The sequence below is a fragment of the Rhipicephalus sanguineus genome, chromosome 6 (genome assembly GCF_013339695.2).
Source record: "Rhipicephalus sanguineus isolate Rsan-2018 chromosome 6, BIME_Rsan_1.4, whole genome shotgun sequence".
Lineage (NCBI taxonomy): Eukaryota > Metazoa > Arthropoda > Arachnida > Ixodida > Ixodidae > Rhipicephalus > Rhipicephalus sanguineus.
Window position 1 is genome coordinate 25,185,955 of NC_051181.1, and position 144,179 is coordinate 25,330,133.

A 144,179-nucleotide genomic window follows, 5' to 3' on the forward strand; every position below is an offset into this window, starting at 1 on the left:
TCGCTGTAATGTACAGTGTTCATATTTTCTGCTAGCCATGGCACATTTAAGCTTAACTGCGTGCTCTCTAGGGATGTCAAACCATAATTTCTATGATAAGTTTTGTACGCTGCATTTCGAAGCCTGAAACCGTTACTTCTTTAGTGGGCGCCGTTTGAAACACGGATGCTGCATCCACAAAGATTTTTAGCTAACGTCTAAAATGGCGCCTTTTGTTCCCAACGTCTAGTCTTCTGTAATGATGCCAGAGTTTTTTGCCAGCATTTTTTCAGTGAGAAATGTTCCAACAGAGGCATGTTGTAAGAACGTTCCTAAAAGTTTCATTTTGTGAGCAATACACTTCAGCAACAGTGATTTTGCAAGCAATTTACGTTCTTTTTTCTTTACGCATTCTTAGCTGGGTGGGCCAAATATTATTTCGCAGTTTTGTTTTGTTATTAGTGATTTCAACACATTGGAGTAGATTTCCACTAACGGTGGTTTTAAGTAGCGCTACTGAACGATTGTTTTGAAACGAAGGGAGTCACACACCAGGTGCTTGATGCATGCCTCCTTCCCTGCTTAGAATGCTGTGTTGGAGCAAGATGGCGAGTTGGGCCTGTTGGTTTACGTTCATGTTTGGAAAATTAGGTTGAAGCACACTGAAAAAAAAAAAAACGTGGACAGTAGAAGTGGACAGGAGTAAGCGCTGTCCTGTCCACTTCTACTGTCCACGTCTTTTTGTTGTGTTGCTGTGGCTCGGTGTAGGGTCTTCTAACTCATTCACCTATCGCATTGGTAGGGCAGATTCATCAATGTGCGATAACTGCAACTGTTTACAGACTATCGATCATCATTTGTGCCGCTGTATGCTATTTCAAACACATCGCCGGACTCTCCAGTGTGCCTTCAGGAGACTTGACGGTCGGCCTTTTCCCGAAGGAAAGATCTTGGGAGTCTGTCTTCATAGCACATCAGCCCAGAAAGCCACACGAGCCCTGCTGCAGTACTTCAAGGTAACAACATTGAGTGACCACCTGTGATACACTCCTCTGAGTGTGTGTGTTGTGAAATGTGCCTCTTTCTCTCTATTTTTAGTCCCTCATTCTCCTCCCATGAGTAGTGTAGCAAGCTGGACGCTACAATTTTGCTCGCGTTTATTACAGGCACACATACAAACGCACGCACGAACACACAAAGTATGATTGAACCCCCCCCCCCAAAAAAAAAAAACAAACAAAATTCTGGCTACGCCCCTGCCTGACGAAAACTAGTCCCCTTGTCGAGTCGTTGGCTTCAGCGACATTCCCTTTTCAACACTTTCTCTTCACTTCATCCTTGCGTTTGATTAAGTAAAGCTAATGCGACGACGCTTACACATTGCAGAATGGCTGTGCCAGATCCTAAAGTTTGTGAAATTGCACTGTTAGTAGTTTGACCACAATTTCGCGAATGATGAATCGTGCAACAAAAAGTGTTCTTGAAGGTTGGATACAATATAGCTACATTTTAATTACCGCAATATTTTGTGATCTTTTGCCGCTTCTGAATAATGTTATATAGTCGCATGCTATATCTCATTTCGTGGTTTTTACGTTTCTATGCTGTACAGGAGTCATTGCTGTTTTACATAATAAATTATGACATGACCACTTTTGTCTGTGAATCTACTGAGCTCTCACTCTGTTATAGTAATTAAAGAATAAAGTAACTGTAAATACTATAATAGAGAGGGCTTCCTAAAAACGTGCACTATTATAATTGTATGCACAAAAACAAAACTAAAAGAAAAGAGATCCTGCATGACGTCTTAAAAACGTTTAGAAAACGTCTTTTCAAAGATGATGCAATGGGATATTTTTATTTTAGAAATGGGATTTTTTGCGACGTTTTTAAAACGTTTTCTAGATCGTCTTAAAAACGTTTAGAAAATTTCTTTTCAAAGACGATGCAATGGGATATTTTTATCTGTTTTAAAAATGGGATTTTTTGCGTTTTTAGCGCAAACGTTTGAAAAACGTTTTTAAAACGTTTTCTAGAACGTCTTAAAAACGCTTTTAGATCGTCTTAAAAACGTTTTCTAGATGGTCTTAAAAACGGATTGTAGCCGGACAATAGACGAGATATAGAACGTTTTCTAGAGGTTTAGCTTCTATTCCGTGACGTTTTCTAAACGTTTTTATCGTCTCGGATAAACGTTTATAAAACGTCAATTATCTGTTTTGTGCTACCTGGGTAGGCCTTGTAACGATGGTATGGATTTATTTACAGGGTGAGACTAGTGAGCGATGCTTAGTGCAGCGCAAGAGGCAGGACGGTCAGCCCCACAACTGATCGCTGCTCGTGCGCCCTTCTACCTCTTCTTCTTGGCTCCAGCGAATTCATCCAGTGTGACAATATTTTGAAACGGCCAATGTTATGCGAACAGTCGTTCGTTTCCTTACGGCACGGTTGAGGCATGCATCGAGAACCGAAGCCAGGCTAGCACTTGAAAAGGCCATGCGCGTGGGGCCCGATTAAGTCATCGCGTTCTACTCTTGAAGGCGAAGCTCAAGCATCCTCCAAGTTTTCACTTGCACTTTTCTCAATTTTTCGGTAACGGACAAGATGATGGTTTTGCGCTCACGACCAACGACGCCGTCCCCGACACTGACGCGGACACCGGAATTTTTGCGAAACGAGCTCTTAACGCTACTATCGTTTTAAAAAAAAAGACGTAGGCCGAAAGAAGATCTCATGACATGCGCTGACACTCAACTGACGCGTGAACAGAAATGATCATCATCATGAACCGGCACGCGCTCTTTTCTTCCTCTTCTTCAACTCCTGCTTCGCTCCCAGAGCACGTGCGCCGATTTGACCAACGTGCGATGCAATAACTCTGATCGGCGAGAGAGCGAGGACAGAGAGTGAGAGAGAAAGGGATAGAAATAAACAAAAACAAAGAAATCCTTGGCGAAAAGACTTCTTGGCAAGGCGGGATTCGAATACTCTTATCTACGATCAGAAGGCGAGCGTCGGAACCACTCGGCTGTCCAGGCACGGTAGCAGATCATAGCATAGCCTTGCATATAGTATAGCAACGGGGTGGGAAAGAGAAGGGAGAAAGAGGAGGAGGGAAAGGGGGAGGGTAAAACACAGCATAGAAAGAATGAGATGGGAAGAAATAGCAAGAAAGTGAAAGCAAGCGAGATATACAGAGAGAGAGAGAGCGAGACAGCACGAAAGAAAGGGAAGAAATAGAAGGATAGGAAGAAAGCTGCCTTAAATTTTAAATCGGAATACATAAAAAAATAAAACTAGGAAAGCTATCGAACCATGTGACAGGTTCTCGAAACGAAAATACCTGTTCTGGCTGTTGCCCCTTGGCTAAACATGCGAACAACGATTTTTACGTCAAATTACCAAGCGTGCTGATTAAGTACTCGTACTCCTTATCCCAAAGTTTTATCGATGGCTGGCTGACGCATATTTCATTTCCTCTTCTAATGTGGAAGGCCTCGGTAATTTCTCGGGCGAGCTGCTTTTTATGCCTGGAAAGCACCATCGTGTCCGTAATCTGTGTTTTCTTAATAAAAGTCAGTTTCGCCGCAAGGGCGAAGCAATGAATGCTAAGCAAGAAACTAATGCTATACGAAGTGAGGCTCGCCAATGGATACTCTCAGTTCGAACAGCGCTCCTGTCGCAAAGGCGGCCGAAGCAGCGAAGGAAATTAGCGTGCTTCAAGTGTCGAGCTGTGACACTTGATAGTTCGCGCTCATCTTCTGTTTGTTCGTTTAGCGGCGTCCCGTGAGTTCGAGTGACTTTCGTACGCTCCGTAACGTGAGCGCGGACATCACGGTGAAAGCTCGAAACATCCCTCTTCCCCTCGCCACAAGAAAACCGAGCGAGCAGACAGCGGAAGGGCAAGGTTCTCCCTGCGCAAATATAAGAAGAAGCGAGCGAGCTCGCCGACGACTTTTAAATGCGCCCGTCGCGCTCCTCGCGCCATCCCGCTGGTAATGAAGAAACGATTATAAGCGCCTGCCGTCCCAGAGTCCTACCAGTGGTAAAGGGTGTGTATATAACGCTCGCCGTTAGCTACCTGAAGGATCTGCGCTTTCTGGCGTAGTGGTTAGCGCCACGCGCTGCGGAACGGCAGGTCGCTGGTTCGATTCCGCGCTTCGGAAGCATTTTTATGAATTATATATATTGTGGGCACTAGTTATGTGCCTCTTCCTCATCTGTGCACTATCATAATCATCATCATCCGTTTGTCTCTCTGTCCTCGTCGTCACCGGGTGTCATTGTCATCATCATCGGGTGTGTGCGTGCTCGGCCCATTCTCTTCCGAGGCCTTCAGTCGAATAAACGTCGCGTCAACCAAGACGTCATACGTGGTTGAGGTGGATTTTCGATCCTCGGTCCTCTCCCAGCGCGCTCTACCTCCTGGAGCTTCGTTCAGGCCGCCGCTTGCCCCCACTGTCCGGCAGCATGTCGCAGAACGAGCCTGCCGGCGTTGATGCCGTCTCTACCGCTCCGCCGCAAGCCTTGCCTCCTGTTATTATACAAGGCCAGCACCGTGACCCCCCACTCTTGGTGGAGAAGATGTCGAAGACTGGCTCGATGAGTACGACCGCGTGAGTGCCGCTAATCGGTGGGACGAGGCCGCCAAACTGTGTTCGTCCCTTTCTAACCGGCGTCGCGAAGACGTGGTACTTCAACCACGTCGTTGACTTACCCGACTGGGCGACCTTCCAGCGGCAGCTCCGCCATGTTTTTGGCACACCGGCCGTTCGGTCCGCCGTCGCGAAGAGGACCATCGATACTCGCCAACAACATCCCGGCGAGTCATACACGTCGTACACCGAGGATGTTCTTGCGCTATGCCGGCGTGTCAATTCGTCCATGCCCGAATCGGACAAAGTACGCCACATTTTGAAGGGCATGAGGGCTGTTGCCTTTCACGCCCTCGCTGCACAGAACCCAACTGCCGTCGCTGACGTCGTCATGACTTGTCAGCGCCTCAATGCCCTGGACTCGGTTCGACTGCAACCAGACATTGGTGAACACCACTATACGTCTCATAAACATCTCCGTGACCTCATAAGGGACATAATACGGGAAGAACTACAGTCGATGGGCTTCTCGCCTCCGTCGCCGTGTTCTACACAGTCTTCCGGACCGGCCTTGCGCGACATCATCCGGGAGGAACTCACATCCATGACCTCCCCTGCGCATGTACAGCCACCTGCTCCTCGGCCCATACCAACCTACGCCCAAGTTTCCGCCGCGCCTCCCGGCGACGTAAACACGACTTTGCCGCTACCACCATACGCCTCGATTGCTGCCGTGCCCCCGGTCCACTTCCGTTCGGCGCTGCCTGACCCTTCACCTGGCCACGTGACCGCAATATCTCCAAGTACTCCGAACTCCTTCTACTCACCGCCGTGGTGCACGTCCCGCCCAGTATGCTACTACTGCGGGTATCGCGGCCACATCTCTCGTTTCTGCCGAAAGCGCCAGCAGGACGAGCGTCGAGGTTACGACATGCGTGAACGGGATTTTTCCACTGGGGCCTCTTATAATGGTCAGCGTTACTCGTCGCCCCCGCACCGGTCTCCATCTCCGCCCGCGTCGAATCCACCACGGAACAGCTGATCCGCACGACGCCGTTCACCCTCGCCCTTTCGCCGCTCCTCTTCTCCACTTCGGCCTGCCTCATTTGCCACCGATAATCAGTAGGAAAAGTAGGTGATGCAGTTTTTGGGCTAAAAACCGCATTCCAAATCAGGACTGATATTCCTCCATCAGGCGCGTGCAACATGGTCTTTGTCGTAGAGGAAGGAGTGCCTGTCGATGCTTTGGTGGACACGGGTGCTACATTTTCTGTTATGCGTGCTGATTTGTGTCAACGCTTGAACAAGGTCATGACGCCTTACAATGGACCCGTGTTAGTCGCTGCCCAGGGGAACACCATTCGCCCTTCCGCTTTTTGTACTGCTCGTGTTTTTATCGACGGTATCCGTCATCACATCCAGTTTGCTGTCCTGTCCTGTTGCTCTCACAAACTCATCTTAGGGTGGGATTTTCTCTCATCGGCTTCCGCGGCTATTTTTTGTGGCCAACGCGTCGTCCACCTCACTTACCAAAAGGACATGCTTCTGGGCTAGTTGGTGCGTATATTGCTTAGGTACAGACGACACCCAGAAGCCACTTCGTCTGATCGCTGCGGAAGGCAGCGAACTGCCGCCACTCCACGAACAACTTGTCACCATTACGTCCAACGACATTGACCACGGCGATGTGTTGGTCTCCCCTTCATCACTTTGCACTCGTCAAGGCATACTTCTTCCGTCCAATGTCGTTCGTTTTCGCAATGAATCTGCTCTCATCACCGCTGTAAATTCAACATCGGAGAAGATTCTGTTGGCAGAGAACACTACGGTGGCCCGTGTTGCCGACCACGAGCCTGTATTCGTCATGCCCCTGCAAGCCGTCTCATCCAAAGACCTTTCCATCGGGGAGCGTGCTTCTTCCTCCGCCTTTACCGCCGCCATCAGCAACGACTTGACAGCTTCACAGACGCAGCAGCTGCTCGCATTGTTACAGATACACGCAAATTCTTTCGATGTTTACTCGTCTACGTTGGGCCGCACTACCACTACAGCGCATCGAATTCAGACGGAACATCTATTGTATACGCCGGCCCTACCGCGTGTCTCTTGCTGAGAGAAAAATTATAGAAGAAAACGTTGCCGACATGCTCAAACGTGAGGTAATCGCCCCTCATCGAGCCCTTCGTCCTCTCCTGTCGTTTTGGTTCGTAAAAAAAAATCACAGCATATCCACGGAGTGAATGATGATGAGTGGGCGAAGCTGCGGAGGTTCATCGGTAAACCGTGAATCTTCCGTGAATTCTGCCCAGTACATCATCACCGACGTGAGATCGGGCGCGTTTATACTAAAGGTTCGATGAGTTCTGACGACTTGCAGCTCACTTTAATTTTACATGTACGCTGTGAATTTTCATTGTTTAGAAAACCATTGCTTTAGAAAACACCTTGCGTCTTTCGTTAAGCAGCTGGCGTCTTTTTCGTTTTGCTTTAGAAACATCTGGCGTTCTTTCGTTTTGTTTTTACAAAACATCTGGCGTCTTCGTTGGTTTATTTCATCAATCAACGGCGTTTTGAACAAAATTTTTATTGTTTAATCACGCACAGGAGAAATCTCACCAGGCACTACCTTGGAGGTAAACAATGGCTGCTAATGGGAATGAGAGACAGAAGAAGTCGGCTTTTAGCTAACACTTACACTTCTACAGAGACAGAAGAATTCGGCTTTTAGTTAACGCGCACGCTGCGAATTTTTTATTGTTCAACAACGCACAGGAGAAATCTCCCACCGGCACCACCTTGGAGGTCAAAGGGTAAGACTTGTTACTCACTACTACGAGCACGACGAGGGACGAACGGGTGCCGCCTTAAGGAGCTTCGCCCCTAAAAGGATGGCTCTGTGCGCTTTTGCGTGGATTACCGGGCGCTCAATAAGATCACCCGCAAGGACGTGTACCCCATGCCATGCATTGACGATGCCCTCGATTCCCTACAAGGCGCGGAATACTTTTCAGGTCTGGACTTGCGTTCAGGATACTGGCAAATTCCCATGCATGAAGGCGATAAAGAGAAAACGGCGTTTGCAACCCCCGACGGGCTATACGAATTCAACGTGATGCCTTTCGGGCTGTGCAACGTGCCCGCAACTTTTGAGCGCATGATTGACACCGTGTTGCGCGGCCTCAAATGGAAAACTTGCCTTTGCTACCTGGACGACATTGTTATCTTTTCGTCAACGTTTCCTCAGCACCTGCAACGCTTAGATGAAGTTTTGACGTGTCTTGCCGGCGCTGGTCTCCAACTCAACACTAAGAAATGCTGTTTCGCCAGCAAATCTATCAAGGTCTTGGGACCCGTCGTTAGCAAAGATGGAATTTGGCCAGACCCGGAGAAGATTGCGGCGGTTCTTCGCTTTCCGCGCCCGGAAAGACCGAAGGAGTTGCGGAGTTTCCTTGGCCTCGCCTCCTATTTTCGTCGGTTTATCCGGAACTTCGCCTCAATAGCTGCTCCACTACACCAGCTACTTACTTCCGACGTCCCCTTTCGGTGGTCTGAAGAATGCCAAACAGCTTTCGACCTGATAAAGGACGCCCGCACGTCCGAACCAGTTCTCTGCCATTTTGACGAAGCCGCACCGACTATCCTTCATACAGACGCTAGCGGCCGCGGTATAGGCGCCGTTCTTCTGCAACGCGACACCTCTTCACAAGAGAGAGTGGTTGCATATGCCAGTCGCGTACTCACCGCTGCCGAAAAGAACTACACGGTAACTGAGCAGGAGTGCTTGGCTGTGGTTTGGTCGGTGCAGAAGTTCCGTCCCTATCTCCACGGCCGTCACATCACAATTGTTACGGACCACCACGCCTTATGCTGGCTTTTCACTCTGAAGAACTTGTCCGGACGCTTGGGTCGGTGGATTCTACGCCTGCAGGAGTATGACTTTGCCATAATTTACAAGTCTGGTAGAAAACATCAATACGCCGACGCTCTTTCTCGATGCCCGCTTCCTACTACCCAGATCAGCGTTGGCGAGACCTCGGCCGTCACTCCTACCGCAGTAGGCCATCTCTTCTCGGACGACGAGCCAACATTTCGCTCCCGCCAGCTGTCCGACCCATACTGCAGGCGTATTATGGACCACCTTTCGGGAGCCTCCCATCCACCTAACGCGCGACTTCGTCGTCAACTCGTGCAATTTAAGCTGGAAAATGGCGTTCTTTACCGCCACATTTACCATCCTGACGGTCAACGCTGGGTTCCTGTGCTACCACGCGCTCTTCGACTTCATGTGCTTCAAGCCTTCCACGATGATTTGACTGCTGGTCATCTTGGTTTAAAAAAAAAAAAAAACTCTTGACCGCATTCGATGTCGTTTCTACTGGCCCGGCCTTTATACTAGCGTAGCGCGGTACGTCGGTTCCTGCTTCCCATGCCAGTGCCGTAAACGCCCGACATCTGCACCTGCTGGACCTCTACAGCCAATTCCGTGCCCCGCAATGCCATTCGAGGTTGTAGGTGTTGACCTTTACGGGCCTCTTCCCGTCACGTCTACTGGCAAACGATGGATAGTGACCGCCGTAGACCACTTCACGCGCTACGCCGAGACAACCTCTGTGATGCGGAGGTTGCAGCGGCTCAGCTGCGGAGGTTGCTGTCTTCGTTCTTCACGGCATAATATTCCGTCATGGGGCTCCTCGTATACTGCTTAGCGACCGTGGAAGGGTGCTCCTGTCACAAATGTTAAATGAAGTACTGCGCGCTTTCGGAACTACTCACAAGACAGCTTCAAGCTACCATCCTCAGAAGAATGGTCTCACCGAGAGGTTTCATCGTACTCTTGCTTACATGATAGCCATCTACATCCAACCAGACCACAAAAACTGGGATACCCTGCTACCATTCCTCACCTTCGCCTACAACACGGCCGTTCAGCGCACAACTGGCTACTCGCCGTTCTACCTCGTTTACGGACGTCCCCCTGCTACCTTTCTCGACGTTTCCCTCTTCAAGAGCCATGTTACTTCACCTCAGTCTCCCAGCGAAGACTATATTTCCCGACTGGCCCAGTCCCGCCATCATGCTCGCATCAACACCGAAGTGAGACAACAAGAGCGGAAGGTCGTTTACGACGCATCCCATCGCGTTGTATCTTTTCGACCTGGTGACGAGGTACTGCTTTTGACATCTATTCGCACACCTGGTCTCTGTGACAAGTTTCAACCACGCTTCATCGGGCCGTACATAGTTCTGGAACAGACTTCTGTTAATTATCGTGTGACACCACTTGTAGTCCCAACAGACCGCCGTTATCGAAGCACCGAGGTTGTGCATGTTTCTTGCATGAAACCCTTCACGCGACGTTCCTCGTCACCTTGACTTGCAGCGGCCAGGATGTCCGCTTACACGTGGGGGAAATTAGTGTGGGCACTAGTTATGTGCTTCTTCCTCATTTGTGCATTATCATAATCATCATCCTCCGTTTGTCTCTCTGTCCTCATCATCACCGGGTGTCATTGTCATCATCATCGGGTGTGTGCGCGCTCGGCCCATTCTCTTCCGAGGCCTTCAGTCGAATAAACGTACGCGTCAACCAAGACGTCATAATATATATATATATATATATATATATATATATATATATATATATATATATATATATATATATATATATACAATATTAATGAGCACTAACAGACAATAATGCCAAGGAAAGCATAGGGGATGTTTTTACTAGTAAATGTAAGCTAAATGTGAACAAAGAAAAGTGGACGAAAAGATAGCTTGCCGCGGGCAGGGACCGAACCTGCGACCTTCGAATAACGCGTCCGATGCTCTACCAACTGAGCTACCGCGGCGGCCATCCCCCCGTCCACTTCATAGGGTATATATGTACATTTAAACGTGGGAGCGTCAGTCAGCGCCGCCAGTGGCCATGACGGCGAGTGTGGAACACCCTTTTTTGCCTGTTGGCGTCACGTAGCACGTGAACTTATTACGAGCTGGCAGCTGACGAGTGCACACATCGACACATCGGCTTCTGTTTTCTTAAATGTTTTCGGCCCGCAAGTCACCTTTAATCCCTGACAGAACTGGTCCATTCGACGCCTAACATCAAGCGAAATCCATCGACGCCTGATTTTTATGGTGGGTGGCTTTTTCCAGAATTTGAGAGGTCTGACTGCACCGCCGCGCTGCTAGGCCTAACGCTACACCGGCCTAGCCTCTCGACGGAGGTTTGGCGGTGGTGCCTTCGCGGCATTTCTCAGCTATTAGAAGATGGCTACGGCTATGCAAGTCACTGTTGAAGGGGAGGATATCGGGCCCGCGGAGATCAGCGAAAGTGCGGGATGGATTACAGCATTTTCAAGGAGAAAATCGACATCGTCACGCCAGACATTACAGCCCTGCAATGTTCCACGGGGCGCAAACAAGGGAGCGGCTCCGGCCAGTGTCAGGAAACGACTCACCGCGGCCTCTAGGCTCCCTAGACTACCAACGGAGTACTTTAGGGTCATCGTTCGTCCACGGGGTGGCCTGGATATCAAGGAGACTGGCCATTTTAAGATCGCACAGGCCCTCATTGCGGCGGCAGGACTAACATCCGGAGAGGTGGAGGAGGATGTCATCTGCCCGAATATGATTCAGAACATCATGGAGGCTAGTACACCTTCTGAGAGGAATGCTAAGGCCTACAACACAGTGGCTTCTATGATCATTGACTATGTGACTTATGAGGTTAATGCCTACATGGCAGCTCCAAACAACACGAGCAAGGGAGTGATTCGAGATATCGATCCTACCCTCGACCAAGATGTACTCACGAGACTCATCGTCCAACCCCGGAACCCTACTGTCATAGGAGTTAGAAGAATAAAGAGTACAAGCTCTGTGATAGTGCTTTTTGACGGACTTAAGGTGCCGGAATATGTAAAGTGTGGGCCTAGCCTAGTGAAGTGCTCGCTATACCGGAGGCAGACTGACATTTGCTATGCATGCGGCAGATTGGGCCACCGAGCCGATGTTTGCCCATCTCCGGAGGACGGGATATGCCGAGGTTGTGGCACCAGCAACCCGGACGATCAGCACAACTGCTCCCCGAAATGTGCGCTTTGCGGGGGTAATCACCTCACTGCGGGCAAGGATTGCAAGCGAAGATTTCAAGTTCCATACGTCGTACGGCAAAGAAGAAGAGCTCGGCGCTACCAGAAGTCCCAAGAAGCCCACGACTCCACTGGAGCAGAACCTCTCCCACCCAAGTCGGCCACCAGCAGGAGGTCCCGAAGTTCGGAGACCAGAGGCAACCGCTACCGGGTGCTGGCGGAAGATAACAGCCCGAGCCCGGACAGGGCTTTCTCTAAGGACAAGGGGCGATCGGTCTCCCGGGGCCGGAAGGGCTACAAACCAGACTCTCGTTCGAATGGACGATCGCCATCCAGGAGCAGATCCAGGTCCATCGGCCGTTCCAGTTCTCGGTCCCGCAAGCTCAGCGTCAGCATCCAGGAACCGGCAGAGCAAGGCACTGGTCTCACTTGGGCCGATCGAGTCAAGGGACAAACCAAAAAGGCAACGGGAGGCACACCGCCAGAGCATAGCAATGCTAGAGTAGCGCAGCTCCAGAAAGAAAATGCACTGCTGAAAAGAGAGATGCAGCAACTCAGAGCCGAGATCGCTGAACTTAGGAACGCGACAAAACATAATCCGGTACAACCTCCCGCGCCCCTTCAGTACGTAGAGGATGAGGCTCCCATGGAAGTCCCAGTTGAAGAAGCATCTAGCGAACGCCCCGCTAAAATGCGAGCCATTGTAGATTCAGCGTGTAGCAGCTCAGCTATGAAGGCCAAATCGGAATTCAAAGACGCCATTGAGTCACTCAGCATCACGATTGGAGCAATCAAGGCTACGCTTGATGGCCTCGTGGAAGGTTTCAGTTCACTGAGTCTCCGACATGACGAGCTTGAGAAGCATGTATTCTCTATGAGTCAAACCTCAGATCCTACTAAAGGAAACAAGACTGGTTCCGCCTCGGCCGAACAGACAGCGGCTGCATCTCGCGGCATCTTCTACGACCAGCTAGCCTTCAACCATAATCATGGCAGCAAACCACAAGCCGATTAGAATTTTGCAGTGGAACTGTAGGTGATTCCGGCGCAAGAGGAATGTCCTTCAGCAGTTCATCCGCTCGCATCAGGAAAAACCGCATGTCATTCTTCTACAAGAAACGCTCACAGACTCGGTCTCACTACCGGGCTACAAGGCGTACACGATTCACGATAAAGAGAAAAGGGGCATCAGCACCCTTGTAACCAATAGAAGCACTTTTATCTCTCACAACATTAACGATCCCGTAAGGAAAGTAGAGTACTCCCTAATAGAAATTATACCTGGTAATCTAAACAAAGACAGCATTTTCGTACTAAATATATACAGTACGCCTTCGGATCTCAGGCAGAGATTCGCAGCGATCATTGCCAGAGCGGCTAGTAAAGCAAGGAATTCCCCTCTAATCATAGCTGGGGACTTCAATGCGCCGCATCGGGCGTGGGGATATCCTCAGAATACCCACAAAGGCATCGACCTATGGCAAAGTGCAGCCAATCATAACCCCACTTTAATCACTGATCCGGCTTTCCCAACTAGAATTGGCAAGTCGTGCTCTGGAGACTCTGTGCCGGATCTTACATTTGTCAAAAATGTCGATTCGATGACCTGGTCAAACTTATTGACAGATCTTGAAAGGGATCACCATATCTTAGCCACTAGTATGTTTGTGGAGACGAAAATACTAAGAAGCTTTACCGTCACAGACTGGGACCTGTTTCGAACACTCCGAGAAAAGCGTGGGCAGTCCCAACACTCACCTCCTGATTTGGACCGATGGTCTGAACAATTAAAAGAGGACGTCAAGGCAGCCACGAAGTCAATCCAGACCCACCTCGAAGTCGACAGGATGGACAGCCGGTTGGCGCATCTTCTGGAGGCTAAAAAGTCACTCCTCGACCGATGGAAAGGGCAGAGGCTCAATCGGAAGGTTCGAAAAAAGATTGCAGAACTGAACGGGACTATTGAAGAGCATTGTCAGGTACTAGCTAAGCAGCAATGGGACGAACTCTGTAACTCTGTGGATGGTCAGATGAGAGTCGGAGGAAAATGGAACTTGCTCAAACACCTCCTAGATGACACGAATTCTAAGTCTAATCAGAGGCACGCGATAGAAAAGGTCCTTCATGAAGCGAAGCGGTCGGAACCCATGGGCGTCATTGCGGATAAGTTGGCAAACAGATATCTTCCGGTTGGTAGCGTGCGTCCGACGGACTATCCTACGTACAAGGGCGAGCCGAATCCAACACTTGACGAACCATTCAGCACCAGCGAAGTCAGGGCAGTATTACATAGCCTAAATGGTAGGTCTGCCTCTGGTCCGGACGGAATTTCCAACAGGGCTCTCAGGAACCTGGATGACGACTCCATCGAGTATCTCACTGAAGAGATAAATCGGGTCTGGAAGCAGGGCTTGGTTCCAGAGACCTGGAAGTCCGCATCGGTGATACTCATTCCGAAGCCGGGAAAATCCCCAGGCCTCGCAAACCTTCGACCTATCTCCCTCACGTCATGCGTGGGGAAGGTTGCAGAGCACGTCATTCACAAGCGCATTTCGGACCATGTAGAGAAGAGCAATTTATTTCCATACAACATGGTTGGCTTCCGTCCGGCTTTGTCGACGCAGGATGCGATGAAGCTCATCAAGTGTCAAATAATCGACAACCCAACCAGAGACGTCCGGGCTATTCTGGGTTTAGATTTGGAAAAATCTTTTGACAACGTGTCTCACGCATACATTCTGAATGCAATATCGGACCTCAATTTGGGCGCATCCTTTCACGGTTATATCAGCTCCTTTCTCAAGGGGCGGAAAGCGACACTTAAAATCGGAGACCTAACAACAGAGGCTTTCGAGCTTGGCCCTAGATGAACACCGCAGGGAGCGGTCGTTTCACCGCTATTGTTTAACATAGCAATGAGAGGTCTCTCGGAAAAGCTCTCTGCTATAGACGGTGTTAGTCATACAATCTATGCAGATGACATAACTATATGGTGCACCAAGGGATGTGAAGGAGATGTTGAGGCGAGTCTCATATCGGCAGTCAATGAGGTTGAATCATACCTAGAAAAAACGGGACTAAAATGTTCCCCCAGTAAGTCCGAGTTACTCCTTTATAGACCAATCAGACGAGGTCCCAAGCCCAGGGGACGGAAGCCACTCGCAGATGTCGATATCAGGCTAACCACACGTGATGGAAACCTCATTCCTAGAGTCGAGTCCATACGCATGTTGGGCATGGTTATCGAATCGAATGGATCCAATAGGCTTACGTTAGATAGGATTACAAAGAAAACGGAAATGGTCATCAGACTCATTACTAGGGTGTCTAATAGAAGAGGAGGCCTGAAAGAAGACAATTTACTCCGGATTTTCCATGCCTTCCTCATGAGCCACATCATCTACGTAGCGGCCATGCACACCTGGCACAACTTGGAGAAAAAGAAACTTAACACCCTCATTCGGAAAAGCATCAAAAGGGTGCTAGGCATTCCTATGACGGCTAGCACAGAACGCCTTTCTCAGTTAGGCGTGCACAATACGCTGGATGAAATCATCGAAACACAAGAATCGGCCCAGCTTGCTCGACTATCCTGCTCTTTGGCAGAGAGAAGAATCTTAGCCATTCTGGGCCTCAATCCAGTGCTGGCAGAGGAGAGAAGCTATCCAATCATCGAGGAGCAAAGAGCAAATATTCTTGTCGCACCGATCCCTCGCAATATGCATCCGCAGCACAATGAGGGAAGGCGTAGAGCAAGAGCGATTGCGATCCTGAAGAAGATCAAGGATGATCCTCAATCGGTCTGCTTCGTAGATGCGGCACAATATGGTCGCTCATCTCACTATGCCGTGGTCGCAATAGATAACAGAGGTGAAATAATCTCGTCGGCCTCCCTGACTGGGACAACTTCTTCTAAAGCGGAGCAGGTTGCTATTGCTTTGGCACTCTTGGATGATAAGAGGACGGAAATCTACTCGGATTCTAGATCGGCAGTCAGGGCGTTTGCCTCGGGCTCCACAGCGAAAGAGGCACATGACGTTCTTAAGAACCGGACCATAACTATGCACACAATCATTTGGCTCCCGGCACACCAAGGTCAAACTTTGGACTCGCTCACCAACCTCAACGATATCGCCCACTCCCAAGCGCGCGTACTAACTCTCCGCGCCGGAGGAGAAGCCTTGTCACAGAGCAGGGTTAAAGAGTTCCGAGACACTTTATTCACATTTAATGAATTCACGAAGCATTTTTATCTGGAAAGAAGAGTATTTCCTCCACCACACAAAAAGCTCACGAGACCATAGGCGATGACCCTTAGGATGCTACAAACTAATTCTTATCCGAATCTTGCTTTCATGCACTGTCTATTCCCAAGTGACTTCAGCTCGCAATGCCCTGGCTGCGGGGGAACGTGCGATTTAGAGCACATGCTTTGGCGGTGCCCCTCGTTACGTGGGGATAAGGACCTCACAGAGCATAAATGGAGCTCGGCCCTCAAGAGCTCGGAATATCAGCATCAACTTTGGGCTGTCCAGAGAGCGTGCGATGCGGCGGTTAGGCTAGGTCTAACTGTCCCCACGTGGGAGCTGCCCGCTGTGTCACCTTAAGGGGTGGCACTTCTCCGGATCTTTTAATAAAGTTCTTCGTACCGTACTACCTGAAAGCATCAAGTCTGCCAGAACGAGACCCTCGCTATGAATGAAGGAAAGAAGATTTAATTTCAAGGGCTCGTTTTCTTTGTTATACACAATATTAATGAGTACTAACAGACAATAATGCCAAAAAAAGTATAGAGGATGTACTAGTAAAAACATCCCCTATACTTTCCTTGGCATTATTGCCTGTTAGTGCTCATTATTACTGTGTATAACAAAGAAAACGAGCCCTTGAAATTAACACTTCTTTCCTTCATTCATAGCGAGGGTCTTGTTCTGGCAGACTTGATGCTTTCAGGTAGTATGCGAGGGATTATTGGTCAGCTGCCAGCTCGTAATAAGTTCACGCGCTACGTGACGCCAACAGGCAAAAAAAGGGTGTTCCACACTCGCCGCCATGGCTGCGACTGGCGCTGACTAACACTCCCAGGTTTAAATGCACATATATACCCCATAAAGTGGACGGGGGGATGGCCGCCGCGGTAGCTCAGTTGGTAGAGCATCGGACGCGTTATGCGAAGGTCGCAGGTTCGGTCCCTGCCCGCGGCAAGCTATCTTTTCGTCCACTTTTCTTTCTTCACATTTACCTTACATTTACTAGTAAAAACATCCCCTATACTTTCCTTGGCATTATTGTCTGTTAGTGCTCATTAATATTGTGTATAACAAAGAAAACGAGCCCTTGAAATTAACACTTCTTTCCTTCACATATATATATATATATATATAATTATACATATACGGTGCATAATGGCGGCGACGGCAACGGCAAAATCCAGCCGAGACTGTCCATATAATTGCTATCGCAATAAAAATTCAGTTGACAGTCAGCGCATGTGGTGCGCATTTCTTTCGTCCTTCGTCTTATTTGTGAGAGCAGCACAGTCTTAAGTATGAAGTAATCATCAGCCTCTTGTCCGATATTTCGTTAAAATCACGCGGTAGGTTATTGTGCCCCTCTTCTCACTTAAATTTGCTGCAGCCACTGCACTAAAGATACATATGAGGCTCTGATGCCGGACGGAAGACCACTTCCTCCATACTTCGACGCGTTCTTTGAATTTCAATAAAGTAGATCTGCTTTCGAATTTAGCCACACATGAATAAATAGCGAGTGTTGAGTATTCATCGGGAGCCCCCCAGTAGTGCAGCTTGTGCATGGTATACTTCGAGGATAAGGAAAAATAAGCAAATTATTTGAAACATCTATCAAATAATGGATAAGTAGAGTGGAATGTCGATGAGGCTTCGAACCACTGAAACAGTAAGGCAGGGCGCGCAAACACGTGCACAAAAGAAAAGAATGAGACAGCATAAACGATGACTATCAATTGAAAGCGCACGGCGGCGGAAAAGAAAGTCGACACAAAGATCATCTACGCATGCGCAGGTATGGTATCACCACATATCAATCCGGCACACGCGAAGTTCTACGCGAGAAACAAGTGTTTACGCATAATCGAAGAGTGGTTCACGAATGCGCTCCCACTACTACTATACGCCTGCCCTCAACCATTAGATGCAAGAAACGTAGGGTGTTAAGGCGAGCTTGTTGGTACGGATGCATTAACATACATACCGCTTAATGAACACGCACACATTGGGCGAGAACGAGGACGGGCGCTGATTAGACGCGTTCATTCATTCTTTTGCCTGCATAACTCTGCGCATTGATCAAATGTTTGCGTTCATGTACACCTTAGACAACGTAAAGAAAGGGGAGGTCGTTAATAATAATTTTTGGCGTTTACGTACCAAAACAACGGTATAAATATGAGGTATGCCGCTGTGGAGGGCTCCGGAAATTTTGACCATCTGGCGTTACTTACGTGCACTGACATCGCGCAGTAAACGGGCCTCTAGTATTTCGCCTCCCTCGAAATGTGACCGCCGCGACCGGGATCGAACCCGCGATTTTCGGGCCTCCGATGATCCAATAGTCGCTGATTAACACAGCGGCCCGCCTTCCCTAAGTCTGCCTTAGTTGGCATCTATGTTGCCTCGTTCGCTTCTCTGGTGTCCGTGTTTGCACGACTGACCTTTATTTTATGATGACCAACCAGCTCAACTTTCGTTTTAAGCTCCACCTTTGGGTATCTGCAGACACATAGGCTGCGTACAATAGAAAGCGATCGCGGATTGCGCACCAGGCGCAGGATCCACGATTGCGCGAAGGAAGGATATTTATGCCCGCCACCAAAACAAATCCTTTCCCTCGGCTTTCCGAACCTGCTCGTAAAGCTGCCCATACCGCTGACACGACCGGCGTTGCCAGCGGCGACCATACGATAAGGCCTGCGATAAGGTTCGCTGGGTGTGCCCGGCTTCACTTGCTCGCATGCTCGTCGCCGTTAGGCAATCATGCGCTGTGGAGTGGCGATGGGATCGCACAGAATTCTTGGATAGCGGACCGTTCCGCGTACTTGCGACGCATTGCACGTGTAGTTATCCAACGTCTGAATGATACGTAAGTACGCTAACAGTACGTTTTTGCTGAATTCTGCGTGATATTGACTAAACATGTTTGGGGAGAGGACGGTGTGGGCAAGACGTTTTGAACGTGTCTCAGTTATATGGTCTGTATTGCAGGGTTGTAGTTGATGCCTACATTAAGAAGCATAACGGGCACAATGAACTCGGTAATGTCTAGCACTTAAGATAAGACGCAGTGTTAGACTGACGTTTCCTTTATTCTCTGTTCGCCGAAGTTTGGCTATCGAGCTTTTTTGTTGATTAATTCTTATCAGAATATCGGTGCCATCAGGTGCATTTCAGTACCCCATGGACGCACTCTTCAGTTCTTGAAGTGATTGCGTACATGAAATCACGATATAATTTTCTTGTACAGGTGAATTGACGTACTCTTACACAGGGTAGAATGAAATGTCTTTACCCTTCGCGGTAATTCTTAGGGCTGCATTCACCGCTTTACGCAAGCGTTTGGTCTTCTCGCAACCAAGCCAATGACAATTCTAAAAAAAAAAGGCGGGATCGACTGTGGTTTTTTCAACAAAACGAAATAAATAACAATGCAGTAATCGATAAAATTTCTCTATAAGTGTCCGAACCTAAACCGTTATTTTTAATAGGCACATACTTGAGGCTTAGCGTCTCGAAATATTTTTATCTGATCCTTTTGCTTTCCGATTATGTAGCATCCTGCATTTTTTTATTTTTCGCGGTGTATGTAAGTAAAAATGCCAATTGCTTTTCCTGCAATATATTTGGAATTCAGCTTACTTTTGGTTTGTTTCTTAGAGCACTGGATTCTTTAAATGCATAGACACTTTTAATTTTGATGTATACTGTGACAGCGAACAATCGATCTCGGACACAAAGTAACAAAACTTGCGAGGTGCAATGGCACAACGGATGCTATGTAAACACGGACGCGCTTGGTTCTGGGCATAACCAAGTGGGTGCAGTACCATCACCGATTTTTCACAGGTCATCCAATGCAGTGGCCCCCGCATGAACGTTGGCGTCTCCACTATAGAACTATTTCGATTTGATGTCTGGGTTTGGCAAATGAAAAGAAAAAAAAAGAAATTAAAGACTGCTAGGTATTGTTCCTTTAGGCTGCGTAAATAAGTGGCATGGAAATCATGCATTATTCTTGCAAAAACACTTTGAGCTTCCTACAGGCTTTAATGGTTCAGTTAAAACTTGAGAAAGCTCAACCCCAAATACGTATCCTCTAGTTCAGTCTTACGAGGTAAGATAGACAGATGATAACGTGAGAACCCTCCCTTGCTTAGTATAGCGTCTTTTAACCACATAAATTGAACTGTTCTTTATTATCGGAATAAGAACACTTCCAAGTTCTTTGTTCTCTCTCTTTCGCTGGAGGAAAACACATTGAAAATAAAGGAAAATAATCAGCAGGAGATGTGAGTGAAATGCATCTGCCACCTCCTTCTTTTTTGTTCTTGTTGTGATGAACTAGAGCCAAGAATTATCATAAGCCATTCAAGTTTTCGCGAAATTGTTAACAGCTGCGACGTTTTTAGGGGTGTGCATACTAAGGAATTTTTGAGTTTTACAAAGAAGCATTCTAATACTGGTCGGAAAATGGGTGCTAGAACATGCACTGAGCATAACATAGGATATGTCCTTTCAAAAGATTTTCAGTCGTTACATGTGCGGCTAACCTTCAAGTAATGTAAAACGCGAATGACGTTTAGCTAATGAAAAAAAAAGGAATTTCAGATTCCACGACGCTGAGTACGATAGAAACAAGCGTAGCCACGTGCCACCAATTACCGACTATCAACGTAATAGCACGACATGTGCAAGTATCTTTCGCGAACTATCGAACTCGGCAAGCACCACAACGACAATACGTTTTTCTCGTGCCAGATTTAATGCTTAAGCCCTTGGAAAGAAATAATATATTGCAATATCTTGCAAAAGTACATGCTTTTGCAATATTATATTTCTACGACGAATGCGGTTTAAAAAGCACTGTCAAAGATATTTACTCCGCCACATATCTTTGCAACGGACAATATAGAAGCTCAGGCGAAGATGGAAGCCTGAAGAGGTGAGAAATGGTCGAGCAGGCATTGCAGATGGAGCCATCCTTTCGGGAAGTGCATTCGTCTTCGTCAGGTTAACAGCATTGCTGCCCTGACAGAGCGAAGTCAACTTTTCGCAATATTGACTCCGCAACATTCAAGGTTCAATAGTTTTTCATCGGTTTGCAAGCGACAAGAATCCACTGTAATAGTAATGATAGTATCATTAGCTCATCGTCAACTTCACGTGCTTTGGAACAGCACAGCATTGTGTGGTAAAAATTCTGCACTAAATCTTCTTCAGGAGCGTTCAATGCCGTCTTACTTTCCTTACTTGTGAACTGTGTAAACAACGACTGTACTGCTATATCTATTTTTTTTATATTTCACTTTTATATATTGTTACAATTGTCGAACCGTTTATACTGATAAGGTCATGGTAGGTTGCACGCTTTCTATATATTTATTGTAACAACCGACTAGGTAACGCTATTTCCTTGCCATTTTTTGTATTCACATTCATTCAATTTCTAACAGAATGCCTGTTTTCAGCGATGTGCAACGGGTCCTATTCGAGCATTAGTATTCCATGTGTCCAGATATTTTATGAGGGAATAAACATTGATTTAATAGAAAATAAAGGCGAATTACAACGATGACTAATGATCCCCGTTTTCTGCGAGTTGTCTCCAATTAATGCAGTCAGACTGTTTCATTTGACCTCATTTAGTGCCACGTCAACTACCCTCCCATTTTGTTCACGGCACCAATCTGTTACTCACATTGACGACTGGTTGACACCTACATGTTGCCTCCGTAGCTTACATCAGAGCTGCTTATACTGCTGCGTCTCAAATCAGTCAAGTTATGGTCTCCTCATTGATTATACTCTTATTTAGGCGTCATCCTGTTGATGAAATGCTCCGCATTTCGTCGAGAGAGCCAACCCAAATTCACATGGTTTACCCTTAATAGTTATTAGATTAACTGGTTCTTTTAGTATAATTTTGCTGCTTTTCGCTTTGATTTGAGGGCGATTCTAAAGACGGCACTATCCTATGATGCTTGCTCGCATTCCTACAGGGTGCCTCTGCATTCGGCGTTTGTAAAAAGTATGAAACCGATTTCATTTTTTTGTTTCCTCCTGAGGGTTTTATCAGGTCCGCTCCCTATGATTTCGCTTCCGGGAGAAGATATTCATTGTTCGGAGTGCCCTTCAGAAAATTTTACGTGCCGCTATCTCTCATCTACTGTTTCTATATATTCGGTGCAGTAGTTGCTAATTGCCGGTTTCCCAGTCTGTTTTCGCCACCGCTTGCACGTCCAAGTCAACCCCAGGCACCGCCACTATGTGCTGCGTTTACACCGGTCGCTTTGCCTTTTCAATCTGTTTACAGAACTCTTATGTTGCATCATCACCATGACTGGGCATAGGAGCGTAGGGCTGTACTTCTCTTACTCTTTATATTTACCTTTATTATAAAGGTAAATAAAGGAAATGTTTACCTTTATTCATGCATAAGGGTTCTGCGCGATTTCATTATTAATAATATCTCGTATTTTCACTTACATGAAAGACGTCTGTAGGGGAGGACGTGGCTGTGATTCAGCACAAAATAATCCGCACCATTGAAACCGTGACTAATTTCATTCAGAGTTATCTATTTGTTTAGTTAGTACGAAAAAAGGGCCACGGGAGATTTAGGTGGAAGTGCAAATGAAAGAAATAATTGTGCAGGATAATTGTGAAATCAAGAGTTTGACGAAAACTCGCTCGTGGTCAGAGGCAAAAGGAAGACGCCGACCAAAGTTCTTCTTGGTCGGCGTCTTCCTGTTAGCTTTGACCGCAACATTACTGTATTGATCGTCAAGAACGTATTACGTACAATAATCAGTAATTGCATCATTCAGAATAATAGGAACATGTAAGATGGAGCTGTTTATTTAAAATACGGAAATATTATTCATGAAGAACAGTGCAAGAAGTGAATAAATTCGAACGTGCAACAACAACATTTTAAAGTTATTGAAATAGGAGTTATGCAATGTACATTTAAAACAAATATACTGAAAAATAACAGCAATAAAAATGGGAAGGCGATTGCAGCCTTCAGATAGCGGAGTGAAATAACGTGGAAAATTGCCGGTTACGCGAGACGAAATACTGATTTTCTCATGGTTGTCACCCCATGGTGACACAAGCAACGGGCTGCCAATACTCAGAATCATCGGCGGCGGCGAGCCGGTGTTTCCACCTCCGACAGCGGCGCGTGAACGGCGCGGGGTTCATCGGAACAGCGGCGGCGCGGCGCGAGGGGGGGGGGGGGAAAGGGGGGGGGCGGAGCAGTGAATGCGATAAGTACACACCGTAATGTTACATGAACGAGGGCTAGCAGCTAACTCTTTCTCACTTCACTCTACAAAACGCTGGTGTATTTGGCCGCGAGATCGACCTATAGGTGGCAGCACCGTCTCCGCGTTAGTGTGGAGAGGCGGTTGGCGGCGCGTATACAAATGCACACAGCGGCGCTTCGTTGTGAGCCGCTTGAGCCTATTGTCGGCGAATAAAATGCGTTGATTGCAGCTGACTGGTAATATATACGCTCTTCATTATTGAATCCATGCACAAAGATCATCCAATGTTACTATTAGTAGTGAGAGAAGCGCCATCTGCCGATGAAAAGGATGTCGCCCTGGTTGACAGTCTGCTAAAACTGCGCTAAAAACACAAAGACAAAGACGAGGAAAACAGGACTCGCGCAGACTCACAACTCAACGTTTAATGTTTGAGAACCAACTAGCCCGACTTGGTGCTCTACTGACAGTCTGCGCTTACGCACTATATGACGTTTTCTGTTGCTTTCTCTGTACGTGTTTAGCTCCTGTTCTGTGTACTACGCACTGCTGTAGCACGACTGAAATAAAGTATTTACTTCTTGTTCATTTGTATACCAGCCCATATTTCTGTGCAATGAGTTCAATAGCACTGTTCACGCGAATACGCATACGCAGGTAAGAGTTTAGCACAGATCTTTCATCGATTGATTACGTGCACGACAGTTATGCAACAAAGGTCTTGTTATTTTATGGAATAAGTGTCTTTTTTTTTTTCAAAGTAATAATGTCCGCCGCCTTCCATCATTCTATAACAACTCCACACAAACGCTCAAGATAATGTAAAAAAAAGGATGAGGTTTTGCGTGACATTATACGTCATAAATGTAAGGCACGTCGGGATTAATTTTAGCATCTGGGTTCTTCAGAGCGTACCTAAATCTAAGCACACGGGTGGTTCTACATAAATTTCGCTGAAGTTAAAATTGCGCGCGGCAACTCCGTTTTATCACTGCCGTGTCATTCCACTGTATGTTTTTTTTTTAGGGGACAGTTTGAGTACCGAAGTGTCAGACTTCACTTAATAGAAATATTTCGCTGTAGCGGGACCACGACTGTAGAATAAAAGGACATCTTAAGCACAACTACAGCTCATCATGAACTACAGTGCCGCAGTTATGCACCTAACAACAACGCGAAAGTGCATGAGCTTCGTTTTTGTTTACCACCGAGTCGCTAAAACGCTGCATTCACACACTATTTAATGCTCCTCATGTTTGGGACTATGCCAAGCGCACTTTAGGATGTGCTTGAACCAGAAAGCGGCACCAACACTGAAATGATTCTGGCGAACGAAGGGTACGAAACCAATACACAGCCCTCTCGAGGGTCGCACTCACTGATCTTATTACAATGCGCATGCAGCCGAGCAAGCCCATTTGCTTCGGTACACCATGTTAGGCATACGTACGACATAGCAGAACACACCACGCTAACATAACAGAACAAACCACCCTTTTAGAACGTGCATGACGTACGCGCACATACAAACACGACGTGACTAGCAGACGACGCAGGGAGCAATCCACACTAGGCGCGCTTCAGCCAGTAGCCGCCAGGCGGCGACTCCACTCGATCTCGCGGCCAATACGGCCACTCCCGGGAGAGAAGCGGTTTTCGGTCAGTTTGTTGTATCAGTGGTCCGAGCGCGAAGCTGTGAGATCACAGTGCTCACAGTGCGTAGAAGGTATATACGAGCCGTTCGCTGGAGGATGTCTGCCGAAATAGCGCCCGTGCCAGCGCTCTCGACCGCGCCCTTATAGTCAAAGTTCACACTTGCTGCTCGAGTTACGCAGTCCCTCTCCCCAGACATCCCTTCCTGCTCCTTCGCCCAGCAAATGACGGGAGGGGCGTTTCCTTCTGCTTGAGCAGCAATGGACGGCAAGCTTCGCACGCGGGTTGATGGTATTCCGTGTGACGGAGATGGCCAGCTTGTTTCATCTCTGCTTTAGCCCAGTTCCTTGCCAACGCTCGCGAGCTTTTACTCGCGGGCAGATCATACAATGCGCGGAGCGATGTTATCAATTTAGAGTTTATACGGAACGTGACGGACACGGTGAAATCATGTCCCGAGCGTCCATGCAACTGCTAACGCTATAAAAAATATTTAAAAAAACCGTAGAAGCGGGCTCGCCTTTTTCCTGGAAAGCTGCATCGTCTCCGCTGTGGAGAGTGCGTCCGTTGGAAGAATCATATAATCCGGCGCCTTTTTAATTGGTTTCGTCCTCTCCTTCAATACCCTTCTTACAGAGCACTTCTCCTCGCCACTTATTTCTTCATAAAGCACGCGTACAATGTCAGCACTAAGCGTTGAACCTATTATGATTTCGCACTTGTCGGCTGCAGTCTGTTATTTATGCATGGGCGGTCGCAAACGCACAAAATGGAGCGAAATCATTTAATCGCGCACGATAGTCGTGCGAGAGAAGCAAGATATGGTGGGCGGCTACATAGCAAAGCAGTATGGGAGACAATTCACACCTGTTATTTCTCGTCAATGGACCAGCCGAGGGTATGTACCCTGATGATGTCAGTGTTCTGGAACTTCTGGCATCACGAAGTGCACCGAAAAGACAAGAAACGCCAAGAGAGAATAACGCGCTCGGTGTTTTTGATTTTTTTGTTGTATTTTGAGAGGCTGTTAGGGGCCCTTTGTAAAAACAGGGCGTGCAAACATGGACACAGGAGAGTAGTCAAGAAGCCAGAAACGCCGCCAACAACTGAAAAATCACACTGCGGCGGAACCGAAGGTAGACACAAATATTTATATGCGCATTCCCACGTAAGAGGCCATACCTATCAATCAAGTGCGAGCAGTGGTCTACGTGAGAGATAGCTGTTTACTCTCTCGACTTTTCTCTTATGTCCGTGTTTCCACGTCATGTCTTCTTAACACAAATACCTACCAACTAGCTCAGCTATATTGTAACTTTGTAATTCTCTTTACTTCTGTTTTTATTTATCGATTTACTCGAGTAAGAATAAAAGGAGAAAGTGTACTAACGCACCGAGTACTATGTACTAACGCAAAGTGCTGGACATAGCACACTGTACTAACGCACAGTGTACTATGTCCAAGACTCGAAGAATATGCTATCCAGCGAGTTGGGTCGTCGCCCTTTAAGGCTGGAGGACGCGGCAGCGTTAAGGTCAGGCAATACTCGTGATATTTCTGGAGAAGAAAAAGATACTACAACTTCTGGGGAGCTATTCTCGATGCGTTCATCCAAAGGAGATGCCCACAGTCCAGCAGAGCGCATTCTGTGGGGCTTTTCGATTTTCCACTTCTGGCTACCCGCGGGCTGCCAGAGCCAGCCAGAGCGCGCTCGTTTTTCTCGGGTTGCTCCGACTCCCCCCGCGGCGCACTTCCGGTTGGCGTTCGTTTTTCTCGGGTTGGACGGTTCTGGCGACCCGCGGGGAGCCCGAGGGTCGCCAGAAGCTTCCAGGACAATTAGTCGTGGAAGCTCTCTGGAAGGTTTCGGGCTAGCAGACGCCGAAAAGAGACGATACGCGCTCGCCGCCATCTTTGTGAGGACTCGACCGATTGCAATACGGGCGCTTGGGGACTACACACCTTCGCTTGTGCTTACGCTCGACGCCGTTCCGCCGTGCGAGATGGCGCGATTACGAGTGGCGGCGAGCATTTGGAGCTAATGTTTATTGCTTTTCTTATGTGCCCCGTGAAGTTTCCTTCCGTGAACAACGCGGCGAACTGTCGCGTTCTAACTGCATTGTGCACATGTCCCAAAAAGTTATGTACACGTTCGTACGCACGCATGCGGCATGGAGACCCCTTTCGAGTTTATTTTTTCGTAGTAGTATTCGATTGTGGTGTCGTGCATGCTTTCTGTGCACTTAGCGAAGTCGATTGTGGTCGAACTAACTATTTCGCGCCGTCGTATGTTTGCGTGCGTGAACTCCGTCAGAACTTAACTATTTCAACTAGGTCTTCGATGTTGATAAAATGCACTGATTGGCTAAAAGCGATCGCGACATTGTTTTTTGTGTGATGCTCGTTGATCGCGAACGGCGTGCGAGCGTGTTTCGATCTACGGGCCAGTATATGAGGTATGGTATTATGTTATGCGACGACGCGTCGATGTGAAAAAACGGAGATAAATTCAGAAATGTATACTACATCCTTTTGTTGCTTATTTCAAAGTCCGCTTTGTCTTGTCTTTTTCCATCTCTTAGTAATAATGCCATGCAGTATGTACGCGTTTATCACCTAGTAGCTCAAATAAAAGTTGAGCTACATGAGATTTTTGGAGTGCCACTTCTTACTCCGAAAGGCTCAGGCAACATCTGCCAAAACGAGTCGAAGACGCGCCACACAGAAGTTTATTTCAGATATAACGCGCCCTCGTGGTACCGATACCGCCGCATCTCAAGTTATGACAAAACGCAAGCTGGTCAACGCGTGTGTGGGACGTAGTACGCGATAGATCCTCGAGCTCTTTTGGGGACACGATCACTTTCGCGAGATTTCGCGTCATGTTGTGCAGCGACTGTTACATGTATAAGCAGACGCGAGCTTAAGCGTTAGCGGCGCGGCAGCTCACCTTGCATCGTTTTCGAGGCGCCGTGCGCCAGCTGGCTGTTTTGTTCGCGGACGGGGCGAGTTGCGCGTGATCTTGCGAACGTACGTGATCGTATCCCAAATGCGTATGCTCGAGAATATCACATCAGCTCTTCAGCAAACCTAGCCACATATTTCCAAGCGGGCAATGCAGAAAAAACCAAGGCGCACGCGGCGCGAAGTTTCGTTTGCTGCCACAGCGGTAGCGTTTGTTTACGTTTACGCTGGCTGTCCCAGCGTTCGATTTTGCAATCTTCGGGCAGCTTCGGGTTGTCTCGGGCTTCCCACGCACGTGATCAAGACGCTGTTTCCTGTTCCGACCGGAACTAGCTAGCTGACCCTCTGGCTAGCTCTGGCAGCCAGCGAACTGCCAGAAGTCCGAAAATCAAAGATCCCCAGTGATTCGAAAAAGCGGTGAGCCGTGATATGACCTCACTCTTGACCACGTCGCCGCACCGAACAAGCCGGTACATTCCTAGCGTAAGAAGAGAGTGGACGAAATGCACAGAAACAGGAAGTTTTCAAGTCTCAATTTGCAGATGAATGTGTCCCGGATGTTTGAGAACGCTGCAGGGAATGCGTACCGACCTTACAGCTGCGTTAGACAAGCGGCCGCATTAAACCTAAATCGATGGCTATCACGATCAAAGGACATGTGCACCGAAAATCGAATCTCTGAGGGCTGCGTTCGTTGCATTGAAGCGCATTCCGTCCCTATCATTTGTGTCGACAGTGTTTGAAAGCTTCGTGGTGTCATGATGGCGCTGCAGAACAAGAACCGGAAACAGGACGCGCGCTTCTCGCCGAGCTCCCGCTATTCAGCGGCCGCTGAAATCATGGGCGTAGCCAGAAATTTTTTTCGGGGGGGGGGGGGGGGGGGGTTCAACCATACTTTATGTATGTTCGTGCGTGCGTTTCTATGTGTGCGTGTATATATACGCAAGCAAAAGTGAAAACTTTCGGGGGGGGGGGGTTTGAACCCCCCCAACCCCCCCCCCCCCCCCTTGGCTACGCCCCTGGCTGAAATGGACAGTTCATTACATGGACACATCGAGAAGAGCTCCTCCGGCGAAGTGCTGTGTTATATTTCCGGATTCCCCATTCGAATTGAAAGAAAAGATTAACGGCGGCGCGCCGCAATTAGTCCGCGGCGGCGGCGGCGGCGGCGCGGCGCGGCGGTGCACACCTCATGTTGGCATACGGCTGGCAGTGTAAGCGATATGACAACAAAGAGCGTTAAGCGAAAAGTCAGTGAAGCGGAGAGGATTTATTGCACAGCAGCAATGAAAAAAAAACACATCTCTGAGTCACCTAACATCAGGGTGTCGGAACGAAATGTTTTTCGTTTCGGTTTTAGTTTCGTTCCACCACAAAAAGTTCCGTTTCGTTTCTGTTCCGGAACGAAAAAAAAATGTTCCATAACGGTTCGTAACGGTTTTTTTATGGAAAAATTTGAGGTTAAGGTAATCGTAACGAACATTGGATTTGTGATGTAGTTACTTGCCCTACTCTTAGGAAAGTGTGACAAGGGTAAAATACGTTCTTCAGAGGAGCGGAAGTAACTGTACCACGAATTTCTACCAAATAGCACAAACCAGTATTAATTTCAATGTCATAGTATTTATTTTCTCAAAAGACAAATACGAATTTCTTAGTGGGCTCAATGCTTTGTGTCAAGGGAGTGAGCACGATCTCAGAAGCAGCACGTCATTGAGTGTACTCTCTGATGTGCGAGACCGCTGTTCTGATAAAGAGATCGCCAGGCCTGCGCGACACACGCAGCACAGTCACAACGAAAGCTGGAAGAGCGGACTTTGTAGAGCCCGTTGGAGAGTCTCTTGGGGCAATAATACAAGTACACATGCAAGGCACCCACTACGCCATAAATCATCCCAATTCTTCTGAAGTAGAGAAGTTCCCACTATGCCATTTTTCGTCATTCTTCAAGAGTCTCGTGGTACACGCTACACATCTGTAAGGCATTATGTGCACTTTGCGCTGTGACTGATGATGATAAAGAATTATGGCTGAGCACTTCGCAGTGGGTGAGAAGCAGTGTGGCGGAATGGGCGCCTCCATTCCATTTCAATTCCACTGCGGCGAATTAGAACTTGCCGCAATTCCATTCCTTTCAATTCCTCGGGATGAAAAAACAGCCCATTCGCACTCCGGGAATGGCCGGGCAGTTCAATTCCATCAATGTAATTCCTCCACGTAATAAAGGCATCTTGATAGTTTTATTGAGTTAAGAATGAACGCCCTCCTATAAAGCTGGTGTCATCAGATGCATTAAGAACTGCAACAGTACGCAAAACAGGTTACCAAGGTCGAGGGATAGTAGCTTGGTTACATATCTCGTGCAGTACAACCACCCTACTAATTCCCATAGGGGTAGTTCTCCCGCTACCTATAGTATTTGCATGGTCAGCATGTTTGAACGAATGGTGGTGTTTTAATATTGTTTATGCTTAAATGTGTTAATGCTAAAATGACGACGTAGCGTACTTTTATGCTGACAAAAGTAGTATTCAAGAAGAATAAGCAGTTTTGCCACGCGTCTGGAGCAGTTGTGAATATGGAGAAAATAACATTTGGTTAATAAGGAATAAGACCCTCTAGATCTGCTGGTATTAGTTGGAACAGTGCACCGCTCGGGCACCTTGTGCCTTTGTATCGAATACGGAACACTGGGCCGCACTGCTCGTCAGCACTCACGCTTGTCAAGCGCTCCTCGCAAGCATAGAAGCACTAGCGTGGCACTGTGGTGGGACCCGACTGCCACGCCGAGGGCGCGGGATGAAATGCCATCCAATCCTAGAAATTTGTTTCTCGTTAATTTTTTTTTTATCACGCGATAGCGATCACGGACACCGGCGGCGGTGGACAACTGTGGCGCCAAAATAAGCTGTTGTGATCTCATAACAGCTTTCGCTGTAACAAACTTCAGCGCCGACAATGCCCTCTGTGCGCTGGCCTGCGTGACAGGCGCGCAAAAATCCACTTGCGTTAATATAAATATCTCTGGTTGCCACTGTTTTCGTTTTTCGCACAATTTCAACATATCTTTGCTTTGGAATTCCTGCCTGAGGTACGCTCTAATACCATACCCTGAGATATGCTCACATTGCACGAGCTCAGTTGCTCCGGATTGCGAAGTTTTCTCGTGAACCAAAAAACGATTGAAAAAATTTCGTTTTCACTCCGGAACGAAATAATAGATAAAGTTTCGGTTACGTTTTCGTTCCGGTCCAAAATATCGTTTTTTTCGTTTTTCGTTTTCGGTTTTCGTTCCGTTCCGACACCCTGCCTAACATACTGTTCTTCTTCCTGGGGAAACACCTATAGGAAACATCTGTCCAAGATTGCTCATTTACAGAATAAAGCTATAAGGATTATAACCTTTAATCACCGGAAAGACTCCGCTACGCCTTTCTCGGCATTCCCCCCTTCCATCATTCCATATCTCTGAAACTAGGTATGCTCATATTTCGCGCGCGGCAGCATGATATCGAATTAAACAGTATTCCATCCCGTTATCTAATAAATGCAAATTTGACCAGATTCTCCTTATAACATACCTTACTGCTGCCGGTGGTTCACTCAAACTATGGTAAACAGACAGCGTTGTTTTCTGGTATTTACCTTTGAAACTTACTACCTACGTTCATTAAAAGTTGCCCCAATATAACATCATTTAAAGCACAATTAAAGAAACGTTTATTTCAACATCTTTTCTAACATTTTATGGTACCACCTTTCTCGTTTCCTTAATTCAGATTTGTTTTTCTTTCTTTCATTTTCATTTCGCTTTGTGATTTTTTATACGAATTGCGTTTTTGCTTTCTTTTGAGTTGTGCGGATTGTTTTACACCTTGTTAACTTAGAATTCGCGTCGATTTGTCTTAATGTGTACTACTCTATTGTTTTCTGTACTTTTGTTGGCTTTCATGCTTTTGAATTATCTTTCCTGTTTTTTTATCTTGTTTTCTTTTTTTCTGTTTTTTGTTTTCTTGTTTTTTCCGATTTTGTGTTTCCAATATGCTTTTCTTTTGCTCGCCACTTGCCTGCCCTGTATTCAATCGATACAATATAGCTAGGAGTTCCCCCTGACAGTGTTAACTTCGGGACATCCTTCTGTAATACTTATGAACCATGTCACTTGTATTTTCATGATGTTTTAATAAACTTCAAACTTCAAAACTTCAAACTAACTTACCGAAAGGGCTAAAACGAAATAAGGTGGCAGGCATTTTATCATAATTCAAGGGGAAGCGCTTCACTGTTTGAAGCGAGATCGGGTTGCCTTAGAACGCGTAGTTATAAAGCGAGATTCAGTAAAGAAGAAGAACAATGCACGTGCTGCGGGGAAGCTCGGTGTGGCTCTCTCGAGGGTCCAGCTTCGATGCTAATAGGGCTGCAACGGTTTTTGCTGTTGTACATTGTCGACCGAATATTTGAAAGTCGCATTCTAGCTTCAGTATTTCGGGCGAAGGTCTAAATATTGGATGTCCTAACACAGGCGTACACGGTTTGTTCTTGCATTCGTTGAGCTTTACCCACTGCAGTGTAGCTTGTCAGTATAGTTAAGGCGGAAAGTTGGGCTAGTTGGTATCGAGAATAATAGGTCATGGTACCAGCGAAATAGGAGACGGGGAGGTGAAGAAGAAACACGGGACCACGGTAGACTTCCCCAACTAAACTTTATTACAAACAACATTCAAGTATATGTAGACACAAATTGGTGAGCGCATGCGCACAAGAGTCCCGTTAAAGTGAAAAATAGATTAAAAAGCCCGCGGTATCCATTTCTTCTCAGATAATCAAGCTCCTTGTCAGAGAGAGCCAACGAGGGACGGATAACACACGCGTCAGCTCCTTTTAATGGTGAGGCCTTCATAAATTTCCCTCTTCCACTGCGTAGCGAAGCTGCGCAGCACTGTGGTTTTTTCGTAGAACGGGCGACATGAGCATCTCCTGCAATGGTCCACAAGGTGGCCACCCCCTGCCAGCGCCTGCACTGCCGCTCGGTGCTCCCGCAACCTTACGTTTACACACCGGCCAGTTTGGCCGACGTAACAACGACCAGAGGACAGCGGAATCCTGTATGCGACTGCGGTTTTGCACTGAACAATACGAGTGGCATGGCTCACTTTACATGCCTTGTCTCGGCTTTGCCCGTTCACCGCGGCACACATGCGTGCGAGCTTATTCGGCGCCGTAAAAACGACGGGCATGCTGCACTTTTCGGCAACCTTCTCCAGGTGGTGAGAGAGCTGGTGCACTTAAGGGATAGACACCGGACGTACCTGTGGCTCACCGTCGTCTCGTCTAGGAACGGCTACAGCGCGCGATCTGGCCTCCTTCCTGCTCTACAGATTCATGCTGCGTCACGGTCCACCCCAGGAGCTGCTCAGTGATCGAGGCCGTGTCTTCTTGTCGGAAGTCGTCGAAGCCATTCTCAAAGAGTGCAACGTTGTTCACCGCAAAACTACTGCTTAGCACCCGTAGACGAATGGCCTCACTGAACGCTTCAATCGTACGCTTGGCGACATGCTCTCTATGTACGTCGCCGCCGATCACAGCAATTGGGATGATATTCTGCCCTTCGTCCCCTACGCGTACAATACCGCCCCTCAGAGCACTACTGGTTTTTCCCTCTTTTTCTTACTGTATGGCTGACACCCGTTGCACACAATTGACACAATCCTTCCATACAAACGGGATCGATCTGAGTGTGCGCCTATTTCTGCCTCAGCCAGACTTGCTGAACAGTGTCGCGAACTTGCCAAGACCTTTACTATACATGACCAAGAGCGGCAGACACAACCACTTCTGAGCCCACGGTCCTCCCTGGAGCGCTCGTATGGCTCTCGATCCCTACCGCTGCATCCGGCCTCTCTTCAAAACTACTGCCCAAATACGAAGGTCCCTACCGTGTCGTAGAAGGCACGTCCCCTGTAAACTACCTGATCGAACCCATTGACCCATCTTCGGACATGCGCCGTCGAGGCCGCGACATTGCAACCTGGAGCGCCTCAAGGCCTATCATGAGCCGCTCATAGTGACAAGCTGTTAGGTCGCCAGGCTCCCTTTTCGTACCCGGGGTAATTGTAGCGAAGCCTTGGAACTGTGCAGTGGGTCGTCCTCTCCAGCCCCTTCTAGTGGTTTGCCCTTTCCGGCTCCTTTCGGACAGAACGCAGCTCGTGCTGAGAGTCGGCGCCGTCTTGATTGTCGCTGGCGTATATCGTCGCCGAGTGCCCGCTAATAAACGTCTTTACACTACAAAGAAACAAGAGCTCGATCGTGACGTGAAGCACGACGACGTATTTGTGGATTGTGCGCGGGGCGTCGTGTATATAATCCCTTTGAACGTGGCGGTTGCGACGTCTGTCAAACCGGCAGATGTCACGCGCAAAATCATGCCAAGTGTTATTAACGAAAGGGATGGTCCATGCATTGTAGCGAATGTGGGTGCGCGTCCGTGTTCCACCAATCTAAGGTGATTTTCTCGCACACGGACAACGCTCGCGGGTACACTCATTATTGTGGAAGCTGCTTTCATGGCACGCGAAGAATGCCCATGCATAAGTAAGACAGCTGGCATTACTGCAAGACGCCGGCGCCAACGGTGGGGGTCTTTTTGTATTTAGCGTTTAGCAATACTTGTTCGGTTCTTTTTCTTTTTAACACGAAAGTGTTTTATGCCGGGATCTAACAAGACTACTTTGACGTATTTCCATCACGGAAATGACGTCGAAAAAAATTACACGATCAGATGGAAAAGAAAAAAATCACAGCATATCCACGGAGTGAATGATGATGAGTGGGCGAAGCTGCGGTGGTTGATCGGTAAACCGTGAATCTTCCGTGAATTCTGCCCAGTACATCATCACCGACGTGAGATCGGGCGCGTTTATACTAAAGGTTCGATCAGAGTTATGACGACTTGCAGCTCACTTTAATTTTACATGTACGCTGTGAATTTTCATTGTTTAATCACGCACAGGAGAAATCGCACACACGCACTACCTTGGAGGTCAAAATTCAGTGCCTATATATACGGGGTGGTCAGTGAACGGTTGTGCAGCGCGAGCGGTCGGTTTTTTCAATCAAGACGCTGCCGCGACGCTGCCTCGCGACGCTGCCTGCGTCGGCGCCGCTGCGCCGCGAGGCAAGAGGGGGGGGGGCGTAAGAGAGGAGAAAGGAGAGAGGAGAAAGAGGGGGGAGCGTAGGAGAGGAGAGGGCGATACATATCACGTACTGTCGCAGCGCATTGTCTTTAGGGAGCCTTCATGTGTGCACGCCCCCTCCGTTTTTAAGACTGGTTATGGGAGAGGGGAAGGGGGAGGGCAGAGGGGAAGTGGAGAGGGGAAGGGGAGAGAGTGAGTGGAGAGGGAGAGGGGTAGGGGACATGGGGAATGGTGAGGGGGAGTGGAGAGGAGGTGTGTGGAAAGGGTATGCGCATGCGCAGTAAGGGTGGTCACGCCGCACACCACCACCACCGGACAGATACTGCCGTTTACTGCCGGCTGCCGGGAGATACGCCGGACAACGGAGACGTGACAAGGTTAGACTAAGAGGAGCTACGCCCCTAAAACCGAAGAAAAAGAGTTACCTCAAGGGGAGTCGAAGCCATGACCTCGCGGTCCGCGACAACAGATGCCGGGCACACTATCCACTGCGCCACCGTCACAATAGTGGATACTTTACAAATGTGCCTTTTATATCTCACACTTTCATCTCGCAGTGCCTTGGTCGGCAAATGGTGTTGCCGTGTGGGAGCGGTAAAGTGGAGTAGTGCATCAGGATCGTGGCCTCCGCGATTAGCTCCTGCAACGCGTCGTCGCTACGCATCCCTCCCATTCGTCGCGTTTCCAATAGGAGAAGTGGTACTTTGTCAACGCCTTAACACACCGCGAGATGGCGACCTTAGCACAAGCCTCGGTTTTGCTCATAACATCCATCCATATTAAAAATAGCTCTGTGACGCGCACCTGCCACGCCTGGCCGTAACACCGCGTTCCCCGCTTACGCTCGCCCCAAGATAAATCTTGGCCGTGTAGAGAGGAGGAACGACGCGCGTTGCGTTTCCCTCTAGTCCAGCCGCGGCGTTCTGTTTACTCTTTAACATGCTGTGGGATGGCGACCTTAGCCCAAGTTCTGCGTCCAATCAGCGGCGCTCTTCTCACTGTCACACCGCTTTCTCTGATTACGCCCTCACCGTCAACTATGACAGCTACCACAAAAGTTTGTTTAATCATTGATCATGGCCGTTAGTCCTCGGGATGGAGATGTGCCACCAATTGTCAACGTGGTTGCATACACGGTAAACACCAATATACATTGTGCAAGCTCTCTTATATCATTGTACAGTAAAATCAACTACTTCAGTAAGGACACGTTTTACTTTCGTGTTATGCCGATTCCTATGACGGAGAGATCAACCATGTTTTTTTCTCTTCTACTTACGAGATGTCTGTAGGAAACAATAAACTAAGTTGGCAGTAAGAGCTCGTCTTCGCCGTTTCTGTGTCCCTCGTGCTGCTCCGGTCGGCACCGCCTGAACTAAAATCGAAGTTCAACTAGCCAAAACTCCCAAAACCGCTACTCGTCGTCGGAAAAGCTCGGCTTGTCTACCAACACTGAAAGGTAGGGTAGGTGCTTCGATGCCAGCGGCTCCACTTCCAGAGTGGAGACACCTTTTGACTCCCTCCGTGCCGCAGTTTCTTCGCGGGGAGCCAAATTGGTTCTAAAGTGTCAGACGGAGTGCAGTGGCTAGCGCGTTGATGGTGCTGCAAATACACTGGTGTTTAAGTTATTAGATCAGATCTTTCACCGATATGACACGCTGTTGTGTGCAACTGTGTACTGTTTCACATAAGAAAGGCCAACGGATGTTTCGCTTCCCTCGTAACAGCGAAGGAAGAAAAAAAAAATGAGAGGCGCAAGTGAAACGCGACCGCTGGCATCCGACATACAGTACCTAGGTTAGTTGCTGACTTGTCGTGGCGTATGACCGTGCATTTTGATCGCTGGCGGTGAGCATGGTTGAACAAATTCATGCACGAATTAAATACTTGTCTCGCTATAGCTGCACTGCATGATCATTGTGTGAAGCTGCGGTTATGGAGAAGCTGTTGCGGTTTTTGTTAGGTCCTGCGGAGTCAACAGAAATTCGGCCTATATTGCCTATGCCTGCTTAAGCCAATTTAAGCTTAGATAAGCCTAGTTAAGTCAAGTTAATCATAGCTCAGGCTAATTAAGCTTAATCAAGCCAATCCATACTAATCCATAGTAATCAACACTGATCAATGCTGATCGATACGAATAAAACTGCTGGATTAAGCCAAGTTAAGCTTAAAAAAGCCTAGTTAAGCCAGTATATTTCAGCCCAATTAAGCTTTGAAAAGCCACTCAACACCAGTCGATGCCAATCAATATTGACCGATACCGATTAAGCCAGGATAATAGGTCGGCAAGAAATGTGGAGCTCACTCAGATTCACTCATGAAATATATCTTGCCCTTAGAGCTCACTCGGACTGACTCACCAAAATTTTCCTCAAGCGGACTCACTCGGACTCAGACTCACTGAACTTTTTCTCAGCCGGACTCACTCGGACTCAAGCTCACCAAAATATTATTCACTCGGACGCACTCATACTCAGACTCACGGCTCTAACTGAGTATGAGTGAGTCTGAGTAGTCGACTCACGAGTCCGTTAGCGTGTAATTGGCTCTTTCGACCATGATGTCAATGCTCTTTAACACCAATATCTCGAATAATCGGGGCTCTACTTAGCGCCTTTTGATCTCGTACCTTCAGATATGAGTTATCAGTGGTTGCAATCCACTAAGGATATGTTTATTGAAAGAGATGCATCATACGAGATATTTTTACCAAGAACTTCCCATGAAAGAGCTTGCGGGGGGGGGGGGGGGGGAGGGGTCACGGCACCTGACCTCTCCCCCCCTCCTTCAATCACGCCTCTGATCAATAAATATTGAACTGGCTTATGAATGCTAGTGCTTTGAAAAGTACGTGCGATTAGACGGGAGTATAAACGTGAGCCGACACGAGGCTGATTGTAACGCTGAGGTTGAAGATATAGCACCATAGGTCGGCAAAAAAGTGTGAAACTCACTGAGGCTCACTCAAGAAATATATTTTGCGCTTAGGGCTCACTCGGACTCAGGCTTACCAAAAATGTTCTTCGACCAGACTCACTCCGACTCAGACTCACTAAAATTTTTCTCAACCGCACTCACTCGGACTCAAACTCACCAATATAATACACAGCCGTATTCACTCAGGCTCGGACTCACGGCTCGATCTGACTCTGAGTCAGTGTGAGTGAGTCGACTCATGAGTGAGTTTGCCGACATATGGCCAGGATATGCCAGATTCGTGTGGACTATTTCGGATCACGCTAATCGCAGGACGGCATGCGCAGGACCGAATAAAGTTGTGTTCAATTCAATTCAATTGTCCTAATCCAGACCAAGATGAAATGGCCTAGACATGAGGTAGATCACACCCGACAGGATTCACTTAATCCGGATTAAGTCGGATTAACCTAATACGGCGTGAGGTAATCCTGCGCAAGTCAGTTTTGAGTAAGTTGAGAATCCCTATACAGTTGGATGACTCGATATGGCCACATTAGGTGAATCCGGATCGGCCCGGATTAAGCGAAGAGTGAACACGGAGAGATAGTGAGGGAAATATATGGAAATATATGGAGACAGTGAGCAAAAAAATACCTTGCTTCAGTGTTGCGACTGAAAGAGACGTATTAGCAATTGACAGCTGCAGAACTTCATTATATTCCCGGAAGACGCGATCAATCCTTTTCCCCTGATCTACTGCTCAGATGCGTACTGCGGCTGAAACTGCTATTGCTTACTGTGAGCAAGGTGCGTTCACAGATGACATGACCAAATTTTGAACTTCAGACTGTTTGGAGGACGATTATTGCAAAACATTATACGATATGTTGTGACGGGGGCTTATGACACAACTTATTGCGCTTACTTACGAGTTTCTCTACCTGGCCCCCAAAGGGAGCTAGCTCGCTCGGGGAGCCACATAGGGAAATTCTACGTTTAGTCGTCGCTAGGCGCCATCTCGTAGACGTGCGCGCCGACTCTGACAAAGAGAGTTCCGCAGCTGGCAAGAGAAAGCGTCGTCGGAACCGCAACTCACGTATACACGACAGCGCGCATGCAGCCACAAAAAGGGCAAAACCCTCGCCTGGAATCGGGGCCGCGCATCTGTCCGGGAGGCGGCCACAAATGCGACGCAGCAGAAAAGAAGGGCGGCGCGCTGTTCCGGCCGCGTTCACCGCGCTGCTCCGGCGGCGTCGGCGACGCGCCTATGCAAGCGCCGCGGCGTACGCTACCTGTGGTCGGCATGCCGCCGACTACGACACACTCGCGCATTCGTTCCTGCTGGGCGCCTGCCGTCTTCGCTTTAAACACGATGGAGACGGCTCTTCCGTCGAGTGAGCCGCGGTTCTGCTGGCTGGTGTGACAGGTGTCGAAGCAGCGGAACGCCGTTCTTGACCTCCGTGACTGATCGCCTTTCCGTGTGAGTGTTCCATTCTCCTGACTTCCGTACGGTGGTTACTGGAAGTCACTCCGCCTTCGACGCCGTGTATGGGCGTGGTTAATGATCTGACCTTCGTTAACCAGACATTAAAGGGCGTTGCGCCTGCAATATTTGAGCGAAGCTGTTTCGTAAGTCATCGTGCATAAATATTGGAATCTGAGAACATAAATCGCAGGAGGTATGCGCGATACGTAATATTACCGCCAGCTTCGGGTTTTTAGCTGTATACGAATACTAATAATAGACAAAGCAATTGAATGGTATATGTCGGTAAGTGTCAGAACATTTTGTTTTTTGGAAACTTATGCGAAGGCGTCGAAGAAAAAGCTTCCATGAAACAACAATATGAAACCAGAGAGCAGGGCACTTGCAGGACAATTGCAGGAAACTGTGCAGTGTACAGTAGTTGTTCAATGTAGGCGTGGTAGCTGTAACAATAGAATTTGGTTAAAGTATTTACATGTGTACACAAAGCTAAAAAATCTCTTAGAAATGGGCAAAATATGGGCGAAGTAAACTGCCGTTTAACATTTGCTCACACTTAACTTTGTTGTTCGTAGTACTTGTAGCGGCCGAATCTTGCATACGACATTGAGCGTGCGTTCAATCCAATCTCAGCATAAGCTGCACCGTGCTCATCGAGATTAATCTTCAATTTTTCGGTCATAAAAGAGTGGAGAAAAAGGCCTTGTTGAGAAAATACTGATATAAGTGTTCATAGTGGAAAACATTCTGGCCACCTTACAAATGTTGACTTTATTTTTCCGAGTTGATACACTGCGTTGGGCCAATTACGGCTTTCTGTTCCGGCTGTCCTGCGAGTCTGTCCGAAAATTGCTTAATGAAATTAGACTTATGGATCAGTATGTTAGTCCTCGCGTTGCTTGCCCGACCATGGCCTCCGAGATTAGCCGGCGGCGCGCCGCCGGCTAATCTCGGAGGCCATGGCCCGACAGAAGAATTGCTTCAGACAAGGCGGAACGTTTCGGAGATTTCATATAAAAGCAACTTTGCCTCTCAGCGCCTTGTCCAACGGCGATTATGAAGAGCTGCTCGCAGTAAAAAGCCAAGAGCCCAAGTAAGCGTAACTTTGTGTTCTTATTCGCCTGCTTTGACTTTCCTTTTATAATTCTTGCGGTCTACCTGATGACGTTACTAAGATGTCCCCGAGAGACGCACAATAAATCAGAAGTATCCATTCCCTCGATATAATCACCTACCGTTAATTCTAGGTTTGCAAGCCTGTCTCTTTCTTCTTTTTGCTCCGCGAGCTTGGCGCGTTAATCTGCACCAGATCGCATGGATGAAGTGTGGGAATCATAACCCCTGCTACGGCGATTGGTTTCGCAAATCATTTTTTTGTTTTCTATTAGCGGTCACTTCGACGGGGGCTTAATCGCTCAAACGTAGGAGCGCGACATTCAAGATTGCTAATGCTCGAGCTCGGACACTTTGAACCGTCGAGGCTGTCGGAAGTTACATGCCTTAAACGCCACTGAGGTCTGGTCATCCAGCCAACTCTGCCATTTTTTGATAAGTGCAGAAAGTTGAGGGTTTAGATTCCCGAATGCATTTTTTGCCGCACGCACATATCGTGCTCTTAGTACTTGTCCTTAGTGGCTTGATTTATGTCAAGCGACGCACCTTAAGGGTTACTCTTTTTCTGTCTCCTCTCCGGCTCACCGCCGTGCTTTAACTGAAATTGACATTCTTGGTGTTGTACCACACGATGCTAATTAAACCTTGGGCCTGAGTTACCAGCGGCTGCGGATCATCTGACAATGGCGGCGGTCAGAATTACAACGCAGCAGGTGGTGATAAGAGCCACTGGACCCGGACGAGCCACCACAGGGACCTGGAAGAGTATAATGCACAAACCTGGAAGCTGGAAGGGACCTGGAAGAGTATAATGCATGCTAGACTAGCTGAGCCACTTGAAGAATTAGCTGGCGTTATACGTGAGATATCAGTGGCCTCAGCGAGGTTAGAGATGGGGAAGCGTATACAATGCTGAGTAATGAACACGTCTTTCGTTTCTGAGGGCTGCATCAGGAACGAGAGCATGGTGTGGTGTTTTAAGTCCAGAGCCATTGCAAACAGTAATGATGAATTGTGTAACACCAATGAAAAAATAGCATGCGTCGTGTTAAAACGAAATAGCTCATGTAAACTGGAAGTGGTATGGCCATATCTTCCAACATCTAGCCATGATAGCAAGTAAGACAGTTCTGTAAGGATGTTCGAGTAACAATGTAATCTAAATCTAAACTCAGCACACTATAGGCATGGGGACTTCAATGCGAGAGTAGGTAAAAGCAGAAAGAGAACAAGCGAGCAACAGTTATGGTATCACTCGAGGCATAGCAGACGAGCAATATTGATAGACTTGGCAGAAAATAAAACCGACACCTTGTGAAGAATTTTGTCTTCCTAAAGCATATAAGTAAAAGGTGAATATGGAAGACCTTGAACGGAGAAACAAAAATTACCCACAAAATATTTTCTGGAAGTTCTCTGAGTGATGAGTAAGCGTTTGCTACTAAGAGCTTGACGTTACGCCATCGCATGCCGTTGGGGCCAGTGGCGCGCTAATTGCTCCCGAAGACGTGTGGTATCCCTCTACTGTATTTCTCGCGCATGTTCTGTGTTACGGTCTTCCCCGGGATGTAATTATTGGGGTCGGTCATTGTCTCCTTGCTAGCGTCGCTCATTGTCTTCCTGTGTTTCCGCCGGTACAACACACTCATGTGCTTAAGATAGATTTGCTTTCACCCGGCGTGGCAGTTTAGCCGATTAGGTGTAGCTCTGCGATGCTAGAGGACGCATGTTTGATTCCCAAACACGGCGGCCGAATTTTGGTGGAGGCGAATTGCGTGTTAAATTTAATTGCGTGTTAAATAACCCCAGTTGGTAAAAATTAATTCGGAGTGCCTCATTACGGTATGCGTCATAATTATGTAACGATTCTGGTTGGTACAACTCCAGTAATGTTTATTATACATTCAAGTTCTGCAAGTGCAGGTGCTTAACTTATAAAAGGCCATATTGGTGGGAAAAACATGTGGTTTTTGAGCGTAGGGTCGTAGGTAGGATATCCACCACCACCAACGCTTTTCTTTTTAAATTATTTCGTTTGTTCATTTAGACCTCTTCATCTTACGTGACGGACGGACAGAAAATAATTGTTACTATATTCTCTCGGTAAAGTTTTGCAATAAAAACAAAGAAATATATTTCACACTTTCCTGGAACCGAGGCATAGTGCAGGGTAGAGAGACCCAAGGTAAGCTAAGATGTAGCGTTCAATTATTGAGCTTGAGGATCGGGTTCAAGCTGATTGGAACAACAACAAAATTAATCAATAAAGAGAGGTCAACCTAAGCGCAGTCGATGTAAAAACAGGAATTTAGGACAGCCCCTATAAAAGCTATCTCAAGAGATCAAATACAAGTTCATGAACTGTCCACGCTGGTCGACAAGAGGAAACTTAGGGACGGAACCAAGTGCGTCATTAAAGAGATACACGTAGCAGTAAAAAAGAGGCGGCAGCATCAAGACGACTAAATGGCTCTTATTAAAGGTCAAATCCAATCAGTTGACACAAGCAGGTTGAATGCTAATAGCAATTCCAATGACGTAGTCAAGTGGCACACTGTACAATGCGCAATGCCACCCAAACACGAGGGGAACCAAAGGTCGAACCGGACAGTAAAGTTCGATGTCTGACTATCCATGGGCTTAGACGTGCTCCACACAGCATGTTCCCGGGTAAAAAAGGCTACAGAGGGCCGCCTAATTGCCGGCTATATCAAATAGAGAGGGGATTTTGTATTAAATAACCTTTCGACTCTATATGTAATGTCTGAAGAGATGAAGTGTAGTAACGGGCTGGAACATCGTCGACATTCTATCAATATGCTACAAGACAGACGTAAAAAACTCGAAGAGTTAGATACCCATCAGGTTAGTTACATTAATAAACACAGTATGTACAAAGGCGATTTCGAATACGGCTAGTTAAAAATTTTACTATAACCCAGAGAGCAAGCTGGCTTCTGGAAAGAATGCTCTCCGATGAATTACAACTATGTAGTCAATCTGCTATTGAGAAGTCTACTAAATACAAGAAACCTCTTTCTGTGGCTTTGATATGTTAAGCACTTCTAAATGATATATTGAGTACAGATACCAGCATATTTGCAAGCTATGCGTCGCAAAGCACTACTTGAGTAATATCTGAATACCTTAGCCAAGTTCTAAAATAACGCGACAGCTGCCGTGCTTGCGATCCTTGCCTGACCCCTTTACAATGTTGCTATCTGCATGCTTAGTAGTATTGAAATGAATCGATAAAGAAGATATGGAAATGAAAATCAGCGGATAATATTGCAGCAACGTACTTTTCGCAGATGACATTGCGCTCTTCATATATAATGACGTCGACGTTGGGTTGCAAGGAGATGACTGAATGCCTAACCTGGAAAGTATTCAAGAAGGAAAACAAAAAAAGGCAACAGACAAGTATAATGTTTAGCGGCCTGACGAAAGACCGGGAGTTCACATTCAGCAACCGTACCCTGGAATCTATAGAAGACTATGTATATCTGGGCCAATCGTAACGTAGGAGCTTACTCATGTAGAGGAAATTCATTGACTAAAAAGGATGGACTGAAGCACACGGGGCAGCCATTCCGATACCATGACCGGTAACATACCGCTATTTTTAAAGCGGAAGGGGTACAATATTTGCAGTTTACCAGTGTTGACATATGAGGCAACAGATATTATAGCAAGAACACGCAAAATCAACGATCACGAAGGGTGCGATGCAACGGATAAGGGTGGGTGCAATATTAAAATATATCCGAGTGAATCAGAGAACAATCCAGTTTAACCGACATCCCAGTTGACATATGCGTGTGAGGGATGCTGTTTCAGAACGCGCTTCAATGAAAATTATGCGCCCAGAAATATAAATTTTTTATTTCAAAATAACTGTAGGATACATAAGGCCGATCCATTTGAATTTAGCTTTCGTAGCTGGAAATAATTGGAAATATTGTCCATAATAGATAAAAACACACGCGTTGATCTTTCTACTCTACTGCTTTTTACTCGTAACACTGGGAACTCGCAAAGGTTGCTCTCGATCGCCCTATCTGTTTTAAATGCCGCCGTGTTAGCCCTCTTGCTCCGTATTGTGGGAAGCGCCGGTGATTACCACTACGGGTCTAGCATTTGCTCATCTTTGCCGCTTTGATCGCACCGTTTTATGCCACACATCCTGCAACTGGCACGACATGGTCCATCCCGTCGCCCTCCCCGCGAGATCGCCAGTCACATTGGCCTCACTTCCGCTGGCCGTATTCGCGCTTCCTGCTGTCTCGCCACGCTCCGTCACCGATGAACCATGGCGCCGTGCCTTCGAAAAAGTAGACGATGCAGCCGCACCCGGAGATTTCTCAAGGCCCTCTATTCACTTTGCCGACCAGACGGCGCACGCGGCACGTTCAAGTTCACGGCTTGCCCACCTGTGAATTCGCGAACACTGCCATTCAAACTTCTGCAATGAGCTCTGGCCTTCGACGCCGCTTGTGAAAGGTGGTCACACCTGCGCTATCGCGTATTCTGAGTGACAGACAGAGGCGCCCATGCCGTCCTCCGGGTGTTCTCTGCTCGTGACACGATCGCAAGGTACACATCCGCATTACTTGCCGTTCTTGAGCGACTGCCTTATGACGTCACTCTTGGCCGAGACATTTTAACAAATTATTCTTCCTCTGTGCACTCCACGCTCTCTTCTTAGTCTGTTAGAAAAGCTTTTGTGGAATTACACAGGGCGTTCCGGAAAGGTCTTATGTCTAGGAGTGTGTGAATATCAAATTGTCAACTTCGAAGCGAATTCGAATAATGAAACCACGTGCGCATAGAATGGAATGTTCTTCAAGTATTTTCGAAATACCAATAGTACAACTACTCACTCTTGCAAAAAAAAAAGAAAGATTTTGTTCACCTGCCAGACATGGAAAAGTAAGTTGGTTGTACAGCAAATAATATACAAGAAATTTATGCTTTGTAACACACTAATATTTCTCGGGATTACCACATATGCACTTATTTGATGTTGCCATTAAAAATTAGTATGTTCGGCTTAGCATGTTCGCAAAGCAGCGACACTTTTGTGCATCTTACGACTCCTCCTGACATCGAAAACAGCCGATCACTAGACACACTAGTGCGGATGTGCTGGTCTTACGTGAGAAGCAAAACCTTTTTCAGTACTCAGAAAGCTTGAAGGAAAGAGAGGACAAGATCGGACAGAGCACTATATGTATCTTAGCCTTACATTGGTTCAAGGATTCTGCGCAATGAAAAAACATTTTCCTTGTTGATTATGTTGTACCAGTCAGACAAAGGAGCCACCTTGTTGTGTTAATCTTTTCTTCATAGCTTAATCCTCTAAGCATGCTTACTCAACACGGTGAAGCAATGGCAACAGATTGGCGGATACTTCATCTTAGGATAGCCCAGAAGAATTCCGCGTTTGCTTATTTGAGTCATTGCTTGTAAATTCTGCAATAGCTCCCCATATTTTTTGGTGGTTTCTTTCGGTATAATATCGGCACTCCATTGTAATAATAATATCTGGGGTTTGACGTCCCAATACCACGATATGATTATGAGAGACGCCGTAGTGGAGGGCGCGGGAAATTTCGACCACCTGGGGTTCTTTAACGCGCACCTCAAACATTTTCGCCTCCATCGAAAATGCAGCCGCCGCGGCCGGGATTCGATCCCGCGGCCTTCGGGTCAGCAGTCGAGCGCCATAACCACTAGACCACCGTGGCGGTGCTCGGCACTCTATTGTAACAACATGCTCGGCCTCATATACTACAGGGTGTTTGAGCTAAAAAGCACCAAGTATTAAAAAATTAGACATTGGTGATACGCGTCTCCAATTAGCGCAGCATTGTTCTGAGCCATGTAGAGCGCGTCAGAATATTTTTCCAATCCGACAAGATCGGCTATTAACAAAGGTTGTTTAATGAACTTTTTAAAAAGTAACTCTAGAGCAAAGTCTTCAATACAAAAGTTGCAGCGCTTGTTCAGAAACATCGAATTTTTCAATCTGTGGTAAGATAAGTCCCCTGCTTAATTTTCTTACGGCCTTTCATTAAAGTGCGCGAATTTAAAAAAAAAATACCACGTGGCTGCCACCTAACGCGGGGCGCTTTTAGTGCCCCCAAACATAAGTTGAACGAGTTATCAAAGGCTGCTTCGCGCACGGAGGTCCTTCTACGTAGTTTTCTTCTACGTAGCTCCTTCTACGATGTTCCTTCTACGTAGCTTTCGTCTATTGTCAGCGCGATGAAGTGTTCACTGCGCACTCTGTCGCCGGGTCTCCTGGGAGGTCGCTAATGTCAAAGTGGTAGCAGAGATTAGCGGGTCAAGGGCGAAATCCACGCGAGTATCCAGGATTGTATGCCGGTACCTCTGGATGTAGCCAAGCACCACGCTAGCGTTCTTTTCCCTGTCTTCAGGCTTGAGCACGAGCTTCCGCGCACCCAGCAGTGGGAGAAGGAGGTCATGTGACTTTTTCAATGTTTGCAAATGCACCATTCCAAACCTGCCAAGGTCACTTGAGGTCCAGCGCACACATAGGTGCTTATGGGCAGCGCCATAATATGTGTTTTGCGATATACATTGAAACATCCCTCAAGAAGCAAGAAATGCAACGACGTAGTAAGGAAATTCACCTCCGTAGTAGAAAAGGGACTGCACCCTTTAGGATGCTATGGGACTGCACGGGCTTCCACAGAAGCGACTGCGCCTTCCAATCAGATGCTGGTAACGGTTTCTATGCTTTTCGATGTATTCATAAATTTCAGTGAATATTCACAGCGCACATGTAACGATCGATGAAGCAGGCGGCCAGCATTAAGATTTCAAGTCACGAAACAAACTAAATTCGGGATTGGGTATCCACGCCTGGCGCACGCACGCACGCACGCACGCACGCACGCACGCACGCACGCACACACGCGCACACACACACACACACACACACACACACACACACACACACACACACACACACACACACACACACACATACACACACACACACGCACACACACATACACACACACGCACACACGCACACACACACATACACACACACACACACACACACACGCCCTCAGGCACTCGCGCGCGCACTCGCACATAAAACACACGAACATACGCGCACGAACACCCACACACGTAATTGGCGGCTTCGATGGAGCAGACAAATACAAAAATATGGATTTCAGTAGCAAGCCAGAGAGTTCATTCAGGACGTTGCTTTCATTGAGATCGCATTACTATAGTAATGCGATCTCAATGATAAGAATAGCCTTTGCTTTTGCTAAATATGCTTTAATAATTTACTTGAACATTTCCTGCAAAGTTCATTGTCTGTGTTACTGTACGCTTTAATCGTGTCGCCTTATGGCATGATGAGTGAGAACTACTCGTAGCACGAAAGTTTGTGCCCACACTGTTTAGTTTTGAGCAGCTGAACTCACGCTTGCTGGTAATTTACGTCAATCTCGGCCTGTTTTAGTCCGCTGCAGGACGAAGGCCTCCCCCAATTATCTCCAGTTTAACCTGTCCTGTGAAATATTATGAATCCGTTCCGTTATCTCTCTGCAGTCACCCAACAGTTAAGTACGTAACAAGTAGCTGACTCAATGAATACATAAATTACACCGGTGCTCTCTCGGAGGTAGCCACTCCAATTGATTTTTCTGTTATTGCTCCCGAAGTGTTGCTTTGTTTCTTGATAAATAAAACGACGTTTTCGATCAATTCAGCGTTCTCAACCTGTCGAGCAAATGTTTACTGCAGCAATATCGCGCACCTAAGGCGGCTTTCGAGTACGTGATGTTTAATAAGCCACCGCGATGTTAAAGTATAGTTACTGTGCTCGGCTGTTGACCAGAAGGTCGCGGGTTCGTTGCCGGCCACTGCGGTCGCATTTCGATGGAGCCGGAATGCTGGAGGCCCATGTACTTATGTTTAGGTGCATGGTAAGGAATCCGATACATTATTATTATTATTATTATTATTATTATTATTATTATTATTATTATTATTATTATTATTATTATTATTATTATTATTTGGACGTTGAACGAAGATTCCAGCGCACGCATTGGCAGTGAGACATGAGGCCGGATCTGTGGGTTGCATGGTTCGTGCCGAAAATCCTTTAATATTTTTGCGCGATAGATGACATGCAAGTGAGAGCATGTTAACAATTGGCCAAAGAGCGCTGCTTCCGTTTTGGATTGAGGAATTGCGGCGGAATAAATCGCAGCTGCGGGAATGCAGGTGCCGGGAGGCGGCGTACGCGGAACGACGATGGAGTCGTGATTGAAGGAGCCAGTGACACCTTTGTAGCCAACAGCAGGTGCTGCCGGTTGCGGGAATCAACGACCCAGCGCTACTCGCAGCTGCGTTTCTCGTTCGCTACCGCCAGCCCACGCTACACGGCAGGTAATGACAACGAGACGCACGCGCTTTTCCGAAGATCTATCCACACTGTAGCTCGTAAAACCATGCAGAAAGTTTGAGAATAGGCTTGGGGGGAGTTCCTCGAGTGAGGGTGCTGAAAAGTTTAAAGCTGAAGCAGCATAAGCGACTACTACGGAGCCGGGGCCCGAGCTCCCTTACACTTCTCCCGGCGGTGACGAAGAAGATCTTACATTATCTACAATATGTCAGTATTCACTACAGAGTAAACCATTTTACACCCTTAAGGGGGTTTTACCGTGCCTGTAACTAACACCGTCGGAAAAATTGCATTTTCACAAATCAAGCATGGGGCGGCGGGCTGGGTTGACGGTTACCAGTCTAAACACCTAAAAACGAAAAAAAAGATAGTCTACCTCTTAGGGAAAATTTAATTGCATGATTATCGAAGGATAGAATGCCACCTACACACCCAACCGAACACTCAAACATAGGTTAGTAAAACACCAGGTGGACAGAGCGCTTGCTTTACGCAATCTATGTCGACTATCTGCTATATAGCCATAGTATCTTCAGCCGCCGTTCAGTGCCGGTAGGGATATTTCTGTTCTGCATAATTAATCAGTCACATAATACGAGTGAACTTATGGCGGGCTTGAAGATAGTGCTTAAAAACATAAATCTCTTAGTCGAAAGCCGCCTTATATTCAACACTTCTTTAATTATTGAGTTCCAGTTATCAGCTGGAACTCCTGGCGTAGGGGCCACAGGTGTTTTGATAAACCATAACACCCTTAGCTCCTAAAGGGCATTATAGGTAAAATACTCCCCATGCAAACGAAATGGTTGTTTATGGAGATAAAAGAACCTTACACCCTAATTTTTCCTAATTATTTTAAGTGAAAGGCTGTTTTGGTTGCTTGAAATCGCTTTAAGGGTGCAAAGTGGTTTACAGTGTAAGATCCGCGGACCTAAGAAAATCGGCAAAGTATACCTTTATTGCTGCGTTTCACCTGGTTGCGCAACTAGGAGCGCTCAAATATTCGGTAAAACTGATAAAACAAGGGATTGCAAGTGAAAAGTAATGCTAACCGTTCGCAACCTTGGACGCATTTTTAGATGTGGCCATTGCGATACCTAGAACACTGATAGCTAGCAACGCTGCAGCGACACGAAAAAAAAAAAAAAATGCGCGGCAACTCGCAGATTGTCCGGGCGTGCCTCCTCTTCCTCCGTGGGCACCTGACGCCGAGTGCAGAGTACACGGTGCGTTCTGGCTCGTTTTCACGCGTACGCCTCCTCGAGGCTTTAGTCTTCGCGGCAACGAAGCTGACTTTATGAAAACGATTAAGCTGAGCACAGCCGGCTCTCTCGCAACTCGCTAAAAGGGAATGAAGGGAACAAAATATTACATTGTCTGTAGACCGAGGCCAAAGGGAAAATATATTTACGGCTTCAGCTTTTGCGTAAAATTATAGGCCAGTGTAACGCCTGAGTTACTCAGTCTTGTCATCGATGAGAATGCGAGAGGAATGTCGTTCTGACCATTGGCGTAAAGCGAAAAGAAGTGACATCGACATACTACAATCGTCGTTACATTATACGTAAAAACCACCCTTGTTTTTATTGGCTTTTACAGGCAGTCCTTGTAGCTAAACCGCATTGATGTATAAGCAGGAACGTTTTCATTTTCTTTTTATCTAAGAGCCGCATGCAAACTGCAGCTGTTTGACAATTGAGCGACAGCAGACAAAGGATAGGAGGGATTGTTTCGGCAGCTACGTCAAGCTGAAGCGCATTTTAGCCATATTTTGTTCTCGACAAGGAACTGGTTCGCTGTGGCTTTTTTGCTCTTTGTCAGTGGCTTAGCGTTGTTAAGCAGCGACAAGGGTAGGTGTGAAGGGCGTTAGCTTTTCCCAAGGCGGGGGACCTCCTATTGGCTTGGGCAAGAGGCGTCACAGTTACGTCAAGCTGACAATCAACGCCAGTGCCTTCCTTGATTGTGTACGGTTTAGGGGCGAATATTCCACGCAGTACAAAAGCAGCAGTGACGTCACGCTAAACCTTCAACTCTCCCTCTTCATTTGCGCATGACGGCTCACTGCACCCATGCTTGCGGGGACGTCGGAATTGTCAGCTCATTGCAAAACAGGCAGTGCAAGTCGAGGTTACGATAGCGAGAAGTTTGAAGTACCTGTCACCGTGTGTGTGGAGTACGGTTTACCGAAGAAGTATACATGAGCAAAAGTGCTAGTGCCGACATCCGATTATGCAGAGCCTAACCAAACGCACATGTAGCTAATACTGTACTGACTTACAGGTTCTGATGAACTGCTGGTGTAAAGCACTGAAAGAGACATAGTCGGTAACGCGCCACACTTTCATTATTTTTCCTTCAGCGAGAACGTTGACGAGACTGAAAAAATTTACAAATGCGTTGCAGTTGGACAAAACGCCAAAAGACGTCATTACTAGCGGTGCTGTTCTTCAACCAATGGCTTTGTTCACCCTGCACCTGTAAACGACGTAAGCATGGACAACAAATTACAACTGTCCGATGCTAATATACAGAATGCCGTGTTTGCTATCAAACTGATTAAGTAGCGCGAAACTCCACCCACCACGGTGTCAGAGCTTTCCCCTCGCAGAGTTTGATGACTTTCGGTCTTGAACAGAAGTGTTACGATCATGCATCCTTGCGGTGTATCATATGTGAGTCTAAAAAATAATGAATAGCGAAAAGGAGTGACAAGGAATAAGGGGAGAAATAGCGCGAATTTCCAACTTGTTTTTTTTTTAGAAAACAACGGCCCATACTCTGTTAGGAAACGTTGCGTGACGGCAAAAAGAACCATTTTAGCCCGTCAATCTTGTTAATTTAGGAAGTAAGCCTCTGGTATATTAGCCGTTCTTTTCTCGAAAAAAGGTTTATGGAAGTCTTTCCCGTCCTTGTTCCTTGTCGCACGAATGCGCGGTCCATCACTATGATGAACCAACACGATTAATTCGCTGCTGTGGTGTGTGAGCGGCTGCTTTGCATGGCTGACGTTTCAGCCAGTTGCCATATCGTTTTTTTGGTGAAATTTCGCATGGCCAGCACAGGCGGAAGCTAGAAGTCAGAACCGAATCATCCCCAGGATTTCGGATGGATGGATGGATGCTATGAGCGTCCCCTTTATAACGGGGCGGTAACATGTCTGCCACCAGGCTCGAAGAAAAAAAAAATTCATTGTTTCATGTTGGCCTAATACCTTATCTACATTGATTAAATCGATGTTATTACACAAAAAAAGATATAAATTCACGCTCCATCTCTCTGCCTCTTAAGGCAGAATGACCTTATTTTCCCCCATTATTTATTTTTGTACTTTATCTCTACTTTTCTGCCACCAATACTCTAACCGTCTCTTACTTATTTCTATCGCGGACGTGTTCAGCTTTCCATTGTTGTCCCTAAAATCCAAGGCTTTATGTAGACTCGTGCCCACACGTATACCTGGGTGAATATCGCCACATTCAATCAGTACATGTTCCATCGTTTCCTTAGTTCCCCCGCAGCATGTACATTGTTCTTCTTCGTTACTGAATCTCGCTTTATAACTACGCGTTCTAAGGCAGCCCGACCTTGCCTCAAACAGTAAAGCGCTTCCCCTTGAATTATCATAAAACCTTTCCCTCCTTATTTCGTTTTTTCCCTTTCGGTAGTTACTCAGATCCGGCTTCTTTTCCATCGCTGTCATCCAATAAGTCCTCTCCGCCTCTCTGACCTTCCGCTGAATGCTCCTTGTTGCCATATCGCCCGCACTGCTAGCCGTATATTTACTGGTGAGCCTCCTCGTTCTCTTTCTCCACTGCGTGTCAACGCTTTTTCTATACAAATACCTCAAAACCTTCTCTGCCCATCTACTCTTCTTCATTTTCCTCAGCCTCTCTTCGAATCTCATTTTGCTCTGAGCTTCCCTCACTTCAAAGCCTGTCCATCACATATCACCTTTACAGCCTCAATTGTCGTCTTCCCGTGAGCGCCCAACGCGAGGCGGCCCACCGTCCTTTGATTTACATCCATTCCTGATTGTACCTCTGACTTCATGCACACCACTGAGTTCCCAAATGTAAGCCCCGGGACCATCACACCCTTCCACAGCCCTCGAAGCACCTCGTACCTATTGTACCCCCATAAAGCTCTGTGCTTCATAATTGCAGCATTCCTATTTCCCTTTGCTACCGATGCTTTCTCTTGTACCTCATATATCTGTCCCCCTCATTTACTCATACTCCGAGGTACTTGTACTCGCTTACCCTCGGTATTTTGTGGTTCTGTATTAAGACCGCATGGTCTTCGTGATCATTGAATACCATCAATCCACATTTTGTTGCACTAAATCCTAGTCCTAGAGCCTCACATTCCCTTCCGCATCTATCTGCCAGTCGCTGTATATCATCTTGACTGTCCGCAAATAAGACAATATCATCAGCATAAAATAGACCTGAAAGCTTCTGCTCAACTATCGTGCCGACCTGTTTGTGTGACAAATTAAATCCAATGTTGCTACTTTCTAGCGCTTTTTCCATCCTCACAATGTACAGCATGAATAACGGCAGGGACAAAGGACATCCCTGTCTCAGCCCCTTGCTAATTTCAACGCTGTCCTTGCTACTTATTCCTTCCCATTCTATACAAACTGTATTTTCTCGGTATACAGTAAAACCTCGGTGATACGATTACGGCTCGTACGAATTTCGGGGTGATACGAATTTTTCTGTGGTCCCGGCTAAGGCCCATTAGCCTGCAATGTACTGGAGCACTGTTGTTGCGAACCGATTTGCACCCGCGACGTTTGATACGAACATACGCTAGCGCACAGGTACGAACAGGTGCTGCCCGCGCTGTCGCGGAAGACGCGGCAGTCACGCGCGGGCGCGGGCATGCGCGCTGCGCGACCATCAACGGTGCGTCGTTGCCTCCGAGATAGTGCGCGCGAATCTTGGAGGCCTTTAGGCGCCTTCGCGTTTAGATTACAGATGACGTTGACGCCGCGTTTTTTTTTTACCCGACGGGTTGACGCGTGCTCCTGTGCTCGAGGCAGCAGCGTCATTGTACTGTGTTAACACGTGCCTGCCACGTCGATGCAAGCCATGTCCCCGCAATCAGACGTTCTATGAAACAAAACTGAAACTTGGGCTGCGGGTCCGTCATGAAGTCCCATTAAAGGTGGACGAATACCCCAAGAGACGAAGCGGGCGGCCTTGGCGTAGGAGCTTGGCCTCTATCTATCGAGTGCAAAGCGCTTCTTAAGTCACATTCGCCGTAGTACTTTAGTGTCATGCAGAAAAACGTAGTAAGATTAGAAAGGGGCAGCTGGCGGTCACGGGGCAGAACACATGTGGTTCGTTAATTACACAGACGCGCATGCGCCGTATATTTACGAGAACAAGTGCGTTCGTTGACGTCTAAAAACTTTACTGGCAATCATTCAGAGCTGTTAATGACTTCGCTGCGGCCCTGAGAAACACTAAATGAAAACGTATGCCAACTTTCTTTTGTCGCATACTAATTTTCCATGTTTTCTGGTAATACGAATTTCGGATGATACGAATATTTTTGGTAACCCCGTGAGATTCGTATCACCGAGGTTTTACTGTATTTCCCTCAAAAGCTGTATACAGTCGTCCCCTATGCCCACTTCTTTCAATATATCCCACAAAATTTTCTGATTAACGTTGTCATACGCCCCGGTGATATCCAGATAAGCTACGTATAAGGGCCTGTTTTCTATTTTCGATATTTCTATACACTGGGTAAGAAAAAGATTATCGTCTAACCGCCTGTCGATTCGAAATCCATTCTGAAGTTCTACCAAAATATCATTTTGTTCTACCCACGCTTCTATTTTTAATTTTACTGCCTGCAACGCCAACCTGTATAGCACCGATGTAATGGTTAGCGGTCTATACGAGCGAATGTTATCCTTTTCTCCCCTTCCTTTATAGATAAAGTTCATTTTACTTTTTCGCCAACTGTCTGGTATTTCCCTCTCCTGTAAGCACTTTTCTACGGCTTTGAGCAGTGCTTCTTTAGTGTTATGTCCGAGTTCGTTAATGAGGCTGACGGGAACCCGATCTAAGGCCGGAGTAGTGCGCTTAGGAATTTTTCCTTTGGCCTTCTTCCAATTGAAATTCTCTAGCACTACATATTCGTCGGTTGCACTCCTTTGCGTACTTTTACTCACCGGGGGAATCCCCGGGGCGACCTTTTTAAACGAATCGGCTGTTATCTTTCGGATGTAACCTAGCGTTTCATACCCTTCCAATTGATTTCCTCCTTCATCTAACAAAAGTTGTTGCATTGTGACACACTTTCTACCCAGCGCTTTTAGGTGGCTCCAAAATATCCTAGGCGCGGCCTTCTTCTTTTCGCGAATCTCTGTCATCCAGCGTTGACTTTCACCTTTAATTTTTGCCTCGACTAATTTCTGCACCATAGATTTTTGCTCTAAATATATTTCCCATATTTGGTTGATTTCGTCCTGTGGCCGCTGCTCCTTTTTTGCCTGTCTGTGCTGATGCCTCACGTCGCTTCTCGATTGTCTCCCGGATTTCCTTGTTCCACTAACTTTTTGGCTTTCTCTTTCCTTTACAACAAATAGTTTTCTTCTCGTTTTCCATTTCTTTCGTGATTACATGTAGCAGCTCACTATACTTCCAGTGTTTGCCTGGTAGTTCGTCTACTTTTTCATCGACTCTTGCGGCTATATTTGTTATTTGTTTGTCATTTAGATACAAGCTGCCAAACGTTGATTCTATGCTCTTATTTTCAGTTTTATATCCCATTTGTAATATTATGCGTTTATGATCACTACCCAAGCTGTTAATGCCTTCCTCGTCTATTCTCATCTCTCTATGTTTGTCATATATTCCTTCTGTCATGAGACAATAATCAATGCTCGATTGCCTGTTTCCGACTTCCCACGTGATCTGCCCCTCACACTTAGGCCCCACGCTAACTATCTCAAAACTATGTTGCTCGCAGATATCTAGCAATAACTTGCCATTGGTGTCTGAATATCCGCCAAGGTCTTGAATGTGAGCGTTCATGTCCCCTAGAAGGATTATTTCGGCATCATGACCAAATTCTTTAATATCGGTGCTTATGCATTTCACTATCTCCAGATTCTTTTCTCTGCAGTTATTGCCCGTCCACAAGTAAGCTACACCTAGTCACGTTTACTTTCCACCTAATGTGCCCGAAACCCATATGTGCTCTGAACACGTTTGTTTCACTCTATCCCATTTTGTACTGCTGTGAAGTAGCATTTCAACACCCCCACCTCTCCTTTCTGATGTGACCCTGTTACATCCTTCCCAAATATAATTGTCAATATGTGGTGGCTCTTCCAAGTCTCTAAGGTGTGTTTCTGTAACCGCATAAACACCTATCTGTTCATAGTTTAACTGTCCCTCAATCTCTAACCATTTTGTCTTTTTTCTGCCACCCTGCATGTTAATGTAACTAATTGCAACACGCGCCTTCTCCTTTATTTTACCTTTTCTCTGGTTTTTCGCTATACTGCCTGTCAAAGAGTCCCCCTGGTTGTTTTCCTCATTACAAGCTACCCTGGGCACCGAAGGGCCCGCGTGCCCCCCAGAAAAGCTACTGCGCGTCCTGCAAGTCGCCAACCCACCTCATGAACAAGCCTCCTATAGAAGTGTATTCCGTTTCTTCGAAAACCACCACACCTGTGCACCTCTCTGTTTATTTCCACTACCTCGATGCCTTTCTCTCTACCCATCTGCCATATCTCTTTGTTTGCGCCGACAACCGCTCTTTGCAGGTTGCCGTCACGCACCGGCACATCCGGTATTGTGCATACCACTATCTGCACCTGAGGGGAAATGGCGCGCATGTCATCGACCCCTTTCGCCAATGTGGTCGCTAGTTCGGCTGATTCTTCATTCAAGACGTCGTTTAGACCTCCCGCGATTATCACGAGGTTACGCCCATTAGCCTTAGTTGCGAGTTTTGTGCTGGCTTGACTCCTCACTGATCCCAGCCTATGTCCCGGCAACTTCCCTATTAAAACTCGTTTGTCGCCTCTCACCCTTTCCTTGACTGCTTCTGCGCATCTAACTAAATTCGAGTCCCCGGCGATTATCACGTGCTCCGACTTTTCTGCTGGACTGTCGCGCACCTGGCCACTGCCTCGGTTTCTAGCGCGTGCCACTGCTGCTGTTTTGTCCCCTCCCCTTCCCAAAACTACTTCGTGGAAGCTGGGTCCTGTGACCCTTGCACCTGTCTTTTCCAAACTTGTTTCCCCCTTCGCATCTACCACTGTGGGGGCCGATGCCCCGTTTATTTTTATTTTTCGCAAAAAATATGTTTTCTTGTATGATCCTAGCACACCAACATGAAGCACAAGTTACGTATTTTTGTATATTATACTCAGTTATATTTAACCCATATCGCCCTCTGCGGCCGTGGGTGCGCTGCGAGTTTCGAAAGCGAAGCAAGCAGTTACTCTTCGTGAGCTGCTCATGGGGAGTGTCCGTACAGTCTGTTACAGCTCTACAGGGCATTGCCTATTGGATTCCTGCGGTACAGTGTACCTGCAATGTCCAATACTTGCAAAAGTAACCTGCGTGCGCTCCAAAGCATTCAAGCCCAGGCTGTCAGGATATGCCTTGGTTTACCACGCAGCGCGCCCATGGCTGATGCCATTGCCATTGCTCAGGACTACTCGATCACGAGGCACATCACCATTGAAACGATTCGTAGTTACCTCAGGCAATATGCCAGTGACGCTTCCTGCCAGCTGGCGAACCTCGCTGCTGAAAGGCCCCGTACGACATCTAGCGCGATTTTCTCTGCGCATCGTGTATCATTTACGGCAGGGCATACGCCTGCAGAGAAGCCGGTGTGTCCTCCGTGGTGCCTGACCCTTCCGCAAGTACGTCTTACAATCTTGGACAACAGAAGAAATCAGATTTGTCTGCTTCGGCACTAAAACAATTGAGCCTACTTTTCTCGCAAGAAATCAACAGTAACCACGTGCACATCTACACAGATGGCTCGACTACAGTGTCCAGTTCTAGAGGTGCGGTTGTGATACCAGCTCGAGGAATAACCCTGCGAATGAAGGGCTATCGCTTGTCACTACATCTACGGCGGCAGAAGGTACGGCTCTCCTAGGTGCCCTAGAGTATATCGCTTCTAAGAGACCGAGCAAATAGGCTGTTTACCGACTCTAAACCTGAGGTATTGCCTGAGGTATTGCCTTACAGTGAATGCGGTCATTTTTCCGACGCGGATGCCACGAACAGCTCGCGTACGAAATTGTCAAGCTTCATCACCACGTCAAAGAGACAGGCCACGAGGTTAATTTTCAGGCTACCTGGTCATTGTGGGATCAGTGGAAATGAATCCGCAGGCAACGCGGTTCGCGCATCCCGTCAAGAAGAACACAACGTTCTCACTCCTCTCTCAAGTACAGACGCTGCAAGGCAGCTTTGTCACCTGGAACGTAGTCTCTGTCTGGTGGAGTGGAACACGCCAAGCATAAGACATACGCGACTCCACCAAATAAACCCTTCACTGGAACTCGGACCTTCGTCCGGACTTCGTAGACGTGAAGCTTCGTTTCTTGGTCGGCTTTGGTTGGTGGTTTCCTTCACGAAGGTGTACACGATGCTAATTGGAGTGACCGACAGTGCAGCATGCGAGGTCTGCGGTACCGAAGAAGACGTCGATCATTTGCTATGCTGCTGCCCTCGATTTGCCTCTGAGAGACGAGCACTTTCTGACGCGTTGCGACGATTGGACGATCGGCTGCTCTCCGTGCAGATGATGCTGGAGCATCGTCCCGATCGCTCGTCGGCTTACAAGGCAGTTAAAGCACTTTTTGTCTTTTGAGGACTACCGGCCTATGTGAACGCCTCTGACTTTTGTAGAGTGTCACCGCTACATACGCGTAAATGCATTTACGGATCGTTTCCATCTTTCCTTGATCTCTCTCTCTCTCATCTTAATACTCCCCTTTCCCACTCCACCAGCGTAGGGTAGTCAACCGGGCATGTGCCTGGATAACCTCCTTGCCTTTTCTTTTGTTTTCTTCCTTCCTTCCTACAATACTAGTCATTACAGCCTAGACTGCTGCAATACCTCAAACACAGCTTTTGTATGAAAAATAGCGGATAATAAAGCGCTAAACAGCTACGAACAACATTTTTCGGAAATGAAAACTGACGACAATGAAACTGAGTAAAGCCCAACAACACCTTGACAAAACCTCGTGCGCAAAAGAAAAAAAAAGAACAAAAAAAGAAAGCAGCAGTGTCAAGCCGTGCGTGAACGAGGGGATGCTTTGCTACAACTTTATCATTCGTGCGCCAACTTTCGGATACTTGAAGCAAAGTATCTAGTAGTACAGAACTTTTATTATAGTGATTAATGTTGGGTGTGCGTTATTTTGTAGCTACTCAAATTTCTTACGCTCACCTGTGGTTGCCCGAGAGCCGTTAAGGAAGCGCGTTTCACATGAAAAAAGCAGGAATGCAGTCGATGGCCCAGCGCTGGGCATGCGTTTTTTCTTTTCGGTCGAATAGATGAACGCTGGGGGCCGCGGTGTATAGCTTCTATGTGCGGTTTGACGAAAGTGCGGTTTATACTATTTCAGGGAGGGAAACACCATCACTTGCCAAGCATCTTCGGAAGCTTCAACGGTAAATTCTGTCAGCTGCAACGACAAAACGGTAATCGGAATTCTCGCATATAGCAAACCCAGCCCATTAAAGCTGTTGAGGTAGGCGCAGATGTGTTAAGCGCAATCCCAAGGCCCCTCAGTTCTGAATAGTAAACAAAACTAGGGCAAAAGGTGACGAGATTGAGCAATGCCTCATGACGATATGCAATGAAAGAAACAAACGAGAGCTGCAGTTTTACTTTGGATAACTGCAGATTTATAATATCGAAACAATCAAAACATGTCGTGGTCGACGCCCATGTGAGGAGAACAGAGCGGGATTGGAACCTTCATACTTATTACATCGCAGCAGTCATATCTCTCGAAGAACAATATTGCAGTACTCTAAAGTTAAGGCCTACCGCAATAGCTTAGCACCTGTATATAAGCACCTCATGACTGGGCGATGTTATCCATATAGGCAGAGGTAGGGCAGGGTGGTGCCCACCCCGCCTCCTAACGTGTGCAAGTTAGGCGGGGGGGGGGGGGGGGGGGCAAGCTTCCTATAATAGCGGCTGCATTTTGTTCTGGGCATGCAGTACTCTGCTGGAACGTTCCTTATGTACACGAACTTTCAAATTTCGATCACAACAATGCCATAGTTGTTCCTTGTGCTTCATTCAAGGCACAGTTAATCTGGTTCGGTGGCGAATGAGAAGCCTGCGGCTCTTCTTTTAGCAAATGCAGTATATAGGTCCATCAGTACTCTATTTGCCATAATCAACTCACGTATTACAACATTAGGTGATTTGGTGGTTTGGAATTTGAACGGAGAAGAATCCACCTGGGTAGATGGCGCTCTACATTCTTTACAAGCCAGTTTCCTGTGGCTTGCTGCCCGTTTCTTCGCGTATCGCCTTCTCGGTGATCATTACGCGAAGAAACGTTGGCTTGACCTGTTTTCAAAATAGTAAAAGCCCAGCCTCGAAAAGCTTCGTTAGTGTCTCTGCAAATATACCAGAAGTGTATATAAAGTTTCTTAAAAAGCTTTCCTCGCATAATCTTGGGACTGCCCCAACCATCGCCTAAATACGCGATGGAAATTGTCGTACGTTTTGTAGTTTCTTATTACGGGTGGCTGTAAAGGATTGTGCACTACGTCTCGCATGGTGATGCTTGTGCCATCAAAGCTTGCAGGCTTTATCCGGCCAACACGGAAGTTGTGTGATCTTTTAGGCTAACTACACACTTGCATTACTTATTGGCGACGACCAGCTGGCTGAAAAACTTATTGTTCCTTGGCTTTGGCTGTTGCTTCCCCCCTTCAACGTCAGTGTAGCCGGAGCACCCGACTGTGAAGGCAGGTAACTATTCATTCGGCAATCCTGTGCAGCGTCGACTTAGACAGTTATGATACCGTAGAAGTACTGAAAGTAGGGCGAGTTCGCTATGATAGTATGAACACGCAGAAAATTGGGACAGAAAATGAAGAATACAGACAGGCGCTTTGTGTTTTCTTTACCTCCCGTCTTCGTTTGCGTGCACACAGCGATAACACACTCATTACACCTTCAACAGCAGTTAGCCACTTAGTAAATGTTGTTGTTAGGGTATTTGACGCGTAACCATTACGGAAGGACTTAAGACAGAACAGGAAAGGGCAAACATTTCAGTAAGCAGTTATCCAGCAGTCTTTGGTTCAAACCGCGATTAAACGTTGACATCGGCGCGAGCTCCTGTAGTACTTAACATTATACAGCTACTGCGGCTTACTCAAGGAAACTCGAGCAATCAGTGGATTGGCGAGTATCTTTTACAGCCCGGCGGCTTCGCTTCGCAAAGCAGCCCCTGCGGACCCCCGGCGTGACGCTGCATGAATGACCCGTCAGAAAATCATCCGTGGATGATTCTCATGCGCTTAAATCATTTGGCCATCAAAACTGGGTGACGTTGCCGGCATGGCCGTAATAGAGACGGGTGCGCAGATTTCAGTCATGAGTGCTGTTCTCGCTACGTAAATCAGCGGAGTTCTTACGCAGCTTTTCAGCGCAAAGTACGGGTCGCCGATGGGATCACGTCTGCCGTTTTTGGTATGTGCAACTCTCCTGTCTGTGTTGCCAACCATCAGACAACAGTTTTGTACGCCGTGTTCGGGCAGCGCCCACACGACGCGGTCCTCCTCCTCGAATTTTGTTGCGGCACTCCGGAATTATCGACTGTTCGACAGGCCTTCTTCATCTGGTACACCCTTTTGCACCGACGTCACGTCCGACATTTCGAGTCAGTCTTGATCCGCTGAGTTCTCCCACAGTCTCCCTCAGGCTGCGATATACGGGCAGTGAACTTCCGATACTCCTGTACACGATGGTGAGTTGGTTGTTTCACCGATTCTTCACGTCTTTATGGCTCAATCTGCCGTCCTCCCGCTTAACTTGGTCACCGTATGCCGAAAGCAGACTTTTTCATCTTTCTTGAAATTTCGCTTATCCAGTTATATGCTGCTTGCAGGTATTACGCTGGACAAATGGTACTGTCCTTGCGGATATGCAGGATCGCTTATTCGACAGTTGATTGCCCCAGTCACCGTTCAGTCTCGCTCACAGAGACTGCACCATTGTGCGCCCATATTGCAAAAATAACAGCTGCATACCCACCACTCACCTAAGCACAACGTCGTTGTGTCTTTTTATCCGATGAATATTTTCTATTTTGACAACCACACGTTAAACCAGACATCCAATGTAATGAATAAGATTAACACCGGTGATGACAACCACGTTCATTGGCGCCCTTACCATGTAAATATTTGTAGCCATACGCCACATCCGTAACACTATTTTTGAGCTGCGTAGCAGGAAAATTCAAGATGACCTTTGCAGTTTTTCAAGGATATCTTCCGATATGTTGATTACTACCTAGTGGCGAAAAATGCGAATTCGACTATGCGACCATAAAAATTGTAGTCCTGAAGGTTTTTGTGAAAATGGCGTGTGGCTTAATTTCACCGTCGAATTTTTAAAAAGGCGACGAGCTTCAACATTTGCACTTGAATCGATGCTTTTCTGTGGATCCTGCGTAAAGTGCAGCGCGCGCGGGAGCGATGGACGAAAGGGAAGAAGCGAACGGAACTAGCGCTCACACTCAACTTAAAGTTTTATCTGACAGGAAACATTAAATATCTAGATTATGACAAACCATGACGGCAAAAAAGACACCAAACGAAAATAAAAATAAAAATGCAGAAATGAGCTGGACAACTTGCGTTCCGATAATATCATCTCTTACACGTGTTAGTCAGATAATGAAATTCAGTGTCACTCCAGGCAATGTAGGTTTGTTGGAACAGATTTCATTTTACTGCATTATTTCATCAAGCGGCCATTTGTCTTGCCTTGCCTCAGACAGCGCCTGCTCTACGTAGAATCGGACGCATCTGGCTGGCATTGAAGAGGGCTTTTTCGTGCATAGCGTCGCATTTTCAGCGCAGCCAAAGAAACACTAGGGTCTTTAGAATTACGTATCTACGTATTTTCTATTAAAGGAACACACCACCTAATACTTACGTATTCATGTTGCGTCTCAGATATGCGTAATGTTTGCTTTTTGATCGACAGTGTTCACGAGTATGAACGCAGATACCAGTTCAAGATGGCCGAGGTGTTCAGCAAGTGCTTAAACCTGAATCGGGTGACAGACAGGCAGACCAAAATTTCTGCGTTCAAGTATCCCAAGAAAGACTATCGCCTTTAAAAACACTCAAGTATGTCTCATTTAACAACGCATTGCTCCGCGTGTCGATGAATGCCGGCCCTTGATTCCACATGATGTCTTTGGAGGAACAAAGGTGACAAAACTCGTCTTATACAAGAGGCTTACCACATCATCAAGTGCGTAAGTGAAGGCACTACTTCATTTTATAGCGAAGAAATAATTTTTCGAGCATGTGGTTTGCTTGATCTGCATTTTCCGTATTTGCTAGGTTCTATTTTGGCTCACGCAGTGGAGCATGAAGGGGGGCTTTGTTTCATGGAACGGCGCATGCTCGTTGTTTCTTTTCTAGTATCGAAATATCGTGACAACTGCCTTCGCGTTGTTTGTGCACGACTGGACCTTGCGCTATTAAACATACATCATTATCGCTTCTTTCATTTCTATATGTGAATTATACAATAAAGCTCCTCTCAACAGTCAGCGCTTGCGCTAGCTGTGTCCTTGCTTTCTTAGTATTGCGTTCCTGTTGTGCTGTTACGATTTTTACGTGTGTACCGTCTCATCCAATTAGGTACGGCTCTTCGATAACGACATCAATGAAGCTCGATCCTTCTGACATCTACGATGTGGACACTCTGGTGTAACGCCATACAAACCAGAGACATTGTGCAGTGTTTATTAACTTGTTTATTATTAATTTATTCAATTATATGTTTATTTGTTTTGTTAAAGATTGCTTTCAGAGGCCAAGTCGAGCACAGAGTAAGGATGTGCAATATCTGAAAAATAAATGTGGTATGCACAAGCCAAAACAGCAAATCTACCGTAAACAACCCATCCTGTAAGCACGAACCAAGGAAAATTGTTCGAGAGACTCGTTTCTTTGTAAGACGCAACCGATGAAACCAACGGACAATTAAGATAAGGAAAGTATAGGAGATGTTATTTGTTGTTTTTATCTGTAAAGCGATGATTATAACCTATAATGAAAAGGAATTAAAGTGGACGAAAAAGCATCCTTTTCGTTGGTGGGATCCAAACCCACAACCTTGGGATTACGCTTCCGACGCTCCACCAATTGAGGTACGACGAAAGGCGCTCCCTAGTTCACATTGTTGAGTATTTATTTGGGTTTAATCCATGGAAGTGTTAAACAGCGCCACTGGTAGCCAATGCCGCGAGTGTGTGGAACACTTTTTCCCAGGGGGAGTCACGCGGCATGTGACCTTTGCACGAGGCGGCAGCTGAACAGTAAAGCCTCACGTGCTACCTAAGGCATGAAGTCTGCCGGCACGAAGTCCTGGTTATGAAAGCACGAAAGAAGGGTAATTTTCGTCCACTTTAATTGTTTTTAACTATAGGTTATGGTACACTACAGTTAAAAAACAACAAATAATATCCCCTGTTATTCTTTGCTTATTTATCTGCGGGTTTCTTTGGGTACATACTGTAAGGAGTGTGACAGTCAGTTTCACTGCAAGGGCCTGTGCAGTACGTGCGCGGTACCAGGGTCCTTCAATGCTTACTGTGGGACCGCAGCAGTACTGAAACTCACTTAGGACGCTTCCCGTCCTGTGAAACTGATGTGCTTCCTGTCTTCCGGAATTCTATAGAGCGCAATGGAGCAAAGCCGCTGGTTTTGGCAGCGAAGCCCGCCTCCTACAGGCATGGCAAAACGACAGGTGTGTTTCTTGCAAATCACTCAACAATGAAGCAATTTCAGGGATGTCCTTCGTTAAAACGCTCCTCACACGGCACCTTAGAGAGATTAGTCGAATTTCGCAATGCGGCCTCTCACGAGCCGCTTAAAGGGACACTAAAGAGAAACAATGAATTGGTTTGGATTAATAAAGTGTGCTCGGAGAACTGTTGTGTAGTTTATTTCACCACCATAGGTTTATTATTAGAGGAGGAAACCAAGTTCAAAGTTGCATTTTTAAATTTCGCGCCGAACTTTGCAATTCGTGACGTAAAAGGTTTCAAAGAGCATTTAACGTATTCTGGTGCCACTGGCTCGACGAAATTTCCACAAACTCGTTATGTCAAGTCTCTGGCCCGTCAGAGGACAATGTACTTGGATTTAACCGATTAGGAAGTGCGTAGGCCCAAGCAGGCGCCGTCAAAAATATGTGACGTCACGGCAAATGGTGCGGGAATTCCAAGGTGGCGTCGCCACCTGTATTTTCTTTTTGTGCGTTTTCTCGCTTATTAAGCGTCTTCGCGCAGCAAGCGTGGTGTTTTTGTTATCGTGGAAGACTACTTTACTAATGCGAGAAAAATCGTTTTGCTCTTTAGTGTCCCTCTAAGCAAACTGAAGTTTTATATAAAGTTTTTACACTTGTGGATTCAATAAATCCATAACAGCCCTGTGATCGAGAATTTTGAGCTGTCCTTACTGTGCTATCTGTACAAGCACTTTTGAGTGGTATCAGTCATAATGAGTAAAGAATTGCTATGGCAAAGTGGAAGTTATACATGTAGTAGTGTGCCCGCTGTGCACTACAACCTCGGATCACTAATGTGCACGCAGGCCGAGAAGAATGCCCTGCGGTTTGGCAGCAGTGTTAGTGGTGCTCTGGATGGCCACACGGTCACGCGGATCAGACCTAGTCTATCTCTACCCAACGTGAGTTTGCCTTAATGATATCAATGTCTTTCATTCAAGCGTGTAACGGCATGTGGAAACTTTAGAGTTGGCGCCATTTTTTTTCTCACAACTTCATCATGCCAAGCTTAGCCACCATGGCACGTGGAGTTCGTCAGTTGTAAAGACTCGAGCCTTTTGTGGCAATTATATTTTAAGTGGCCGATGAAATAGTCTAGTTCGTATCTTTTCATTGTTCTTACGCTATGCAGTTCTTATACTAATGAGAGAAAGACAGGCATTGGTGATTAACGAAAGCGCTAGTTGTTCTGATGAAGCCGGTTTATTGTCAGATAAACGCACACCGCTATTTTAGTAAAGGGGCATTTTCTGAATGTCGACTGGTATGATAAACGAAAAGTGAAAACAAAAATTTGTAACCCCGGGATTTGATATTCAAGCACCTGTGTATTATGAGGCGCGCCGAACTGGGGGCTCCGGATTGACTTTGATTTTAGGTTCCTTTAAGACGCTCATGAAATATAAGTACACGGCCGTTTCACGCAATTCACCCACCTTCTCCGCCCCCTATTGAAATGCTACCGCTATGGCTGGCAACAAAACTCGCGCCCTCGATCTTAGCAACGCAAAGTAATAGACCTCATGGTTGGTGAAACATAAAATCTAGAGAGCCTCTCAGAACACGTCCTTTTTCTGTCTCACGAATTGTTAAAAAAGTTTGCACGTGAGAATGAGAGGCTGAGAGAAAGTGGTCATAGGCTGCCTCAGACGCGTAATGATGCGCAGCGCTCTGGTTTTGAAGGAAGTGTAGTTTTGTAATCTTGAATTAGCGCGATTTTGAGGTGTATTACTTCAGGAGGATATCCTATAACAAAATATGAGCGCGAATAAATGTAGAGCAGGCAGATGGAGGAGGGATTGTTGATTGGCCCTCTGCTGGCAATACGCTGCAAGCGTAGTTATTTGTGGCAGCTTTGTTTTGAATGCGGTTAAATGAGTGTGTTAGGAGCTCGGTTTAACAGAGGCGAGAAATACGCTTGTTGAAAGCTTCAGGGCCGAGAGAAGGATGTCGTAAAAAGAGGTTCGCCGGGTGGCTGTCGAGGCATCTCAGTCACGGGGTCGTTGCCTCGCTACAAAGGGAGAGTGATGAAGCTGAGCTAAAACGACACGAGAACCGGGTTCACGGAAAAGCGAAGGATGTTTTCCACTTAAACTATTGAAATGACGAGAGTCTGCCAACGCGATGGCGACGGGCACTTGACTCTTAGTGGAGAGAGAGAACGTAGCGACAGACGATAGCGACAAGTGTGAGGCATAAGTATCATTCAAGAAGCAAATCCTGGCCAAGTCTGACTGAGAGTAAAGGCAAATAGGCTGAATAGAGGGCTTGAATGAAAAAAATTCATTTATTATTCTCAGCATAGGCTGAGCAACATACGTATAAGCGTATTTCTTGCTTTGAATAAGGGTGAATGAGTTTCTGAGGCGTAACTATTATTTCAGAAGAATTAGGTATAATGATTATGAATGTGAATAACGGAAGAGGACAGAGGATTGTAGACCGATGAACAAGTTCCATTAAGTACGTAGAAATGTATTAAATGCGAAGCATTTCTTAGCGAACCTTTCGCACTTTGAGCGTTTCTATCTATCTATCTATCTATCTATATCTATCTATCTATCTATCTATCTATCTATCTATCTATCTATCTATCTATCTATCTATCTATCTATCTATCTATCTATCTATCTATCTATCTATCTATCTATCTATCTATCTATCTATCTATCTATCTATCTATCTATCTATCTATCTATCTATCTATCTATCTATCTATCTATCTATCTATCTATCTATCTATCTATCTATCTATCTATCTATCTAGCTAGCTAGCTAGCTAGCTAGCTAGCTAGCTAGCTAGCTAGCTAGCTAGCTAGCCGCCTACGTCTGTGTGCTGTGATGATCACCTCCTTAACTTGGTGTAGACCAAAGTTGGCATGGGAGGGTAAGAGGATTTGACAAATATGACTGTTGGGTCATGACATGAAAATTGGCCGCGTATCTGCGTGCTTCGCTGCAAATGTCGTGTAAAGACGATAGAAGAGGCGCTGTGTGAGATATGGACGCCATCTGGCAATACGTCGGGAAACATGAGTGCTGTGTTGCGTGCTGGTAGTCCCGGCGCAGCAGCAGGCGAAGACCGGCGGTGACCAACGCGACCGGCGGGGACGCCAGCCAGCCCGAAAACGCGGTTTGGCTCGAAGCGCTGAAGCAGAGAAACGTCCGCACTCAACGAGTACTCTCCACACACACTTTTATTTACACGTCGCCTGGGTAAAACAGGAACGCCAGAGCGGCGCCCACAACCGGCAGCCTGAAGAAGGCCGCCCACAACGCTGCTTTTTCATTTTTTAAATATTCTTTTTTACCTTCTTGGCCTTCTCAAAACTAAAGTTTTTCTACACCAACCCATGACATTCGTACAGTGCAACAGAACCGAAACCGAAGCACAACAATGAGCTCGTGCGAAGGGCACGGAGGAAGGCAAATTTCAGCGCAGTCGCATTTTCAGCTTTGTTGAAACAGCGCTCACTAGACGACGACGAAGTAAAAGAAGGCACAGGACAGGCAGCGCCTGTCCTGTGCCTTCTTTTACTTCGTCGTCGTCTAGTGAGCGCTGTTTCAACAAAGATGAACGCATCATAGGTGGGCAAAAAATGTGGAACTCACTCAGACTCACTCACGAAACATATCTTACCCTTAGAGCTCACTCGGACTCAGACTCACCAAACTTTTCCTCATCCGGACTCACTCGGACTCAGACTCACTATAATGTTTCTCAACCGGACTCACTCGGACTCAGACTCACCAAAATATAATTCATTCGAACTCACTCAGACTCAGACTTACGGCTCGATCTGAGTCTGAGTGAGTCTGAGTGAGTCGACTCATGAGTCCGCTAGCCTTTTTCTACCATAATGTCAATGCTCTTTAACGCCAATATCTCGCATAATCGGTGCGCTACTTAGCACCTTTTGATCTCGTACCTTCAAATACGAGTTATCTGACTTTGTAGTTCAATAAGGACCGTTTTATTGAAAGAGATGACTCACACGAGATATTTTTATCAGAAATTTCCCATGAAGAAGTTTGCGGGGGGAGGTCAAGGCACCTCCTCCCCCTCTCCCTCCTGATCTCACGCCTCTGATCAATAAATATTGAGCTGACGTATGAACGGTAGCGCGTTGACGTATGCGGGACTACACGTGAGTATAAATGTGAGCCGCATAAGGTTGATAGTAATGCTCAATTTGAGTAGAGAGGACCATAGGTCGGCAAAAAATGTGGAGCTCACTCAGGCTCACTCATGCAATATATTTTGCCCTTAAGGCTCACTCGGACTCAGACTCACCAAAATTTTCCTCAACCGAACTCACTCGGACTCAGACTCACAAAAACATTACTCACCCGGACTCACTCAGACTCAGACTCACGTCTCGATATGAGTCTGAGTGAGTCTGAGTGAGTCGACTCATGAGTGAGTTTGCCGACCTATGGAACGCATACCAACTCGCTCAAGCTTCCATTCTTATGCATTTTCAGCGCAGCTTAAGAAACTGGGGTCCTTAAAATTACGTATGTATGCATTTTCTATTAAAGGAACACGCCACCTAATACTTACCTAGTGATGTTGCACCTCAGATATGCATGATATTGCTGCGGACAGCCATCAAAAGACGATTAGGCTGAAGACGACGACGACGATTTGGAGACTGGTGTGTGCAGCTGCCTTGCCCGAGCACTCTCCTGTAAATACACTTGTTTACAGCCTCTAGTCTTCACGTAACATTTTGGTGGACGTGCTGGGTACCTCCCTTCGTCACGAAGCTTCGCAGTGGACGCCACCTTGAGCCTTCGAACATGGCTCTGGAAAATGCGCCGACCACTCCGGCTCCAACACCTGCCACCAACGCGACGTACATCAACGTCACCGCTCCTCGTGACCCTGGTGTTTTCTCTGGCCCCAACGGGCAAGACGTCGACAAGTGGCTCAGCCTTTACGAACGCGTCAGCACAGGCAACCGGTGGGACCCTACTCTCATGCTTGCCAATGTACTATTCTACCTCGACGGCACCCCGCGAGTGTGGTATGAGACGCATGATACTGAGCTGACAAGTTGGGATCTCTTCAAAGAGAAGATACGAGAGTTGTTCGGCAACCCTGACGGTCACCAGCTCGCTGCGAAGAAGGCGTTGTCGACCCGCGCGCAGACGTCAACAGAGCCGTACGTCATGTACATACAAGACGTCTTGGCTCTCTGCCGTGCAGTTGACTCGCACATGACGGAACAGGACAAGGTTGCTCACATTCTCAAGGGTATCGCTGATGATGCGTTCAACCTGCTCGTCTTCAATAACGTGTGCACTGTTGATGCGGTCATCAAAGAATGGAACTCGCTAAAAGCAAGCGCATTCTTCCGCAGTTTGCTCGCTTGCCTAACACCGCGCCGACGTCGTCCTGTGCCGATGTTCCCCGTTCAACAAGCAACGATGCCAACGTTACCAGAATTGTGCGACGAGAAATTGAAGCTGCTTATCCAGCTACCTGCGAGCCCAGCACCTGCTCGCCCCCTGCAGTTCCGGTTTCGATGATTCAGGCAGTTGTCCGTCAGGAGATTGCAAGCATGGGACTCCACTCTGTCTGCTCGGTAAATCACGTGGACTCTCGGCCGCATCCTCCGACTGCACCCCCTTCACCGACCAGTTCCAACCACGTTTCCGCAACGCTGAATGGCGCACTGCTGACGACAGGCCCATCTGTTTCATCTGCCACCGGATTGGACACATCTCTCGGCATTGTCGCAATCGCTGGAACTCTCCTGCACAGCACACGTACACTGGCTACAACCGCGCCTATGGCTCTTACCGTCCCTCTACAGCACGTGCCGATCACGCTGCCACTGAATCTGTTGCTCCTAGCCGCCCGTACTCACGCTCACCTTCGCCCCTACGCCGGCAGTCCCGCTCACCCCAGCCCCGTCGCTCCAATTCGCCAAGCTTCAACGCACGCTCCCACCCGGAAAACTAGATGATGCAGCGCCCGGAGGTGCCGCTGCATTGCTCCCTACGCTGCCAAATCCTCTACTGACCCTTTCGACCAATATGAACCTCATTGAAGTCCACATCGACGGTGTTCCTGTTCGTGCTCTAATCGACACGGGAGCCCATTTATCTGTGATGAGTGCTAGTCTTCGGACTCGCCTGAAGAAAGTTCTCACACCAGCCGCGAAGCCAGTTGTCCGTGTCGCCGACGGCGGAACAGCTTGTGCACTTGGCATGTGTACAGCTCGAGTCGACATCGCCGATCGCTATACCATCGTTGTTTTCACCGTACTAGCCCACTGCCCCCACGACGTCATTCTAGGCTTGGACTTCTTTTCTGCTCATTCGGCGCTCATAGACTGCTCTACCGGTACTCTCCGCCTTGACCTTCCTCTTCCAGATCAACCTGCGCCGCCTCCCATTCGCCTAACCGCCGCAGACTTCGTTCGCTTACCACCCACAGCTCTGACCTACGTTGACTTGGTACCATCCTCACCCGTGCCCGACGGGGAGTACGTTGCGACTCCTGTCAAGGATGTTCTTCTCTACCAGGGTATTACAGTGCCTCGTTCTGTATTATGTATTACATCCAATCGCACATGTCTGCCAGCGGTCAACTTTGGCTTGACAATGCAAGTGCTGCCACGAGGGATATCCTTGGCACATATCAGCGCCTTCGACGATCCCTCGATTGCATCAGTTACGTTGGAGGATGGTACTACCGAGCACACCGACCACTCGCAGTCCGCCGCATCTGTTCTCGACGACCTGAAGAGAATGATTGCGCCAGATCTACCCCCAAAGAATGCTGACGACCTCTACCGGGTTCTCTTTTCGTACCGCGATATTTTTTATCTTCATGACCGTCCTTTGGCACAAACTACGACCGTGAAACATCGCATAAATACTGGCGATGCCGCTCCTGTTCATAGGCGTCCGTATCGAGTGTCACACGCAGTGCGTCAAGTGATTCAGGCAGAAGTCAAGAAGATGCTCACCAAGAACATCATCGAGCCATCATGCAGCCCATGGGCATCACCCGTTGTCTTAGTGAAAAAGAAAGACGGCTCGTGGCGATTCTGCGTGGACTACCGGCATCTCAACAAAGTAACAAAAAAGGACGTTTACCCCTTACCTCGTATTGACGACGCCCTTGACTGCCTACATGGTGCTCGCTACTTTTCGTCTATTGACCTACGCTCTGGCTATTGGCAGATCGCTGTGGATGATATGGACCGCGAGAAAACCGCTTTTATCACACCTGATGGTCTTTATCAATTCAAGGTGATGCCATTCGGACTATGTAACGCACCGGCCACATTTGAACGCATGATGGACTCCCTCCTTCAAGGATTCAAGTGGGCCACATGTCTGTGCTACTTGGACGACGTTATAGTGTTCTCCCCCACTTTCGAGAGTCATCTAGAGCGCCTATCTGCAATCCTGCAAGTTTTTCGCCGAGCCGGTTTGCAACTTAACGCATCGAAGTGCCACTTTGGTCGTCGCCGGATTACCGTACTTGGCCACCTCGTTGATGCCAATGGAGTACAGCCGGACCCAGACAAAATTCGCGCTGTTACGAATTTCCCGATTCCTAAGTGTGTGAAAGATGTACGCAGCTTCATTGGTTTATGCTCGTACTTCCGCCGCTTTGTGAAAAATTTCGCGGTCATAGCACGACCACTTACTGACCTTTTGAAAAAAGAGGTGCCATTTATATGGGGCGACGCCGAAGCTTCCGCGTTCGCTCATTTGATCCGGCTGCTTACAACGCCGCCCGTTCTGGCCCACTTTGACCCTTCTGCGCCGACTGAAGTTCGTACCGACGCCAGTGGGCACGGCATAGGCGCAGTACTAGCCCAACGACAGCACAGTACTGATCGCGTCATCGTCTACGCCAGCAGGCTCCTCACAACTTCGGAGCGCAACTACTCTATCACGGAACGTGAGTGTCTGGCCCTAGTTTGGGCGGTTGCGAAATTCCGCCCATACTTATACGGCCGACCCTTTTCAGTCGTAACGGACCAGCACGCGCTCTGCTGGTTGTCCTCACTGAAGGACCCTACCGGACGACTTGGTCGCTGGGCGTTACGCCTTCAAGAATATTCTTATACTGTCATATACAAGTCTGGTCGCCTGCACATGGACGCCGATTGCTTGTCCCGTTATCCGGTAGACGAGGCCGAAGACACCGACCACGACGCATCCAATGGCATCTTTTCTCTGTCTCCTTTCGAGAACATCGCAGACGAGCAGCAACGCGACCTTTCGCTGCGAGAACTCATCCACCGTCTGCAGACATCGCCCAATGACACTTCAGTGCGCCACTTCGTTCTCCAGGATGGTGTCCTATACCGTCGTAACTTCCATCCAGACGGGCCGGAACTCCTTCTAGTCATACCGAGACAATTACGCCGAACTGTTCTTTTTGAACTTCATGACGCTCCAACTGCAGGACACCTAGGTGTATCGCGCACGTACGACCGCATCCGCCGTCGCTTCTATTGGCCCGGTCTCCTCCGTTCTGTTCGACGCTACGTTTCTGCCTGTGATTCCTGTCAACGTCGCAAAACGCCCCAGATATTGCCTGCTGGTCATCTCCAACCAATCGACGTTCCCGTAGAGCCGTTCTTCCGTGTTGGACTTGATCTTCTCGGCCCCTTTCCTACGTCATCCACCGGGAACAAATGGGTAGCCGTGGCGACTGATTACGCTACCCGATATGCCATAACACGGGCTCTCCCCACCAGCTGCGCCACCGACGTCGCGGACTTTCTCTTACATGACATCATCTTGCTCCATGGTGCTCCACGACAGTTACTCACTGACCGTGGCCGTAACTTTCTCTCTAAAGTTATCGCCGACATTCTGCGTTCCTCCGCCACTCAGCACAAACTGACCACCTCGTACCATCCACAAACGAACGGTCTCACGGAGCGGTTCAACAGAACCCTCACGGATATGCTGTCGATGTACGTGTCGAATGACCACCATGACTGGGACTTTGCTCTCCCTTACGTCACGTTCGCATACAATTCTTCTCGACACGCCACTGCCGGATTTTCGCCGTTTTATCTACTGTACGGTCGTGAACCCACTCTGCCACTTGATACTGTTCTTCCTTCGGCTGCCACCCCAACTACCGAGTACGCACGTGATGCCATAGCACTTGCCGATCATGCGCGCCAACTTGCCCGTACTCGGCTGACTGCCTCGCAAGACACACAGCGACATTACTACGGTGCCCGCCACCGCGACGCACAGTTCGCGCCTGGCGCGCTCGTGCTGCTCTGGTCGCCTTCCCGTCATGTGGGACTTTCGGAAAAGCTCCTGTCTAGATACACAGGACCCTACCGCGTCATCCGCCAAGTAACGCCCGTGACCTACGAGATTACTCTGGTCAGTCCTCCTTCACCCTCTGCCGCGGTGTCAAGTGACATCGTGCACGTCAGTCGACTCAAGGCCTACTCCAGTGTATCTGACCCATAACTTTAAAAGCTCCGGGACGGCGCTTTTACCGCCGGGGGTCATGCTGCGGACAGCCATCAAAAGACGATTAGGCTGAAGACGACGACGACGATTTGGAGACTGGTGTGTGCCGCTGCCTTGCCCGAGCACTCTCCTGTAAATACACTTGTTTACAGCCTCTAGTCTTCACGTAACAATATTTACTTTTTGATCGACAACGTTCACAAGTATGAACAGCCGTACCAGTTCAAGACGGCTGGCCCTTGGGCAAGTGGTTCAACTTTGGCCGAGTGGCTGAATCGAGGGACGTGCCGACAAACAGAAAGACAGACAGACCAAAATTTCTGCGTTTAAGTTCCCCAAGAAAGACTATCGTCTTTAATAACATGAAAATCCTGTCGTGTACGTCGTCAAACCCTTTCCTCTAGACGCGTGTGGCACATACCCGTTTACCGCGGGCCGCGGTGTACGGGTATGCGCCACGGGTTATTGACAGTTTACATCTACCCAGGAACGGCGAGAACAGACATTGGTAATTTAGGTGCGAGAGCGTTAAGAAATACCAACATCGGCAGCGTTGGCCCGATAAATGGAAAGAATAGAAATTAGGGTCCCAGCAGGAATCGAACCCAGGCGTTTTGCGCGGCAATCAGGTATTCTACCACAGAGCCACGCCAGGGCTATAAACTGGTTTGGACAAGCAGCCTATGCAGCCGTAATGTTGGTGCAACGTCAGTTGCGGTTTTGGTGCTGGCTATCTCATTTTACAAGAAAGAAATAAACACTACATATGTACTTCTACAATACAGGCGTCAAGTCAGATTAACGTGTCTGTTGCGGAACGTCGGCCTTCTATTCGTAGCGCCACGAGAAAGACGGATCCATGAGACTGCAACGAAATGCCTTTAATGGCGACAATCGAACACAAAAAAGTACATGATGATAGTGGTGCACGGACTTCTTGGCGCTAGCTGCGGAGACAGCATCCCACTATCACTTCCTCTTCTTTGTCGTCTGCTGATCTCCGACAGTGTCTTGTTCCAGTGTTGGCTCCGCTTTTATAGCAGCCTAATAAACACTACATTTTTACTCCTATGGAACAGACATTGGTAGCAAGCACTACATTTTTACTCCTATGGAACAGACATTCAGCAAGCTATATTGAAGCATTGCTCGACGCTGGAGGAATACACTATTGAAGGCTGCGTATGATATTCACATGATTGCACCATAAAATGCGCTTAGTTACGATAATACTGACACATGTACTCTAACGTGAGGGCTGAGGTTATGTGGCACCATAAGTTAGCCTTTAGGCGCCAGTGTTATGGACGTGCCTGGTAAGCGCGCAATGTTCACACAGCTACTACACTTACAAAAACACGTCAATCCACCTCGTAACGCTTGGCTAAAAGCCATAAGATACAGCATAACAGTACTCGCTGACAGCTTCGCATGAAACCGGTTCCCACAACGCGTGGTATCTGCCGATTTTTTTAATATGTAGTCATTTCTTCACAAATATGGCAAAATGTGTGTGTGAGGTGTGGCTGTTATTCAAAAGAAATTTTGTATAATAACTATTACCGTGAAGTTGGCAGAGCTTGGAAAATGAGGACTGGAGAACAAACTGCATTTGGTACTGTACTGGCCATCGGCAAGCAAATATTTTAGCTTGGTTTTGAATAAAGCGATGAGGTGAAGTATTACCCGAGACCTGTATTCTATAATAAATTTAACTGTGAACGAAGACAGAGCCGCCAGAAAAGAGGACAGATGAGAAGTTGTAAATACAGAAATGGCAGAAATGGGTACAGATAAAAATGTCATTTAGTGCTGCGCTGGCCATCGGCTGAGAAGCGCTGTGGAAAGCAGCGTTTGATATTTAATATGGTTGACTAACCTTAAGTGTAAGGCATAAGTATTATCTCAGAAAGAAGCGCTAAAATTGATGCGGCTGTGAATAAAGACGCAGAATATAGAAAATAGTACTGTATCAATGAATTATATTGAGTACGTTCCCGGATGCCGATTGCATTCTTGATGTTGCGGAATTACACGAAATGATTGTTTCCGTATTTCTGAAATTTAGAATGTAAAACACTGGCGTTGGGTTGACACAAGAATCTTGGTAACAGTAAGTTTTGAGGGACATCTTGAAATTTTCCTTTGAGCAGACACGAATATATGAAGCAGAATTATTCTACATTTGCTTTGACTCCATTCTTCCAGAATCAGTTAGACTTGTTATCTGCATCGTTCACCAATGTAGCACAGGATAGGTACCTTTCCAGAATAACGAAAAGCAGAGCCGTCGGCATAAAGTAATAATTAGAACTGATAAACGCAAGCATGTGTCGGTAATATGAGTTCACATTAAAAGTTGTGCCTTTTTCGAAACTTGCTGAACACAGCCTTCTTTTTATTCGTTTCTCAGACGGTGCCTAAGAGGAGGCTAAAGGGGCATACAACCTCGCCCTCCTCCTGTACAAAAATTATTACGAGATGTCCTAACTTGCAGTCTTTGCTGTGACAGCGAACTGCAACTGATTAAAACCAAGACCTACAATATGAAAGAAAGACATTACTTGCATAATGTAGCAACTTTGTATACAAAACAAACGCTAATCGATAACTGTTAGCGTCCTTAGTAAGAAAACATTTTAAAAACAAAATGCGAGCTGCAGCACTGAAACGCACCATACATTGGCGGGGTCATGCGCTGGAATTGAATTTACGTTCTAAATAAAGGACATGTACATGAACGTGCGCCTTTTACGACAAGGCTATTTAAATAGATATTTTTAAAATGAAGAAATGGCTTTGAGAAGCCATCATCGAATTCATGCTTTATTATATACTTGCTTTTTGTTCGTTCAAGAGGTAAATTCCGCTTCAGATAAGAGAATCTCTAAGGCACTGCTCATGAGAGGGATGTGGAGCTTTCTGTTATAAAAACAAATCGAGAGTTTGAAGTAACACAGCAAAATCTCGTTCATACATTCCTGAAGTAAAAAAAAAAGACCATGTGGCAAAGCGGATCAGGGAAGACATGCGGTCCATATTCAATTATTCATCGTGCAGTTTGGCTTGCTAACTATCGCGAACATTGACACCGGGCAATCGCACGAAAAGGGAACGTATCAATGAGCTTCAACAGTAGTCTTGGTATATCTTTTGCGCCTTGTGTTTTGTAAGTACGGTTGAGTGCATAACTGTAATGTGTCTCCTTTGTAATTTTCATAGATTCCGTGATTCGTCCAGCCGAACTCTGAAGTGTTGCTTTACTTCCTAAAGTGATCTCCCACACAACTGTTGTTGGCAAAATATGCGAAACTGCGGAAAAGAAGCTCTGGTTCTTGCGAACGAAACTGTGTTTAGCTTCACAGTCAGTAAAACTAACAGCTTATCTGACCTACGTTCGGCCCACGCTAGAGTATGCCAGTATAATCTGGGACCCTCATCAGTCAGGGTTAATTCAGAGACTGGAAAGAGTTCAACGTCGAGCAGCAAGGTTTATTCTAGCGCGATACTCTCGTAAAGATTCCGTCACCGAAATGTTCAGTTTGCTAAACTTGCCCACGTTTGCTGAACGCAGGCGCATAGCAAGATTAAAGTTTTTTTTACCTTCTCACTAAAAACAAATTTAACATCAATAGCAGTCAGTACTTGATAGCACGACAAGGTAGAGCATTACGAAAAAGCAAAGATGGTACTTTCGAAATACCTCAGATGCATATTAACAGTTACGCGTTTTCCTTCTTCCCAAGAACCATTAAAGAATGGAATCAGTTGCCACTAATAACGCGAGAAAGTATCAGTGCAGATCATTTTGAAAATAACCTAGCAGGCCAATAAAGACGCACGCATTTACGCATGATTTTTATTTTGTGTTTGTGTGAGTTCATTTGTTAGTATTGTGCTGTTAGCTTTATATTGTTTGATCGGTGTATGTGCAGATTATTTCGCTTATGAACGGCTGTGTGTTTTTGTACGGCAATGGTCGGTTATATTTTCTTACATCGCTCGTTAACTGTGTATTTATGTTGTTGTATAATTGTGTTTATGGTGTTGTATAATTGTATAATTGGTGTTGTTTGATCGTATATACGAACTATTTGGCTTATGTACGCATATGGTCTCTTCTGTAGTATTTTATGCACGGTTTCTTATGTAGTATGGTTTCTTACATGTACGCTTGTGTTTTTTTTCTTATGTAGTGTGGTTTCTTATGTATTTTTTCTCTTCTCAAGTGTTTTTTTAGTTCTATTTTTTATGTACAACATGCAATAGTGCTGCTATTCACCCACCCTGTAACGGCCGACAGGCCAACAGTATGAGTAAATAAAATAAAAAAAAAAGAAACTGAATATGGAGCCGCGAATAAATCATAGAAACTTCTTTAATTCAGCGGACAGAAAGCGTGCACTTTATAGGTTTCTTGTGACCAGTTACTTGGGAAATTCCTGGCATTAGTCTTTTGAATAGGTAACGGTAAATTGACTTTATTTGACTTTTAAATTAACTTTATTTGCAGCAATATAAATACTGTTGCGGGAGCCCCGAAAAGACTTGGAGGACGCTAGAGCTTCGTCTTCAAAATTCGGTCGGCGTAAGCGATACAGCGAATGAGTACGAAAGAGAGCGAACGCGGAGTCTACCGATATCACGAGCCACTGCTCTCGCTTTCTTCCTCCGTCAGGCGTGCTGGCCCCTCGGTCGGAGCTCGTGCGTATACAGGGCTGGCATGTGTACTGCGGCTGGCCTCGCTTGTAACAGGGCTGTCGGCTTTTAGCTTGATTCGTGACGCCTGCAGTGCACCGAGTATATATGGACAGTGTATATACAACTGATGCTCATGTACATTATGATTTGTAGAGTGTAGAACATCTAAACACTACTTAAGATTAATAGACTTACCATTTTATCTTTCCATGTATGAAAGAGGCTCGAGTTTTCGTCCAGTGACAAACGTTGCTTTTCTTTTATGCTTACCGTTATTATTGGGAAGAAATAAACTGAACTGAATTGAATTGACTAAAACGTCCGTGGTTTCATTCTCAAGAGAAGGTTGTTATGACTTACAGATTTCGGTGGCGGTGTTGTCTCACACGAGAAATCCCGCGCCGGAGCGGGAATGAGTCGATAAATGCGGCCTTCGAAGGTGCGCCGTCACGTTCGTGCTCGCATGCGCCAGTGACTGATCCTCTCGATCGTGGGCTTGTCGACGATCTATCGTTTCTGATAAGGCGACCTTGTATGTTACCGAGGTCACTTATCATTTCACATTTGACTGTTGCGTGGATATGACCGCATGACGTCACGTGAGTCATTTGGCACGATGACAGCTGCGTAGGCGCGCCCTCACGCGACGCCCGCAACCAATCAGAGGTGTTCTGCTTCCACGGGGGAGGACAGGGCTCATAAAAGAAAAGAAAGAAAGAAAGAAAGAAAGAAAGAAAGAAAGAAAGAAAGAAAGAAAGAAAGAAAGAAAGAAAGAAAATTACACCATCTCCCGCTAAAGGGGACCATGAGGCGATGCGAAGCCGGAGCACTTGCGCGATCGCGTTCCGTTGGCGTTCGTTAGGCATGCTACCGACCTCGCGTCGTGGAACGCGAAGAGGGACGCTACGCGCGTCGTATCTTCCATCTAACCTGGCCGTTAATTCTCACAGGGCGAGCGGGGAACGCGGGAGAGAGGCGGGCGAGAGGGGGGCATCGTAGGAGAGGAGAGAGAAGGGGAGGGGACGCGCATGCGCTCGAGCTCATCGCGGCGTTGCGCAGGAGAGAATTTCGGCATGTCTAGCCCGCGTTTCAGAGGAAGAGTGGAAAGGGGGAGGGGAGAGGGGTTTGGGAGAGGGGGAGGGGAGAGGGAAAGTGGAAAGGGAAGGTGGAGAGGGAAAGTGGAGAGGGTGGGGGAGAGGGTGAGTGTGGAGAGGGTATGCGCATGCGCAGTAAGGGTGGTCACGCCGCACACCACCACCACCACCACCACCGGATTGAGCTCCGCCTTAAGATACTTCGCATCTAAAAAGAAAGAAAAGTAGTAGGTCAGGCACGCACACACCAACCTTTGCTTGCCCCCATTTTCTAGATCGGCGAAATACTTCTCAATTTTTTCTTTCTATACCGCACTGTAGTTTGCCTTGCTAGAAAGGCTGCATATTAACGTACAACTGTGTCGGCGTCTGTGGGAACAATATGTGGAGTGCGTAGGAGTAGTCAGTGTACATGCGTCGGTGCTCTTAAAGGGACCGACAACCAACTTTTGTGGTACCCGTTTTCTTGAGTGCAATGGGAAGCTTACCGGTCAGAGCTTCTAATCACGGAGTGGTAACGCGGAGAACGCCGTAAAACATTTGTAATCAGAGTTTTTCGATCTGCAGCGATTATGCAGTCTTAATATCACATGCTGCAAACAGTGAGAGGTGAGCGCGATAGCGATTATACGCCAGCAGTGGTGACAAGTTATGCCCTAAGTATGAAAAGGCAATGTTACGTTTGCAAAGCCTGCGGTGCCGCGACTACTGCTTTCTAGCCTATTAAATTATTTTACAATAGTTATAGCGTTTTTCTGGGGCTTCTTATAGAAGTACTATGGCCGTACACAGGTCGCTTTATCACATTTTAGTCAAGCCAAGCCAAGCTAAGCCTTCGAAAACGAAACAAGTGGTAGGATACACCAACATTGCTGTTCATGAAGTCGTAGCAATCCTCCACAGAACAGTAAGTCGATGGCATTTTGCGAGCAGCAGCGCAAACTCGCGTGCTACTCTTCAAAAGTCCGATACGACGAGAGCAGACGAGAGTCGAGCTGCGCGGGAAACGCCGCCGGACGCCGCGCGCATGCGCCGCAGCCTCCGTGTCGCTGGAAGCCACGAAAGCAGCGCCGCATCTCATGCTTTACTTCTTTTACCTTAGAAACAAGCGGGAATTGACAATAACATACATATTCAAATTTTCAGCCCTCGTTCTGGTGCGTGTAAAAGCATTAGACTACGTACAACAAAGTGCTTAAGACTGCATACGTCTGGTTCATGGCGCTCGCGCTAGGCTGCGCGACATACCGGTTTTCGTTACTTTTAAACGCGATTTAAAAATATAAATCCTACTCAGATCGCGAAAAGTATTCTGGAATCTGTCACTATAATTCACGGCCTTTTCATTTCCACCAGGATCTAATCACCCGTTCTGGCCAGTTGTCGGTCCCTTTAAAAAATGCCTAATTCCATAGTGCACTCTTGGGTCACTTCCGCCGAATGGAATGCCTCCTTTGTTGCCTAACGCAGGATAACGTTCCCAAGGAACATCACGATGGGCCTCGGCACTTTTGTCAACTTCCGCTGTGAGTTGAACGTAAGTGGCGGCTCGGCCAATGAAATGTTTTGGCTCCATGACGGAACGCGCATCCCAGACGATGGCCGGCGCCACTCAAGGCTCGAGGTGCCTTCCGAAGGGCGCTACATAAGCTATCTGGAGGTGCGAGAACTTGGGGACATCGACGTTGGCCGCTACACGTGCGATGCGACAGCCAGGCTCAACAACCTCAACCTGGTGCAAGTGATCCCGGACAGCGTATACCTCAGCGTGGCTGGTATGTAGCTCGCAGCATTAATGTATAAATGTTGAACGCCGAATGACAAGCATTAGAGGTCACGAAATATTTAAGCAAAGCAGTGGACGAAGTACTCATTCATATAACATTCAAACTCCCAACCGAAACCGAGCATTGCAGTTGCGGTGTAGCACTGGTAGGCGGCCGTTTGAGGGCATGACAAACATAGATGGCTGACTGACAATCGAGCACGTTTCCTAAGTGTCCTTGTCCGATATTTTTCTATGTAGCCATCTTTAAAAAATGTAATAGAAGTTAGTAACTGCAGCACATACTACTCATCAAACCCTTACAAGTGTCGGTAACGTTTTACCGGCATAGAAGTATGCGACAGGAAGTAAACGAGGTCATTACTACTCATCGTATTAGGGTTAGTAAAGATTACTACTTGTGTACATGACAGAATGGTAAACGTTACTAGCTGTACGGGCCGCAGCATGTTACACTGCAATTGGGATCGTTCATTCTAAAAGACAGGGTGTGCAAACGCAGACACAATAAATAAGTCAAAACACCACAAACACCCACTAAAAACTGCAAATCCGCACAACGGCGGAAAAGAAAGAAGGCACGAAAACTTATCTGCGCATGCCGAGGCAATGGGCGAACCTATCAATCCGGCACGCGTGGGGGTCTACGTGATAGATAACTGTTAAGGCATTTGACGTTCTTTATGCAAGTTAGTCCACGGTTGACTCACGCATGCGCTAGCACTATTATCGATATGTCTTGCCTCAATCATTAAACACGCTTCTTCATTCCTGTGCCGGTACAAAACTGCGCATTCATCGAATTTTGGTGTGCACTTACCCTCTCGACAATCTAAAGATAGATTAAAATGTGAGCCTCCGGTTAGCGATCTCTTATGTTCCAGTAGTCTTTGGTTAACACAGTGACCTGTCTGTCTTACGTAGAAGCGGCCGCAGCTAAAGGGAACCTTATAAGCCAAATCTGTACGGCAATCAGTAAACTTGTTTGTGTGTTTTACGAAACAAATGTCAGTCCGCTTCTTATCTATTACTCGCTCATTCTTTCTCTGCACAGCGGTACAAATCTTACCTAGCTTATTGGCAGCCGTGAAAACAACATCAACGCCCTATCTTCTTCCCACTTTATTGAGCCTGTGAGATACGCAATGAATGTAAGGAATGCCTACGACACGTATCTTCCTATTGCTTTCTGCAACAATGTTTGGACTTAAGAAAACAGTCTTCTTCAAACGTTCGGCGACAGTGGCCCCTGCAACGCGAGGATAAGCCACTTATAAAAGACACGTAACATGTGCGTTAAAGCTTGCGCAGTTATTGTGCTCACACGACTTAGTGAGGGAAGGCTTAAGGCATTACATCGCTATATCATTTTTTACAACCTTAAAATGCTTCGACAAGAAGTTTAACAGTGGTTTTGATGATCCTGGAGAATACTGCTAGTATACGTGATTGTTCTGAAACATTTCCTTAACTCTTATGTGAAGGCGATGTTGAGGACAAACGTATAATGATCTGGATATGCCTGAAGTATACAGTGACCAAAACTTTGCCTGTTACTTATAAAATAGCGAAATTGGTTTGCAGTACAATAATGGAAATCAGTCGGCATCACCTTAAAGATGTTGGGCAGGGGATTCGAGGAGCATGTTTTACGAAATGCGCCGTTTTATGATATTTCTATTGCCTTCTATCGTAGCTTCGATCTTGGCAAGCTGCCGCGCTTGGTAGGCTTCTGTATAACGCGCTAATCTAACCTCCATTTGCTCCGGTGTTTGAGAAGGCAACATTGCCTTTGCTTGAGATTTCGTAGCTACCGTAGAGCTATATCTACGGGATGATCAGGCTCAGCTTGTCACTTGCGCCGAAGCGCACGCAAAGACGGCCCAGCTGACGCCCCATCCTTGGCCAAACTAAGCCACCAAGCAGCGGCTAAGCAGCCGTTAAACTTTCGCATAGTGACATGGTACCACAGTGGCGAGGCGCCGAACGAGCGCTGCTGAGTGGCGCGAATTGGAGCAAGAGCGACACAGGGACGAAAGAGCCGCAGCTGTTGCTGTAGCACGCGAGCTGTGCGAAAGCCTAGCGCGGTGGTTCGTCTTCGGTCAAGGGCGGCCGGACGCGCCTTGCGTTGCTCTTGCGCTGCGGCGACTCAAGGTCATTACGACGCGATGAACGACCTTGCGAGGCATGGATCAGTAGAGCTTTCGCTCTTCAAACCGCTGACAGCACAGTGTATAAAAAGCTGTCATGTTAAGTAGCTAACTCAAACCCGATAAGTTGTTCCGGAATGAAACTGATATGCTTCGAGCAAGAAATGCAAGAGTTTTGAGATACTATCAAACATTTCATTCAAATGAAGCAAGGTTGGTCGCAGTTAAGAAATTACCCAGCAAATATGTTTGTGCATCGGCGTTCGTTACTAGACTATTCAGCCCTTGAATAACGAATTTGCGAATTATCAAAGTATCACAAGAGACAAGTGGATCCCGGCCACTGCGGCCGCATTTTCGATGGAGACGAAAATGCTTGAGGCCCGTGTGCTTAGATTTAGGTGCACGTTAATGAACATCAGGTGGTCGAAGTTTCCGAAGCTCTCCACTACGGCGTCCTTCGTAATCATATGGTGGTTTGGAGACGTTAGACCCCAACCATTATTATTATCATTCTCCATACTTTCCTTGCGCAGATACGTAGTTCATGTGGGCGATAAAGCAGACAGAGATGGTAACTTTGCGCAGGTGATTGCTTATTTCTAGACCGTGTTGTTCTTGCAGAAAGTCTGTTTCCGGTGCCGACATCGTTGGTGTTTCCTTGGGATACGAAGCAAAGAGTGCGTTGCAGGTGCCAAATAATTATTCAGCATAACATTACATACAAATCCTTGCTTGTACTTTATTTAATTCAGGTGAGGACGAGTGAGATTGGCAAGGAGACAGCAGAGAAACGACGTTGACCGTGCACTGGGTCACTGCTTCTCACTTTTTGTGCTTCCATAGCATGAAAGGAAGAATTATTCATTAAAAACCGATGCACTCAAAGCTGAACTATAAAAATAGTTTTGTTCCAGTCAGGTTCGCTGGTAGGAGATGCATTAAATTTGGTGGCTTCATTACACATGACGCTATTGACCTCGCCAGTGTGCAGTTGACGACGGTACAGGCACATGCAACCAACAACTCAACATCACTTGCCCTCACCCATCCATTCACCGACCACACGGAACGTAAAACACCTGCCACAGCAAAGTTTATTGCCAAACTCTCTACCTTACGAGTGGCGGGTTCCGCGATGCCGCGCACCCTCTCGAAACGCAGCAGTCCTGGACGCCGCCGAGTCCCATAGTGGTCGTGTGCTATTCGTGTCCTCATGTTTTATGCACTTACCTTATAGACTTGTACATAATGTGGCAAATAATTGTAGAAAGTCAAGCGGGTGGCTACAGGCAATCAATGAAGTTCAATAAGGTTGAGAACTGGGCTAGTTGGTGACTGATCATTATACCTATATGGTTAGGTAGCGCACTTTGGACGGGGACAAAAGAAACAGGAAGGACACGACACTCGCTACACTCGCAACTGAATTTATTTCAGTTGAAGTGTTTGAAGTATTTTTCCTGAAATAAATTCAGTTGCGAGTGTAGCGAGTGTCGTGTCCTTCCTGTTTCTTTTGTCCCCGTCCAAAGTGCGCTACCTAACCATATAGGTATGATGAGCAATCAATGAATTTCACTTGTAAAAAATATTCTGTGCTTCTCTCGGGCCTCTTGTTTTGCATAAGTAACACAGCATGAAGACAGTGTAGTGAAAGTGCCCAACCAACTTGATTGAGATCCATTGGCCTCGAAAAATCGTCGGAGATGAGCCTTAACGAGCTTTCCCTCCTTCCAAATATTCCTTGCGTCGGCAGTTCGAACTTTACCGCTAAATCGAAACCCAGACTGCGAAAATGAGGAAGAGTAATGCAGTTTAAGTACTCAATTCTTGAATTTTAAAACACATTTGGGTAAGACAATCCACAATCTTTTTCAATATACAGTTTCTCTGCCATGTTCACGCAACAAGATATTTCGCAGACCTCGCAGCTTTTGCCTGGTCGCACTCAAAATTTCACAATAAACGGCGTAGAATCATCCACGCAGTACGATTCGCTGATGGCATTGCCTTTGCTGAGTAATTGAGGGGACAATTCGAATTGCAAAGCATGATTACTGAGTTGGACAGGAGAATCAGGACGGTAGGTCTGAAAATTAATATACAGAAAACTAAAGTAATGTTCACTACTCTCTGAAAAGAGCAGCGCTTTGCGATACGTAGCGAGGCACTGGAAGTTGTAAACGAATACGTCTACTCAGGGCAGGAAGTCACCGCAGATCCGAACCAAGAGGCTGAAGTAACGAGATGAATTAGTATGGGGTGCAGCGCATCTGGCAGGCGTTCTCAAACGATGAATGGTATTTTAGCGCTGCCCTCAAGAAAAACGTATATAACAGCTGCATCTTGCCGGTACTTGCCTGCGGGGCAGACGCCTAGAGGCTTATGAAAAGGGTTAAGGCCGAACCATATAGAGCGTTTTTGCTGGCGTTTTCCTGGCGTTTCGTACGCCGGCGTCTCTCGACGTCGACGCTACCGGTGACGGTGGCCGAAACGTCCACCTCTGGACGGTCCAGACATCACGGGCGGCAGCGTCGACGCCGGAAGCAGTTCGATGGACGCAGAACCAATCAGCGTGCGGCTGGCAGCGACTTCCGCTACGTAACGGCGTCGTCGCTGCTGCCAAAATAGCTGCCGCCCGCCTCGCATCTAAGAAGTCGTCGCCGTGCACTGTGTGGCCCTTAAGTTCTCAACTGATGCTTGTATTTGACTTAGCTTGTTCCCTAGAAGCTTCGACAGCAAAGCGATCGTGATATCTTTGAAGTCTTTCCGAGTGCCGTACTCAAGTTCATCGGTAGGCTTAGCAGGAATGAGTGTATTGGCCGAATACGTGGCCTCAAAGATGTACGGCAGCTTCAAGCTCAGAGGCCATATATTGCAAGTTTGTGCTTCTTCTTAATGCCAATAGCTGGCGCTACAAGTCAAATAAAAAAAATAGACTTTTCGGTGGCGTTGTGTCACTGTGACTCGTTTTCTGCACCACAGAACTGCTAATGAGACATAAAAGCTATAATCAGGAATATATCTTGTTGGTCCATTGACGGAAACTGTACACTGCTTTACGAGGTGTCAGGTTCATTCCCTCTGGTCACACTGTGTGATGCTGAGCTAACGCTCTTCATATGGTCTACCGCCCTCTCTGACGGCGTTGATGCGACGACGCCGAGGGACGCAACGCCAGGAAACGCCGGCAAAACGCTCTATATGGTTCGGGCTTTAAACTTAAATTCAGGAAGACGCAGCGAGCCATGCAAAGAAAATTGATAGGTGTAACCTTAAGCATATAGTTTCCTAAAATAACTAGAGGGGACTCTGGCGCTGCGATCGTTCAGCTACCATGGGGATGATGGGTAGTACACAAATGTGCCTAGTCTTCGTGCTTGCGGCTTCAAACGTACTTGTGGCTTTGTTTATTGCCGTGTTTTGGCGTTCGTTTCGGATAAAAGAATAGACCGTTCTGAACTTCGTGACCAGCTTTGATTTGGTGAGACTAAAACAGTTAAAGTGGTGAAGTGGAACTACTGGCTTTTGCTGAACTTCGTTTTGCGACAAAGCAGATGCAGCCGACGCGGAGCCAAACGGAGCCGAAAGAACGAAGTTTAGACAAATTTGTGTACTACCCATCATTCCCATGCTGACTGAAGCGTCATGCGTTGCAGCTCCCATAGACACTAGCGCCAGAGTTCCCTCTAGTAAGTATTGTAGGAAACTCTATGACCTTAAGGGACAAGAATAGAGCAGAATGTCTCGGGGAAGAAACAAGTAGTAAGGATTTCTGAGTCGAAATAAACAAGAAATGGGTATGGCAAGGGCATGTGGCGCTAGTCGTTAAGAGCAACAGGCTGGATTCGAAAAGCAGGCTAGCGTGCGAGGGCGAGGCAGAAAGCTAGGTAAGCAGATTAGATGAAGAAGTTTGAGCATGGCGGCAGCAAGCACAGGACCGGGTTAACTGGAGGAACATGGGAGAGGCCCTGCAGTGGGCGTAGTAGGCCGATGATGACGATGGTTATTGACCATTAAGACTGTGCATGTATCGCGAATTCATAATGCTAAATTACCTGTTGTTACTGCCATGTCACGACAAGTCGCTGCTGAAACAAAAAATTATTTATGCAACTACGTGCAAACCCCCTCACGTATATGAGGGCACCACTCAACAGCACATTAAAGAGGGACGACCTAAACATTTTGCCCGAATTGAAAATTATTCCAAGCAATTTTGCGTATGCCTTAAGGGAATCCTTGGAAGGAACTTATTTTATTCGCAATAGTAAACTTGTCCTTCCTACCGCGGTATGAACGTCGATGAGGGAAAAAAAGCGCTAAAGCGAAAAAAAGCGAGACACGAGTGGTTTTGCCACTCGTCTTTCGCTTTAGGGAGGCCTGTTTTTAGGGCATAACTTTGACTTTGCGTATATATCCTCTTTTCAGTCCAATTAGGTCGTCACTTCAGCGTGACCCCTTCGCCATGCTAACGAGGTGATAATCGAGAAATTGGCAATGATAACAGTGGGTCTAGGATATCTCGATTCTATTATGTACGCTACTTGCGCATTACATACAGAGCAGCGTTAGTATCGGTCTCGAGAGAAGCCTGTGGGCAACACCCTCAGCGAAATCTTCCAAATCTTGCTGAAGGTTTTACAAAATTCACGGTACGCAAAACCAGACCGCCCAGTGGGTAAGCGATAGAACGCAATTCTCAACAGCAATAGACATCGCCAGCCAGGCACTTCGCGTAGATCATCTTTTCGATAATACAAGACCAAACGCCAGTCCGCGCTTACTGTCGACGTCGGAACGGCGATGTGTCTTAACGGCATGGCTTTATTTGTAAGTTTCACGAGCAAATGTTCAAGTATACTTAAACTACTGAAGCTTTCATAAAAATGTCCCCGCTTCTGTTGAAGGTCGAAGAAAATTACCTCGTTTGCCTTAAGCAGCAGTGACAATGTCTCGCAATGAGTGAACATTACTAAACGATTGCACTCAAGACTAACTCGCACAGGAAAAAGAATGACATGCAGTCGTATAAACCCGAGGACAACAGGTGTGGCGCTGACAGTACGGGGACGAAGCGAAGACACGAACCGACAAACACGGGGTAGGGCACTCGAAGGACTTCACTTCGTGCCCGTCCTCCTAGCGCCGTACCTATTTTGCTCAAGTAATGAACCAACAATTTCAACAAGAAGCCCTGCTGAATCGTTTAAACCTGGATATGCTAAAGTCCCTTTATCTTTCAAAAGTAGCGAAAGGTCTTGATCCAGCCGCCGCGCCCTGTGATAGGCCGGTTGGCGACACGTGACCTTTTCGCCTTCGCGCCCCGCCCAAAGGGTCCAGCGGCGGCAGCGCTGTGCCGGTGCTAGGTACGGATCAGTGTGTTTTCAAGCGTGGAGTGGGGCGATTTTAGCAAGTAGAGTGTACTTCACATGCCACTGTCGCATCGTTGTTGCAAACTAGTAGCGTTTATGTACCTGGAATTGAGTGGACGCAGGAATTATGCGTTTGAAATCAATGTTTGTAGCGTGACGTGCCAGTATGCTTCACCGCGCGGAGGACCGAAAAAAGCTTTTTTTTTTCGTTCCTCGCGGTGACAAAAGGAAGGTATGGCCCCACAAAATCAGTCGCAAGAAACTTGTGCCCACAGAAAACACACGGCTATGCGAACTAAGTGATTTTGTAATGGTTATAACTTCAAGTAGCCTTTCGCCTGTTTGGCGCGCTTTTGTTCGTGCATACGCATGACCATTATCTCAGCAACGCTATTATTGCTTCAGAATTATTGATGCCGTAGATTTGTGCGTAGTAGTCAATACAGTCACACCCCGTATCTCTAATTTTAAATAGCGCGCAACTCAATAAAGCTGTCTGTTTTTCTCACCGGCGTGTCTTCAACACTAAGAGCTCATAGGGAAATGACAACTTGGGATTAGTTTTTTTCCACACCTTTCCGTGTTTTGCCACACTGCTGCGCGCGAGATCGATTAAGGATTCTTCGGTAAAGCATTCCGCGTGGTGTTTTCCCGAGGGAACCACAATGCTTTTGACGAGTTCGAATAAATGAAATAATACTGTACGACACTGGGAGGAAAAAACTGAAACCATACATGCCGCACCTAGCATCTTTGTTAATTTGCAGAGGCAGAATGAATGGAAGCCACCCTGCAAGTGAATGAGGGGGAATGTGTGCTCACAACAAACCTTCCAAGGAAAAGGATTTTTATGAATTTATGCAATCAAACCCAATTTTTCAATGAGTGCTCGTTAATTCTCTTGCATCTCTATAAAAAGCCACCTAACTCAGCTTTTCTGGTTGTAGTCTGGTTTTAGGGCCTGTAGGTGTATACATACCCAAATTTATTGGAAATTGCATTGGGTAACATTGCAACATACCTTATATTTGCGGGACATGGAGGCGGTGTGGGTACTAAAAGGCTTGGAAAATGGGCGAGACACTAGAGGGCATGTTATATTTCCTAGATCTTGAAAGGTACTCTGGCTGCTGATATTGCACAAGTGCAGTGCTCCTTCTTCTAAGTAAACCTCTTAGAGTACTTTATAAACAAGATAAGCTTAGTTAAAAATACTGTGTAACCATGGGAAGACTTCCGAACGCTGACATATTAAAACCAATAATAACGCGTATTTTGCATTGTGGACTACAAGAGCGCTAGGTGCCCGATGAAGTTTCCGAAAGTATTAGTACGCTCACAACCTGTCTATTTTATTCGAACCGGAAAACAAGCACTTTTAGCTCACCCAAATACCACCTGCACTTCAAGTTACGCTGCATGTCAGATTATGCAAAGAACAGCAACAACAACAACATAATAAATGCCCTGCATGACAGCTGCGTGGGGAACCCACTCGGATCCTGCTTCGGAAACGCACGCATATTACTTGGACGTTTAACGCACTGCGTGCTCGTTAAGTTATTGTCCCGGAATTTTGATAATTGATGAGCATCTCAGGACACAGACGTTAATAATTTAACGGTTCAAGCGAGCAGTGAGTTCGGTTTGAGGCGCCCGCGATATGCACGGTAGCGAGCGGCGCGTCGTCTGCTATCGCTGCTCCTTGGGCACCTCGAGATGGCGCGCGTGTAGTTGTCGCTACCTTTATAATACAGGGACCTTAGGATATACTTCATCGCGGCGTGGCAGAGACCTTGTGCCCACGCGCTTTCTGCGCTGGCCTACAGCAAAGCTGCTGACGCGGCTCCACGAGTCTACTGAGCATGCGCGATGGTGCACCTACTAGGGAATTGAGGATCGGCCATGCTCATGGTTACGTCATGACCATGCGATGTACACTTGGCAGGCGCAGTTTGTAATGTGCTGATACTGGCACAGATTCCCGGAGCATGCAGTACCCTGGTAGGCCTTAGTGGCGGATATTTTGTGCAAACTGGCGAAGTAATTCGGAAAGACTGGTAAAAGGAACACACAGGATGACGTCATAAAATTTCCTTCAAACTGCGGAATACAATTAAGAAGCTGATAAACGCAGCGCGGATTTGAAAATATCTGAGTTAGTTACGATTTCATTGTTAGTAAAATGTAGGGATGTGCTGCTTACCAAGCTTCCACAGAGAGACGAGGCTCCCCTTTTCGGAGCCAGTCTGCATCCCGATAAAGCCCATCCTTGGTGCAAGCGGCCTGTCATAGGGGCGAAGCACGTTAGGGTCTCAGCTTCTCGGCGGCGCATCGTCGTCTGCTGTCGCCGCGTGCATCGCCGTGACCCATTTGCTTGCTTGCATTGTCGTGTCCTGACCATTTGCTTGAGTGCAAGAGAGGGCGCCACCGCCTCAGCGCTCGCCGTAGGGCGAGCGCTGAGGCGGTGAATTCGCAAAAACAGCGTTTTTGCGTTCTTCGCAAAAACGCTGTTTTTGCGATGAACGCTGAGTTACCAGCTAGCGAGGAACGAGAACGCGGCCTCGACCGTGAGAGGCAACGCCGACGCAGGCAGCGTCTGCTAGCGAGTTTCTTGATTGAAAAAAAAAAAAAAAATCACAGCATATCCACGGAGTGAATGATGATGAGTGGGCGAAGCTGCGGAGGTTCATCGGTAAACCGTGAATCTTCCGTGAATTCTGCCCAGTACATCATCACCGACGTGAGATCGGGCGCGTTTATACTAAAGGTTCGATGAGTTATGACGACTTGCAGCGCACTTTAATTTTACATGTACGCTGTGAATTTTCATTGTTTAGAAAACCATTGCTTAGAAAACATCTGGCGTCTTTCGTTAAGCAGCTGGCGTCTTTTCGTTTTGCTTTAGAAACATCTGGCGTTCTTTCGTTTTGCTTTTACAAAACATCTGGCGTCTTTTGTTGGTTTATTTCTCAATCAACGGCGTTTTGAACAAAATTTTTATTGTTTAATCACGCACAGGAGAAATCTCACCAGGCACTACCTTGGAGGTAAAGAATGGCTGCTAATGGGAATGAGAGACAGAATAAGTCGGCTTTTAGCTAACGCTGCGAATTGTTTATTGTTCAACAACGCACAGGAAAAATCTCCCACCGGCACCACCTTGCAGGTCAAAGCGTAAGACTGGTTACATACTACGCTACGAGGGACGAACGGGTGCCGCTATAAGGAGCTTCGCCCCTAAAACGCCAGGCCTGCGCTGAAAGCACAGCACAGTCACAGCGAAACCTGGAAGAGCGGCGTTTCTAGAGCCCGTTAAGCTCCCTTGGGGCTACAATACAAGTACACTAGAAAGGTACCCGCTACGCCATAAATCACAATTTTTGTGAAGTTGGGAAGCACCTACTAAGCCATTATTAGTCATTCTGCGGAGAAGCGAGGCACCAGCTACACGTCTGTAAGACATTATGTGCACTTTGTTGACGCGACGACTGATGACGATGAAGAAATATGGCTCAGCCCTTTGTTATGGGTTGGAATCCTTAAACGGCCCACCAGTTACGTAATTTGCATAGGGTGACGCCCGGTTGCTATTTCCCTCACCCGTCATGCTGTATAAGATACGTTGACGTGGGAGAGAGACGGGGGGGGGGGGGGGCGAAGAACTTTACTGAGACTCCGAGGAAATGGATCATGTGCTTATGGGCTTCCTTGGCAACCAATACAAGTGCACTTGCGAGGAACCCACTACGCTATAAATCATCGTAATTTTTGAGAAGTAGGGCAGCAGGCACTGTGCCATTTTTCGTCATTCTACGGATAGCGTTGGTACCTGCTAAACCCATGTAATGCATTATGCGCACTTTGTTGATGCTGTGTCTGATGACGATGAACAATTATGGCAGAGTCCTTTGTAATGGGTTGGAAGCATTCAACAACCTACTCGTTGCGCAATTCGCATTGTGTGACGCGTGGTTACAGAATTCGCGTTGTGCGACGCTTGGTGCTTATTTTACTCTTCTACTACGCCATATTGCATATGCTAATGTGGTTCTTTCCCGACATGAAGCCTGTATAGGACCTTTTTTCAAAGCAGTTTCGAGCGCCGGCATGGCTCAGAGGTTGAATACTGGGCTCCCACGCAAAGGGCCCAGGTTCGAACCTCGTTCCATCCTGGAATTTTTTTCTTATTTCGTTTTTTTTCTTATTTCGAGCGATACTGGTTACGGACACCGGCGGCGGCGGCGGCGGACAACTACGGCGCCAAAAACAGCCGGTGAAATGATCTCATAACAGCTTTCGCTGTAAAAAAAACCGACTGCTCGGGCTGCACAATCGCTCACCGGCCACCCTGTAATACAGGCACTGGATCTTGACCTGCAACGTAGTGCCGCTGGGAGATTTCTCTTGTGTGTAGCTAAACAATAAAGATCCGCAGCGTGCACGTTAACTAAAAGAGGACTGTGGGTCTCTGTGTCTAATGTTTCTGCTGTCTCTCGTTGCCCATTAGCAGTGATTTTGCTGTGGAGAACACCGGCGCGCAATGCATATATACTTCGTCCCTCCACGGGTTTCACGTTAGTGGCGCTGAAACACCCTTCCCTACTTGTTTCGGACCTCCACAAATTTTTTATGTATTTTTTTCAATGCAGACTACAGGGCGGCGCATTGGGGCCAACCTTGCCTGCTATTGCAGTCTACGAAGACATGCGTGGATGCGAACACTGCATGCTTCCTTGACCGGCCACCGAACAGAACCACAGCGACGGGCTCGTCGTGCCAATGTGTCAACGAATTTCCCATCCATATACCTGCACTCGGGAGATGTGAAAAAGGTGGGTGCCATTGAATAGAGCCACTGCACTACTTCCATCGGTTGTGATTTAAGGTAGGAAGAGTTACCAATAAAGGTGTGCCCACACAAAGATTTTGCGCCTTATTTTTTTTTTCGCTCCAACAAGTAGCTGATGATCCACTTATCATGACTAGAAACATCTTTTGCTGGAGCGCGCGACGGTTAATTATTTGTAGACGTTCTTATAGAGCCCAGTCGCAGTTTCGGTTTCGGGGAGCACCGAGAGCAGCTGGACCAAGTTGGTTATTTTGTGAACACATTTTGCCTAGTCTGCACACAAAGCGGTGACCTGCATCGTGTGCGGCTATGCCTTTACGTGAGCGCCATGTTCAGAGCTGCGGCAGGCAGCATACGGAAGTAGCATGGCAGCCAGCACAAACTCGTGACGTAGGGGGTTGTTGTTTGTTTACGTAAAAACAACTTGAAAACTGCACGACGTTATCGCGATGCGATCAAGTATTTAAAGTCGTTTTCAGATATGTTACTTACCATACTTTCCGTTGACATTTTGTACACGCTGCATCTGTGCCCACAAAAATCTGCGTCACAAGTTATCTCGCCTTCGAAATTTTTTTCCCTACTCTCTTAAGCTGGCGCGGGTCCCATTTCTAACATATCATCTTCTTAGCCTCTTCTTTGGATACAATATTAAGCCCCTAATTTACAAGAAATGTAGTCTTGCAGAGAGAACATTCGGAAACATAAGAAGACAACCATAAAATTTTGTGGCAGTCGTATGGCTTCCCACTCACGCATTTATATGGATGAAAAATGTGAATGAGTACAGGTAACAATCTTAGCTAACAGTCACGATCAGAAACAGTTCTCACGTTGAAGTGTCTTCTCCTCGAGTGGCCTCCTTTGTATGAAACCGTTCTGCAACTACTCTGTCTCTCCTCTGCGCAGGATCACACCTTGGTGACAGCTGCGCTGATGACAGCCAGTGCCGCTGGTTCACGCAATTCGCGGTTTGCTTGCGCGGCTGGTGCCAATGCGCGGACGCCTACATGGTTACTCGAGGGGGCAGCGAATGCATACCAGGTGAGCACACAGCGCTTACCAAGCGCTTCGAAGTGTTTTCTTGCGAATTTTTAGAGTGTCATCGAGGCTCGTGCTAAGCATATGTAATGAGGAACATGTCGCTCTGCTATTTGGGATGTTTTACCCCAAGGGCGAAACATTGGCAGCGCGTGCATGGTGTTTGTGACGCAAGGGCATACGCTGGTGGAGGGATGTCATGTAAGAATCTGCGAGGTTTCTATAAACGGCCGCGTGAAAAGCAGCGTCATTCTCATCGCACGCGTCGCGCGTAGACGACTTACAATATGTGACTGCCGGCTAGATGCTTCATAAACAATTTTGCAACACTACCCTAACGTATTGAAAGAAAAGCGTTGTTTTTAGCATTTTTTTCGAAAAAAAAATGCGAGAGGGTGCAGCGCCTAATGTGCAGGACCAAGCTGAACGTATAGTGCTCGTATAAAAACATGCATAAGAAGATAAGAGGAACGCGGTAGTGCGCTAGCGCACAACGCCAATGCGAGCTGTGGTGGTAGAACATATGCCGTTGATTCACAACACAGGCACCTGAGTCTAGCTTTTGCAGTGTGTCCTGGCCGCTTCGCATTGTCGGATTTGCAGTAACACGTACTCCTCTTATCTAGAGAGCCTGAAGGCCTCCGAGTGAGATTTGATCTCTTGTTTTCGGCGCCAAAGCACTACAATTCTCGTGACCGCGCCGATGGTGCTAATGTTATACTCTCTCCCCCTTCACCTTACAATTGGGCGGAGGAATCGTGCTTAGGAGACTTCGGGCCGGGGTGCTCCTTACACCCGTCGTCATCTCAACGTGGAACTGGTCACATTTACCACTCGGTGCTACGTGTCCATACTCCTATGTCGCAGTGAAAGTTGATGCGTACCATCTTATGTGGACATGTGAAGGGTTACAATCGGAACGCTGCAGTATCCTCCTACAAGCCGGCCTTCGCAACAGTGACACGACAAGTAATGACATCTGGATACATGACACCAGATTCCACATTACACTGTTTCACTTCATACACAACACCGGCCGTACGGCATACATCTATTAGACATATACAGTGAACTCTCACTTGAGTGAACTTGGAGGGACCCAATGAAATTGTTCATTGAAGTGAAAGTTCACTAAACTGAATATTTACTAGAATATGGAACAGCACTGGACACGGCAGATATCGCGTCAAAAGTGTGAAATGCAATTTATTTTGAAAGTAATTCTGCAATTTTTATTTGGACTGGCGCCTTTAGAGCGCAAGAAGAGACAAATCTGTCCAGAGAGCTTACACTTCTGTGCACTGCCTCTAGCACAGCTTGTTGCTGTGACACGAAGTCTCGCAACTTTCTCATGTATCCTACAGCCTCGTCTAGAGATACAGGATTTGAACCTGTCTCAGCCGTTACAACTTTGTCGTCGCAATCTTCTTCTTCCGGTTCCTGATAAACACTGGAAACAATTTCGAAATCTGATAGTTCTGCGCAGGTAACAAGATCACTGTCACGCTGCACATAATCTTCAACTTCGTTGAATTGATACTGAAATATTCACTATTGAGAAATTTAACTGAAAGATTATTGCACGGAATGCATAGGAAAACCGCTGGGGACTTTCTAAAAGTTCGCTATTGTGAAATATTCGTTAAACCGACATTCGTACAAGAGAGAGTTCACCGTACTCACAGAGTATTGTGCCTTAAGGTACTTTAATGCATATCGCATTAAAAACAACAACAACAACAAAAAAAGGAGCTCTCACCCTAAAAGAATTCATTCGGCTGTACAGCACCAAGCTGAACGGTCGCGTGAAAAGCAGCGTCGATAAACTTCTATTTGGTAACATGTTTTGTCATTATTAGCTGAACATCGAAATTACTAGAATGCTTGAAAACTTTGTCACACTCTCTTCTACGAACAATCAACCTTGTTCTGCTACCCTGCATTTCTCGACCGGTGGCAGCATGCGGCGTATAAACGGGCTCATCTTTCGTCTCGTTTCTATCACACATTAAACTTGAGGGCCAGGTAGACAACTCTAACATAAGCGTACCTATCTGCCTACTTCCTTTCCCCTACCTTGTTTAACTTATCATTGCCCTAACGCCGCCTTAACCACTGCCTTAACCACTACTGCCTTAGCACAAAACACTAACATACAACCCTAAAAATTTGGGACATATAAGTCATAATTGTTGTTTTTAACTTACTCTTTTACATTTAATCAGCCTAACGTTTAACGTTTACGTCCTTTCGACAGCGCTTTGCTGACTTAGCCCCTGAACCTTTTGTTTTAGTTGGCTTTCTCTAAAATTTATCTTTGGGCACTCCCCCGATTCACTTACCTTTTTTTTAATTCGCTAAACCCCGTTGTGTCTTAGAGAGGTGCGGGTTACCGCCACGTCATTTTCTTTTGCTTTTTCTCCGGGGGACAAACACAGCACAGCGCACCCTGTAACGCTCTGATAGCATCGCGTAAGCTCCAGTACGCCTCTCGTATACGTGGGCACTGGTCAAGAAAGGTACGCAATCTTCGCTTTGCAAGCACGAACATACTTCTGAAATTATTAATAGCCTGCGAAGGAAGTCTTGAGATCAAGCCATAAGTTATGAACCAACAATTGTAGGAATATTTCTTGCGCAGTGCAAGTGGTGGAATTCATAACGGTATTGTGAAGAGAATATATAAGCTGACCAAATTCAGTTTGACGATTGTTGAAAGCGCCTGGGTAACAAATAGTATAACAATTCTTACGGCTCATCACGACGATGGAAATTACGGCCGCGACGGCCACCACGGATATATACGTATAACAGTAATAATGGCGCAATATTTAAAGACGCAGTGCAGGTCTAAAGCGATGTGGGCATACACATAGACCAAGATTCATAAGTATTTGAACAGAACGCTGTTCCTCTTCAGTGATGGTTTTGATTTGTGTTTCTAGTTTTCGCCGAAATCCGCGTGATGTCGTGACGCCTTCACTCCGTTCATCGCCACTATGAACGCGGAGCGACCATAAGGTCCACTTTTCCACGAGTAATCACAGCTGTTCTTCGCTGGAGCGAGAAAAAGCTGCTCATCGATACCGAGGACATTTAACGGCTATCTGTGACGGGCGGTGCTTGAATTAATGAGAGTTTCATATACCTGTCTGCAAAAAAAGAGAACGGAAACGAGCATTGCCAATGCGATAGACATCCACTTGCGTCGCTACAGGGACACTGGAGTTGTCCTGAATGCGGCTCGCACGCCATCGTCTTGGTACCCGATGGTTCCTGGAACGAGTTAATATCGTGGTTGAACACGAAAACGCTGTGTGCTTCTTGTAAGGTGTTTTGCCGATTTATAATACGCTCACACCTGCTATGTTAGTAATCATTGAAATTTGTAAAGCCGGCCATGTGGCAAAGGATATTGCAAGAAGAAATGAAATGGCATTACGATTACGCAGGTTAGCCTACAATCACGGCATTGGCATTTGCATTAAGGTCCACAGAATGCTCCTTGCAGGCATGACTTAATGCAGCTGCCCTGATCTGTTTTGTCGACAGCTTTCACAAGATGCGATAAGTGGTTTTCGGATTGTGAAATTCACGCGTAGCTCATCTAAAGAATGTACGGATCCTTTCCGCGGGGCACCGCTCGGTTAAATGACTACACCGACTCTTACTGTCTTACGCAATATACTTGCCGAAAATCCTGATCTTAGCGATTATTGAAAAAAAAAGAAAAAAAAAAGAATTATGCCCGCAAGACGCCATGGGCACGCTAACATTTTTCGTGTTAGGATAAAATATTGAGCGTTATAGCTTTTTACCGTTGTCAGGAAAGATGCTACCGGCGCGACCGTGTATTTATGATCTCATTGAAGCCGGAATAGTTAAAAAAGAAAATCCCCTCCCGCACGAACAGATTAGTATCTCAATCTTGGACAATGTATTGGCACTGAGTAAACTTTCAGAAGTTATTTTCTTACACACTGTAATAGCCTGCGCAGTCTACAGTATGTCCCTAAACAACGCTTCATATTCATAACAATGGCGTTGTTCCAGAAGCAGCTATATGCTGGGATCATAGAAGAGGTTTGTCCTAGCATCACTAATCCAGATTAATCCAGATCCAGGCCACGCTGAGCAGCGTCTATGGTGATTTCAGTTTGTGTGATTATGGCATGGTAAGGGTTGGTTTCATAAAACACTCGGTATAGTGGTTAGTGCGGATACCAAAATTGTGCTTCCCATTGTGTGGGGTTTCCAGTGGCTGAGCTCAGAGGGGACTTTTGGAGTGTTGTTTGTCTCAAAAAATATACCAGTCTGCACATATGAACGCTTAGGGCACGTAAGTGAAAATTGTTGTGAGAGGTCGTACGTGCAAACATAGTGATCATAAAACTTAATAAGACTTCGACTCGGCCGTACAGACACGGTCCTTTCAGCATAGCGGGTCAGGGCACACTTCTTGCCAACTAAGAAGCTTTTATGTATGAGAAATCAAACGGGTACATGCCAGATTTATCTGTGGTTGACTGTCCTCAGACTCGTGCGTTTCCGCAAATCTCACAGATAAACGACTGCAGATGACATCGAAAATCCGGGTTCTAGCACAGTGCTTATATTACCCGGTCATATGGAGCAGATTCATGGGACTGTACTGAATATGAATGACAGACGCTCCGCTGTTACGGAAGACGACGACGACGATCGGTGGCCGTGGTTGTCGCTCGCGCACGCGCTCGCCAGTAGCCAGACCTGCCTGATAAAGAGCCTTTCGCAAAGCAACGTCTGACCTTTTCTTGACGTACAACACCCCTATTTCAAGTGGTGGAGGAGCCGGGTACCCGTCAACCTGGAACTTCGCAATCGGACGCTACCATCGCGTTTCACCATGACTGCTCCTGGCCCTTCGCAAGCTGCCGCAACCACGACAGTCTTCTGTACGGGTGTGCCTCGGCAACGCGACCCACCCGTCTTTCGCGGAAACGACGAGCACGACGTGGAGGATTGGATAGTCGAGTATGAAATAGTAAGCGCTTCCAACAAATGGGACGACTGCGACAAGCTCACGAACGTGCGCTTTTACCTCGCTGATGTGGCCAGCCTCTGGTTTAAAAACCATGAGGGTGAAATCACCAACTGGTCGACGTTTAAGACAACCATCGCGGCGGTCTTCGGTCGTCCCGCCGTGCGCCGGCTTCGCGCGGAACAACGTCTGCGTAGTCGAGTCCAGCGCAGGGACGAGACCTTTACAAGCTACATCGAGGATGTCTTGTCTCTTTGCAAGCGCGTCGACCCATCTCTCGCCGAAATCGACAAAATCAAACACATCATGAAAGGAGTGGACGACGATACGTTCCAGATGCTCGTCGCTCGGAATCCTCAGACTGTCGCCGACGTGGTCCAGCTCTGTCAGTCATATGACGAGTTGCGAAAGCAGCGCGTCTCGACGCGCCGTGCAGCCGAAGATACAGCTGAGGTTTCCGCCCTTGTCAACGACGTCGCCGCTGGCCATGCCGTTTTACTGCCGCATATAAAGCAGTTCATCCGCGAGGAAGTTGCGCGTCAACTTTCCCTTGTCACCCGAACACCTGAGCCAGTAACATCATTAGACCCACGTCTACGCCAGGTCATTGAGACACAAGTAGCGCAGGCACTACCGCCATCGCCGCCTACCACTACACCGCTGACGTACGCTGCCATCGTTTCCAGACCACGAGCCCCACCTGTTTCTGGCACCTACCGGGACACCGGGTACTTCTGCACTACGACGCCGCCCACACGCATGGCACCCCATCCTACCTCGACCACCGGACCTTCTGCCGTTAGCCCATGGCGTACCTTCGACAATCGGCCGATATGTTTTGCGTGCGGTTTTGTGGGGCATATAGTACGCCACTGTCGCCGTCGCAACCTGCAGCCTCAGGACGGTGGGAATTCCACAAATCAAGCTGCTCAGTTTCCCCCACGACCTTCTTCTCCTCTCGCCGACTCGTTTTCCCCACGACGCCCTTTCGACCCCCGCCGGACATCATCGCCCCGTCGCCGATCCGTTTCCCCGATGCATCGCCGCCCTAGCCCCGCACGAGAGGAAAACTGACAGCCGCAGTTCCGGAGGCAAGAACTGCGTTGTCGTCGAACTTTTCAAGACCTCCTCTTTATCCGCCCAACGAAATCGATATAGAAGTAGAAGGTGTCGCCGTACGTGCACTTGTCGACACAGGCGCTGTCGTTTCTGTAATTAGTGAAAAACTGTGCCGCAATTTGAGAAAAGTCACAACGCCTCTTACCAATCTTGCCCTGCGTACGGCGACCTCGCATTACATATCACCGACGGCTCAGTGCACAGCTCGCGTTGTTATTCAAGATGTTTGGTATGCCGTCAAGTTTGTCGTTCTTCCTCGCTCATCCTACGACGTCATACTAGGATGGGATTTCCTTTCTGCCCATCAGGCCCTCGTCGACTGCGCTCGTGCTGAACTGACATTGACGACTCCGTGCCCCGACCTCGACGACCGCAGTGCGCCTAAAGTATTTGCCGCAGCCGACGTCCACATCGCGCCTTTGTCCGCCGTTCTAGTGCCTGTGTTTTCGCCTGCTGCCACTAATTCGACCCTACTGTTTCAACCATCTATAGCTAGTGCGCGCCGTCGAACCTTCCTCCTCCCATTTGCCGTCATCGACTTTTCCAATGGTTCCGCGGCCCTTTACGCGTGCAACGTCTCTGCTTGCCCGTATATCCTACTACGTGGCGAGTGTCTGGGGACCCTCGAGACCTTGGATTGTATTTTCGAAGACCCAATGCTTCCAGACAAGCCATCGCTACCGACTTGTGCCATTACACCTGCAACTGACACCGAAGTTCCTATGGACGTGTTTCGCAAATCTATCGACTCCCACCTCACGCCTGGGCAGCAGGAACAGCTGGTCAAGCTCCTCCAGCGTTTTCGAGGCTCCTTCGACCACGACCAGCCTTCCTTAGGTTGAGCGTCAGCTGTTGTTCACCGTATTGATACCGGTCAACAGGCACCATTGCGGCAGCGTCCATACCGCGTGTCAACTGCCGAACGCCGTGTCATCAGTGACCAGGTCGATGACATGCTCAAACGTGGCATAGTCCAACCATCCAGCAGTCCCTGGGCCTCTCCAGTTGTGCTGGTGAAGAAGAAGGACGGATCCATCAGATTCTGCGTGGATTACCGGCGTCTCAACCGAATCACCCGCAAGGATGTCTATCCTCTGCCGCGCATCGACGACGCCTTAGACTGCCTACAGGGAGCAGAATTCTTCTCTTCGTTAGATCTGCGCTCTGGATACTGGCAGGTACCCATGGCGGAGGCCGATCGCGAAAAAAACAGCTTTCGTCACGCCTGACGGGCTCTACGAATTCACAGTCATGCCCTTCGGCCTGTGCAACGCGCCAGCTACATTCGAGCGAATGATGGACACGATCCTTCGAGGCCTCAAGTGGAATATTTGCCTCTGTTACTTAGACGACATTGTCGTCTTTTCCACCGATTTTTCGACCCATTTAGCCCGCCTTGAGCAAGTTCTCGCTTGCCTCTCCGCCGCGGGACTGCAACTGAACTTGAAGAAGTGCCACTTCGCCGCTCGAAAGCTTACGATTCTAGGCCACGTGGTTTCGAAGGACGGCATTCTCCCTGACCCAGCCAAACTTACAGCCGTTTCAGCGTTTCCCAAACCGACTACCATCAAACAGCTCCGAAGCTTCATTGGTCTTTGTTCTTATTTCCGGCGCTTCGTTCGCAATTTCGCGACCATCATCGCCCCTTTGACCAAGCTCCTCGCCGGCTCTAGTGATCTTTCGGCGTGGTCTCCCCCTTGTGACGATGCTTTCAACGAACTGCGCCGCCTCCTTACGTCGCCGCCTATTTTGCGACACTATGACCCATCTGCACCCACAGAAATCCACACAGACGCTAGCGGTGTCGGGCTGGGCGCTGTTCTTGCGCAGCGGAAAGACGGCTTTCAAGAGTACGTCGTTGCCTACGGAAGCCGAACTCTTAGTAAAGCCGAAAGCAACTATTCTGTCACCGAAAAGGAGTGCCTGGCTATTATTTGGGCGATAGAGAAATTTCGGCCTTACGTGTATGGACGCCCTTTTGACATCGTGACTGACCACCACGCCCTTTGCTGGTTGTCGTCACTAAAGGATCCAAGTGGTCGCCTCGCCCGATGGGCGTTACGCCTACAAGAGTACGATATCCGCGTGGTGTATCGCTCCGGCCGCAAACATTCGGACGCCGACGCCCTCTCCCGTTCGCCCCTTTCTTCTGACCCTGCCTGCTGCACAAGTCGTCTCTGTGATACCACTGCCCTCACCATCGCCGACATGCCATCTGAGCAGCGCAAGGACCCGTGGCTTGCATCCATTCTGGACATATTTGCTGGTCGGACCGCTCCTCCCTCTACTCGCACGTTGCGTCGTCAAGTCGAGCACTTCACCACTCGCGATGACGTGCTTTACCGACGAAACTACACACCCGGTGGCCGTCAGTGGCTACTCGTCATTCCACGTCGCCTGCGGTCCGAAATTTGTTCCACATTCTATGATGACCCCCAATGTGGCCACGCAGGTTTTCTCAAGACGTATTCTCGGATCAGGCTCCGATATTACTGGCGTGGTATGTACCGTTTTATTCAACGGTACGTTCGGGCTTGTTCCACATGCCAGAGACGTAAGACTCCTCCTCAACACGCCGGCGGGCCCTTATTACCTTTGCCATGCCCCTCCCGGCCGTTCGACCGCGTCGGCATCGACATCTACGGTCCCCTTCCGAGCACTGCAGACGGTAACCGTTGGATCATCGTTGCCGTCGACCACCTCACGCGGTACGCCGAAACTTCACCTCTTCCTTCATCTACAGCAAAAGACGTTGCCAGTTTCATTCTGCACAATCTCGTCCTTCGTCATGGAGCACCTCGAGAGTTGCTAAGTGATCGTGGCCGCGTGTTCCTCTCCGAGGTCATCACAGCATTGCTGCGTGAGTGCCGCGTCGTCCACCGTACCACAAGCGCCTATCACCCCCAAACCAATGGAATGACAGAACGCTTCAACCGCACCCTTGGTGACATGCTGTCTATGTACATCTCGTCAGACCACTCAAATTGGGACCGAGTACTACCGTTTATTACGTTCGCCTATAACACCGCCATTCAAAGCACTACTGGGTTCTCCCCTTTTTTTCTCCTTTACGGACGCGAACCTTCCTGCACTATGGACACCATTCTTTTGTACAGACCTGACGCCTCCGAGTCCACGACTCTATCCCAAGCCGCTACATACGCTGAAGAATGCCGCCAACTGGCACGGTCATTCACAACACAAGACCAAGGGCGCCAGAAGTACCACCACGACGCATCCACTGACGCTCCATCCTACGATCCAGGCTCGCTCGTCTGGCTGCGTGTCCCTTCTGCTACTCCTGGCCTTTCCACCAAGTTGGTCCCCAAGTACCACGGCCCATATCGTATACTCCAAAAAAACATCACCGGTGAACTACCTCATCGAGCCCATGGAACCATCTCCTGACCATCGTCGCCGTGGCCAGGAAATTGTCCACGTGTCTAGAATCAAGCAGTGCTACGACCCTCCCGTGTTTACTGGTCCCTAGGTCGCCAGGATGGCTCCTTATTTCGCGGGGAATAATTGTACTGAATATGAATGACAGACGCTCCGCTGTTACGGAAGACGACGACGACGATCGGTGGCCGTGGTTGTCGCTCGCGCACGCGCTCGCCAGTAGCCAGACCTGCCTGATAAAGAGCCTTTCGCAAAGCAACGTCTGACCTTTTCTTGACGTACAACACCCCTATTTCAGGACCTAATTTAATTCCAGAAAGTAAAGTGCAGATAAGGCCTGCATCTTTGTGCTAGCATCACGTTTTGGTGATTAACAATCTTGTGTCCAAATTTTATGCTTTGTCTTATTACTACATTGCTTGCAAATTTGCAGTGGCACCTGAGGGTCGAGAATGCACTATGGACTGGGAATGCGAACGCTCCGGCATGGTATGCATCGAACGCACCTGTCGTTACAAAGTCGGTGAGTTTGTGTCATGGCAACTTGTCCGGTGGGATTCAGAGGCATAGATCACAATATCGCTCTAGGCAAGCACCGCGAATTCTATTTGACGCATACGATACGCTGCAAGCAGTGAAAACAATTTGAATGGACTAGAAGCTCCAGTGTGTGGTAGTAACTTCTTGCAGATAGCCAACTCTATTTCATAAGGATCTCATCCTGCGGCTTGAGGTCGGCCTGTCGAGCCTCTCGCTACGTAAAGGAAATAACTACGAACGAAAAGCTTCAGCGGTCTTAGCTTCCGCGCATTTGCCATATATTCGGCATAGACGTCAGAAATACTAATGCGTATCTAAGTCATATATTCTCGCAAAGGTGTGCGAAGTACTCATACGTATCTAAACGTGCATAAAATTGATCGAAATTCCGGAGACAAATTATTTGCGTACAAAATCAAAACTCACTGACAGGTGTGTGATTGTCGATCAGTATACGAAAACAGACGCTGACCACAATAGGAAAGCCCCGCCACGGTGGTCTAGTGGTTATGGCGCTCGACTGCTGACCCGAAGGTCGCGGGATCGAATCCCGGCCGCGGCGGCTGCATTTTCGATGGAGGCGAAAATGTTTGAGGCCCGTGTACTTAGATTTAGGTGCACGTTAAAGAACCCCAGGTGGTCAAAATTTCCGGCGCCCTCCACTACGGCGTCTCTCATAATCATATTGTGGTTTTGGAACGTTAAACCCCAGATATTATTATTATTACCACAATAGGAAACGGAAACCCCAATGAAAACATTGCCCTAAATTTATTGATGACAACCATGATCATATGTCAAAGTTTACTCGATTAATTACCAAAAGAAAATATTGTCTTTGTGTGCGCAATTACAATTTTTTGAGTTCATAACTGTAGACGTTTGGCGCAAAGTTGACGGATCAAATCCAAAGCCTAGAGAAAAAAAGCGCGAAATTCATCGGAGCGTAATTTGAAAACTACAAGCCTTATACGTAGATATTTGTGTGAGTGTGGAGAGAGGTAGCAATATTAAGAAAATAAATCAAAGCAACGAGCGATAGTGATTAAAAAAGCGATAGCTGTGGGTCGCCCCTCGACACCTGCCTCTCTTTACTACCACGTGGGCCTAAGTAACTTCTAGTTTTTGCTTAACATAGCTATACACAAATTCAGCTCTTTATGACAGGGCCCCCGACACACACAGGTGCGTTTCTCCGCCGGGCGGCTATTTCCGGCTGTCCCTTTCGCTAACGTTTTTGCATTTCGTGTGGCTGCTTATCCCTCAGCTACCACCGCGAAACATTTGAACACATGCTGACGACATCCGCAATTACAGTAGTGGTATTGCTGTTGCACTTTTCTGTGCACATTTTGGCGGCCATGCAGCCTATAAGAGCAAATATTTTTCTGATACCACTTACCTCTTCTGTATATCTGCTAATGGCTGATTTATTTTGCTGCCCATCGGGCACCCTGCACAGATAAAACAGCTCGTTGAGCGCTGAACCGTCTTCACCTCTTTGTGTTCTAGTATTACGTTGTCAAGATGATAGCAGACGTCACCGTTGTACGAGATCACAACTGCCTTGCCCTGACTCTCATACCCACTACTTGCACGTTTCGGCTCAGCACTGAGTACGGAGTGCTTTTGTGACTTGCATAATCATCTCACAAAAAGATATCTTGAAAAGGCTTGCGGACATGCGCTTTATGCAGGCCACTAAGCCAATGAATACCCATAGCATGTCTTCAAATAAGTGTTGAGTCAATTATCGTATGTCCTGTCACCGAACCCGAAAATGGACCAACATATTTCTAAACTGCTAATAATACTTCACTGATCATTTTGATTTGGTTGCTTGCAGAACATCGTTCACGTATTTGAATAATAATACCAAGATCTTTTTCAGTATTTCACAATGGAACCACTTCCTTTGAAAACCACTTGTATGAATTGATTTTTCTGATGATAATAAGGTAATTTACGATCGAAGTGCTTGCGCACAAGAAACGGTTATGCGTTATTTTCGTAGTGCCTGTATGGAAACTCTAAGTAATGCGGTTGCGGCACAAAGCCTATTTCCGTAAAAGCACTTAGCCATACGCCTATCGTAAATCATTCCAGTCAAAGCTGTAAGTATTGCTATTACAAAAAAAAGGGGGGGGGGATGAGCTCGATATATCGTATAATTTGAAAAAAGAAGCATTGAAAAAATTTACCGAATCTTCGACGCGAATTTTCGTGAGCAAGTTGGCTTACCAGCAATGCTTCACAATAATGCGAGGAAGGCGACTCCAAAGCAATGCGCGGGGATCTTTTTTCTAGTTTTTATTCTTCCGTGGTTTGTAGTTGAAGGTGCGGGCTATATACTGTCACGGGGTGGTGACGTTGACGAAGGAAGCACTCGGTCCGCGATGAAACTCTTTATTTTGACGAACTTGTGGCCAGGAAACAGAAAGTCAAACTACAAGCAGTACACACTGTGCACTCATAGCGGCGAACAGAGCGTCGGCCGCCTACAACCTGACAAGCAGTAAAGCGCGTCGGCTTTTATACATGTGCTATCGAAAATTCCAGCGTTATCGCTGGCGGGCGCGTAAGCTGTCAAATACATTAGACATCTTAACGGAATGATCTAAAACAATCGCGGAGCTTCTGAAACATCGCGGCGCGGTCGGCGCGGAGCGTTGCAAACAGTCTTTGCGGGTCAACCTCGAATACATCAAAAGAACATGCATGGCAATGGCCCCCTCTGAAAGAGCATGGCCCCGATGCTTAGCACAAAACATGAAATTGAAAACATGCATGCAATACAAAAGAAAAAAATAAAGCAAGCAAAAACTGGAGTCCACATGTTCCTTTATGTGCATAGAAAGGCTTCAGGCGCACCACATGCACGACCTCGGGGCGTGCCCGGCGCCGCTGAGAGTTCGTCATGCTGTCGGGGATAACCTCGTAGTCGAGCTCGCCGATACGTCGAAGTATCCTGTAAGGTGCGAAGTGTCGTCGAAGAAGCTTCTCGCGAAGTCCGCGTCGGTGTATTTGCATCCGGACCCAGACACGGTCGTCAGGCTGGTACTCTACGTGGCGTCGACGAAGGTTGTAACGACGGCTGTCGGTCTTTTGCTGGCTCTGGATGCGCAGACGGGCGTGTTGTCAGGCTTCGGCGCGCTCAATGTAGACGGTCATGTCGAAGTTTTCTTGGTCGTTAACGCGCGTGGCATTACACGTCTGCGAGGCATTACACGTGTGACATTACAGAGACGGCTGATACGCGAAAACATACGGAATCTATACAGTTACCACCTCGACATCTTCACACGCAGCTGTGCGTACTTGTCGGGCACCGGAAGCCTCTAGTCCGCTTTGGCTCAATGTCAGCCTTGTTCTTCAATGTAGTACTCAGCATTCTTCTTAGGATACTGCACGCATTGGTGACGTGCGGCATCTTTTTCAACGTTTTACTGTGTTGATCATCGCCAGCTTTGCAGTGAAAAGCAGGTGCTTCAGTTTCACGCTAGCCATCGCGTTAACAAAGGAAGCAGAGAATCTCGAAGACGCGAAAGGTGACCGTGCAACAGGGCTAGGCAGAGATGTTCGGAAAAGTATTCTGGAACACAGATATCGAAATACATGGGTTGGAAGCCTAAAATACAGGTATTGAGCTACATGTATCTTTGACATGGCGGGATATTTCGGAGATACTCTTGCAATAAGAGGAAAAAAGTATTCCGGAATACAGATACGGCAACACAGATACTGGAATACTGTTTTTTCTCAAGGATGCTCATACTCCGCAAATATATTTGTTAAGTGCCCCATAAAGTTGCACTTCCTTTAAACTTTCAGTTCATTTATTCATTCATTACAGTACCATCAAGCGCCATTAGGACATTACAGAGGAGGGGGGGGGTTACGAAGTACATAATTAGTAATAATAACATTAATACACGTATCAATTGCAACAAAAAAGTACACCATTTCACAGCAACAGTAAGAAGGCTTGGAGACTGAAATAGACATACTTGATGACTACAAAACGAGCTATGCTAGAAATAGCATAGTTCAAGCATCACTCGAATCACTAATGAACACCAGTGAAATAGGTTGTCTTCTAGACAGCGTCGGTTCGGTCTCAGCACTAGACTCGCGAAAGAAAAAAGTCTAGCGCTGCAGACGAGCACAAACTCGTGTTATAGTGAATACCGCCATCATAGCCGGATAGTCCTGCAGCATGGCGATAGCTCTTCTCGAGTCGCCTAGGTACGGAAACACTTCCGCCCTCACGTGGGTCCGTTCTGATCGTTCGGAAGCCGAAGTTGGTCCCCATCTTCGGAATCCTCAGCCCTCTGGCCCGGTCGGTGCCGGATCAGACGGCTTAAGATTCCGCTGCCCATATAGGCCGGTCATAATTACCTACGTGCATGAAGCCCAATATGTCAAAATTGCACAATTCAAACATTGGCTTTTTAAAATCACGTGCTTTGGGGGTGAGAGGGTTCAAGCTACAGTGGTTGAAGCCTTCCCAGGTCACTCCTGCGAGCTCTCTAAAGAGACACGGAAACATGGACAGTAGAGTTACTGTATATGCTACATTTAAGTAGCAGAGCTGCGCCCGTCTTCCAAACGCCGCTAGCAACCATGTATTGCGGAGAAGCTGACGCTCGGGCCAATTTTTGTATTTCTCGACGCCGCCGCTGTAGCAAACTGAATTAACAATAGTTATCCGCAGTCAATGTTTATCGCCGGTCTTCGACACGCCAGACATGTTAATCGGTGACACGGTAGGCATTTCGCCTGCAGAAATGGAGTGCGACTTCCCCGCATAGCTGTGGTTGCTAGCCATACCTATGCGCAACTCTGCTACCTAAAGGTAGCACATACTCTAACTCTATATATCACTGTAAGCAAAAGTTAGCCGAGATTGGGGTTTTTGCGGCTCATTACCTCTGAAAACTCCCTCGCTTCTAAAATTACTACCTCACGTTGGAGTAAAAGTGGCACATGACATAGTTTTACCACCACCTCTGAGGAACGTAGTAAAAGGATGTCATAATCCAATTTTACTACCTGGGGAGTAGTCTGTCACGTGATTTTTAACCCCCGTTTGAGAGTTTATTACCATGTGACCTCAAGGTCCTCCCGCTCGCCCCGCTTCGGCGGCTTTTGTCCGACGATGAGTGCCCCTTCAAGTTTTTTTTTTTTTTTTCAAAGCTGGGCATTGTCGCGCCTCAAGCACTTCAGCTGCAGAAGCACAACGAGCGAGAAAAGCAGCCTGTGAACGAACGGACTTGCTCGAAGAAAAAAGCCTGCTGGAAAGCCGTACTGCAGATATCGGCCCTGTAGACAGGCGAGTTGTTGTTGTTGAGTGGTTCTTCGGAAAAGACGCTTTCTGCCTCCCAGATGGGGGCACGGCTCAGCGCCTGTGGGACGAGTGTAAGAAGCTTGCGCTGTATATGTCTGGTGGCGGTGATGGCAAGCGGCTGCGCACAGCGGGCTGGATCTGAGGTGCTTCTTCTATCATCGAGCGGCCGTGCGCTTACGAGCGCAAGGCTCCGAGCCTGGACGCCGTGGATACCTCGCTTCCGTGCCGAATCGCGAAGAGCTACGAAGAACACTCCCAGCGGCAACAAAGTCAAGCTGGTGTGATCGTCCTTGGTTGCTTCCTGGAGAGTGACCGGCTACAACTACAAGAAAAAGGCTTCACTACGTCGTCGGCACCGAGCCGGCCAGCGGCCGGTGTGAGTGCCTCGCCGGAGCAGGTGAAACAAGCGTCGCATAGATTGTGTACAGTCCTGTGTACAACTGTGTATCGTCCAAACTGTGTATTTCACTCCATGCGGCCGCCTCTGTGAAACATCTAGCGCGAAGGCGAGCCCCGATCGAGGCAGACGGAACCAACGTGCGGCCGACGGTGCACTGCGAGTACGAGCACGGTGAAAACCGGGCCTGCGAGCGGTCTCGTTCGTTGTACGTGCATCGCTCCGTAAGACTCCTCGAATAGCGGACACCTATTTTTAATTTGTCTCTAAAATAACGACGACGAAAATTGCAGAGGAGATCGCCAGATGTCGTTTATCGCATAGCCGTGCTCCTCGAAAAGGCCTAGCGAGGCCGTCGTTAGAACCTGGTACAGGCACGGCGCCGCTCTACTTCGCCGGCGTTCCTGGATATGTGCTGCTACTGTGTTTGTGTAGCGCTGCGCAATGAAAAAATTGTTGAGTAGCCGTGGTTTGTGTGTGCTTAGGTATATTTTGCGGGTTTGTGCATCAGCACTGCTAACGGGAGTGCGGCCAACACGGAGTGCCAGCGAATAATTGGATAATCAAAAAGGTGAGATAAGGCGGGTTTATACTAAAAAGGTGGGTGTGTCTCATGGCGACTTGCCACCAAACTTAAAAGTTTACGCGTGCGCTGTGAATCTTTATTGTTCAAGCAAGCAAAACATAAGTCTCCTACCAGCACTACATGGCGGGTCAAGATGCGGTGCCTATATATACCGGCTGGCCGGAGTACGTTTGTACAGCGGAGCAGTCGGTTGAAGTGCAGTTTTATTCTGCATTGGTTGTGTGTGTGTGTGCGTGTGTGTGTGTATGTATATGTGTTTGTGTATGTGTTTATCTCTATATATGTCATGGATACTGTGTTTTCTACGTTGATTAAATTCGAATTTCGATGGATCATGGTGCAATCGCGCTCCTTTTTTTTTTTAACCATCAGAAATTGCCGCGAAAACTGAGTTAGGGGAGTAAATAAATACTACTACATCAGCCACAAGAAACTGTCGACCGAGAAATAACTCTCAGAAATCACCGGGAAAACATTGTAAAGGCAGTAAAAAATTACTCTTACTATACTCGCTGAAAACCTCAGCGGGGGTAAAAAATTACTACCGTTGCTACGTTCAAAAACTCGGTTATCGTGAGAGTAAATTTTTACCGCGACTGGTACGTGTAAAAAAAAACCCAGAAAAGGTTGTGCGCTAGAGGACAAGCAGTTTACTCCCGTTTCTGGTTATTTTTGTTTAGCAGCTGTCTAGTATACTAGACAGCTGCTCAGAGCGCCCCATCAGGAACTACAGCAAACACTCGTCACCTGGACCGAAAACGTCACTCTTCAATAAAGCTGTAACAACCACCGAAGCTACCAGCACCCATTTCAGCAGGCCGCAACAGGCGATGTCGGCTCCCGCGGTGGGGGAGCCTGGTAGCACAAAGGTCCGTTTTGCGCTTGTAATCAATTAGGAACTCACCCTCACACGCTGGAGAGGTGGCTGACAGCACCACAAAAATAGCCATCTTCTAGTCACTTCCTCCGCGACTACGGGAACTACTTTTGGAAGTGCTACCGCTTTGAAAACTGAACGCACGCAAAGAACTGCAAAATCTTTGTTCCAGCCTCTGTTCCTTGACAGACAGCGACTTTCGTCGGCAGAGGCTGAGAACACTGCCTCTGCGATTCTGGCGTCTGCGGCATCGCGCGCTTTACCACATCAGCCATTCTGTGCTTAAGGGGAGACCGTCGCCGCCCTTTCTGTCGGCGACCGGTGACGCGCCTTTGCTTGTCTTGGCACAAAAACAAAAACAAAAAAAAAACGTAAAAAAAAGTAAGGAGGTACCCGTGTTGTGCTTAATATTTGCTGAAGATTTTCGGAGGTGTTGCATGAACATATTCGCTGAAATCCGTGAGGACGGTTTAACCCAACGATTCGATTCATTGAATGGAAGTGCTATAGTGTCATGACGCGAAGCTTAATAGTCCGTCTGCAAAAGGATGACTTGGGAACGCTTATTCATGGTTGGAAGAAAGAAATTCATTTTATCCAGAGGACTAACTTGCATACGTGCTGTGTGTGGCACGTATTTAGCCGCTACTCACCTCAGTCATTCTTTGCAGCTGTCTCCGGGGGCCAGATCGCAGTCCTGACGCTCCTGTCGATTATTGGTGCATGCCTTCTAGTCTACCTGGTCATTCTTCTAGTCCGCCGTTCCCGGTAAGACGATTATGCACTTCGTCTATAACCTGTCTAGCCGAGGTGCAAACGGGCATCGGTAGATCCTTTCAGTAAAAGTTTCCATCGTCATTTGCGCTCGTGCGTAGGAGCATAGACGTTTATTTGGTTCAGGTGTATCAGGGTGCGAAGTAAGTGTGAACCAATTATGACGTCACTAGAGACGACATGGCGAATGAACACACGAAAAACGCACTACACAAGGTTGTTTCGTGCCGTTCGAGCAAAGAATAAAATCGCGTCAAGTGTCAGTCAACAAGACCAATGTTGCTTTATTTGCACAGCTATTTATTGATAGCTTGCACGTGACGTCACGGACGCAAAACATGGCTCCAACATTGCGGCTTGGATGACGTCAAGGCAGTATAATCACGCGGCGATTAACCTGGTTCGGTGTGATAACGACGTCGCTGGAAAGTTATCGGGCCTCTGTGCATGAATAACGAAGGAACCAGCATGCGATGTTCTGGTAACACTAACCTTACATCACAAAGTTCGCGTCCCACCATGTTGGAGCTCCAAGGTGGCTGTTTCAGTGACGTCAGTGCAAGCCGTCTATACGTTTTAGGTTGGAGAGGGAACACGTTTAAGATAGCCTTCCGAGGGCCTCTCGAATGCGGCGCAGACCAGCAGCGGCGAGCCGCGCGTGGCGGTGGCGGAGTCTGCGCGCGCGCCGGCGCCAGCGTGTCTGCCGCGCCTACGACGCCTGTCTGCCGCGCCACGACGATTCAAGCACCAGGCTATATCCAATCTGTCGGTGCTTTAGTCCAGTGACATTACTAGGAGCGAGCTCGCATGAGTCATATATGATGCTAAAGGGTGAAATGACATCATTATAATTCAACTTTCAGTAGTGTAGAAACGCAGGTACGTATGTCGTATATAATTGGGGCGGCTTCATCACTACGGCCTCATAGCTGCACTTGCTTGCTAAGGACAACTGTAGGAATAAAAATACGGAATGCACTGATCGCCCGGACACTTTGAACGCCCCTTTCATTGTGATGGCAAATATATGGACACTCTCGGCGGGTTTTCGCCGTCGGCGCCGTGTTCCGTATATGCACGTTCGTGTAAAAGCCACAAAGAAAATTGTTCTGAAGAAATATTTTCCGAAGCGGGCGACCGGGGATTCGAACGTGTGTCCCCTAGCTCCGCAGCGCGCCACATTAGACAACTCCGCCACGCAGCGTACATCCTTCTGCAAATTAACGCCGAGCTATTTATATACACCATTTACCGCGGCCGGTACGCAAAGCTCGGAGGTGCTTCAGCGTGGCAGAGGCCTGTTCAGTATCATCCGCGAGACGGCACGAAGGGCGCGCTTTAAAGGTCGTCGCCCCGCTCTTGTTTCACCGGAGGTGGGATGCGTGTCTCCCACCTGTACTTCGACCTACAAGGCGTGCTCGTTCGTGCTCGCGCGCTTATCTCATGCGGGGGGAGGTTTGTACATGTTGTGCTTTCTCCACAAAGTTTGCGTTGAAGCTACAGACCGGACGAAGGACATTTCACTCGCTGCAGCGGCCGCCTTGCGTAAGGAGGGAGCTGCTAGCTAGAAGAGCCAATGTAGGGGCTAGTTGGTTGTGCATAGTGGACACTTGCAGCGCGCTGCTCAAACACAAAAAAACGAACAACAGTGGTAATTGTTAGTTCGCGCTCGTCCTATGTATACCTGTGCGTTCTTTCCGTGCGTCCTTCCTTGTGTTTGAGAAGCGTGCTGCAAGTTTCGAGCTGCTTGCTGGTCATCGTCCGACATTCCAATTTGTTGCACTCGCATTCATTGGTTCGCCCTTGCGGCGAAACTGTGACTTTTTTGCGGTGAAACTGTGCATGTTCGAATAATTTCCATCGGCACGGTGTAGTGAGCGGGTGACATAGGCTATTAGACTTTCAAAGCCATATTAACGCGACATCGTTAAAGCGCTTATTTCGCAGAAATGTCGGTGTCGGCGTCATTTGTTTTGAGGGAAAAATCAGGGTTGTCTGTGGGCGACAATTCGAGATAGATGCAAATAAAAAATAATAAAAATTTTCGATTCAAGTTGTGATCGAACACAAACGTCAATATTGTAGGAGCTCTCACGCTGGTGTAGGAGATTCAGTGGTGGGGAATTCTGGGCTCGAGCTCAGCCAACGCATACTGAATCAGTGAATTGTACTGTCGAAAGAATGTGTCTCCGATATAAGTGTACGGATGCTATTTGGAGTTTCCCCCATCAGAAAAGCGGCGCCATTACCTGCAGCTGGCTCGGAACGTTGCAAAATCGAGATAAAAAACACTCGTGAAGAGTACGTAGCGTGTATTAGCGCGGCACATAAAAGAAAGGAGCACGACACAAACGTAGAGGTAGGTTAGCGCCTACCTATCTCTGCATCTGTGTCGTGTTCATTTCTTTTATGTAGCGCGCTAATAAATGCTACGTTCTTGGATGACCAACGCGCCCGATCAGCAACCCTTCTGAACTTGTGAAGAGGAACACTAAGGGGGCTGCTCTTTTATTAGTGCGCTTTGGAAGCTAGTCCATGCCTTTTAATAAATGCGGACGTAAGTTCACACTGTCGTCGTGCTCACTGCAATACAGGCGGGGAGATATGCTACGTTCGTGTTTCTTTTAATTTGATATCACGCATGCCCTGCCCTGGAAAGTCGCGGCGAATCCTGGATGCATAGCACCCACAGGTTTGACATCAATGCAAAAGCAACGCTGAATAATGATAGGACAGGATATGGAAGATGCACACAAGATAACTAATGGACCACTGCAAGGTTTCTATGAAAAAAAAAAGAGTATCGTGTATTTCAGCGCTGTTCTTGTGTCAAGTGAACACGTATAGCTAGATTGGCGTTTTTGCAAAATTCATATTCGCTTTCGCTAGTTAACAAATACAATTTATTCAAAGAGCACAGCATGAATTTTACTTTATGTTATCACCTTATTAGTGTTTTAAAGACTGTTCTCATATTAAAAAAAAGATATCTTTCATTATAGTGGAAAATATTTATTCTTCTGTATGAGTAGGATGCCAGCTCTGTCATGTGCGCTTAAAAAATACCTGCCTTAAGACACTTTTTTGCCTTACAGAAACAAGAAAAAGAAGCAAGAAGAACCCATCTACATTGTGCCACTGAGGAGGTGACGTAGGAAACTGCTTGCAAAGGAGAGCATCACAAAGTGCAATAACGCTCTGGGACAAAGCCCTTACGAAGGGGCATTGTGCACCGAGACATTCAGTGTGACGAATTCTTGTGGCGGGCATTATACATTGTGACTGCCACGTCAGTTATCCGCCACTATCACTCGAGTTTGATTGCTGTCGCAAACGTGAAAATCGCACTACGGACTGTGCTTGTGGTGGAGTGTGAATGTTCCCTGAAATTTCTATTTTTTATGATTGCACATGTGATGATGACGTGACTAAGATGCAGTTTGCCTACATGCACATCTGATGGAATGAAGAAATAGGATTTTTTTGTTTTCTGAGTCACCGAAATCGGAGGAACCAGCGAAACAGTAGGGCTGCTGATGACGCCGATTCACCGAGTCAAATGGCCCCCTAGAATTTATACAACATGTAACAAGACTTTATGACAGAAGTTCCCCACGTGGATTAGTGAAATATAGATGACTTTTGGCCAGCGGTTGGACATTGCTCCAATCCTTTTTGACACTTCATTTTTAACATCCCTTGAAGCAGCACGCTGTACATAGAGTTCGTCTTTTGGACGAGTGCTTGCTGTAGCTTCTCTCTTCAAAGGTCGAGATTATGTGAGTTGTGATATACATGGAATCTTGTACATATCGTAGCGAACCAGCTGCTTTCGTTCCATCCTTCACGTTTGAGGGTTCTATGAGCCCCTGTTGTTCCCTTGGGTGAGCTGCTCAACACAGCCATTCACACACCATTCCGCAAGTCCGACATTGATGTGAGGTTGTGCGTGTTATGACACGTGATGTGGGCATGCGCTTGTTATTCGACTGCATTACGTTTGCCACCACGAGATCGTAATATCATCCAGTTCTAGTGCCTGTACAAATGTTTAGTGATAGTTACTGAACCTGAGGCCTCGGGGTTGAAATATAATGAAAAAAGGCAGAATGCTTCTGCCGTTCGAAAAGTTGCATAAAGCTGTCGTATTGGTGGCGTTGGTTGTAGAACTCAAAGAGGGTGAAAAATGAGACTTAATTGGCAGATATGTAATCTATGAACCTTGAAATCAAGTGATCAAGAGAGCATGCAAGGAGAAATAACGAGCTTCTTGGGGGAAGCACCGCAAACGTGTGAATGGCATGCTTTCAATTGCTTCGAGTTATGGTGATCCTGCAAGTTCCTTGACTTCTTAAAATTGCCTTAGGGCAACGGTAGCAACGTTTGGCAGCATTAGCAAACAACTCGAGGTGTCTGCCAAACCGGTTCGGAGAAACTGAAGTTTTGCATCGGTATATTAGCCGGTATAATCCATTTGTCCTCATTTGTGCCTACTGGTGGATCCTGGTGAGAACCATAGGCGGAGCACAGATCGGATTTTTAGCGATGAGAAAAGAGACCACTGAAATAAAACCGTTCTAGCAACAATTCATGTGCTGTATTCGACCCAACATTCTTTTCATACTTGCTTGAGTTTTTAAAACACCATACCGGCACAATTACGCCAATCGTAGATTTAGATTTGTCCAATGCCGATTACTTAGGTTCAGAAGACTACGCTTTAACATAGCTGCGGGACCAGAGGCCTCTAATTCTGATATAAGTGTCCCTATATTCGCCAAAGTATCAATTGAATTGGTGGCTACAAATCCTGCATGAGTAGACGCGAGTGTGAAGGCGAGTGAGCGTCGGTAAGTGCGAGTGGATTTATGGATGTCAGGGAGTGCCGGGGAGTGTTACTTGACTTGATCTTAAACGAAAGTGAGCGATAAGTCTCCAAAAATTAATGTGAGCAACTATTAGGGAGCGTTCGCTGATATTGCTGGCATGGCCATCCAGTGATCCACCACTTATGGGCCTTTGATAGCACAGCAGATAAATTCGGCAATATGATTGCAGAACCTTAGACAAATTCGCATGATGTTCAATTTAGGCTAAAAATATTAAAATATACTAAGTATTTCATCATTGATATTTACAAAAAGTGCCACTGTTCCACCCCAAGTTCGAAGGCATGAATGCAATAGCAGGAAATTGCAATGCCATATGAAGACAAGACAGCGGCTCACTCTTTAGCAAACACGGCTGCTGCAGTGAGTGGAGTGACCTTCGTGGGGTCTGTCGCTTCAACGCGAACTTTGCCATGAAAGCACGGCACGTACAAAGCTATGAGCCAGCTGTTGCACCCGCCTCAAGATATTAGTGCGAGAGCACGGGAGAGCACGCCCTATAGGCCAAAGTACCGGGCCGGAGGCGCACAGCCCAACTCTGGCGAAAGCCGAGCGGGTCGACGACATTTAAAGCGCGCCCTTTGGCCCTTCGTGTCTTCTCGCGGTCAATATTGAACAAGCATCTGCCTCGCTGAAAAACACCAGAGATATGCGCACCACCAACGGTAAATGCTGCATATAAATAGCACGCCGTTAGTATGGTGGAGTCGAAATGTTGCGTGTGGCTCGTGAATTTGCGAGGCGGAGCGCGCAGTTGCAGTTTTACAAGCGGCCTTTCTTCCGACGCTCTTCGAAGCTGCCGGCGGCGGCTCTGTTTCGTCTGTTAGCAGGTTACTTCTGTCGGCCGATATCTGACACAAAGGAAGAGCGTCGTTTGGATCACATGCGCTCCTTGCTACTATGAGTGTTCGTAGAAGCTGTTGTAGTTAATAAATAGGGTGCAATAATCGAAAGTTTTGGTCTCAGTTTTCATATTCTCACGTGGTTGTGACGGTGAAAACAAAACGCAGCCGGTAAAGATGAAACGCTTTATTGCGCGAACTTGTGTCGACTAAATAAATCAACACTCAAAGCGCAGGAGAAGCGGCAAGCACAGACGTCAGTCGTCGGTAATCTTATCATCGGCAGAACGTGTCGTCTGTTATACATCAGCGATCGAATTTTCCAGAGTTATCATTGGTGCTCGCGTGAGCCTCCGAATAAGTTTGACTATTCGCGTTCCGCGCGTAATCTTATGCCGCAGCGTCTTTTCGACATCGTGGCCTTTGTTCCTCATTCGTTTCGATTATTTTTGAATGGCATAAGTTTGCTAAAACCTTAACGAGCTGCTATGCATCGCCGAGTTCCAATGTGATGGATCACGTGATTTTAATTGCGCGCGGAGAGTTGCAAAGTTGTGTTTTTGTAACAAGGCCAGTAACCTAAACCTCGTTAACCATGCGGATTACATTAAAGCTGACTCACTACTTCTGTAGTCCAAGTAAGATTTCAATAAACCTCGAATATGCCCTCGAAAGCCATACCAGTGAAGTTAATTGGAACTATTCGTGGTTAAGAGGTAAAAAAAAGCATGGTTGATCCCTCCGTCATAGGAATTGATATTACACGAAAGTAAAACGTGTCCTTAGAGAAGTAGTTCAACGTTTACTGTACATTGATATAAGAGCGCTCGCACAATGTCTATTGATGTTTGGCAGCTATAGCACCATTTAACGTAAATTCAACTACGTTGACGCTTGCTACGAACGGATGCTATGAGCGAGGCCGACGCTTAGGCTAAAGTCGCCACCTCGTGGTGTCCTAAGGCGCTGACAAAATTTCACTTCTCCTATTTGAAACGCGCCGAACGGGACGGACGCGTCGCAAGGACGCGTTGCAGGAGCTAATCACGGAGGCCACGGTCATGATGCATTACTTCACTTTACTGCTCCCAGAAGGCGACACGATTCCGTCGACCAAGAGCACTGTCAGATGAAAGTGTGAGATATAAAAGACGCGTTTGTATAGCCGCCAGAGTGTGTGACCGCGGCGCAGCGGATAGCGTGCCAGGCATCTGTTGTCGCGGACCGAGAGTTCGTGGGTTCCACTCCCGTTGACGGAACTTTTTTTTTCTTTGCCATCTGAGTATGTGCATTTTTGACGTCATCAGGAGAAAAAACACTACATGTATCTCACCTAATAGTAGGAGCCTCCTCAACGCATGCAGTATTGCGTGGCAGCAGCATAGAATCGCACCAGACGTAAAAATATGCGAATTGCGCAATTATTCTGTGGTAAAAGCCCACCCACTACTAAGCGCTCAGACATAATTATTCATGAATATCAGCAAGAGCACCAACAAAGTGTGCAGGTGCGCAGGTGCGCATGGCGCCTTACGAACGTGCAATGGGGACTTCGCAACTGTACTTGCAGTAGGCATTCTGGGATAATTTGAAACGGCCAATGTTACGCGAACAGACGTTTGTTTCCTTGCGGGGCGGTTCAGGCGTCCACTGAGAGCTGAAGCCAGGCTTGCAATTGAGAAGGCAATGCGCACAGGTCCCGATTACGCTCAGCTAAAGCGTCCTCTAAGTTTTTATTCTCAATGTACATCCCTGATTACTCGGTTACTATAATAAATTCCAGCATTAAGCCTGACCTTTCGCACGAGAGAATGACAGGTGTACGATCGCACAACAAAATACTTGCTAGACGATGATTATTCAAATTAAGCGCCTATCAGCGATGCTTCCACATGCTGCTCGGCGGAGTAGGCCCACCGCCAAGAACGCAGGTAGCAGCGCAATGTGGTTTGGTCTTTCGGAGCCACTCGTGATGGTGATGCGACTTTCGATCCTGGTCCGGATAGGCGACGACCGGTTGATGTACAGGCGGACAAGTTCCAACACGGTGACACCTGGAACGAAGGTACAAACTCACTTCATTGCAACACGACATAGCGATCGTGGGAGCAGGCTCAGAAGAGAGGGGCCTTCATTCAAAAGTAGTTGTTTGGAATATTCCAAAGAATTAGGCCTTCTATGTATGCAGAAGGTAACCTGATATTTCACATGCTCATGTGTTTTCTTTATGCGACATTTTCATTATTGTTGACGTGAGGCTATATAAGAGGAGACATATAAAAACACTTCATATTTTGTCGTATATAGTGAGTTTATGTCAGTATAGGAATAGAAGAGCGGTTCAGTCCCCTTTCACTCGCTTTTTTTTCGTAAAGGACATAATTTCCAGACTTCTTACGGAACTCCACAACATTGGTTGATTTCTTTCACTCGTCGCCTGCGAAATTTGATACTAAGAAAACTTGTCACTGACAGCTGACGAGCATGGCGCACTGCTGTGATGGGTACGAGCGCGAGCCTGCGATTTAGGCCCCTGCGGTCTACGTGTGAAATTTTGTTCCGAAGAAATAAAAGAAAAAAAAAACTCGCAGGTCCCTGATGCATCCACCTCAGTCGAGTTGAAGGCCAAAGCCACCTTTATTTTCTTCTAAGTCGATGTATTGAGCCTCCGGCGCCCTCTTAGGAATGCTTTCTGCAACTAATGTGGTTTTTCCATGCCTCCAGGATCGAAGGCATTGTAGGCTCTCTGCACCGCACCTTCTTTTGCACTGCCTCCGGAACCTGCCCACCTTTTGCAAGCAATGATGCATGTGATGACGACACAATGTGACGTCACAGCGGCATCATGACGACCTCACAAATTTACACGATCTGTAACGCCATGATGACGTCATATGGTGACGTCATCACGTGCAGATTTTTTGCATCACACTTGTTGAAGCCGCCGACGGGAGACGCTGACGAGGGACGCCGGTCAATTTTCGCGTTTGATGAGGCCATCTAAAGTTTTCGCCTTAATTAGTAGCTATTTGTATACTAGTATACACTGAATGAGAAGAATATGAGAAAATTAACATACGCACATTTAGAAAAAAAAGCAGTTCGTTCATTAACGTTGCGACCAGTGGTCTGGCCTTCATCAGAGTCAGTTCAAACGGCCACCACCGTCCTTTTAAAGCAGTAAGGGAGGGGATGAAGGAAGGGAATTTAGAGGGCTCATGTGTTTGCTTGACACAACCTTAATGAAAAACAGCAGATAATGAGGCCAAAGAGGGTATAGGGGATGGTAAAAAAACACAATTATTTTCGGTAAACCACACCCTTCATCATAATTTTTTTTGTCAGGGGGGGGGGCACCTAGACTGACGGGGGGGGGGGCGCACCTAGGATGTCATGACTGACCATCGTTGGCGACGCGTTGTCTATGAGAATGGACGGGCGAGGCGTTCTCACACCAATGGGGACACCTGGATCCTTCCCAGAAAGGAGCTGTCCGCGGTGAGAAGCGCCCCACAAAGGGAAGAGAATCTTGCGAGCTTCGAAGGACAGCGTGGAGACGTCAAAGATAACGCCGTCTTCACAATAGGCCGCTTTGACATGGTTTGGTCTGCTATACTTGCGGACAACATTTCTTGGCAATGAAGGGAAGGCTACAGAGCCGAACTACGCATGTGCTACCGCTGAAGAATATAGTCCCACAATTGGGTCCGTGTTTTCTGCGTGAGAATAAAAAAAAAACAATTATTTTGTACGGGGCGCTGTTTGAAAAGAGGGTCAGTACGCAGAAAGAAGATATTTATATTTGCCTTACTTTACGCAGTTTTATTTCGCGTTCTTGCGCGTGCGAGAACGTACGTCGCACCTTTTACGTGCACCTCACAGTCAAAATGGCGTCTTCGTCTTCAGGTGAGCTCTCGTCACCCTCCAGCTTTTCCGACGACTCGCTGAAGGAGCTTGTGACGAATTTCACTAACAAGTGGCTGTCTAAGCCTGTGACGGCCACTCGAATAATCAAATGGCCACCACGGGAGATACGGAAGCTTCACAAACCAAAACTATATTCGAAACGCGCGCCGAACCGGACTACTTCGCGGAGCAGTACATGTGCAGCAGCTGCGCACCCGTAGCCTTTCCTCCATTGCCAAGAAAAGTTATCCGCGAGTATAGGGTGTCGACCTGTCTTGTATATTTTGATAAGAGCCACTAAGTCGCCGTAAACCCTTTCCTGCCCTTCTGGGAAGAGGCGGAAGAACTCGCCCGATCTCCCCTCCTTTCGGCCTGACCACACAAGAGTTTCATTGACCGCAGAAACATTGCTGCATCAACGAGTGCAACAAGCCGTCGGTGACAACGTTATTGGCTGGTGCCATGGTGGGTGGTGTCATGCATGTGATTGGCTACAATCAAGAAGGAGGAGCCAGCCTTAGGGGTTATAAGGACGGCGCTGAGTTAGACAAGTTGCTCTGGGCCCTGGGTGAATGGCTCATCCAGTTCGCTCGTTGCCGAACTTTTACCTTTTCACTATGTAAATAAGTTTACAAAAAGTGCCAGTAAACCTGCTCGTTTTTGTTTTCCCAACTTGCGAACATCAGTTCCTCAACCCGGAGACTCAGTCACGCTACCAAACGGAGTCCGGCTCCGACGCAATCCTAACGTCGCAACAACTGGTTGCAGCGGTGGGACGGAGCTGAACCCGGGTCACAACTCCGCAGACACCAGATGGGCGGATGCGACGTGCGATTGCTTCGTTAAATGCAAAAATTCTTGCAATTTTCTCGTCGAATTAAGTCATAAATTAATTGCTAATGGGGGTAAAACGAGAGCGGGTCGCAATCGCAGTGAGCGCTTGCGGAACCCTAAAATGCCTTCGCAGAACCGCTGGGTTCTGTGGAAAGTAGTATGGGAACCCATGCCCTAGACAAAGGACGCCTAAATGGGGGCCCAACAGAAGCAATCGTTTTGTACACCTCGTACTAGAAGTGGAAAGCGGCGTTGATGCACTGGAACGACGGCCTTATCCTAGGACGTTTATTAACTGCACCCAGAAGCACATGCGAAGAGGAACAGGGAGTGTGACACGAGCAAAGACGACGTCCATTCTGTCTGTTCGCTATGTGCGAGATGTGTCAGACACTGTTCGGAGAGCTTCGAGCCCGCTGGGCATACAAACCGTGTTTGAACCCCACTATACATTGGGACATGTATTCGTGAAACTCAAAGACTGCACACTTGCGGACGATTTACAAGTACGACGCGGGGAATTATGACACGACTTACATCGGCAAAACGGGCAGGAAAGAATCAACGAGGCTTAACGAATGCAAACGGGATGCTGATAAAACAACCCATGCAACGCGTTCGAAGACGGAGCTTGTTGAACACTGCTGGACGATAGGACATAGCTTTCACCTAAGCAATCCGACGACACTGGCTCGTGAACGAAGGTGGGGAAGAAAAAAGATCCTGGAATCGCGGTTCATTCGTCTTGAGACTCTTGACCCATCGGCTTGCAGCAAGGGTGCCTCGATGCGCGCGCCTCCTCCGCTACACTGTGAAGACACTGCTTTTGTAGGCGCCACCTTTGTTCGAACGTTCCCATTTGCTGGCACTGCCTGGCATGCAGCTTTGGAGCGCTATCAGTGAAATGCGCGGAGACTTGGCTCAGGTTATCGCTTCTGACGGTAGGGCTTGCACATACAGGGTGTTTCAAGAAATGTGTCCAACCTCCTCAAAAAATCAGGAAAATGCGATATTTGCTCGAGGCTTTCAGAATTGCTTTTAAATGCGAATGCATTTCTTAGTTGGGCTATGTGAGGCATCCGGGGTTGTCCGCGCACCGGCAGGTGTTATCTCTCCGCTCTCACTCCCTCTCCCATAGCAACAGCTGCGGGCGCGCGCGCTTATCCTCGCCCCTAGCAAAAGGAGCATGTGGCGCGAGAGAGTGTAGGAGAGGGTAGGTGCAGTGCTTCGCCGCTCCTCTCGCCGTTCGCTCTCTCTCCTCCCTGCGCAACCGCCTCAATGCAGTGCGTTTGAAACGCGTTTGTAGCGTTTGTGCTGCCTTGGCACAGCCTGAAAACAGCGCGTTCTAAACGCGTTTGCACTGCATTGAAGGCGGTGGCAACATCCCTGAGGTGATTACGAACACACGTAGGAAGCGTTCGTTGAAAGAGGCGCCCAAAAGGGAGACACTTGAGCGCGTCGATGTGTCCAGCTTTACGCCATTAAAATTACTACGCCATGCACTATCGGCGCAAGAAATGCATTCGCATTTCCTCAAGATTCCCTTCGGGGAGGTGGGGTCATTTTTTTTCTGTAGCGGCAGGAATCTTAAGGCAGTTAAGGACATCATTTAAGACAGTAATTAAGAAAGCTACATTAATTACCTTTTAATTACTGGAGTTAGGTGATTGTGTCAAATGGGAGAATTAAAGTTCTTCATGCGAGGAACCCATCCGAGCTTTGAGATTTCGAAAACGCGTCCTCTAGTAATTGTTGTGGCGTAATGAAATTCTACCAAATGCAACGGTTTTCAACAGCGAAAGCCATCGAATTTGGTTCATTCATTCATTCATTCATTCATTCATTCATTCATTCATTCATTCATTCATTCATTCATTCATTCATTCATTCATTCATTCATTCTCTTTATTTTCCAGAATAAAACGAAAACATTACATTCTGGATGGTCTCCTGGGCTAAAAGCTGTAATGAAACAGCTTGACTAGGGCCCAGAAGACCAATGACATGGCAACAAGTGACCGGTGAAAATATTTGCACCAAATTTACAAGATATATCACACATTGTACAAAAAATATTTACAAAAACAAAGCATATAACAATACCCGTGTAAGCGTAACAGGGAATGATTTTTGAATAAACACATCTCTAACAACAAACAACACTAACAGAAAACTCAAATTTGTTTACAGAAAAGAAATTATAATACTACAAGTACAAGAAAAAAAAAACAGCAATAGTACACCTGTAATTCTGGCAGTAAACTACACGAAACAATAATATCAACACAATATAATAAGAGAAAAGCATGGTAGCTAATCATATACAACAATATACAGTGAAATGTAGTACAACATTCAGAAATAATTGAAATGTATGAATACATTAGTAATTCAGAAATATTTCACGTAATGTATTTAGCGCAGGTTTATGTAAATGTTTATGCTTATTAAGAATACATGGGAGGTTATATTTCAATGACTGCAGTTTATAGTCAATGCGAAAGCGCGGTATGAGCCATCCTCCTACATTACGAGTATTGATAGCATAACTGTTGCGTTGCAGTGCAGCAGTTAACTCGATAAATTGTTTAAATGAAGAAGAACATATGTAAAATGATCGCAGGATGCGGAACTCGTACATATATTGGATTTTAATTATACTGAACTTGCGAAAATATGTCGATGTCGGTGATAAATAACCAGTGCTGGCAATGTGACGGACAGCTTTCTTCTGCAAAAGCAATATTCTGTTGATGTTACGTTGAGTTGTAGTAAGCCAAACCAGACTGCAGTAATTTATATGTGATTGAAACACTGCTTGACATATGCTGACTTTTATTTGTGTAGGGAGAATTTCTCGACAGCGCGACAGAGCTCCCGCTGTAAAAGAAAGTTTCTTGCATAAATGACTTACGTGAGAGTCCCAACTTAGATGAGATGAAAATGTTACACCGAGAATTTTATGTTCTTCTACAATATCTATTTTTTGGTCTGCACAAATAATATCTTCTTTAACGTTCAGAATTTTATTTCTAGCTATAAATATTATTACCTTCGTTTTCTTAGGGTTAATTTTAAGTTTATTTGATAATGACCATGATGTAATATTGCAAAAGAAACGATTACAACTTTCTATCAACCTATCTGTTTCTGCGCCGGAAAACAAGACCGTGGCATCATCAGCATATATTATAAATTTTACCGACTTGTTGATATTAACAATATCATTTATAAAAACATTGAAAAGAAGGGGCCCTAATACACTTCCTTGCGGGACACCTCTACTGACAGGCAATGAAGATGAGTGATGGTTACCTAAACACACACGTTGTGATCGTTCTGCTAAATATGATTTTATTAAAGCCAGGGGAGTGCCTCGAACACCATAGATTTCTAACTTATGAAGTAGCGTGCTATGGTCAATGGAATCGGAAGCCTTGGTGAAATCAATTTCAATGAATTTCATTACTTCGTCATTATTACTAGAGGCCGCTTTTTCGAAATCTCAACGTTGGGATGGTTTTCTGGCACGAAGATCTTCAATTCCCCATTTTGACACAGTCACCTAACACCACTAATTAAAACCTTAATTAATTTAACTTTCTTAATAACTGTGTCAAGACATGTCTCTAAGCATCTTGAGATACCTAGCGCTACAGAAAAAGTCAATCACTCATTTTGGACGTCTCAGAAGAATATGGCAGTTGCGTTCTTCCATGTTTCTGTTTAGGTTTCGCCATTGAATTTGGTTGAATTTCATTACTTCGTAATTATTAGTAGATGCCACTTTTTCGAAGTCTCAAAGTTGGGTTGGTTTTCTGGCATGAAGAACTTCAATTCTCCCATTTGACACAACCACCTAACTCCACTAATTAAAAGGTTAATTAATTTAACTTTTTAAATTACAGTCCCAAATAATTTCTTTAACCATATTAATATCCCTGCCACTACAGAAAAACCAATTCTGAAGGCAGCAATCAAATATCGCATTTTCCTGATTTTTTGAGAACGTTGGACACATTTCTTCAAACACCCTATATATTGATAACAACCAAAAGGTTAGGCATTAAACGCGAAGCATTTCATGGCGAAACCAAGACATTTTGAGCATTTATTCATCGGTCTATCGAACCTAGGTGTTTGTGATCTCGGGCCGTTTGATTGACTTGATGTTTACCAAAATTGGCATGGCATGACAAGATCGATGACGAACATAAATGACTGGTCATAACATGAAAATCGTGTAATGCAGGTGATGTACGTCATGACATACATGACATAGTCATGGTGATCTAGCGGTCATTATCGTGCCCTAGGCATCGAAGAGTTTTGACGGGACCTGGTGTCGTGGTTAGCTTAACGATGACATATCTGAGCTTAACGTAGTTTTGACGGGAACGGATAAGTGTCTATGTTCCCGTTGGTTTTTCAGTGATGCTTTGGTCGGGTCAATCTGGATTAGTTTCATCCGGGCTAATTCGTATTGACTTAATCTGGCCATACTCAGTCATAAAAGTGGCTAGGCAATCTCAGCTTACTCAAAATTGACTTGCTCAGGATTAGCTTAATCCGCCTTAATTCAGATTGGCTTAATGTGGCCATACTCAGTCATCCAACTGGCTAGGCAATCTCAACTTACTCAAAATTGACTTGTTCAGGATTAGCGTAATCTGAATTAGAATAGGCCAGATAAACTTAATCCGGCCACTGTAATCTACCTCATGGATAAGCCATCTCATCATGGTCAAATTGCCGTAATCAAGCATAATTCACACTAATCTGGCATAATCCGGCTTAATTGGTACCGATTAGTATTGATTATATCGACTAGTGTTGAGTGGCTTGTCCAAGCTTAATTAGGTGGGGTAGACTGACCCTAATAGGCTCATTTAATATTAACTTGGCTTAATCCGGTCGCTTGATTGATATCGATTAGTATCGATCAGTATTGATTGGCGTCGATAAGTACCGACTGGCTTGACTAAGCTTTTTTAGCCTGAGCTGTGATTGACTAGTCTTAACTAGGCTTATGTAAGCTTAAATTGGCTTAAGTAGGCATAGCCAAGCTGTACCGAGTTTCTGTTCACTTCGCACGGCCTAACGGAAAGCTTAGCAGCTCCTCTGTAATAGCGGCTTCACACAATGTTTATGCTACGCAGCTATAGCGAGAAAAGTATTTTATTCGTGCATGAAGTTGTTCAACAGCATGTTCACGGCCAGCGATCATAAGTGCACGGTCATATGCAACCACAAGTCAACAACCTCGCAAATCTTGGTACTGTCTGTCAGATGCCAGCGGTCGCGTTCCTCTCGCGCCTCCAATTTTTTTCTTCGCTCGCTGTTACGAGGAAGGCGAAACATCCGTTGGCCTTTCGCATGTTTACCAGTAAACAGTGACACACAGCAGCCTGTCATGGCAGTCAAAGAACTGACCTATTAACTTGAAAGCCAACGCGTTTGCAGCAGCGTCCCCGCGTAGCCACTGCGCTCAGTCTCACACTTTAGAAGCAATATGGCTCCCCGCGAAGAACGGCGACGCGGAGTGGGTCAAAAGGTGTCTCCACCCTGAAAGCGGCGGCGCTGGCATCGAGGCACCCTACCTGCAACAAAAACCGCGGCCCCTTACGGGGCGCTTACAAGGACGTAGGTGACTGGAGGACTGATCGACCTCAGCTCACTTTTTTTTGCCAGTGTATAGTGAGGATGCCACCTGCATAGAAGGCGACACTTAATAACTGCTGTTTTAAGTCGGAGCAAACTTCTTACGACCGTTCCTAAGATGTTTTAACCCTCTATTGCATAGCGTCCCATATTTGGCACATACCGATTAACATTTTTCATTGAGGGTGTAAGAGACTTAGTTGAGAATGTGACACTGCCAGAGTAATTCCCACAGTTATGCGCACTTAACGTAAAAAAGTGCTGCCATCCATGGAGCAGTAGGGAACACAGACGTGAAATAGATCTCGCTGTGCACGTGCAAGTTCGGCATGCGAACAACAGCGATTGCGATGTTTTTATCGCAACCTTTTTTTTTGCTGCAGAAGCATGAAAAAATTACTGTGGGATATCTCGTGACCTTAAAAAATTCATGCTCTTTATTACTTTTCTCGATTCCTTTTGCCACTTCGGTATACAGCCGGAAATCGGTATGTGTTATATTTGGCACAGTATGAATATCAGTGACGAAATGCGCAATATGCTGCCATCTATGTTGTACTCCACAATACAAATGAAAATAAAGCACAGCCTCTGAGATCATGCAGCACAGCTCTGTTGTGCAGAATTTAGGTATTGGTGGTGGTAGGTTTTTAGCTCCTTCACGAAATTCTGAGGTGCCAGCAACAGTACCTGGCAATTTTCTTGTTACAATACGTGGGTACATGAAAACATTATGTGAGCTCCGAGCAGTTCAAGTCGATATTTAGCCTTTTCGATTTCCTCGGCAACTGAGGCTCCCAACCGCAAACCAGTGGTTGGTAATTCGAGCAGAAAAGTATACCAAGGCGGCAACATGCGAACAGACAAACGTGTAAGTGGCCATCTTGTACATAGATATCGGCGGTCAGATGCACTAAGTGAAATGTTCAATTATACCTCAACACAAGAAGCAAATGCTTTGCTTCATTCCACACATCAACTTAAAAAACCTCAATTTGTGATATTTTATTTTTCAGCCATGGCAGCAATATCGCTCGCCCATCTGCGTAGTGTGCCATATTTGGCACAAACCTGTATCTTAGCTAATGCAGTCACAATAAACCTGAAAATTTTTGAATATGTTCTTCTGCGTCTATTTTATGAGAAAAGTCGAGAAAATTATTTTTCAAATGACTTTTTCGTAAGTCATGCAATAGAAGGAAGATCGCTTCGCTATTTCATGGTATTTCTGGCTTGCAGCCGTTTCGCACTCCGCTGCTTTCTAGCCGCATGTCAAACAGGATTAGCTGGGAGCCTCAGACGAAGGAGAGTGTAAACATGGCGTCTTAGTGCTCCACTGGTACACCAGAAACAGAGCTGGAAGCACAAACGGCAAAAAGGATATGCATGCCAAAAAACAAAAACAAAACAAAACGGACTTCAACTTAGCAAGCTGTTCAGTTGCAACGTGATTCCGACCTCCTCGGTCTTCTGCAGGGAACATAATCCTCTTAGCGACCTCCTCTCCTAAAGTGCGAGGGGAGCTCTAATACGGAAAGTTGAAAGGTGGTGAGCATACGGCAACGAAGGAAGTTCGAAAAAGTTGAATATCTATAACGTCGGCCTTCAGCGAAAGTTGCTGTAGGACATAAAAAAACAGAAGTAACATTAGCGGTATTTCCAGTTAGTTACTGTATAAAAAAGCAACAGTGTTACAGTTACAAGTTTTTATAACTGAAAAGTAACTAGCTACAAGTTACTGAAAAAAGTAACGAGTTACAGGTAACGTGTTACTAGTAACTAGTTACTGCCCAAGACTGGTTGGTGCCTAGAGAAATGGCTGAGGCCACCCCGGGGGATCGGCCATGAATCGTGCGGCAGTAGAATTAGTGAAAAAAAAAAAGCAAAAGACAAGGCTGATCCCTCTGTCATGGGAATCGGTATAACACGAAATTAAAGCGTGTCTTCACAATCGTAGTTGAGCGTTTGTTGTGGATTGTTTCGGCACAAGGAAAAAGAATGAATGCAATAGCAAAAATTGTAATGTCAAGCGAAGAACGGCAAGCAGCTCGAAATTCGCAACACGCTGCTCGAGCAGAAATGACGCACGGAAAGAACATACACAGGATGAGCGCGAGCTAACAACTGTCACAGCTCGACAGTTAAAGCGCGCTGTTCAAACCCAAAGGAGGGCTCACGAAACGAACGCACTAGTATATACAGGATGAGCGCGAACTAACTGTCACAGTTGTAAGTTATTTGTGTGTGAGAAGTGCGCTCGTTTTGCAAAAGTGGCGGCTGCAGTGAGCGAAGTGACCTTCTTGCTCTCTGTAACTTCAACGAAACCTTGCGGTGAGAGCACAAGACGTACAAGCCACCCCCCCCCCCCCCCCCATCACGAGATAAGCGCGCGTGCACGAGCGCTCACGCCCTGTGGAGGCGCGCGTGTACCGCAACTCGCCGGGCGACAACCTTTAAAGCGCGCCCTTCGAGCCTTTCGCGCCATCTCGCCAGGTGATTACGAAAACAGGCTGAAGTGTCACCGATCTCTCAGTACCGCCAACGGTAAATGGTGAATATCAATAACTCGCCGTTAGTACGCTGAAGAACGTGCTGTTGGGGCCGAGTCGGTTCGCGCCGCGCGCTGCGTAGCTAGGGGTCGTAGTTTCGACTCCCGGCGACGGAACTTTGTTTTCTAGATTTTTTCTTTGCCATCTGTTAGTGTATATTTTACAACGTCACATACGTGACAAAAATACGTCAGTGCAGCCGTGGTGGACCCCGGCATAAAGCACTTTCGTGTTGAAGGAAACTGCGAAAATAGTTTTTTTGGAAAATATGAGTGCTAAATTCGCACCGCGCCTTTTTCTTCCTCGCGATCTGCGCTTTCGCCAGCGAGTGTGCTCGAGCTAAATATATATATATATATATATATATATATATATATAATACATAGTCTCTGTTAAGGCTTTCACATAAGCCTCTTGTTTCAACTTTTTTAACTATACTTACTATGATATTCTACTTGCTACTTACCTTTGTGCCTACTTTGTGATGTCTTTTCTCGGAAAACTGCATGCAGCGGCTCCAAGTTCTGCAACACTAGCGGGATAATGCTCTTCGCCATCGCCTCCCTCGCCGCTCTTCATTGTCAAGGAGACCAACGGAACTTTCGACTGGCCGTATCTTTCCGTTGGCCGACTGTGCTTCGCCCTACGAGGGTGTTCAAGACTGGCTTTACGTGCAACCTGCTTGCATTCGTTTGTAACGTGTCTGAGCGGTTGTGGCACAACAAGGACTTGAGGGCGGTAGCTTTCGCTTGCATAAACGAACCTAGCAGAGCTACGCCGCAGCCATCTTTTGTTTCTTCCTTACTATATTATTATATTCGCCATTCATCATGTCAACCTCTGAATCTTCGACAGCACCTTCTTACGTTTCTTTCTTTTTCCGTATTTGAGCCAAACCTTGCACATGTCCTCCACTTTTGAGGTTGCGGAGAGTGAGCACTCTACACGCTGCTAAGGAGTAAAATTCTTGCCCTGACGAAGACAAGTCCACTTCTCGAAACGTTGGCCGCAGCGACATTCCCTGTTCAATAGTTTCTCACCGTATCGCGCTCCAAAGCTCGAGGACAGCGCCCGCATTTCGATGGGGCTGAAATTCAAACAACACTCATGTGTTGACATTTAGGTGTATGCTACAGAACCCCCAAGATCCAAATCTCCCCGGAGTACCCTGCGACGGCGTGCTTCCTATCCATATGGAGTTTTTAGCACGTAAAACACCAGCAATCAATTTATTATAATTCTAATCAACTCTACTTGCCTGCCACTTAAACGCAGTCGAATGTCGTCTATGCCCCTCACCGTAATTAATGCACCTGTGCAGTCATCCGCAACAGTGGCTTATATGCGCAGATATGCGTGACCTGTCGCACTGCGTGAACAGGTCGAAAGCAAGAGTGGTGGATCGCTAGGGCGGCATGGTTAATGAGCTGAAAGAAGCATTCTCGGCTACATTTCGAATGGTTTATTTGTTTTTTCCTTGCTTTTACAAAGAGAATGCGAAAACATCACCTGCATATCCTGGCAAATATGCATTTGTAAAATCAAGGACTGAAGCCTAACAAGCTCACTCTCGAAACTGTTGAGAAATATGTAGCATCCACCTGATTAATTCTCTAAAAGTTGTTGGAAAGGCGGTGGGATGTTGTTGAGATTCGCAAGTTTCCATCCGCCTGTTTCAGCTGTTAGCATTCTAATACGCTTGTACCTTGTTATGGCTACGTTGACGCAGACGAGCTTTGCATTGAATGCGTTTTTGTTTTGAATACCGCTCTTGAGATCACGATACTCTATGGTTTTGACAGTTTCTTCACTGCCGAAGGAACATGCACGCCTCAATAGTTCATACAGCGAAGACGTTTTGCACACACGCTAAAGACGTTTTACTCTGACACAAAAGTTATTTTTTTAGCGAAACCAACCTAGGTTCATCAGATGGGACCAAGTCATGTTAGTTCAATAAGACTCACACTAATAAAAATAGCATGTGATGGCACTAACCCACAAAGCTGCCTCAGGGGCTTCCGGAGTGTGCTTCTGAAGCAAGGTCGAGGATTTAATTCCAAGCGGCAACGAACAAGACCTCGTATGCCTTGCTTTTGTTCACCAATAATGATCCCGAGGAGTTCGCACACACATACACACACGCACTAATAATTTGCAGCTGCTATCTCTCAGGTTTGTGTAAACAAGCATCGGGGATAAAACGGGCTGACCTCAGGGGCTGAAAAATGAGACTGACTTTTCATACACAAATCCCACCTTTACTGCTGCGTTCCATTATTTTAAGACGAAAGCCTTAGCTGCCTCATCTAACGCGAAAATTTCCCGCCGTTCCGCGTCGGCAGCGTCAAGACGAGTGATGCAAACAAGAATCATCACGTGATGACGTCACCGCATGACGGCATCATGACATCAGAGATGGCAAAGTTCGTGACGTAACATGGTTACGTCATCATATGATAACATAACCTGCTCAAAGGTGAGCCGATCCCGGAGGCAGTGCAAAACGAGGTGAGATACAGAAAGCTTTCGGAGGAGGGCGAGGGAGGTGCAATGCAGTGACTTAGAAGAAAAATAGGAAGATGGCTCTCGCCTTCGAGTCGACTAAGGCAGATACGTAAGAGACCCTGCTAGTCTTTTTTTTGTAGGCTTAGTATGCTTTTACAGAAACTACGCCAGCATTCAGAAATTAATACTATGCGTAGACTCGGCACCGCTTATCGGTTTTTTTCCGCTTAGCGCGCGCGATGAAACGATAAGCAAAATGAGAGGTAAGGACAAGGCTTGTTGGCGATTCTCATTTGGACGCAACTAATCCGGGAGCCATTCCGACTCCGGCTCGCGTTTGCGGACTTCCCGATTCGATCCAAGTGATCGGGAGCATTGTGGCTTGGGTGTTTCAGAAACGTGGCACTTTACTGTCTCCTCTGTCGTTTTCTCGTGTTCTAAATCTGAAGGGAGAAAAACATGAAGGTGGAACTAACCTTTGCCTGGTCATTTTCTTGCGCTTAATTAATTAATTTATTTATTTAGTTATTTATTTTTTATGATACCTTAAAGGCCCCTAAAGGAAGGGGTTTTACATGAGGGGTGGGCATATCTACAAAAACAGTTCTTCTATGATGCGTTTGAAGATGGCTAGGTCGGAATGAAGCACTGCCTTGGTGGGAAGGTCATTCCAGTCCCTTGATGTCTGGTTGAAGAATGAGGAGGCATGGGAGATTGTGAGCTCGAGGGGGGTATACGGTCTTTTCGTGGTTGATCCGGCTTGAGTGGCGACGTGCGGGAGCAATGAGATCGGCTTGGGGTGGCTTGTGAAAGAACTTATGAAAGAGAGAAAGACGAGCGACTCGACGGCGTGATATAAGGCTGGGAAGGTTGGCTTGGGATTTGAGTTTCGATGAGCTAGAGTTGTAGGAATAGTCCGAAAAAATGAAACGTACGGCACGGTTCTGTACTGATTCAAGCATGGTAATCTGATTATGTTGGTATGGGTCCCACAGGGCACTTGCATATTCGAGCTTCAGTCTTACTAAGGAGCAGTAGGTTAGAAGTTTGAGTGAGGGGGGTGTTAATCAGGTATTACGTCGCAGGAAACCAAGAACGTGATTAGCAGAATTTGTTATGCTGGTTATGTGGGTGTGCCATGATAGGTAAGAAGTGAGGTTAATTCCTAAATACTTGTAGATGCTAACAGCGGATATTAAAGAGCCACTTATTATATAATCGCGAGCAGGGTATGACTTCTTTCGATGAAAAGTGAGAAGGGAGGTTTTTGATGCGTTTAATGACATGAGCCACTTGCGGCCCCAATCTTCAATTTGACTGAGGTCAGATTGTAGGGATAAAACATCGTTATTATTGTTAATAGGGTGGTATAGCGCGCAGTCGTCTGCAGCAATCGAATCCCGGAAGAAATGTTAGTTGGAAGGTCGTTAATGTATATGAGAAAGAGCAGGGGTCCGTGGACTGTTCCCTGAGGAACCCCGGATGTAACAGGTGTGAGAGAAGAGGAGTGTTCGTTAGCGTAGACAAATTGCTGACGGTTAGACAAAAAATCACGTATCCAGTGAAACACAAGATAATGAAGGTTTAGGCGAGAGAGCTTTAGGAATAGGCGGTTATGGGGTACTTTATCAAAAGCTTTTTCAAAGTCCAAAAATAGCGCGTCAACGGGGGTGTTAGTATCAAGGCTAGAACTGATGTCATTAATGAAGAGAGCCAGTTGAGTGTCACAGGAAAGGCCCTTCTGGAACCCATGCTGACTGGGATGAAAGAAATTAACAGAGCTAAGAAACTTCGCAATATGTGCATGAAGAATGTGCTCCAATAATTTGGAACATACACTCGTTAGTGAGATGGGACGACAGTTTCTCGGTGATGCTGGGTTACCTTTTTTGGGCACTTGGATGACCTTTCCCACCTTCCAGTCATGTGGTAGGGTACTAGTGGAAAGTGATGGCTGAAATATGCAAGAGAGAATGACACTGGTGATTTGCTTTGTACTTTTTAGTATTTTTGTGTTGATGCCGTCTATGCCAGCTGATGATGTCATCTTTAGGCTGTCGATTAAGGCAGCGATATCAGCAGCCTCAAAGGTGATTTCCTGCATTACTGGATATTCAGTCGGGGACAAGTAGGGCAATTCGCTATCAGGCTCTTCGGTGAGTACCGAGCAAAAAACTCTGTTCAACACGCGTGCCGTATCATGTAGTGGAATGGGTTGATCATTTTCGTCACAGAGTGATAACGTTTTAGATGCGCTTGGGTTGATAAATTTCCAGAACTGCTTGGGGTTAGTGTTTAGCATGTTCGGTAACGTTGAAGCAAAGAAGTTGCGTTTGGATTTTGCGGCAAGCGAATCGAACAGTTTTTCAGTGGCGCGGTACTTTTGCCACGCTTGCCCTGTGTTTGATAACTTAGCGGACCGGTAATGCCGCTTCTGTTTGTTTTTTAGGCGCTTTAGTGCCACACTAAACCATGGTGTCTGTGGACGCTCTGTTACCGTTACGGTAGGGATGTAAGAACGAATGAGATCGTGCGATTTGTTTTTGAAAAGACACCAGTTTGGTTCGACTGGGCGTTGTGAGAAGTCTTCACAAAACCAGCAATAGAATGCTGCAAGTTCCTCGTTAATGGCCACGTAGTTGCCTTTATCGTAAAGTGTTAGTTTTTTCTTAACGTTTTTTGATCTTGGTGAGTGAAACTGTAGTGTAGCATTTATTATAGCGTGGTCACTTAGCCCAGCCAAGTACGAGACGGATAAAACAGTTTCTGGGTGCGATGTTAGCAAAAGGTCGAGGATGCTTGATGAGTGAGCAGTTTTTCTCGTAGGGGTGTAAACGCGCTGTGAAAGTCCGAATGTTAGGCAGGAATTAACGAAATCGCTTTCCGCGCTACATTTGGACAAAATTAACGACAAATCAGACCAGGATATTCCGGGAAAGTTGAAGTCTCCAAGAAGTATAATTGGAGCATTGGGATAAGAGCCATAAAGTGAATTCAAAACGTCATGATATTCAGCAACAAACGAGCGGTCTGCGTCAGGTGGGCGGTAGCACACACCGATAATGGCGGGGGGATAAAGTGCTTTGCAGGATACAAACAGTACTTCTACTGGAAATTTCTATAACGTTACATAACAACCTGCTGTGAGCCGCTATGAGCACACCGCCTCCTCGCCTACCGATACGGTCGCAACGAAAGACATCCAAACCAGGAAAATAGAGTGCCAACTCAGCATCACAAATTGACTCCTTCAACCAAGTTTCGGTTAGTACGACGGAATCGCATTCGGCAGTTTCTATTATGTGTAGTATTTGGTCTCGTTTAGGTATGAGACTTCTTATATTGGTGTAAATAAGTTGAACGGGAAAAGTGTTAGTAGCAGAACGTAAGGGAGTGCACGGCCCCCGTGATTCCGAAATGTGCTCGGAACACTGCAGATTGTGACGTGAGCTCGGTGTTAGCTATGATGGTCGCGGGATGATGCTTTCCGAGATTTCGTCGTACACGTACGTGACGCCATCGATGACTAGCTTGTTGTAACGAAGTTTTATCGGTTTATTTTTTGCTTTGGCAAACTCGGCCAATTTTTTTCGGGCGAGGCGTGTGCTCGGTGAGAAATCTTCGCTGATGCTGTGTGGGGACCCTCTGAGGTTTTTGGAGCATGAGAGTACACGATCTTTGTCTTTCCAATTTGCAAAGCGTACGATTATGGGTCTGGTCTTGGTAGAGTTGAAACGGCCTATTCTGTGAGCCCTTTCAATGTCTTTTGGTGTTATCGGAACGCCAAGATTTTCACTGCATACGTCAATTGCTGATTGTTCTGACTGAGCCCACGTTTCATTAGCGCTGTCCTTCAGACCAAAGAATGCAAGATTGGATCTGCGGGTGCGATGCTCAGAGTCATCTACTCTAGCTGTAAGACTGGCAATTTCACGCGAGTGAAATTGCCAGTCTTATATATAAAAAAAAACACCTGCTGCGAGCAGTTGCCGCAGCAGCGTTCAAATTAAGAATTTGTACGTACGAAGATCTGATCATGAGGCATGACATAGAATTTCGCGTCCATTTAGAGCGCCATCTGTTCTTTAACGGTCACAGACTGCACGGTGCACGGACGCTTCGTAATAGGGAGTTTTAGAATAGCGCACGCAAAGATAGCGTTCGTTGCGGGCACCAGCAATTTCCCCTACCTAACGGGGCCTCGCAAGAGGATAGCACAGGACGCATGCGCAGTGGAGAAAATGGCTAACGCAAAGCTTTGCGTACGCTATTCTAAAACTGCCTAATGTCTCTCCATCAAAATGTTGGCGCAACGGAGAAGGTTTCGTTACAGCGAACTCATGATCAGTAACGCAACGCCATCATCGCTAAGTCATTGTGGATGGCTGCGCAGAACTATCCTCTGATTAATAGACAAAAGCGAACAGCAGGTCAGCCGTGTCCACTGTTATTTTCACTCTCTCATCATGCGCGAAAGTATCTGCTACCTGGCATGAAAACCGATGACAAACACTCCTTTCAATACTTTGCCTGAACACGTCCAATGCAAGCAGAGTGTTCATAATACAAACAGTATCTGAATCATGAAATATCGTACACTTTTATAGCGATAGCGATTTAATAGACACGCCATTGCGCATTTTCGCCGTCGCCATCAGCGTCGCCGTGAGGTTCCGTGTAAAGTTGAAAGGCGATAACTTTGCCCTGCGCCTTGTATGCTCTATGTGCGAGTGAAAGTGTGCGAAGGCTGCTGACGATCGCTGCGCAGGCGGAGAGGAAACGCGCCGGCCGTCTCCTTAGCGCGAAAGGCGCATGCAGCGTTCTCGAAGTAGAGCAGCGTGCCTCCGGCATGAATTGAATACATTGACCGGCGCGGGATACATTGATAGGGCGGAATACATGCATAGGGCGCGTGGGACCGCACGCGCCCTATCTTAACAGGGATCAGCAGGCGGTTCTTACAATCGCGTGTGCTGCGTTCCCACCACACAGTTTGTGCTGATGCGATAGACAGCACGAAAGTCGCTTTGCTCGCTGCAGCGACTGCGTTTTCTTGCAGCAGCAGCATTTTCTTAAGTTTAGCCAGGTCGGATGCTAAAGTTAGCTGCTAGCCTTACTGCGTATATATTCAGATTTGTTGCTCTCGCATAAATTGTTTCGGCTTACAGTGAAACTGACTTCTTTATCTGGAATAGGCTGCCTGAGAGTGAAGCCGTGACCCGATCTGCTATCGGGCACCGAAAGCCAGAAGGTTCCGTCAAGGAACCTTCTGGACTTTCAGGACTTTCAGTGCCCGAGGATGACTTTTGGAACCTCCTGACCACCATCATTGCAATGAATCGATAAGTGGCCGTCGCTGAACCGTGCCACGTTTTGTCTCTGGTTCGTTATTGGTATCCGTCCGATAAGTGCGCCTTCCATTACGGGAGGCCCACTTATCGGAGGCGCAGGTACACGGCCGGGTACCTATCCATTCATTGCAATGACTCTGGTTGCTCACCCGTGAGTTCAAGTTGCCGCACAATCAGCCACCGTAGAGATAGACGCGCGAGAGAGGTTATGGAGGCACAAGCTATAATCAGTGAAGCGGCCACATGTTTCAGCTCACCGTCAGTTTCTTTGTCGCAAAAGAAATTGTCCTTTAACTCGACGGTGCGATAGCATACGCCGCATGGCGGAAGGCATGTATTAATGCCGGCAGGATGCTCGAATAAACTTGAGTTGCTAGAGCACTTCAGTTGGTGGTTTTCTGTGTGCCTCACTGTGTCCTTGTCTTTATCAAACGCTTCAAAAAATACAATATGCTGTTCGAACTAGCCATAGAAACAGCACTTTTAAATGCTCTTTCGCCCCTGCGTCTCTCTTGCTCCAAGTCAAGCCACGTGATCAGCTGCCTAGAGGCGTCGCAGCTGAGCTAGCTGAGAGCCTTCTGCTGGGGTACAACATGTCTAGGCAAGGGTTTAACGGCTGATTCGCTGGCTCTTGTTCATTCAGCCCCGTCATAGGTGGCGCCTGCAGGGCCGTCTGTGCGTGCGCTCCAGCGCGAGGGACAGGCTGAATCCAATCATCTAGTAGATACAGCTGCGACCTCTCCAGCTATAGCAAAGTTGCCTGCTGAAACAACGGAGCAGATGAAGGCCACATTAGCGCGTTACATATAACCTTACCAAAGTGCGGAAGCGTGTGACAATCGAAGCTACTGGAGCCGTCGTCTCTGTGGATAGCCTTTGCAAAACCAAGCGAAAAATATTTTTGGCTCGTGATAACTGCAGGTTTACAAGAGTCAAACCTCAGTCAATTTTTTGGGTGAATTCCTGGGAGAAGAATACACGAAGACGCTCGCTAAGTTGATATTGCTGCAAGAAACGCCAGTTTCCCTCAGTGTTTAGCAAGTAGCTTTCGTCAGTGAGGGTAAGGTATCTTGAAGCTGGAATTCACTTTTGGGAACTTAGTAACGGTCAAGAAAGATTCCTCATCGCGTTCATTCGGTATAATACTTTTTTTTGAGAATATATTATCATACAAAAAGAAGGAGACTTAAATGCTGTCGGGCACGCATTGATAATCCGTGTTGGAAGCGCAAGCACCGTAGCAAGTCCGCAAAGCCTTGACCCGGCCTCGTCGCGAATCCCTGTCGTCTCACAACATTGCACACAGCAGTTGGTCAGCATGACGCTCTTGGTAACCGTTACCAAAGTAATCTTTGTGTGGTTACGAAAATTCCAGCTTCGCTGAAGCGTAGACGTGTACGCGAGTTCTCTGGCAGCGCCAGTCGCCCCGAACTAATGGTGGCTGTGCGAGTCATCTTCAATCGTCTTCAATCGTTTTTTATTTCAAGTTCTTATTACATGAAAATACACAACACTGATTAGACCCATAGCCACTGGCTAGTAGGGGGTCTAAATAAATATGTATTTAAAGGAACAGATTGTGTTTACAAAGCAGATATTTTATAAGTACACTTCAATCATAAGAAAAAAAAGAAAAATGGAGCAAAATATAAAACGGGAACATATTTGTGATAGGTAGATTGCAGTATCGTGCAACATGTTGCATGCATGTAAGGGATTGTATATGTACAATACAACAAATATAAATACAGAGAAGTGCGTGAACCATGTAAAGTATGATTTTGTTAGACATATAATCAATATATAAGGAAGCACAGATGTCAGCAAAGTGTGTGCTAGTGTTCCTGTTCATTTTTCTGCAGAAAGTATTTTTTAAGCGCACAGAAAAATTTTTTGCTTTCTTTTATTTGACATGGTATATCATTCCACATCTTAACTCCAGCAAATTGTAGCAATAGTTTTCCATAAACATTGTTAGTAGGCGGAAGATTGAAATTATGTAATATGGCACGTCTGGTAAAGCGGGAAGAGGATGGAAATACTGATATATGAATGGGCAGGTTATAGAAATGACATCATGGACGGTAAGTGCAATTTTTTGCTGTCGTAAATTATCAAATGGTATGATTTCCATATTATAAAGCAATGGTCTTTTCGATTATGTGGGCAGTCGGCGTTAAATTGGGAAAATATCTTACTATACCCAAGCATTCCAGCAGAAAAACTACAGCTTCACTTTTGTCATATAGCACAGGGAAGGCTTCCTCTTCCAAAGGCTTGATTACGAAGGGAAGGCGAATGTGGATCTAGAGAATCAGCGACGCGCTGGCCTTAGTGTATTCGGTTGCTCACCTGTGTTCAGGATATTAGCTTTCGGTAGCTTATCGAAGACAGCCGTCTCACTGCCGTTGAACATGGTCTGTGGCACCACAAAGCGGTAAGTCTTGTTCGCCTCCACGGACACGTACTTCGGCACACGACAATCGGTGCATATCGTGTGAAGCTTGGTGACACGGTTGTAAGGCTGTCGCCTGACGTTATACTCAACTCGTATGCCTGTGCGTGTGAGTAAAAATTAGAATGGCGATACGTAGGTTCTCCAGCAAGTGCTGCATGTCGCAAAACAGGTAAGTAAATAGAGAAAATGAATAAGATGTGGCGCTTACATGTCGAGAACACGGTGACATTATGACGCCTTCATTCTAAGAAAAAAAAGAGTCCTTTGACTCTTTTCTGAGAGTTCTGGCTTGCCACGTATGTGACTCTCTTTAAAGAGACACGTCCACTCTCTTTGGAGTAATTATACTCGCCTTGGAGAATCGTGTGACCCACAAGAGAGTTAACGACTCTTTAAAAAGAGTCATATAGTGACAAGCCAGGACTCACCGAAAGGAGTCACACATACTCTTTTTTTTTTCTTAGAGTGCTCCTTACAGTCTGGTATGAGACAGTTATAGTTTAGTGCAGAATAGCAGGCTCAACGATAAAGCGGGTTCGTAGTGAGCATGTGTAAAACGCTAGGCAACCCATAGGCTTTAGCGTACGCACGCTATTCCTAAAATGCAACGTGACAGTGTTTGCGTGGGTTGCGTAGTCTACCTGTAACTTGGCGGCGCTATCGGACGCCCGTTTTCGAACTGAATTTTGGCGTTATATATTTTTTTCTGAAGAAAGTTTATTCAGTCAGTCAATTACAGTGTACTGCAGATTAATCACTCCTGTATGGTAGGTGGGCAGAGTTGGCAATAAGACAATTTAATGCCTCACAAAATTTCGTAACCCGTCCCAGTCATTAAACCGCACAAAGAGCAGTAATGTACACATTTCACAATGTAGGAACAGAGAATCAGCCACAGATATAAAAATTATATAACAATAAACAAAACATCACCAGACGAACATTCATACATTGAGACTTGCCTGCAAGTCTCAATTTAGAGCACTAATACATTATAACACTCTTTTCAGGTCGCGCGGCAAACAAAGCACGGCGCCATAGCCATGGCCGCCATGTTGCTTTCTTAACGCCGGTTCCGTGCGACCGAGAATCGCAGGGCCCGAAGAATTGGGGGACGAGGCGCAAAGGGAAGGCCCTATCGCTCCCTACAACCTATACTCCAAGAAGCCTCTGTTTTCTAAAGCCGGATTTTCTGGCCCTGTATTGACATCCCCTGATTATTGCTGCCATTGAAGACCATCAATGCGCATTGTGTCCCACAAAATTTATGTGTCCCACAAAATTTAAGTCCTAGAGCTGCACCATCCCGCCCGCATTTTCCAACCACACGTCGTTTATTCTCAAACGTCGCAACGCAGCGTAAAACAAACCGGGCAGCATTTGCTCTACCATCATGTGCTTCTCTAAGTATGACAAATTGAAACCAATGTTGATCCTCTCTAGCACACTTTTCATCATCACCCCTGTATCATAAATAAGTGTGGTGACAGCCGACATTGTTGCCTCAGCCTCTTGCGTATTTTAACCTTCTCCTTCATACACATTATTGCTCACTCTACGCATACTGCATTTTCTCGGCACAATGCC

At 46.9% G+C, this 144,179-nt stretch overlaps 1 protein-coding gene across 1 annotated transcript; it reads left to right on the forward strand.

The window, feature by feature from the left end:
* The first annotated feature begins 48,865 nt into the window (after positions 1-48,865).
* Positions 48,866-118,148, forward strand: LOC119395656 (uncharacterized). Its single transcript, XM_037662646.2, has 9 exons — positions 48,866-48,972; positions 64,949-65,017; positions 65,866-65,961; positions 81,802-82,106; positions 94,295-94,477; positions 95,404-95,538; positions 105,507-105,596; positions 113,492-113,588; positions 116,690-118,148. Exons 3-9 carry the CDS (start codon positions 65,876-65,878, stop codon positions 116,742-116,744), a joined length of 951 nt encoding a protein of 316 aa, XP_037518574.1. The 5' UTR covers positions 48,866-48,972; positions 64,949-65,017; positions 65,866-65,875; the 3' UTR covers positions 116,745-118,148.
* Positions 118,149-144,179: the final 26,031 nt, after the last annotated feature.

Coding starts and splice junctions, on each gene's coding strand:
- LOC119395656 (XM_037662646.2), top strand. CDS start 65,876: ATGCCCTGCGGTTTGGCAGCAGTGTTAGTGGTGCTCTGGATGGCCACA. Junction 82,107..94,294: donor CGTATACCTCAGCGTGGCTG/GTATGTAGCTCG, acceptor TTTTCAATGCAG/ACTACAGGGCGGCGCATTGG. Junction 113,589..116,689: donor CTTCTAGTCCGCCGTTCCCG/GTAAGACGATTA, acceptor TTTGCCTTACAG/AAACAAGAAAAAGAAGCAAG.